This window comes from Notamacropus eugenii, chromosome 2 (assembly GCF_028372415.1).
Source record: "Notamacropus eugenii isolate mMacEug1 chromosome 2, mMacEug1.pri_v2, whole genome shotgun sequence".
Taxonomy (NCBI): domain Eukaryota; kingdom Metazoa; phylum Chordata; class Mammalia; order Diprotodontia; family Macropodidae; genus Notamacropus; species Notamacropus eugenii.
In genome coordinates this window covers 332,094,762-332,233,660 of record NC_092873.1, presented here as the reverse complement: position 1 = coordinate 332,233,660, position 138,899 = coordinate 332,094,762, and the positions used below count along the sequence as shown (strand labels likewise).

General features: G+C 36.1%; 1 protein-coding gene across 4 annotated transcripts; it reads left to right on the top strand.

Annotated features, from left to right (window-relative positions):
- The first annotated feature begins 19,977 nt into the window (after window positions 1-19,977).
- Window positions 19,978-138,125, top strand: LOC140528059 (ATP-binding cassette sub-family A member 10-like). Of its 4 annotated transcripts, XM_072645524.1 has the most exons (40): window positions 19,978-20,325; window positions 25,705-25,806; window positions 27,290-27,494; window positions 31,149-31,304; window positions 36,103-36,206; window positions 36,935-37,161; window positions 42,685-42,826; window positions 43,051-43,236; window positions 43,825-43,972; window positions 49,311-49,476; window positions 54,429-54,487; window positions 68,877-68,987; window positions 70,915-71,090; window positions 71,311-71,430; window positions 71,603-71,741; window positions 72,384-72,474; window positions 76,788-76,927; window positions 77,302-77,421; window positions 82,614-82,815; window positions 87,202-87,368; window positions 101,630-101,763; window positions 106,139-106,276; window positions 108,076-108,183; window positions 111,793-111,966; window positions 113,113-113,226; window positions 114,109-114,228; window positions 115,464-115,547; window positions 116,198-116,289; window positions 118,822-118,942; window positions 119,488-119,605; window positions 120,319-120,410; window positions 124,512-124,687; window positions 126,179-126,254; window positions 126,329-126,423; window positions 127,032-127,151; window positions 128,878-129,018; window positions 133,787-133,866; window positions 134,334-134,389; window positions 134,868-134,898; window positions 136,317-136,393. In XM_072645524.1, exons 2-39 carry the CDS (start codon window positions 25,711-25,713, stop codon window positions 134,895-134,897), a joined length of 4,824 nt encoding a protein of 1,607 aa, XP_072501625.1. In that variant the 5' UTR covers window positions 19,978-20,325; window positions 25,705-25,710; the 3' UTR covers window position 134,898; window positions 136,317-136,393. The 4 variants fall into 4 exon arrangements, with proteins under 4 accessions (XP_072501625.1, XP_072501624.1, XP_072501626.1 ...); XM_072645523.1 differs by lacking the exon at window positions 134,868-134,898 and having other exon boundaries at window positions 19,979-20,325; window positions 136,317-138,125; XM_072645525.1 differs by lacking the exons at window positions 108,076-108,183; window positions 134,868-134,898 and having other exon boundaries at window positions 19,979-20,325; window positions 136,317-138,125.
- The last annotated feature ends 774 nt before the right edge of the window (window positions 138,126-138,899 follow it).

The window sequence follows — 138,899 nt, the reverse complement described above, 5'->3', positions numbered from 1 at the left end:
TCAAATCTGTCCTCAGACACTTATGATCTGAGATCCCCAGCAAGTTACTTAACCTCTGTTTGCCTCAGTTTCCTTCTAGATAGAGAAGTCTATCTCTTCTCCCTCTACTCCAATGATTAGTGATATTATCAACTCCCATGTGTTCAATGTTTTTCTCTATGCCAATTATTCTCAGATCTGCTTATCCAGCCCTTGTCTCTTTCCTGACTTCCAGTCTTACATTAAGAAACAGTTGTTTCTTAAAAATCTCTAATTGGATGTCCTATAGAAATCTCAAATTCAACATGTCCAAAACAATAGTAATTTTCTTTCTCTTCAAACCTTTCTCTCTTCTGAATTTTATTATATTTGAGTGTGCTACAACTCTCCTTATTACTCAAACTCATAGTTTCAATAAGTATTTTATTTTATTTTTTGGTGAGGCAACAGGGATTAAGTGACTTGGTCAAGGTTACACAGCTAGTAAGTGTCACGGACCTGAGGCCAGAATTGAATTTAGGTCCTCCTGATACCAAAGCTGTGTTATATCCCTTGTGCCACCTGGCTACCCCCTTTAATTTCTCACTCAAACTCACCTCACATATCCAATCTGTTGTTAAATCTTGTCATCCCTAACTTCTCAATATTTCTCATATATATATGGATGAAAGATTAATAACTGAGGAAGCAAAGACTCTATCTTTTGAGCATATTGATTTATTAAGTAATTCATGCCAACTTCCCAACAAACCAGACCTTCTCAGCGTAGACCTAGACCTTAAATATCGTGAGAGACACACATTTATACATTAAAAGCAATTAATCAAATGAGGTCAATTAATTAAAAGGAAACAATACATTAGGTAATTTGATTTCTAATTAGATCAAACATTATAGACTTTTCAAGCAGGGAGGGGGAGAGTGAACAGGTGCAATTCCTTGAATTCAAAAAAAGAGGAGTCCTACTCCCCAAATATCCATAAACACTCAAGTTAACATGGGCACAGTGACAGATTGATCACTATGGGGCCAGTTTTCAGATAAGATATATGGGTTGTTTGAGATGTACGATTGTGAGAAAGCTCCTTTCATCGGTCTTTAGATCTGACTGAGTTTCTGGTAAACATGACTTACATCCTTATTTATGAGTCTCTAAACAGTAGGGAGAAGTGGTCCAGTTTTCCAGTCATGCAGTACTAGGTTCAAACAATGCAATCAGGTTTTCTCCCATTTCCCACAACTGAGTAAAGTTTTCTCACAAGACAGAAATTGGACTAGACCCATAATTGAGCAGAAACTAAACTAGCTCCATAACTGAGTCACCAGATGGAACCAGTGTGATTCACTCAGTTCCTTTAACTAACCACTTCTGACCTAATCCCCAAATCTGCTCACTGTCACCCTGATTCAGGCCCCCATCACTTTATGTCTAAGTTGTATTATAATGTAGTTGATCTCCCTTTCTCAAGTATCTCTTTACTGAAGTCCACTCAAGGGTAAAATGATCTTTCTAATGCCGTGTGTGATCATATCACACACATATTCACAACGCTTTGGTCCCTCTTTATGTCTTCCAGATTTTTATGTTCAACCCCTTTCATAACAAGTCTCCTTCCTACTTTTCCTATCTTTTCCCTTACCCATCTTCACAATCACTGCAAATATGTGATCCTGGTTTTCTGGCCATTTCTCAAACAAAACCTTCTAGGTTCTGATCGCATGCATTTACATTGACTGTCCCATCTGCCTTGAATTATTTCCCTCCTAATCTCTGCTTCCTGTGTTCATTCTAGTCCCAATGAATTTTTACCTTCCACAAGAAGTCTTTCCTTATTCCCCTTAATTATAGTGTCTTAATTCTGTTGATTATTTCCAATTTATTCTATATGTATCTTGTTTGCATATAATTATTTGCATATTGTCTCTCTTTTGACCTCTTTGAGAGCAAGGACTTTATTTTGTTGTTCTTTGTATCCCCAGTGCTTAGCACAGTGCCTGGAATATAGGAGGTGCTTAATAAATGCTGATGATTGATTTAAAAACAAATATGTTCTAACAGTTGTGGATACCTCTACTTAGGGAATTTCAGTACCTAGTAAGGTGGTTATCACTATCATTGTCCCCACCAATCATGTTCTTTTTCCATATGAAATTAATATCCTTGGGCAACCCTGGAAAGAGTACCATCAGGATTAGTGAACTTATTCACAGCATTCAACATTTCTCCATTTATTGTGACCAGTAGTTCTACATATGGATGGTTTGGTGCTAGATGATGGAGGATCTCTGTTTTCTTGGTGTTGATTGTCAGGACAAAATTAGCACAGGAGGCAAAGAATCAAACAATACCCTGTTGTATCTCAGCCTCAGAGATAGTACATTGAGTGTACTATTATTAACTCCCCTCACACATCACACATCAACTCCCTTTTCACTTTGGTCTTGGCTTGCAACCTTTTCAAGTTAAATAGTTTACCATCACCATGGAAGTTTATCTTGATACTATTTTCATCCTTTATGAAGACATCTGACAACATTGCAGAAAACATCATTGTTGAAGAGCATGGGAGAAAGCAAAACAACCCTGCTTCACCCCAGAGGTGACTGGAAAACATGAGAGCATTGTAGAATATAGAAGATGAAATTGATGCATGTACTGCCAGAGCTGGCTTAGCATTTGGGAGATTCTGAGAGAAAGTATGGGAGAGTAGAGGTGTTAGGCTATATACTAAATTCAAGTCTATACAACTGTAGCATTGAAAACATTGTTGTATGTCTGTGAAACCTGAACAGTCTGTCAGTGTCATGACAAAAAACTGAACCACTTCCGCTTGAATTGTCTCAGTAAGATCTTGAAGATTACTCGACAGGATAAGGTACCACTTTCTGAGGTCCTCTCTACAGCTGAACACAAACTCTATTGCAGAGAGCACAGTTCTGAAGGTCTAGCCACATAGTTTGAATATCAAATGCATACTTACCCAAAAGATTATTTTATAGAGAACTCTCATAAAGTAAGCACTCACATGGTAACCAGAAGAAACAGTATAAGGATACTCTTAAGGTATCTCTGAAAAACTTTAGTATTAACTTCGAGTTGTGGGAAATGCTGGCTCAGCAGTGTGTGTACACATCAAAGAAGGCACTACATTCCTTGAGCAAAACAGAATTGTAGAAACATAAAGGAAATGTAAACTGCACAAATCCAGAGCCACTTTCACTTTAAATGTTCTAAATGACCACTTGTGCCCAATCTCTGGTAGTGCCTTCTCAAATTCATTTTGGTCTGATTGGCCAGAGCCTAATTTTAATGGGATTTCAACATTGTGATGTCATTGGTCTTCTTTGAAAATGAAGAAAAAACAACAATATCCTTGGACCAAAGGACACACTTCATCACCAAAGATGTGCAAAATTGGGCAAAGTATCATCACATAACCTGGAAATAACTCCCACACCATCTCTAATGTGTAAAATGGTCAAAAAATGGAATACCCCCTTAAAGAACAGTTTCATTTACTTTATCCAGTCCTATACTCCATAAATGGACTGGCTTTCTCACTCAAATCATTGTTAGCCTAACTACCATCAACTCTTCAAGGTTGGTGTTATACTTGCACCAATAATATTGAACAGTGAAACCCAAAAAGAAGAGGGCAGTCTTCTTAGCGACATAATACCAATGAATACTATATATCCATTTTTCTTTTCACTTTGACGATAGTTGGACTGGACATGGTGGCCTTTTAGGATAGACATATTCTCCAAAAAGCAACAATACTGCTTTGTTTTAAATTTTAATTCCCACTGAGATGGGTTGGACAACTCTAGGCCATGTTACTATTAAAGGCAAATGACAGTTGTGGTAAAGGGGATGTTAGAACCAGATTATACAAAGAAAGTAAAACTATACGTTATGTTGCTACATGGCTGGAGTATATAGTGGTGTTGGGGATTGAAGAATTTATATCTAAAAAAAGGATATAGTAACCCAACCGATACTCTTGCTAAACCCCTGGGGGAAGGTCAGGGAGTAGAAAATATCAAAGCTATAACCAGGAAAGAACAAGGAATTTGGAAATATTGGGTTTATAGTTTGTTTCTACCCATACAAATATTTCCCTGGACAGAGGAAGGTGATACTCAGGTAAGAATAATATGGAGGTAAGAAAAGATGATGAATTTGTAACCAAAAGCCAAGAGATAAACCAAGCAAGGATCATATGATTCTGTATCGCTAGTGTGATATTCACAGCACCTATGGCAGCCATGAATATCCTAGCACAATTCTGAATCAGGAAATACAACAGACTCTCCTTAAGGAAGACAGAGTCAAAAAATTTATTCAGACACCAGAAAGCCAAATCCATCACAACCTATAAACAATGCAGAGGGCAACACCAGCCCCAATCCTTCCCTCCATCAGGCCTTCCACAAACCAGCTCCCTTAAATCACAAACCTGTTGCCTTAAATAAATCACAAACAGGTTCCCTTAAGCAGAAGGTCCTTCTCACACTCACAGCCAGCTGCAGACTTGCCTGTGTCCTTCAGTTCTGACTGCTCTCTGACTAACTTCCTCTTAGCTCTGCTCTAGCTCTCCCTCTTTCTATTCCACCTTTATGTTTCACTCCTTTCTGTTCCATGTGACTTACATTCATGTGACTCAGAATTCCATGTGATTTAAGCAGGTCACACAGGCCTCTTAATGGATGGGAAAGATCTTCACATTAAGGAACAAAATTACATTAACATTAAGCAAAAATGCATTATCAATACAGATCCCTTAGCTTAGTAACAGAGTTAAGCTTTATTAGTTTTTTCTTAGCCTTCATTGTTATCATCCTCCAAGTCCCATGTTTGATCATAGCAGATGGCCTGAGCATATTCTTGCAACCATGATCCATATTTGTGAACATTGTATCCTCTCTATAAGAAAACATCTTGAAAATGTTGTGAGCATCTACAGAAGGAACTAGTAAACTAGAATATCAGGCATATGTGGAATACTTATCCATGTAAAAGAACTTCAAGAACAAGTTGGATAGGATTTTCATCTATACTAAATCCTGGGAAATGGTCATAAGCCAAGTAATCTGGCACCTGGAGAGAAGAGAACATGGCAATCAGAGGCTCTTCCTTTGGGATCAGAACCAGTGGAGGAATTTTTAAGATGTTTCTTATTGCATACAATTTGTAGGGCATGTTAGCATTCATCATAGACATTTGATGAATTAATTCAAACTGAACTTGTTATGAGGAAAGCAAAAGTTGGGGAGTGTCAATTATCAATCTGAATACGGGAGCCATGACACCATGCTAGGTGTAGAGCACCTAGTGGGTATAAGTAAGGGTAAGACATCTACTCTTGTCAACCTTGACTCCTCATGATAATTGCAGTGTGCACATAATCCACATTGCACTCATTCTATCCCCAACTGGAATAATTGGCCTTCTTATTCCATTTTAGGGTCAAAAGTTTTGTCTCTTCAAATCAATAGCTTCATCATTATATTGCTTATTTGTAAAGTTGTGTGTCTGTTTTCCCAAAAGCCATATCTGTGATGAATCTATGCTACTATAGAAAGGAGAGATCCAGTGGTTTCTTGAAACTAGTCTCCAGGAAGAGTTACCAAAAAAGCCTGAACTCTTTTTGGAGGTCATCCTAGCTGGCTCTTTTTTATTCCTTCCCTGACACAGTGCCATTTATGCATTAAGTTCCCTCTCCCTTTAGGGGTCTTTATGCATCTTGAGAAAACAGCTCAGGTCTCCCCAAATGGAAGATCTCCTTTCTTTTGGGATGGTTCAATCAACTCCTTCCAAAAAAGATCTTGGGGGACCAAGATTTAGGGAAGAGAAGTTTTGCTTTACCATAACTATGGCAAATTTACTTAGAAAAAGGAGGACCTCTGGCTGCCTTAGTGATAATCCTAAGTCTCAAGATGAAAGCAATATCCTTATTCATCCCCTGTGAAAGAAGAGAGCATCCCCTCAACAGAAGCCTCTAAAGCAGACATCTGGAACTAATTTCCCATTGAAGAAGGAGGAGAGATGTTTTAATTGCTCAGTTGGGAAACACTAAGGATGAAGTGGTAAAGGGCAAGTCCTGGTGTCAGCACCAGCACTGGGATAGTCTGCATGCAAGAGGACAATGAACTCTTAGGTTTCGTACTACAGATGACCCCAACCATGATTAAAAAGAGATGACTGTACCAGAGGTATTGCCCTGGCCCTGTTGGAGACAGTCCTACTCATTATCACTTCTTCCATCAGGAAACATACTGTCAGCTACAGTGATTTAGGAACACCCACAATATTGATCAAATTATTGAAATATTGGATGTGGTCTACCAAATTGGAAAAGTGAAGATAATTGGTCTTTGTCTTCTACATTTGGTCACTCTTTCACAGTGCCATAACATTTTATTTGTTTGTGTTTTTAGTTTTCATTTAACTTCTCCCCACTTCTTTTTCATTCCAGCACAGCTCTGTCAGACTGCTCTTCTCAATTCCAAGATTTGGGTTTTCCAGGAATGACTCTAGGACCATTTAAATTGTAGATGTTTCTCTAGAAAGCTTCAGCAGCTTAGCACCAAAGATTGGGATGTGATAGGAACAATATCTCCCTGATTCTTCCCCACCCCCTGCCATATGTATTAGGCTAATACTTTACTTAAAAGTCAAAAGAACTGTCCCCATGACTCAGTTGACCTAGGGAACTAAGACTCAAGAAGTCTAACCATTAATTCACCTTCCTGGTAGCCTTAGGATATATTGACAAGGCTCCTGGTCACCTTAGGGCATTAAAAAGGCCCACCCACAAGAAATAAAGACCTTTCAAACTTGTTGGCTGTACCAAGACTTCTTAAATAACCAGTCTTCCCTGCTGAGCACTCATGTTTCTATAAGCCTGAGGCAGACTGTATCTATACAAGCTAAGTGCTATATCCTTGCTCAGTATCCTTTCTATGTTACACCTAAGTAAACCTACTTTTATTAATTATTAAGTAACTTATGAGTGTCTCATTTCATTCCAAAATCAAACCTAATTGATCTGGAGACTGGCCCACTTCACTTGACTTTATGACAATATCACCAGCAGTGCAAAGGCCAAAGTCCTTATCCACTTATCCAAAGTCCTTAGCCACTAAGATATTGCATCAGTAGCCTAAACAGGAGTTTTAAGCACCTTCCTTTGGACTACAGAAAGGTCCATTGGAAAGTTTATTCTTCAAGTTTTATTATTAATTACAGGAATTTTAGCTACTGTGAGCATATCCAGGACGTTAAGGCAAAGATACAGTTATAACTGGGAACTGACTACAATAGTGGATGACTACTCACGGTCAGAACCATAAGACAGATTGCAGTGGGCTTTGACTAGGTTTCCACTGCTGCGCAAAATGAATTTCAATTGTTTACATAGAATCATTTTAAGGAAATACACTGAGTTCAGCAGTACAGTAGACATTGAACAATATAGTAGAGGGACAATTCCAGAGCTATGTATAACACTAACACATAATCTTGGAAGAAATAGCTCCATGCTCACTGTTGAGGTTTGAACTCTGCCCACCTAGGGTCAAAAACTGTTGGAATTTTATAACGTGTTGTGGTGGAACCATCTCAAAGAATTCAGTTAGACCACCTCTAATCCAAGTATAGGCATTTATTGAGATTGACACCTCTCATGGAATGGGCTAAGTTCCAAGAGTAACCAGCAACTTCAGAGATAGAAAGATGAATTTTTATACAATTACATAACAGAAATTATAAATATTAAAAAGGCAAGAGGGGTTTGTTAAGGAATTAGTAATAGGGAATGGATCCCTTCTATGGTTCAATGGTTAAACATTATGGTCATGCTGCCCTCCAGTTGCATAGCTATTGTGGTCCTGTTTGGTTAAGACAGATTTTGTGATTGTGGTTGAACACAAGAACATACCTGTTCAGACAGGTGAATTGGATCTGAAGGCAGTAGTTAGCTAGGGGCAGTGGGCCTGTTGTTCAGTGAGGCCTATAAGGAAGTTAGAATAGTGGGGCTGGGGGCAACTTTATTAGGATTCCATCACTCACTTTAGTGATTTTAACAGTTGCCTGAATGGCCCCAAAGTGGAAACCTCTCTAAGCAATTGAAAGGAATAGGGTTGTGGCTTTTCTCATGTGACAGGAATGTTATTTCCAAGTTAAGCTCTTTGTCATGGGCATCAGGGACTCCTCTATGAGAATTATGGAGGCAATGGTGAGCTACATTCAACTTAGCTGCCAACTTTATGTGTGCTTTAATGATTATGCACTTCCTATAGTACATAATCAATGAAAAGAGTACTTCTAAATTATTGTGCAAGGAATCATTTTTACAAAATTCAAATAACTAGAAATAATTCAGAAATAATTCAGGCACTTTCTAATAGAAAGAGAAGAAAGAATTTATGGCTCTGAATAGAATACCGGAAAAATTAGATATGCTAGATCATTGTAAATTATTGAATGATAATCATAAGGAATGTATTTTTTCAACATTGTGTACCCTTACAAAAATTGACTATATGAGTTTTGCCCAGTGGCCGTATCATAGCCAATGAGGTTTATCTGAAGAATGATCATTGCTAAATTTTTAAAAAGAAATGAATGCTAGAGCATAAAGAATTCACAAATCAACTACTCTATATTCAAGTCACAGTAATAAGCATGAGGGCAGGGAAGGTAAGAAGAAAAAGTAAAATCTGTTCCTTTCCTCAAGGAGCTTACATTCTAATAGGGAAGATAACATGTGTATTAATAGTCATATACAAGATACAATCACAATAGATGGAAAGTAATCTTAGAGGAGAAAACACTAGTAGTTGGGGAACATGGAAAGCACTCTTGTAGAAAACATTTCAGCTTAGTCGTGAGGAAATCTAGGAATTCTAAGAATTAGAGGTTAAGAAGGAGAGAGTTCTAGGCATGGGGGGACAGCCAAGCACAGATGACAGATGGAATGTCGTGAGTGGAGGATAGCAAGTAGACTAGTATGGCTGGCCTGTAGAATATATGGAGGATTACAATGTATATGAAAGCTAGCAACTACTATAAAGGTCCCTATGGAGTTCATTCTTCTTTGCTATGGGCTTCTGTTAACTATTGCCTCTGATAGGCATAACATTTTACGTGAAAAAGAACTAAGATCAGGCCTATCATCACCACAAGTAATGGCTTTTCTATCTTCCATACTATTCTTAGAGAGCTGGTATCATGGAATGCAAAATGGATTTTTAAAAAAAGATAATATCTTTATTTTATTTTATATTTAAAATTTATTTTTAATTTTCAGCATTCACTTTTATAAGTAAGCTTTTGAGTTCCAATTTTTTTCCTCTCTCTTCTCCCTTCACCCCAAGGCAGCATACAATCTGATAAAGGCTATACTTGCACAATCATATTAAACATAGTTCCACATTAGTTTTGTTGTAAAAGAAGACTCAGAACCAAAGGGAAAGAGAAAATGAGAGAGAGAGAGAGAGAGAGAGAGAATAGTGTGCTTTGATCTACATTCAGATGCCATAGTCCTTTATCTGAATGTGAATACTATTTTCCATGAGTTCCTTGGAATTGTCTTAGATCATTATATTGCTGAGGAGAGCTAAGTCTTTCAAAGCTGATCTTCCCGTGCTAAATGGAGTTTTAAAGCAACATCCTCATCGTCACACACTTGATTATCAGAATATCATTCCAATATACAATTCTTATTATGTTATTCTCTTTATTAAATACTATCAAAGACAGCATTTAAATTCATCTCAGATCTGTTTCCAACCCACAACTTTTGCTGATCCTTAAATTTATTGGACTTTCCCCCCCACCAGTTAGGTTGCAGTTAGGTGGCACAGTAGATAGATAGAGTGCCAGGCCTAGATACAGGAAGATCTAAGTTTTAATCCAGCCTCATACATTTATTAGATTGTGACACTGGGGAAGTCATTTAATGCTATTTGCCTCAGTTTTCTCATCTGTAAAATGGCCAGCCACTCCTGTATCTTTGCCAAGAAAACCCCAATCACAAAGAGTCAGACATGACTGAAAACGATTATGCAACAGCAACAATTCCTATGCCTTTGCCACTGCCTCATACTCACCTGGAATATATTCCCATGTTTCATCTTCCATACATGTGGAAAGGACTCTCATCCCTGCTTACATGCTATGGATTCCATGAATTTTGTTAGGCTACTTGCTGTTCCCAGCTTCCCCAAGGTATTGCTTCTATATTGACTTCTTTCTTTATCTTATGATTCCTAGCTGGCTTCCCTATCTTCACGTGGCAAATTCTTTTCAACCTTTTGCTGCCTTTAATTGTTTATTTTTCCCTGTTAGTCATTGTGATTATGCCCATTTTCCTTAGTGTCCTAGTTTTTATTACTTTTGTTCAGTAGTTCCTTACTAAGAGAATCTCTTTTTAACGTGCCTGGAATTTATATTTCATAAGGAAAGGGATATTCTGTACATGCACAGGGTGAACTAAGTAACGATGAATGGAGAGTTTTATAGTTTTATATAATTTTAAAATAGTTTTCTTTATTCTGTTTCTAGTAGGTAAGTGGAACAGTGGATAGAGTGCCAGCTTGTAGTCAAGAAGACTCATCTTCTTAAGTTCAAATCTGGCCTCAGAAACTTACTAGCTCTGTGACCCTGGGCAAGTCACTCAGCTCTGTTTGCCTCAACTTTCTCATCTCTGATATCTGGACATCATCCATATGAGGCTGGGGAGGCTTGGGAATGTCTTTGTCCCTTGAAGTGATAATGTATATTGACTTCTTAGCTACTAAAATGGATTTCGCTTTCTGGTGTCTGAATAAATGTTTTTCTTCTGCCTTCTATATGGAGAGTCAGATATGTTTTGTGATTCTGAACTATGCCAACATTTTCATAGTTGTCCTTGATTTTGTGAATATTACCTCAGTGATAAAGACAGACAGACAGACAGACAGACAGACAGGTAGGTAGGTAGGTAGGTAGGTAGATAGGTAGGTAGGTAGAGGTTACAGGGTGAGTTTAATATGAAAGGATTATGTCTAAAAATAAAATTAAGAGGTGAAAGAAGAATACATTGGGAGAAGGAGAAAAGGAGAGACAGAATGGAGTAAGTTATGTCACATAAAAGAGACAAGAAAAAGGATTCACAATGGAGGGGGAAAGAGGGGAGGTGAGAAGAAATGAGTGAACCTTGCAGATTTGGCTTAAGGAGGGAATAGCACACATACTCAGTTGGGTATCTTACCCTATAAGAAGGGGATTAGAGGTGGGGAATCATGGAAGAGAGGGCAGATTGGGGGAGGGAGTAATCAGAAACAAACACTTTTGAAAAGGGACAGGTCAAAGGAGAGAATAGAATAAGTGGGGAGCTGGCTGGGATAGAGGGAAATATAGTTAATCTTTCACAACATGACTATTATGGAAGTGTTTTGTATAACTGTACATGTATAACCTATACAGAAGGGCTTGCCTTCTCAAAGAGGGTGGGTAAGGAAGTAAGGAACAAGGGGAAAGAATTTGGAACTTTAAATTTTAAAAACAAATGTTAAAAAGCATTTTTTACAAGCAACTGGGAAATAAGATATATAGGCAATGGAGTATAGAAATCTATCTTGCCCCTCAAGAAAGTAAAGGGAAAGAAGATAAGAGGGGGAATGATAAAAGGGAGGGTAGACTGGGGGAACAGATAATCAGAATGCATGCCATCTTGGGGTGGTGAATGGGAGAGATAGGGAGAAAATTTGGAACTCAAAATCTTGTGGAAATGAATGTTGAAAACTAAAAATAAATAAATTTAAAAAAGAAAAGTTCCATTCATTCCTATGTTTTACAGGGTTTTTTTAAAAAATAGGAATGGATATTGTATTTTGTCAAATGATTTTTCTGCATCTATCAATATAGTTAAATAATTTTTGTTCCTTTTCTTATTAAAATGGTCAATTATAATTAAAGTTTTCTTAATATTCAGTGAGTCCTGTATTCCTGGTATAAATCTAACCTTCTAAAGGTGTATGATCTTTGAGATATATTGTTCTTATCTCCTTGTTGTATTTTATTGAAAAAATTTTCATCAATATTTGTTATGATCTTTGTATGATCTTTGAGATATATTGTTCTTATCTCCTTGTTGTATTTTATTGAAAAAATTTTCATCAATATTTGTTAGGGAAATTAGCCTATACTTTACTTTCTCTGTTGTTATTCTCCCTGGTTTAGGTATCAAAGCCATATTAGTGTCATAGATGGAGTTTGGTAGGACTCCTTTACAGTTTTTTAAATAGTTAGCATAATTTGTATGGAATTAATAGTTCTTTAAATGCTTGGTAAAATTCTCTTGCTAATCTACCTGGTCTAAGGAATGTTTTTTTAGGCAGCTCCTTTGTCAGCTGTTTGGTTTCTTTTTCTAACATGTAGTTATGTAGGTATTCTATTTACTCTTCTGTTTATATGGGCAGTTTTAATTTAATATATATCACATACATATCTATATATATGTACACACATACATGCATGTATACATATATATGCATTATATATTTAATATATACTTTATTTTTCAGTTTTAAACATTGACTTCCACAAGAATTTGAATTCCAAATTTTCTCCCCATCTCTCCCACTCCCACTCCAGGACAGTAGGTACCCTATCCACCCCTTCCTCCAGTCTTTCTTCCTTTCTGTCAACCCGCTTCTTTCATTTCCCTCCCCTCTATTTTTCTGCAGGGCAAAAGAGATTTCTTTGCCCCACTGCCTGTACATCTTATTTCCCAGTTGGATATAAAAACAATTTTTAACATTCATTTTTAAAGCTTTGAGTTCCTTATTCTATCCCTCCCTCCCTCCCCATCCACCCTCATTGAGCAAGCGAGCAATTAGATAAAGGTCATAAATGTGTAGCCATGCAAAACACTTCTATAACAGTCATGTTGTGAAAGACTAACCACAATTCCCTCTCTCCTGTTCCATTCTCCATTTATTCCATCCTCTCTCTTAACCTTCCCCCCCCCACAATAGTGTTTGCTTCTGATTTTCCCTTTCTCCAACTTGATATCCCTTCTTTTATCTTCCCTCTCTTATCCCCTTGCCCCCTGTCTTTCTGCAGGATAAAATAGATTTTAATACCCAGTTGAGTGTGTGTTATTTCCTCCTTAAGCCAAATACCATGAGAGTAGGGCTCAATTATTTCCTTTCACCTCTCCCCTCTTCCCCTCTATTGTAAGAAGCTCTTTCTTCCTGTTTTATGTGAGATGATTTGCTACATTCTACCTCTCCCTTTCTCTTACTCCTAGGACATTCCACTTGAGTAAATTTTATATTTTGATATTCTCCCTTCATATTCAGCTCACCCTGTGCCCTCTGTCTATGTTTACATAGATATGTATATGTATGTGTATATATATGTATATATATACATACATGCTTATGTATATATATATATACATACATACACCCATCTACATATACATACCTACACATATACATACATATCTATAATACACACACACACACACGCGCGCACACACACACACACACACACACATATATTCGATCTAACTACCCTAATACTGAAAAAGGTCTCATGAGTTACAAATATCATGTTTCCATGTAGGAATATAAACAGTTCAACTTTAATTAATGCCTTATGGCTTCTCTTTCTGTTTACCTTTTCATGTTTCTCTTGATTTTTGTATTTGAAAGTCAAATTTTCTATTCAACTCTGGTCTTTTCAACACAAATGCTTGGAAGACCTCAATTTCATTCAAATTCCATTTTTTTTTCCCCATGAAGTATTTTGCTTAGTTCTGCAGAGTAGGTGATTCTGATTTTAATCCTAGCTCCTTTGACCTCTGGAATATCATATTCCAAGTTCTTTGATCCCTTAGTGTAGAAACTGCTAAATCCTGTGTTATCCTGATTGTATTTCCACAATACTTAAATTGTTTCTGTCTGGCTGATTGTAATATTTTCTCTTTGACCTGGAAACTCTGGAACTTGGCTTCAGTATTCCTAGGAGTTTTCCTTTCTGGGTCTCTTTTAGGAGGTATTTGGTGAATTCTTTACATTTCTATTTTACTCTCTGGTTCTAGAATATCAGGGCAATTTTCCTTGATAAGTTCTTGAAAGATGATGTCGAGCTTCTTTTTTTAATCATGGTTTTCAGGTAAGCCAATAATTTTTAAATTATCTTTCTTGGATCTATTTTCCAGGTCAGTTGTTTTTCCAGTGAGATATTTCACATTGTCTTCTATTTTTTTCATTCTTCTGGTTTCATTTTATAATTTCTTGATTTCTCATAAAGTCATTAGTTTCCTTCAGCTCCATTCTAATTTTTAAAGAACTATTTTCTTCAGTAAGCTTTTGGGATCTCCTTTTCCATTTGGTCAATTTTGTTTTTAAAGCATTCTTCTCCCTACTGGTTTTTTGAGTCTCTTTTGTCATTTGAGTTAGTTTATTTTTAAAGATGCTATTTTCTTCAACATTTTTTGGGTCTCCTTTAGCAAGCTGTTGACTTGTTTTTCATGATTTTATTGCATTGCTCTCACTTTTCTTTCTAAATTTTCCTCTACTTCTCCTGCTTGATTTTCAAAATTTTTTGAGCTCTTTCATGGCCTGAGACCAATTCATATTTTTTTCAAGGCTTTTAACGTAAGGACCCTTGAGCTTGCTGTCTTCTTCCAGTTATATGCTTTGGTCTGCCTCTGGTTGTATGCTTTGTTCTTCCTCATCCAAAAGGATAGAAGAAAATACCTTTTTACCAAGAAAGTAACCTTCTGTAGTCTTATTTTTCCCCTTTTGGGGCATTTTCCCCAGACAATTACTTGACCTTTGATTCCTTTGACAAGTGGAGGGTACAATACCCAGGCTTCTGAAAGTTTGAGTAACTTTTCTCCAAGGTATCTACAGGGTCCTGTAAGTTCTTAATTCCTCCAAAGTGGCATAGTCAAGGGAGAGGTGCTTAGTGCTCTCCTGGCCTGCCCTCTGGTCTGTGAGCAACCACAAGCACTTTTTGCTGCCCTGGAACTGTAAGGAGGATTCCCTCTCCACAGACCTTACTAGTTCCAAAATTCTAGCTCTCCTCTTCACCTGAGGACAGCCACTCAGGACTGAGACCCAGATCAACAGCTTGATTCCCCCATGGTCTGTAGGCTGAGAGCTCCAGAAGTGGCTGCTGCAGTGGCAGTAGCCACAGACGCCCTGGTGCTGGGGCTAGGGCTGGACCAATCTCCTCTTTCACCCAGGTGAAAGAGCTTTCTCACTGATCCTTGAACCTGTCTTTGGTGTTTGTGGGTTAAGAAATCTGAAAACTGGGGGTGGAAGTAAGATGGTGGAGTAGAAAGACATGCATACTTTAGCTTTTCCCCCACAGCCCATAAAATACCTGTAAAGAAAGACTCTCAACAAATTCTAGAGCAGCAGAAGCCACAGAAAGATGGAGTAGAGATTTCCAGCCCAGGGTGACCTGGAAGGCCAACAGGAAAGGTCTATCACACCAGACACAGAGTGGAGCCCAACCCAGCCTCAGCCATTCCACTCTGGGAGGAGCAGGACCAGAGTAGGTTTCAGGATGAAATCCCTGGAAGCAGCAGGGGTTCACAGATCCCTCAACCCACAGGCACCAAAGGTCAGTGAGAGGACTTTTTCAATCTGAACAAGAAGGGAACAGAGTCTACCCTTGGCCCCCTCCCAAGGCTGCAGTATGAGCTGGACAGCTGAAACTTCTGGAGGCTGTGGCAGGCAGGCAGCAGCCTGGTCCACTGTAACATTGTTGGAGCACTGAGCATAAAGCTCCTGGGGAAATTGAGCAACTGATCTAAATCTCAGCCCTGAACATGGTCCTGGGGTGATCACGTGCACTAGGACCCTCCTCTTGACAAAGGATTCAGAAGTGAAGTAACTGGCTGGGAAAATGCCCAAAAAAAGGGAAAAAATGACATCATAGATAGTTACTTTCTTGATGAACAGGTATTTCCTTCCGTCCTTTCAGATGAGGAAGAACAAAGCATACTGTCATAGGAAGTGAAGCCTTCTGCATCCAGTACCTCCAAAATGAATATACAGTGGGCTTAGGCCATGGAAGAGCTTGAAAAGTGAGTCAGCAACTTGCTAAAGGAGATCCAAAAAAATGTTGAGGAAAATAACACCTTTAAAAATAGGCTAACTCAATTGGGAAAAGAGGTTCAAAAAGCCAATGAGGAGAAGAAAGCTTTAGAAAGCAGAATTAGTCAAATGGAAAAGAAAGCTCAAAAGCTCACTGAAGAAAGTAGTTCTTTAAAAATGAGAGTGGAGTTCAGGGAAGCTATGACTATATGATCGAACAAAAAGCTGCAAAACAAAATCAAAGGAATGAAAAAATAGAAGATAAGGTGAAATATCTCATTGGAAAAGCAATTGACCTGGAAAATAGATCCAGTAGGGACAATTTAAAAATTATGGGACTACTTGAAAGCCATGATCAAAAAAAAGAGCTTAGAAATTATCTTTCAAGAAGTTATCAAGAAAAACTGCCATGATATTCTAGAACCAGAGGGCATAATAAATATTGAAAGAATCCACTGATCCCCTCCTGAAAGAGACCTGAAAAGAGAAACTCCTAAGAATATTGTGGCCAAATTTCAGAGTTCCCATGTCAAGCAGAAAATATTGCAAGCAGCTAGAAAGAAACAATTGGAGTATTGTAGAAATATAATCAGGATAACACAGCATCTGGAAGCTTCTACATTAAGGGATCAAAGGGCTTGGAACAGGATATTCCAGAAGTCAAAGGAACTAGGATTAAAACCAAGAATCACCTACCCAGCAAAACTGAGTATAATACTTCAGGGGGAAAAATGGTCTTTCAATGAAACAGAGGACTTTCAAGCATTCTTGATGAAAAGACCAGAGAAAAGTCTCAAGAGTTACACATATTCTTTCCATGTAGGAGTGTAAACAGTTCAGCTTTAGAAAATCCTTTATGAATTCTCTTTCCTGTTTACCTTTACATGTTTCTCTTGATTCTTGTGCTTGAAAGTCAAATTTTCTCTTCAGTTCTGGTCTTTTCATCAAGAATTCTTCTTCCATTTTTGACCAAGTTCTTCCCATTCAGATTCACAGCATGATAGGTAACTGTGTGTTTCCTTCCATCACTTTATTTCATCTCTCTCCCTCTCTCTCTCTCACCTTGTCCTTCCTCAAAAGTCTCTTTTGGTTTGACCATTGCCTCCCTTAATCTATTCTCCCTCTTTATACACTCCCTTTTTTATCCCCCACCTTTTCTACTTCCCTATTGGGTATGATGAATTTCTATATTTAACTATTTGTGTAAACATATTCTTCCCTCTTTAAATTAGTTCAGATGAGTGTGCAGTTCAAAAGTTGTCTGTTACACCATGTTTGTTGTGATTGTCTTTTATATGCTTTTATATGAAATAATATCCCCCATTATTCTTCTCCCTTTCCCCTTCTCCTCATGCATCCTTCTTTTTCACTCTTCCATTTTTCTTTTGAGATCGTCCCAACACAATAGACTCATACCTATGCATTCTAAATAGATTCTTTCTAACTGTCCTAATGATGATAATGCTTTTAGAAGTTATGTATATAATTTCCCCATTGGTAATGTAAATGTTTTAACCTTATCAAGTTCCTTATGACTTCTCATTCATGTTTACTTTTTCTTTGCTCTTGTATTTGTGTGTCAAATTTTCTATTCAGCTCTGGTCCTTTTATCAGGAATACTTGAAGTTAAATATTCATTATTTTGTCCTGTGGGATTATATTTAGTTTTTCTAGAAAGGTTGTTCTTGGTTGTAATCCTAGCTTCTTTGTCATCTAGGACATCATATTCCAAGCCCTTCATTCCTTTATATTGCTGACTATTAAATTTTGTGTGATCCTTACTGTAGCTCCCTGGCATTTGAATTGTTTCTTTCTGGCTACTTTCAGTAATTTCTCATTGACGTGGGAGCTCTGGAATTTTGCTACAATATTCCTGGGAGTTTTCATTTTGAGATGTCTTTTCAGAGGTGACTGGTGAATTCTTTCAATTTCTACTTTGTTCTCTGGTTCTATGACTTATGGGCAATTTTCCTTTATAATTTCTTGAAATATGATGTCTGGACCCTTTTTTGATCACAACTTTCATGTATTCTGATATTTCTTAAATTATGTCTCCACAATTTATTTTCTTGCTCAATATTTTTCCTAATGAGGTACTTCATATTTTCTTTTATTTTTTTGGTATTGACTTTGTTTTATTCGTTCTTTATGTCTCGTGGAGTCTTTAAGTTCTACTTGACCATTTCTAATTTTTAAGAAATTATTTTCCTCAGTGGGGTTTTGTACCTCTTTTACCACTTGCCCAATTCTGAATTTTTTAAGGTGTTACTTTCTTTAGAATTTTTCCATATCTCTTTTACCATTTGGCCAATTTTGATTTTTCAAGGAGTTATTTTCTTCAGTATTTTTTGTGACTCTGCTAAGAAGTCTCAAAAACTTCTTATATTGTTTTTATTTCTTTTCCCAATTTTCTACTAACCTTATTTGATTTCTAATATCTTTTTTTTTTTTTGGTTCTTTTTCATTTCTTTCTCTAGCTCTTCTTAGAATTCTTGTTGGTCTTGTGTCTAATCTGCATTTTATTTTGATGCTTTGTTGATATTCTTATTGTGGTCTTCTGAGTTTTTGTCTTGAGCATTCCTGTCATCCTAGAAAGTTTATATGATTAGGGTTTTCTTTGCTCATTTTTCCAGCCTATTTCTTGACTTTGGATGTTATGTTAGAGTTGGGCTATGTTCACTTCTGGATGTAGGGTGGGCTGGGTCTTCTGATTTTTATGTTCTACTTCTTTCTCAGCTTGATCTGAGAGCCTGTAGGTTTGGGGTTGTCTAAGAATAGGTCTGGTCTTTTCTCTGTTCTGGTCGTGACCTTGGTAGGACTCTTCTCTTTTGCAGCTGGATGAACTACTCTTCACCTGGAACTGTGACTCAGAACTAGGTAATCAGAAATAGAGTTGTCAAACGGTACCTGGTCCTGCACCTAGGACTAACAAAGGCTAACCTGTAATCTCTTTCTGACTAACTGTTCATTCCCACTATAATCCCTGGGTACTGAGTGCTCCTGGTGTTGCTGCTTTTGCCAATCTCCCCTCACAGCTGGTGTCTCTTCTTCCCTGCCACTCACCCACTCAGCCCACACCTCAGTGTCTGTAAACCTCTCTTTACGTTTTTCTAAACTGTCTTGGAGTGGAAAAATGACTCATTTTAAGTCTAGTTTTTATTTCCCACAGATTTGCAATAGGGAAGAAAAGTGCTAATTCACAATTCCCTAACCCCTTTGTTGAAGCAATTATCCCAAGCAAAATAAAGAGTGAATGCAGTTCTAAGGCAGGCATTTACTTTAGAGTACTAAAAATAATCAGTGGGATTTAGTTGTTGTTTACCTGTTGTTGTCAATGTTGATGTTGTTTAGTGATGATGGCACAAGTTTGTTGTAAGAAGGCAGCTGTGGAGTAAGAGAATAAGCCCTGGAGTCAAGAGCCATAAGATCTGTGTTTGAATCCTACCTTCCTTATTTATTAGTTGTTGGGCTTTGGGCAATTTTCACCTTTCTGAATCTTATTTCCTCATCTGCAAAATGAAATAATGATTTTTTTCTATATCCCGTAGAATTATTATGAGAATTAAACATGATAATTTCTATAAAGAACTTTAGAAAGTATAAAGCACCATAAAGGCCAGCTAGTAATATTATGATTTATGTCATTTGCCTGAAGTGAAGCTAAATTTCTCAGCTGAAATTCCCTCACATTAATCATCACCTGTCTTGACTTTGGGAGTTACTTATCATTGTAATTCCCCTCCCCCTTCCTTTTCTTCCTTCCCCCATTTCAATCTGCTCTTTGGGCTGTTTACATTTTTCCTATTTAAAGATTGCATTGTGGTCATCCCTCTTGGTAGGTCTTTTACTTTCCTCTGACATATTTGGTCTTGGCCACTTCTCGTTTATTCCAGGAAGCAGAGAGCCAGAGGAATAAATGTAAGATTTGTCTTCACGAGATTATTCCTTCCAGAATAATATGCACAGCCAACCATCTGCTACTGCTGTCTCCCTGCACTGACCAAAGAAGAAAGAAATGGAAAACAGCACACAAGGCATCATGTGACTCATGTCATTTTGGCAGCCTGACTGACCTTAGCCCTTTTCAAAATTGATCTGAATAGAGACTGTTGAAAATAGGCAAACATTGAAAACTTCACATAAAACCGAATGTGAAGCAATTTGAACTGTTCTCTTGAACATAGAGACCAACGAATTAATAATACTTCTAGATTCCTTGTTTCAGCTTTCCTGACTGTAAGTTAATCTCTATTTCTCCTATTTGCTTTATATAATGCATAAATTCCTCTTAGTGTAGTAGGCATGCCATAAATGCTTGCAAAATAAAGAACAGCATTCAACTAAATCTGTTCAGGGAAATATGGGTGGAAACTATATCTATTAGTGGTTCATGTTCCCAAATATCTGGATATTTGATATCATATAGGCCAAAATATCTTAAAGGATTATGGAATTTGGGAATTTTTATTATTCACGTAAAGGCATAAATTTGTAGACTATTGAGGATCCAATGAAATATACTCTAGGAATAGATTAGAAGAAATGTATCTGAATTTTGTAAATTTAGTCTGGTTACTTTTAAGATTCTATTTCATTGCCAACACATTTGCAATTTACGTATTTCCTTTCCCCTTTTCTTTCCTAAGTGACTTTAAGAATATTCTTTTGAGTTCTCAAAAGAGACTTTTTCTACCCAAAGAACGGAGATATTTTTATTGTGTTTGTTTCTCGCTCTCAAATTACAAGAATGTAGGGACCGGAACAGGATTATTCTTTCAATAAGAAGAATCCACTTTGAAAGGGAAATGACTAAGACTTTTTTATTATGGGTTTATTGTTTTCAGAAGGCATTATTTTCTCTTCACAAAACTTTACGTGTCATAGTTTGTTTTTGTTGCTAGTATGATTTAGAGGACTATGGGGTTTTTGTTCAGGAATTTCAATATGAAAATTAAAGAAGCAAAAAAAAAAGAGTCATCTATTGCAATTGTACTAATTAAGTTAATAAGGATCATAGAATCATAAATTAAGACCTAGAAGGTAGATTTCAGTGATTATCTAATCCAAATTTCTCATTTCACAGGTGAAGAAACTAAGGCCCAGCGAAAGGATTTGATTTATCTAGGGTCACATAAGTCAGAAAGTCAATACTGAAACTCAGGTCCTCTGTCTCCAGATCTAACATTCTTTACACTGAGCCGTATTTATTTACACAATGCATATTTATATACATACACACACATACATATATACATACATACATATGCAACCCCTCAGAATTAATGAGATTTTTTTCTCACTCTCTTGCCTGGTTCTCATAAACTGGCCCCAAATAAGGAAGGAGAAACTCTTCTACATTTAGTGTCTTTTAGCTAAATAGGTAAGAAAAATTTCAAACATTTAAAAGTAAACTAAACCACTATATTAATAATTACCTTATGAATAAGCTCTTTTTTAAAAAAAATCAAGTAAATCAGAAATAGAATTCTTATGAGCAAACAATATATATATATGTATATATATATATATATACATATATATATATGTATATATATTTAAGTTCTAAACTCTATGGAGGGTCCCAATGACATAGTCAATAGTGAACAGGTCTTTGTTCTGCCTCTCACACATGTTAGTTGTGTGACCATGTGCCAAATCACTTAACTTCCCATTGCTCCCAGGAACTCTAACACCATGAGTTGTAATAGATCAATTCTGCTTGTATGAATGGACAGAAAGTGTTTACAAACCAGGAGGTCTCGAAATGAATGAAATCACCAATCGAGATTTTTGTTTTAAATTCTGTTTTGTCTTTTAAAGAAGAAAGACACTTTTATTAGTTCTTAAGCTAAATACAATTTTGTAAAAATTTAAATTTTTCAAAAAAAAGTCAGCCATTTTCTTCTTTTCTCTACCACCAAAAATGACTTTCCAGTTGCTCCAAATTAATGTCAGTTAATAAACATTTCTTAAGCACTGTGTGTCAGGTTTGCCAAGATTAGGATACTTTTTGTGTGAAGAAAGGCAAAAGGCTGGCCCTGCTCTCAAGGGGATCATTATCTAATGTGGAGACACCATACAAAAAATTACGTACAAAAAAGCTATATATAGCATAAATTAAATATAATCAACAGAAGGAATGCACACAGGGGTGAGGAACCTGAGGCCAAGAGGTCCTTTTACTGAAATGTGGCCCTGTTACTGAATCCCAACTTCAGAGAACAAATGCCCTTAATAAAAGGATTTGTTCTGTAAAACTTAGACTCAATCAAAGGGCCACATTTGGGGACCTAGAAGGTCATGTGTGGCCTCCCAGCCTCAGGTTCCCCACCTCTGCACTAGAGTTAAGGGACATCAGGAAAGGTTTCCTATATAATATGGGACTTTAGCTAGAGGTATAAGGTGTGAGATGATGAGATTGGTGTGGAAGGGAAGTAACAGTAATGAAGGTCTTTGAATGGCAAACAGAAGATTTTTTATTTGCTCTCCAAAGTGATAGGGAGCCACTGGATTTCATTGAGTGGATGTGGGAAGGAATGACATGGTCAAATGTTTTTGGAAAATCACTTTGACAACAAAGTGGAGGATAGGCTGGAATTGAGAGAGATTTGTGGCATTCAGACCAGTCATCAAGTTATTGTAACAGTCTAAGCATAAGGTGATAGAGGCTTGAACCAAGGTCATGTGAGTGTCAGAAGAGAGAAGGGGGCATATTTAAGAGATGTTGTGAAGGTAAAATCTATAGACCTTAGAAACAGAATGGTTATTGGAGTAAGAGAGAGTGAGGAGTTGAGCACAACACATGACTAGGTTGTCAGCTTGGGTAATTAAAAGGATGGGAGTATGCTTAACCATAATAGGACAATCATAAAGAGGTAAGGATTGTAGGGGGAGTGGAGAGATAATTTTCAGTTTGGAACATGTTGCATTTAAAATGTCTATTTGAGATGTTCAATTGGCAGATGCAAGACTGGAAATCAGTAAAGAGGTGTGATTGCATGATGTGGAAGGAAACCAATACTTTTAAAGGAAAGAACACAAGATATCCTACTTAAAGAATTAAAATATTCCCCTAAAGTTTTGTTCCTGCCTACACAGTCTAAATCCTAATCATTCTTGTTGGCTGTTCTATGTGTTTGGAATAACCTGATGCTTGGTTTGATTCATATCAACTAGATTCCTAAAAATTTTAACACCCTAGAAATTTAGAACCATGCAAGTGCAGGGGAATAAATCTCCAAGAGGGATGTCAGACATTGGGTCTCCTTAGGGAAGAAGCTCCAGGACACTGCCACATAGGGAAGGGGCAGGGAGAGAGAGGGCCCTTGGGACATTTTGAGGTTTTTTCTGGGAAGACCAGTGATAGGAGAGGGAAAAGGTAAGGGCATGACTTTGGTATCTTTTTAAATGTATTCCCCTTGAGTATTCACTGGGGACATATTGGGAAATGTAGCAGATGAGCTTTTTAAGGGTAGGGATTATTTTGTTTTTGACCTGTCTCTAGCCAATTCACACTATCCCTACCTTATAGTAAGCATTGAAGAAATGTTTGTTGATTTAAATGATAATGAACTCTTTCAGAGCAAAAAAGTTTCCTTACTTCATACATGGCAGCAGTGATTTACTGAAAGGTAAGTTAAGCCTTAAATGTTAGCATTCCACCAACAGTGCCAACTGACTTCCAGGGGAATATTGCTAGGTGTTTGGAGAAACAATGGCAGGAAATGTCATTCCTCTTGATGAGGTCTGGAAGGCGGCGAACTCCAAGACTAGAATTCCCTGCATGGGCTGTTAGGAGAAGTATTCACAGACTGAAGCATTGTTGAGGTCAAGGTAAAGATTTATTACACTTTTCAGTAGGCAAAAGTTCTTAGGGAACCTGCTACCTTAGAGAGGTACAGGTAGTTTATATAGGATATTCTATAGGAAACAAGTGCCAAATATGCTACCTAGGGGTTTTGGGGTGGGATTAGGAAGTGGTTAAGGAGTGGTTAGTTCTTAAAGGAACATGCACTATTGGTACCCAGAGTTCATCAGGAAATAGCCCAAGGGGATGCTACCTGGAGGTGTGGTTTTAGACCTGAAACATCACTAAGTCAACTAATGGTCAGGGTTGACTGAGAAATGCCCAGGCTGCTCTCACCTATGTCTTATTAGACAAGATAAATGTAAGGGAGTATATTTAGGTCTAAGTCTAGGATACATACAAGTGGTCAGTAAGTAGTAAATGTCCTTATGACCCAGTGCACAGTCAGTTCAGCCAGTTAGCAGCTGGTTCAGACTAATAAATTGTGTAGGTACAGCTGGCTGCTGTATCAGGAAGGATTGTTACTGAGGCAGGCTGTGTCCTTGGGCTGGGGAGAATCTGCCTGGAATATTGTTTTGAGGCTAGGGAGAAATGTGATTTTTCAAAGAGAAATATGATTTTAGAATTGGGGCTCAAGCACATGCACCCAAGCACCCCATCACTCTGACATTATTCTCTTTTCTTAATTCAGTTGAAATGTTCTTTCTAAGATATATAAGGGTCTCAAAAAGTAATTTCACTTAACAATTCCTTGAAGGCATTAAAAGATAAGATTTTCTTGGTAAAGTGAGTAGATGGGGGAGTGATAAAAAATGGAAAGAGTTGATAAAAAGAAAGTTTCTGAACTTTTTTTCCTCTGGGGGACCAAGAAGACACTGTTTCTCATTGTCATTTCTCTCATATTTCTAAAAACAAAATGGGAGGAGGAAAGGGTACAAGCATTTATTAAATTACTTCAAATGCTAGCCACTGTACTAATTGCTTTATGAATATTATCTCATTTGATCCTCATAACAACCTTGTGAGGTAGAAGCTATTATTATCTCCAATTTACACGTGATGAAACTGAGGCAGACAGCACTTAAGTGAGCCCACGCTCACATAGCCAATTATTGTCTGAGGTGGATTTGAACTTGGCTATTCCTGACTTCAGACTCAGTGCTCCAGCCACTGTGCCACCTGAATGCCTCTAAATAGTTTACTAAATTGTAAAAAACAAAACAAAACAAAACAAAAAAACTCAGATGTTAGAGCCCATGTATTCCCACTTGCTTATCAACTGATTCCAGAAAAGAGAATAACATAGGAGGGGTGATATTTACTGCAGTGTTTCTCTCAACATCCAGTGATATCCCCCTACAATCAGTAAGCTCCATTGGCAAATGGTAACAGTTAGGGTAAATTTTCAGGAAATCAGTGCTGCTATTTGTGAAGCAGATGAACTCTTGTCTCTAAAAGAGTTCATTATTGATCAAATCAACAAACATTTCTTCAACACTTACTGTGTGGCAAGCATAGTGCTACTTGTCTAGAAATAGAACAACAAACACAAGATCATGTCTGCCTTCAAGGAACTTACTTGCTATATTTTCCAACATTTCTCCTTTGAATGCACAAGAATACATTTGCAAGGATACCAAAGTGATGTTAATAAAATATATTTGAAAAACAAAACAATTTCTCTGTCACATATGTATGGGTCTGTCTATATAGATATGTGTATGTACACACATACATATATATAGGTACATATACATATGTATATGCCACAACTTTTACAATGTTTTCTCTCCTTTTATAACAAACAGGTCAAAATGGTTGAAAGAGAGATAAGCATCTGGCAACAAACTCGGGCCCTTCTGTATAAGAACATTATTAAAAAATGGAGGATGAAAAGAGAGAGTTTTTTGGTAAGATTAAAAGTTCTTTTCATTTTATGGTTATTTTTTTTTCGCTTAACTGCATATTTATTATAAGGGTTTCATTTATATTTTTTAAAATAGTGTAAAAAGGGGAAGGTGGAAGGAGAAAAATAAATATTTGATCGTTGAAAAAATTAAATTCATTTTTTTAAAGCAAAACAAAAAAGAACAAAGCAATGCCTTCATGTTTGGTAAAGTAAGAAGTGCCTCCCAGGCAGCACACGTGCATTTCTTCATCTCTGCTGCTATTTATGTACTCAGTTTTTATTAAAAAATGAAGCTGGTTTAATTTTTAGATTGTGCATGCTTGCAAATGTTGTAGAATCAGGGAGATTTTCAAATTAAAGGTGCCATTGAAAAAGTCATTTCTCCCTAAAAACCTCTCTCTCTTTGTCTCTCTCTCTCTCTCTCTCTCTCTCTCTCTCTCTCTCTCTCTCTCTCTCTCTCTCTCTCTCTCTGTCTCTCTCTGTCTCTCTCTGTCTCTCTCTGTCTGTCTGTCTGCCTACCTGTCTGTCTGTCTGTCTCTCTCTCTCTCCCTCTCTCATGCAGTAGAAGCAGCACTTTCCCAAATCATCAATTCACAGAAATCATATAAAACCATTCTGCTTCGCTGAAGCGCAGAGTTTCTAGGCTCACAACAACAAAATATGGTTACCAACCTAGAACTTAATGTTTAAATGGCCGAATGTATAACTAGTTTCTGCTGCTGCCACTTACCAAGGTACATTATGATGAAGACACTGGTTAGGTTGAAAGGACTATGAAAGGGTTGGTTGGCAGAAATGGACAAACTCATTTGGAGGGATTTCTTTACCCTGATAAAACACTACATTAATCCCAAGATCTGTGGCACTCTGTTGAGTTTCTAAATACCAGGATCTGGTCATCGTCCCAAAGATGTATAGTGCTAATTACTTCCTACATTGCCTTATGTGCAGGTTTCCCCGGGTCACAATTACTAGAGCGGGGACAAAGCGGCAATGAGTGAAGTGATGGGAGTTGGGACCCAAAACACAGTATCCCACTACTCCTTAATCCTGTCGACTCGGTTCATCATTCAGTGCATATTTTTTAGCAAAACCTCTCACCCTTATTTAAATTAGTTGAAATTATGGCTATAATCCGAGTTCTTGGGGAACGCATATTTTGAAAGGGCCACAGGAAAGAATACTGGGAATCAGAAATAAGCAGGAAAATTGAATAGGTGAACAGGACCCAAGATACCTAAAATACCGTTAATTTTGAAGGTTAGAGGAGGGTGCTTCATCAACTTTAAAGTGCTATATTAATTATTGTTATTACGGTACTGTTATTATTTATTAGCCTTGTTTTTCATAGGCAAACTATAGTTTGTCTTCCTAGCTCTTTCTTTCTCTTTCTGCCTTGTCTTGTAAGTGTGTCTGCTTAGAAATATAAACTTAATGGAAGAAAAAGTGACCACATTCTAATTTATTTTTCTCTTGTGTTATAGGAATGGCTTCTTTCATTGTTTCTATGGCTGCAGCTCTACTTGTTTGGATCATTTCCTTTAAACTCTTTGGTTTCCGAAGGGCCTCCCGTAGACCTAGGACGCATAGATAAATTTAATGATTCCGACTTTCTGATTACATATATGCCAGTCACGAATATAACTAAACAGATAATGGATAAAATGGCTTTGACTTCCTTTATGAAAGGTATGTTCTCAACCAGTTCAGGGAAAATTTTTTGTTATTCTATTTTATTATAAAGAAAAAAATGTTTAATCTGAGATTAAATGTGTAGAATGAGTTAACTCTTTAGTATTCTGTTATGATACACAAACTTAGGTTAGACCAGGTATGTGGAACCTGTGACCCCTGAGGCCACATATAGCCCTCTAGGTCCTCTTAAAGTTCCACACTAGAGCACCCAGAGGGTCACATGTGGCCTTGGGGCTGCAAATTCCCCACCCTTGGGTTAGAACACCTTAAAATTGTTTTCTCAGTTTTCTTGTGTCTTATTTCAGAAAGCTCAAGACTGCATAGAGTTCCTTTTTTCTAAAACTAGATTAATGGTAAGGAGGGGTTCAATAGACTTTAGATTACAGATCTTCAAAATAGTTCAACATTCTTGATTAAGTCTGGTTATTGATGTATGCATTTTAATAAATACTCTGTGTTTTATGTATCTATCTCATCCAGGAAGGGGCCTAATTTAGAGAATGGAGCCTGTTTCTTTCCCATCAACAAATATAAAGCTCATTCCTCATAGGGAAAGGTGATTTCAATAGGCCTTCTGCAAAATTAGAATTAGAGCTCCTTGCTCCTCACCTGAATGGACTGAGTACATACCTGATAAGTAGAGAGGCTGTGTTGCATAATAGATAGATGGCCAGTTTTGAGGTCAGGAAGGCTGAACTGTCTCAAGTGTCTTATACACCAGCTATGTGACTATGGACAGGTGAATCACTTAAATTCTCAGTGCCAAAATCTATTCTCTATAAGTAATCTGGCCCCAGCCTCTCTTTGGGGTCTTTCCCTAAAACACTCTATTCCACAGCCGAAATGGCCTATTATTTCCCATACATGATATTCCATCTCCTCCCTCCATTGCCTGTACCTGGAATGCTTCCACTTCCTGCAACCCCTCGCTCCCTTCTAGGCTTAGCTCGAACTGAGAGATCTTTCCTGATATCCTCCAATTTTAGCACTCCTCAATTGATCGTGTATTTATTCTGTATTTATTAATTTTTAGGCATGTATCCATCACGAGGGGAGGGGCTGACTCATTTTTTAAAATATGTATTACCAGCACCTAGCACAGTGCCTGAAATGTAACAGGAACTTAATAAATTCATTGTTGATTGATTGATTGATCTACATCATTGGAGAGATTTTCCATACAGAAAAATCACTACGGGAATCAAATCACAGTCACTTCCCCCCTCTCTAATCAAAAGGACTTCAGGGTTAAATCGCATCCCTTATCACATGCTCCATACTGAGCTAAGAAAACTAGGTAAAATGAAATATCTTTTCATAACAAGCCAGAAAAGTTTGTTAGATCTTCCTCCCACTCCCACAAGTCACTCTAATAGTCATAGCCATGGTCTACACAGCAGGAGTGGGGAACCTGTGGCCTCAAGGCAACATGTGACCTTCTAAGTCCTTGGGTGCAGCATTTTGACTGAGTTCAAGTTTTACAGAACAAATCCTTTTATTAAGGGAAATTGGTTTATTCTGTGAAGTTTGGATTCAGTCAAAGCGCGGTACTTGTGAATCTAGAGGGCCAGATGTGGACTCGAGGCTGCAGGTTCCCCACCCCTGGTACACCATCCTCTTTTGTCTCAGATAGAATTTTTCTTTCAGGATTTAGAAGAATGCAGCTTCCAGCTAATTTGTTATCATTGCCTATTAAGATCAAGTTTCCCAATAAATACTCAGGAAAGACAAACAGTGGGTAGTGCTTATGTATCCTGTGGATTGCTTCATTCTAAAGCAAGCAACTCCCACCCACCCCCATCTCCCCTTGAGTTTTTTTTTCTATTTCTATTATCGCATTAAAAATCTTCTATATTCTAAAGACCCTTAGGCTAAGAGATTTTCCCCCCATGTTGACATATCTCCCTTCATTTTCTTCTAATATTTTAATAGAATGGACTCTTTAGAAGATGGACTCCCCTATCTGCTAGTAAATTATCATCTTTCCTTCTTTCTTTGGTTTTCCTGGCTCTGGTCTAACCCAGGCACAGATAATCCCTCACCTCAGGACTCTATTTAGGGAAAAGGAATAGTGAAAGGGGAAATATAAATTCAGGGAGAGCTTTGCTGGGGTATAATAGGGGAGTGAGTAGAATCTCTGGTAACTAATTATTTTTAATTCACAAATTAGGTACTAATTACTTTGCTGAAGAAATGTAAATTACAACAGTCTTCTAAAGTTTGATGGCCTGAGATAAAGCCCTGTTCAGCCCATCCCATTTACCTCTATGCTCAGAGCTCACCGGGTACATCATCAGTCTTCCTATACTTGAACCTGAACTAGTTCTTACTGAAGCTTACTTCAGTATCATCAGCTTTGCAATTAGTTTGAAATCTCAGTCACTGTAACACTATTACACCTTGTATTTATTGTAATGATTTATGGAGTCATCAAGCCTACTGCAGGCAATCTACATGTATTGCCTCCACACCACCTGATTTCTAGCAGGTTGACATAGTAAGGTCCTAGCTCTCCGATAATTCCTCTTCCCATTAGAAGCAAAACCAAGTAGTACTTTACTTTCCCCTACAGGGTTAGGATAGGCCAAGAATCTCTGAGGCATTTACGTTCAGTTCAGTAATGAAATGGTATTAGGGTTAGCCATTCCAAGTGCTCCGAGGTACAAAGATCAACAGGAAAGATAAGCAAGTGATAAGCAAAGTTTCAAAGTGACCTTAGGCAAATCGTTTGATCACCCTATGCTCTAGTTTCCTCCTCTATGTAAAGAAGGGTTAGACTTTATGTCCTCTTTTCCAACTTCAAATCTATGATCCTATGATCACTGTTTTTTTTCCCTGCCCATTAGTGGAAAAACAATCTTTAGAATCATAAGAACAATTCTTCTGAATTAACTAGAAATTACATTTTTGAAAACAACACTGGATATTGCCTTTGTCAACAGAGACAAATTAGGAGGCCAAACTGATGGTGCTTACAACTGATACTTGGAGAGAGTTATTTGGGACTATATAAATTTCTGCAATGATGAGAACTTAAATTGACTTGAAGGCACACAAGTTGCTTTGTCTCTGTGGCTAGAATGAGGGAATGGAGGGATAAATGAGGAGAAGAGTTATAGCTACAAGAGTGGAAAAGAAGAACTAAAAAAAAGTTTACTCACTTTAGACATTTTGGATGTTCACTAGTGAAAATGTTATAAGAAAATATCATTTTTCCAACTATATTGGAAAGATGAAAATATATTAATTATTAATATCACTTATTACAAATTTATCATAATAAAATAAACCATTCAACTTTAATCAAAACTATTTTCACCTGATAAAACTATCTGTGCTAAGTGGGGTCAAGGTGATTGTCCCTATCAAGCTTCATCTTTACACTATCTCCCTATGCTTTCAGATATATACTTCATTAAGTATTCTCTAATGACATTTTAAGATCAAAGGTGGTTTGTTTAGAAGGGCAGAGTAAGAAAAAACATTTTTTTCATATGTTATAATTTCTAGATGGTTAGATCTTTTTCCATGATGTTATGTCTGAATCTTTTACAAGATTGAATTATTTTATATATTGAGGAACTTTGCTTAAATTAATTGGAGACCAAATGATCATTTTAAATGACTGTTTTTCCTTATGCATGGCAGGAATAAATATCACTGGAATCACAGATGAAAAAACGGCAACTTCATCTCATGGAATCTTCGACACAATGGCAATCATCTTTCATGATACGTTTTCATATGAGTTGAAGTCATGGGGATACAGAGTGTCACATATAAATGAACACCGTGAATATTCAGGTGACTTCCCCTTTGGCTAATTATTCTGATCTTGTGGTTATTTTTCTTCATAAACCAGGGACAATTATGAGGGGATGAAGTATATAAAAGCAATGATACGAGCAACATAAATGTATAACATGTATTCCACTCCTAAACTCAAATAGCATGCATCTTTATGAAAACAAAGAATACCTTCCTATACAAGTATAACCCTCAGTGAACAAGTTCCTATTAAAATGTGTTCATTTTCCTCCCCAATTTTATTATATCCTCTTGATAGCCTATATAAATGGCATGACTTGAGAAAATCAAGCTAACTTTAATAAACATTTCCTTTTGTTTTCTATTCATATGCTATTTTAATATTTTCACTGTCACAATAATTATTTTTGATTGTGTGGTCTTGGGTTTTCAGCCTTTTTTTTTTTTACCTATACTTTTGATCAAGTGTTATTTGCATTTGTTCTCCATAGTTGAATCTATAAGATATACCCCCTAGAAAGAAGTAAGTTTCTCATTTTGGGTTATGTCCACTACTGGAATGGTTACTACAAAATCGTAGTGGTAATGGTATCTTGCCAAGTGTAAGGTTCAAAACTAGATTTCCCCCCATAAGAAAGACTTACCAGCTGATTGTCAAAACATTCACTTACCGAAGAAGCAAATGATTATATCCTTATTGCCAAAAGAATATCTCTTTTTAAACACAGTAAATTCAACCTCTATAATTGTTATAGAAGTGAAAGGATTCACATTCACGCAGCATTTTAAATAGCCACTTGAGATTCACATGGTATTTTCTATTAGTATTCTTTCTTTTGTTACCTAATGTAATGCTACTAATTTTTTTTTTACCTATTCGCATAGATAGCTTTAAATTTATTCTCACCTCTACATGTCTCAGCTGCACTGGGCTGTTGAAGCAGTAGTGTGAGAACCATATTGCATCTAACTGATAAGCTTGGAACTAGATGTTAATTCCAACACCTTAGCCAATACCTCTGCTGCCACATCCAAGTAGTACAAGGCAATCCATGTCTACCTGAAAGAACTGTTTTTTCTCCTTCTTTTCTTTTGCCCAAATTAATTTTATTCCATAGCTGTTTTATTCTATTAAAAAAAAATTCCAAATATTGAATACCCAGACAAGATGACTAACTGAAAAAAAAAAACCAACAACAGACTACCCATTTACGTATTCCAGCAAAAACCTGACATTCACACCATTTACAATAATAATCAAGAAATCCAATGATTTCTACAGTAAATGACTTCTCCCACTTTGGAAGTAAAGAGGTAGCTAGAAATTAATAGGTAACAGGAAAGGAGGCTACCAATGAAGCCAATACCAACACATAGACAAACAAGCCAGCAACTTACCAGCATGACCAAAGATAGGCTACAGCCACATATATCCTATAAGACTTTATTCCCTGAAGTAGCAAGAGCTTATGATTCTCCCCAGAAATCCTCAGGGTAGTCTTAGGGATGGGCAGTGACTAGAGTGAGAAGGTAACACTTTAGCCCATGCCCATGGTATCTGGAGTACCTGGCACTCTGTTCTAAGATGACAGAAAAGGCTCTGAAGATCCACCATTCCAAATTTCAAAGATCTGGGGATGTGGGGGCACTAACCTCAGGAAGTGAAGGTCAGCACAAGAACCCAGAGGGTTACTACGTCAAGACTAAACAATACGGACCAGTTCTCTTGAAAGTATAGCAGTGAGCAGATGCTTGGTTCCATAAAACTTGAGTGGTGCATAAACCAAAGAAGTCCTCTACCAGTACAAAAAATAGTCATAGCTCTAGAGATCTCCCAAAAGGAGAGTAACTCTGTAATAACGTTAAGAAAAGACTCAAAGAGAAAAATAATTTTTCAAGAAAAATATATAAATACATAGAAGAAATGAAGAAACAATGAAAAGTGAAATGAAATCTCTGAAGGAAGATATTGGAAGGAAGATAAATAGCATAGGAGAGAAAATATTAACCTTATTCAAATTATGAAATACTTGAAAAGTAGAAAAGATCATTTGGAAATCAATGACTCCATGAGACAGCAAGAAATATTAGAATAAAATCAAATTAAGGAGTGAAAGAGGAATGCACTGGGAAAAAGAGAAAGGGAGAGGTAAAATGGGGTAAATTATCTCACATAAAGGAGGCAAGAAAAAGATTTTGCCAAGGAGGGAGGAAAGGGGGAAAGGAAAGGGAAATGAGTGAATCTTACTCTCATCAGAATTGACTCAAAAAAGGAAGAACATACACACTTAATTGGGTATAGAAATCTATCTTACTCTGCAGGAAAGTAGGAGGGGAAGGGAATAAGAGAAGGAGAGGTAATAGGAGAGGACAGATTCGGGGAGAGGGTAGTCAGGAAGTAAGACACTTTTGAGAAGGGACAGAGTGAAAAAAGAGAAAGAATAGAATAAATGAGGGGGAAATAGGATGGGGGAAATACAGTTAGCATTAGTGTGAAAAAATTTTGAAGCAAATTTCTCTGATGGAGGCGTCATTTCTCAAACATAAAGAGAACTAAGCCAAATTCATAAAAATAAGAGCCATTTCCCAACTGATAAATGATCAAAAGATATGATCAGTTTTCAGATGAAGCAATCAAAGCTATCTATAGCCATATGAAAATATACTCTAACTCATTTTTGATGGCAGAAATCTACAATAGAACAATTCTGTGGTACTACTTCATACCGATAAGATTGGCTAATAGGACAGAAAAGGTAAATGACAAATGTTGGAGGAACATGAGGGAAAATGAGACTTTAATGTACTGTTGGTGGAGTTGTGAATTGATTCAACCATTCTGTAGAGCAATTTGGAACTATGTCTAAAGGACTATAAAACTATGCATACCCTTTGACCTATCAATACCATTACAAGATTTGTATCCAAAAAGAGGTAAAAAAAGAAAAAAGAAAAGGACTTATATGTACAAAAATATTTATGGCTGCTCTTTTCTGGGACCTTCTCAGAAAAACCTGGAGAGGTTTGCATGAGCTGATGAGAAGTAAAATGTACTATGTATAAAGTAACAGCAATATTGGAAGATGGTCAACTGTGAATGACTTAGCTAGTCTGACTAATACAGTGATCGAAGACAACTCTGAAGGCCTTATAATAAAAAATGCTATCCATTCCCAGGGAAAGAACTACTGGTGTCTGAATACAGATAGAAGAATACTTTTTTAAAAAATTCTTTATTTTTCTAGAGATTTTTCTTATCTATGTTTTCTTTCAGAACATGACTCTTATAAATATGTTTTGCATGACTACACATGTATAACCTATATCAATTGCTTACCTTCTCAATGTGGGAAGTGCGGGGTGGGTAGAGAGGAAGGGAGAGAGTTTGGAACTCAAAATTTTAAAAACAAATATTAAAAATTGTTTTTATATGTAACTGGGGGAAAATAAAATATTAAAACAAGAAAATATAAGAGAAAAGGAAGAGAAGGAAAGTTAAAGGAAGGGAAGGGAAATAATGAAATTGATTTTTAGAGGATCTCAAATAGTATGAGCTGGTACAGTGAAGCCAGCAGAACAAGAGAATAATTTATACAAGGAAAACAAAACTGTAAAGAAAAACTATTTTGAAAGATTTAAATCAATAAGCCATATTTCCAAAGGTCTTATGATGAATAATATTGCCTGTTTCATCATAGAATTGGTGGAAACAGGTGCAGAACGAGACAAGCATTTATTTTGCATAATTTTGCTTTATTTGTTACAAGAGATTTTTCTCTTCTTTCTCTAAGTTTTTAGCTGAAGGAGGAATGTTGGCATGGTGAGGGAAGGATTAGCAAGAGTAATACCAGAAAAAGAAAATGACCATTGAAACATTTTTTTTAATGTGCTAAAGTATGCCTGAAGGGAAGCACAGACTAGTGGCATAATTTTGAAAGTGACATGTGGAATTTATTATATATCTTTTTAAAAAAGGAAAACAGTATAAATGAGAGATGCACAATTTCATAAAGAATCCCTTTGTGCATATGAAAATGTTCTCTGTTTTTCAGTTTTTAAATTCATAACTAAAAAAAAGTTCTGAACAAGTTGGACAAAGAGGAAGAGGTTGTTGGGTAGGTAGGGAACTCTACCAAATTGATTTATTTTAAAATTTTGAAAATTCTATCATATGCATGCTTTTTAATTTCCCACTTCTTACAAAATTATCCTTCTACCAACTTTTAATAATGAAACTTTAATAATGAAACTCAGGCAATGTGAGCAAGCAACGTAAAGATTTATTCATTAAATATGATTTCAACTTCCAGCATTTTCTAATTCTGCACCCTAAAGAAATTCACAGCCCATCAAACCCCTAAAAGGAATCAAGCTATTTTGCTTTTGATCATGTTAACATATTTTATCATGTAACATACCTGAACATAACAAAATTGTTTTAAACCATATAAGTTTAATCAGAGGTAGTCAGTGGCATAATGGATAGAGCACAGGACCTAGAATCAGCAAGAACTGAGTTCAAATCCAACTTCAGACCCTTACTAGTTATGTGACCCTGGGCAAGCCACTTAACTTCTGTTTGCTCCAGTTTCCTCAACTGTAAAGTGAGAATGATAATAGCACTACCTTGCATGGTTATTGTGAGCATTAGATGAGAAAAAATATTTGTAAGAGGTCTTAGCACAGTACTTGCATATAAAGTTCTACACAAATTCTCATTCCCTTTCTTTCCTCATAGAAAAGGTTCTCCACAGACTCAGAGGAAAATGCTTCTTCTTGATGTAATCATGTAAAATTATGTAAAACATAATGAAGTTTTTGCTTCTCTTTAAAGCACATTGTACAGAATATTTTGAAGGAATCAGCTGTTTACTTGAAAAATATTGGGAAAAAGGTTTTGTTGCTTTTCAAGCTGCCATTAATTCTGCTATTATAGAAGTAAGTATCAAATTTTAAGAATCCTAATAATAGTAATCAATATAACATACCCTGACCATGCCACTTCCTTGCTCACTGTTCCTACTGCTTCCAGGATGAAATCTTCATTCCTCATTCTGGCATTATGGACTTTTCATAATCTGACTCCAATTCACATATCATGTTTATTCATGTGTGCTGTGTTCCAGTAAAACTCAACTACTAGCTATGGCACAAATTCAACATGCAATTCCTACTCCCAAGAGCATTTCCCCATACTTGTAATGCATTTCCTCCTCTTCTGCCTTTCAAAATTCTTCTCTTCCCTCAAGGCTAAGTTCAGATATCACTCCTTCAATGTGACATTCCCTGTTTCCATAGAAGTGTGTTTACCTTATGAAAATATTCCTAAATTGATTTGTCTCTCCCTCTTCTCCTCCCCCCTCCCAGTCCCTGCCTTCACCTCTTCAAGCCCTACCTCCCAATAGAAAACAATTTAAAAGTAAGGATCATGTGGGTTTTATCTTCGTATACCCAGGGCCCTATAAGTAAGAAGGTGCCAATCAATGTTTGCTGAATCTATTTATTAGACAATGTTAAGGATAACCTACATCTAAATTACCCAATTATTAAAGAATATAACACGTGTGATCACTAAAAGCTGAAAGAAATAAAAGAATGGACAATTTCTTCATACCTATTCACTTGCTTGAAATGTTGATTTTTTTTATGTTAATATGCCACTTTAGATCACAACAAACCATTCTGTGATGGAGCAGCTAATGTCAGTCCATGGTATAAAAATGAAGGTGCTTCCTTTCTTTTCCCGAATTGGAATCACTAATGATCTCATCATTTTAATCTACATAATTTCTTTCTCCCCAATGATATATTGTGTATGCCTCAATATTACAAGAGAGAGAAAAAAGATTAAGAAATATATGACAATAATGGGCCTCCAGGATTCAGCTTTCTGGTAAGTTATGTATTTTGCTTTCAAATAATATGAATAAATAGAAGACTGGAGCTAACTAGAAACTGACAGTTCTTGTTTTCTAGGATTATGATTTAAACTTCATACATTTAACACATTGGTATCTTTTAAAAAATATGTTCCTACCATTTAATTAGTATCCATGTCCACCTATGTACATAGGGACTGGGATCTTATAACATTTAACGAATTGATTTGCTTTTCTCCCAGAACAGATCATATAGTTTTTGTACATTCTGAATAAGATTAAGCAATATCGAAGAAAACAGAGTAATAAGATTGGGACATATTGGTATAAAGGCCTAGCAGGAATCCTTCTGCTATATGTATGTATTCTCTTACACATTAGAGTGTTTTATAGGGTTATGGCCTACAATGATTTAAAAAGATTGAGGGAAAATGATTACGTAGATTATCTATACCTCATTACCAATAATGACTTGAATGTAAGATGTGGTATAAAAATCATTACTAAGGTTAGAAAAAACTAGACTGTAAAAAAAGATGGATTAATCACAAAAGTAGATAAAATACAAGCCTCCATGTCACACTTGTAGCTGTAAAATATTAGAATACCTAGAGGAAGACTTTCAGGGTATTGGGTAAATTCTAAATGGAAGATACATAGGAAGACCTTGAATGTATTAGGTCCAATCAGGCTAAGTTGTAGAATTGGGACTTTGCAGCCTTGATAAGATACAACTAAGGAGAATGTTAACTGAATGAATAAATAAATAGATCAATTAATGAAAAAAAAAACATTGCTAAGTGTTAGGGGCACAAATACCAGAAGAAAGACAGTTACTGACCTCAGTGAACTTAGGTTCTAATAAAGGAAGAAAACCTATATAAGGTACTGGTGACCAAAGAGAGATATTTTAGACTGGAAAGTCAAAGGAATTATGGATAGAGTCATAAAGTCAAAAAGTTATATGACTTCAAAGTAATGCAACTGGGTGTTTTTGCTGCTTGTGGCAATGACAAATTTTTTGCAACCAAATAGTAATACTATCTCATGTTCTAACTGTGCTTTATTAAAATCCACCAACTGCTTTCCTTACAACACTCTACCCTCACCCTGGCAGGTAGCATGAGTATTATTTTATTACCATTTGGCAAGTGAAGAATCTGAGCCTTAGAATTTTTCACAATATCTAGAAATTGAAAGAATCTTAGAGATTACCTGTTCCAGCCCTCTCATTTTACAAATGAGTAAATTGAGCCTCAGAGAGATTAAGTAATTAGTCCAGCAGTAAGCGACAGAACTTAAATTTGAATGCAGGTCCTTTGATTTCAAATCTAGTGTTCTTTTCATTACAGTGAACTGTTATTTTTTTTCCTTCACAACCTTCATCTTTGGAGGTCCTAGGGTTAGTCTAAAGAAGCTGGTGTTGTTCAAAAACATTTTTGGAACTCCTTATGGAGGCAAAGAGAGAAGATAGTCTGTAGCTTCACTTTCTTGACATGTGTAACTTCATTTTAGAATTACCCTCTATTTTGATGTAAATTGAGCAAATCACATCCTTGCCCTATGTAGGGGGTCCCCCCCCTCCTCTCAGTCCATATTTTCAAGGCTTTTCATTAGATGCTTGAAACATCACCAATGTCCTTAAAACTACAATGGACAAGATTACAAGATGTAATGAAACAGGGTTTAAGAATTCTGTTCTTGAGATGGAAGAGTAAAAGCAGGGACTTGCTTGAGCTCTCCCCCAAACCTCTTCAAATACTTGTAAAAATGACTCTAAATAAATTTTAGAGCAGCAGAACTCGCAAAATGACAAAATGAAACAAATTTCCAGCCCACGACAACCTGGATGGTTGACAGGAAAAGTCTGTTGCACCAGTTTGAGAGAAGAAAGTAGTCCAGCACAAAATGCACTGTCATTGAATGGCCCTAGCAAGCCTCAGGGGGCTCAATTGCTGGCAGCTGTGGCAGTTTTCCAACTTCTCCACCCCAAAATACCAAAGACAACTTAGAAGGTCAGTTGGAAAGGTCTGTCAGACCTGGGTGAGAAAGAAGCACTATCCAGCTTCAGGACACTGGTGGAGACACCAGCTAGAGCTCTCAGGCCAAAGACAGCTGGGGGGATTGAGCAGCTGATTAGAGGGGAATCACAGGGTTCTCTGCTGGTACTGAGGCAAGAGAATCTCACTTTGCCTATGCTTGGATCTGGGTTGCAGTCTTGGGATGAGGAGGAGTGTTGGCATGGTAGAGCTTGTGGTGGTGGTAGACAGGGAATCCTCCTCATAGTTTCAGGTCAGAAAAGAGTATTTGTAGTTGCTCATGGACCAGAACACAGACCAGGCAAAGAGTAAACACCTCTCCTTAGATCATACTACCTTGGAAGAACTGAAAATTTCCCTCCTCCCCCTAGAACTATCTCTGAAAACAACTACACAAAACCCGTGAAGCTTGGGACAGTACACCTTCCACACTGGAAGCAGAGTTCTATCTTAACAAAAAGTTAAAAAGTCAAGTAATTAGCTGAAAATGAATAAAGACTAGAAAAAAACTCAGACTATAGAATCTTTCTTTGGCGACAAAGAATATCGAAACATACAACCAGAAGAAGACAACAAAGTCAAAGCTCCTAAATCCAAAACCTCCCAGAAAAATATGCATTGGTCTCAAGCCATGAAAGCTCAAAAAGGATTTGGAAAATCAAAGAGAAGTGGAGAAAAAATTGGGAAGAGAAATGAGTGATGCAAGAAAATTGTGAAAAACAAGCCAGTAGCTTACTAAAGAAGACCCCCAAAAATGCTTAAGAAAATAACATCTTAAAAATAGACTAACCCAAATGGCAGAAAAGGTCCTAAAAGGCACTGAGGAGAAGAATGCCTTTAAAAGCAGAATTAGCCAAGTAGAAAAGGAGATCCAAAAGCTCGCTGAAGAAAATAATTCCTTCAAAATTAGAATGGAGCAAATGGAAGCTAATGACTCTATGAAAAATTAAGAAATTATAAAACAAAACCAAAAGAATGAAAAAATACAAGACAATGTTAAACATCTCACTGGATAAAACGATTGACCTGGAAAACAGACCCAGGAGAGATAATTTTAAAGTGATTGAAACTGAAAACCACGATCAAAAAAAGAGCCTAAACATCATCTTTCAAGAAGTTATCAAGGAAAATTGCCCTGATATTGTAGAACAAGAGGATAAGATAGAAATTGAAAGAATTCACTAATCACTTCCTGAAACAGATCCCCAAAGGAAAGCTCTTAGGAATATTGTAGTCAAATTCCAGAGTTCCCAGGTCAAAAAGAAAATATTATAAGCAGCCAGAAAGAACAACTCAAGTACTGTGGAAACACAATCAGGATAACATAGGATTTCACAGCTTCTATACTGGGGGATCAGAGGGCTTGGAATATGATATTCCAGAGGTCAAAGGACCTGGGAATAAAACCAAGAATTACCTATCCAGCAAAACTGAGTATAATAATTCAGGGGAAAAAAGGATATTCAATGAAATAAAGGACTTTCAAACATTCTTAATGAAAAGAACAGAGCTAAGTGGAAAATTTGACTTTCTAATACTCAAGAAAACTCAAGAAAAGCATGAAAAGGTAAAAAGGAAAGAGAAATCATAAAAGACTTATTAAAGCTGAACTGCTTATATTCCTGCATGGAAAGATGATATTTGTAACTCATGATGCCTTTCTCAGTATTTGGGTAGAGGAAGGGAGAGGTAGAAAGGAGTAAATGATTTCACATAAAAAGGCAATACAAGCTTTTGCAGTGGAGGGGAAGAGGGGGAAGATGAGAGGGAATGAGTGAACCTTATCCTTGTCAAATTTGGCTTAAGGAGTGAATAAAATACACACTCAATTGGATAAAAAAATTTATCTTACCCTACAAGAAAGTAGTGGGGAAGGGGATAAGAGAGGGAGAGATAAAGGAAGAGATGACATATTGGGTGAGGAAATAATCAGAAGCAAACACTTGAGGAGGTACAGGTCAAAGGACAGAATAGAATAAAAGGATGGTGCAGCAGGATGGAGGGAAATACAAGTAGTCTTTCACCATACAACTATTATGGAAGTGTTTTGCACGACTACACATGTATAACCTATATTGAATTGCTTGCCTTCTCAATGAGGGTAGAGAGGTAGGAAGGGAGAGAATTTGGAACTCAAAGTTTTAAAAATGAATGATAAAAATCATTTTTACATGCAACTGGGAAATAAGACACACAGGCAATGGTGTATGGACAGCTATTGTACCCCACAGGGAAATAGAAAGGGAAGGGGATAAGAGAAGGGAGGTGGGGTGATAGAAGGGAGGGCAGATTGGGGGAAGGGGTAAACAATGAATGCACACCATCTTGGAGGGCCAGGAGGGGAGAGATGGGGGAAAATCTGGAACTCAAAATCTTGTGGAAGTGAATGCTGAAAACTAGAAATAAATAAGTAAATTTGTTAAGAATTTAAAAAATAATTCTTTTTTTTCTCTTACTTTTCCTCGAATGGACACTTTATTCTAGATATTCTAGTGGGGAAATGACTTGGATGTTGAGCTCACTTAAATGACAGGCATTTTCCCTTTGGGAACATCTAATTTCCCTATCCAAGGCTTGCAAAAGCAATAAAGATTCTTTACCTAATCTGTCCATAACATCATAAACTGTCATCTCCTTGTATATCAAGGCACCTTTCTGAAAAATTCATTCATGACCTGTGCCAAAATCTTGTAAATATCCTTAGTAATGGAAATTCTAGGACTTTTGAGGGGAAGACAATTTTTTTCTCTGATTTTTTTGGTGAAGGAACAAACTACATAGCACTACTTGGGGTCAAGAAGGACATGTTACCCTAAAGCAATGGGGCTGATTTTCAAAGGCAAATTATTAAAATGAGGAATTACATAATTTTTTTTCAGAATTGTCAGCACCCAAGGAGTTATGTGCATAGCTTCCAAAGGTGACTATTTGGAAGGACAAAACATGCCAGTTCTTTTCCTTCAGTCTAAAAAATTGTATGGCATTACTTTTTATGTATATGTACATCTCACTTGTGAAAGGTTTTAAGAATGTCATTGGCAATTTGTCTAGGTCCATAGGAAATTGAACAAGACAGAACTGGCTCATTTTAAAATGGGAAAGCCTTCTGCTGTACTCAGTAAGATATAATGAAAAGATCACTGACTATACAGTCAGAGTAACCAGATTAAAATTCTCATTTTGATACTTAATGCCTTTGTGACCCTGGGCAAGTCACTTAACCTCTTTGGGACTCAGTTTCCTCATCTATAAAATGAGGAGGATTGGACTAGATAGTTTCTGAGGTCCCTTCCATCTCTAGAACTATGATCCTTATATTAAAAGTAGTTGGGGAATTTATGTCTCATCAATACGAGGATGACTGCCATCTCTTTTTGATGTTAACTTCACTAAAAGAATGGGTTCAAATAGTCATTGCTGTTTGGTTCCTAACTGCTTTATGGCAGAAAGAATTGTCTGACCATGTAATATTGAAATTATGCTGTGTTTGTATCATAGGCTTTCCTGGGGTTTACTGTATTTTGTCTACATTTTTATTTTGGCAAATCTGCTGGCTGTTACCATAAAATCTTCTGGACTTGTAATCATGACTGGTTACTTCATGATATTCAGCCTGTTTCTCTTTTACGGTCTCTCTTTGGTGAGTAGTTCCCTACTTTAGTTCTCATGAAGACCAAATGTTGTCAAGTAAGGACATGATGACAGTCATCCCTTGTCTGTTCTTTTACTGTATTTGCCCAAGAAAGACTCTTTAAAGACAAGACCTTGACATTAGTTTTGTAATACAATGGCTCATCTTGCATAATGTCCATTAAGGATTCTCAGAGACCCAGATGTCATCTAAGGTTCTTCTTCTCCCTTCAGGTAGCATTAGCTTTCTTGCTGAGTGTTTTGATTAAGAAATCTCTACTTACTGGCTTGATCACATTCCTCCTCACTACTTACTGGGGAGGTTTAGGATTTCTTTTATTGTATCAACAATTTCCTGCACCTTTGGAATGGATTTTAAGTCTCCTGAGTCCTTTTGCCTTCATTTTTGGAATGATCCAGGTAAGTGCATTATTATTAATAATAATTAATATTATATTTAATGTCTAAATATAAATAATTAATATAATAAATAACTATTTATTAATAATTAATATCATATTCGCATTAAGAAATATTTATTTCTAGTTTATGATTAGCTTTACAAAATGTCTTTCCTGTGTAGAATATAAGGAATTGAAGATCTATCATTTTATTAGGGGGGAATCTCTCCATCTTTTCTGATACAGATGACAAATGACTTCATTGATACATCTTATAGAATTGCCTGTGGCTCAGACAGCTTAAATACCATTCCTACACCCACTTAATTCGTATGTACAAGGGATAATTCTTAAAACTGCAATGAATCTTAAGGAAAAATAGAATTTCACTAGTATATTATTCTTCCATTTTTCATTGAGTTTGTTTTCTCCTTGATTGTGTTTCATGTGGCTCCTAACCCCTTCATAAAATAGGCATGTCACTAATCCCAGATGATGAGCATTGTATTGCAAACTCTAATCCCTGTTGCAAAATAAATGTCTTTTTTTTTTTTTTACAAAGGCACTATTTTTTCTTTTTAATTTGCTATTTTTTTTAAACCTTCAGATTATGAGGATGGATTACCACTTGAGAGGTTTTGCTTTCCCTGACCCCTCTGGAGACTCACATCAATTGTTAGCCACACTTTTCATGTTGATTTTTGATAATCTTCTCTATTTGGCCCTTGCTCTGTATTTCGAAAAAATTTTGCCACGTAAGTCACAGTAATTTCATAATTCTTAATGTCTTTCATCACCTTATTAGGGAAAATTTTTCATTCTGACAGAGGTCAAAGACAAATAGAAATGTCACCATAGGCATAAAAATTTAATTTTCTGTCTCATAGATTTCAAAGGCCATGTAGTCCAATCCTCTGGACTGAATTGGTTTAATTGGCTTAATGGGCAATGGGGTTTGATTGCTTAGGCCCAATTCTTTTTAATGTATAAACTTTTCCATCATAGTCACTTTCTCTGAGGCTGCCTTCTGGTATAAGTTTGGAACGTTTGCTTTTCTAAGAGTATATTGAAAATATTACATGGTAATACTGGTACAATGCTTATATTAAACTAGTTGGAGGACCCATGTTTCCAAAATAGTTTTGTTTTGATCCTTGTCAGTAACAAGGTATTTCTTCACCCAGGCTACAACATTAGTGACTGGTACAGCCATACTGCTACAGAAGATGACTCAATTAGGGGCACAATTGAAATGAGAGGAGTAGCAGTTCAGCCTTGGGGACTTAGGAGAGAGTTATGATGGCATTGGGAGCATAGGTGTGACCTAGAGCAGTTCTGTAGTAAGCTAGGTATAGTGTACAGAAGTGCTGGGTTGAAATCAGGAAGATTCATCATGAGTTCAACTCTGACCTCAGATACTTACTAAACTGTGTGACTCTGGGCAAATCACTTAACCCAGTTTACCTCAGTTTCCTCATCTGTAAAATTAACTGGAGAGTGAAATGGCAAACCAATCTAGTATCTTTGCCAAGAAAACCCCAGTTTTGCTGCTGAGCCCTTTTTGGGGGGGCAGAGGGATAATGAAGAAGAGCAGTTCTTGAATTCAGTTCTCTTTGCACCAAGCCAGATTGGGTTCTGGCAATACCATTTATTAAGTATATTTCTATCATTATTAGCTTTATCTCTCTCACCATTATGTGAAGAATGAACAGAAAAAGTCCTATATTTGAAGTCAGAAGACCTACATTCATATCTCAACACTGTCAATAAGTCAGTAAATATTTATTAAGCACTTACTATGTTCCTGGCACTGTGCTAAGCACTGAAGATACTGGAAGAGGCAAAACGTAGTCCTGACCTCAAGGAGCTCACTCTGTAATGGACTGGTACTATAATGGACCATAATGTGATTGTATGGGTATAGGGAACTCCTATTAATCATCCGGCTGCTGCTGCACAGTTTAGAGCTTCAGAAAGTTGCCAGGGGCATTAAAAGATTAAATAGTATTCCAGGTTCACATAGTCAATGTGTTTTAATATGCATTTATTTAAATGTATGCATGCACATATGTATACATATATACATACTACATATATGTATGTATATATGATGTGATAGTAAGAAATGGAAGATAGAATCTATTTTCATGGGTGTGTGTACTATGTATGAGAAAGGAGAGAGAAATTCCCCCAAATTCTATTCCAATGTATCATTATGGTATGGAGGTAACCTTTTGGTTCTTGAAGGCTACACTAGGCAGTGCAAACTCTAGGAGGTCATACCATCCTGGAAAACCTTCATGTGTTCCCTAGTGACAACCTACCACAATTGGCAAGATAGGCAACAGTGTAGCTAAGTACAGATAGGTTCATCACCTGGATGACTGGCCTTGTAGTGAAGAATTCTTTGGCAGTAGAAACCTATGAAACGAAGAAAAATGCAAGATGGCCCTCTTCAGCTGCAATATACCCTATCACCTCCTTAAGCAGCTCCCCTCCCTTTCTCAGCCAACCACCTTGAAAAAGCTGTCAATAATATTGATTTTGTTTTCTCTCCTCTCCTTGTCTTCTACGTATAATTTTCATCAAATGACAAACCAGTTGGTATATTGCTAAAGGATTAGAGCCACACTGGCATCCTTACTATGAATAAAAAACAAGAGACAAAAAGAAATTTCAGCTAACTGGAAGTTTGGTTTGTGGGAATTTCATAAGAAAGCAAATAGAAAGTTGGTTTCAGCATAATCACTAAAGGAAAAGAAATATAATTTCATGGGAACAGTCATATTAACTTGCAGTACTTATAGTAAGCAAATCACCATGAAAATAATTTCAGTCTATGAGCCAACAACCATTTCAGGGGAAGAAGTCTAGACATTTTATGAAGAATTTAACAAGATGTGATCAGTGACTTCAGTGTGAAAGTGGATACAGGAGAGGACACTTTAAATTTTGGGTTAGTAGAGAGAAAACTCTTATGATTGTGTAGAGGCAATATGGTGCCAGAAACCAAGGGAAATATGTTAACATGAAAAACCAGTAAATAAGGGAGAAAAAAGGAACAGGGTTTTATAGGTTATAAAGAAATATGACTTCACATAAGTTTGGGTACTTGGGGTCCAAGACTCATGCAGTTTGCAGTGATATGGAGATTGATGGACTGATGAGTTTAGTCATGTTCTGCTGTGTGAAGATGAATGATTGAGACAGGACCAAATACTTACACCACAGCAATAGAAAGATGCCACAGCCTCTGTAATTTTCTTGTCTGACCACATTCATCTTAAAGTATAACTTTTCCATCTTTGGTGAAAATGTTGACCTCAGAATAAAAAGATGTTGGTTCAAGTCTAGCCCCAGACTCAGGGTGGGTGTGTGATATTGGGCAAACCATTTAACCTTTCCATTAAGTCTAGAACCTTTTGGCTGCTCTTTCCTTCATAATCCATCTTAACTATAGTCACATCCATGCCAAAAATGCAACTTTGGGACAGCATTACTTTCAAAAAGATTTCTGACTGTTCCTTTATAAGCTACAGGGTTGAGAATGTTGCTTTCTTCACTTGTGCATTGTAAAAAATGAGTTGATATAGTGCCTCAGATAAATCTCTGAGACTGTAATTTATAGGACAATTGCTGTTCTGCCTTGGTAAAGGATATTTCCTCATTTGGGAGCTCTCTATGCCAATAAAATCACAGGTCCAGACCCTCTCCAATCCCTCCACCAAAAATAAATTACAATTTGTAATTCAGAAAAGGAAATATTGCTCACTTTTATATGTTGCTAACTCTATTAGTTGTCTACTATAAATCTATCTCAATTCTTTTTTTTATACATCTGGGAAGATTTCATAGTTTGAGGTATTGAATGTTCATATTGATCCAATTCAATCCAAAAAGCCAAAGCCTAGCGTAGTCAATGTTTCAAGCCACACAGCTCAAAAATATTAGACTGGCTAGTTCACTTCCTGCATTTTGGCCATTAATTGATAACTTGCCATTTCTCACACAAATGATATCATATTTAGTTTCCATAAAATTCCAATTTGTTTTGTCTCAAATAAGGATCTATGAGCCAATGCTCATCATATACCATTGACCTGCTAGTGACTGTACCAGTACATGTCTATTAAACAGTGATCTTCTAATCAGTATTAAAATTTGACCAGTGAGGACCAAAAACATGGCCTTCTTTTCTCAAGAAAAGAAATTATACAACTCCACTTACCAGGTCTTGGCTTGGAATGTGCTCCATTCTCACCTTTACCTCTTAGAATCCCTTCTTTTATTCAAATCTCAGTTCAACTACCAAAGACCCATATGAGCTCTATTGTCACCTCCCAGAAGTTAGTGAATCCTCTAGAAAAGTATCTTACATTATGCATTTCAATATATACATAAAAAAGTATATACCACTGCCCAAGCTCCACTTAAGGGCTGTTTTCTGGACCCTCCTGGCTTAAGAGTGATTATCAATAGTAACTGTTGCTGTTTCCCTCTCAGATTGAGGTAATTAATTTCTTTGCCTCATGAAAAGGACTGTCCCCTGACTACTTCTTAAACATGCCTATTCACTGAATGAGTGTCACCTTACCCTGAGTACCTGAATAGACCTTGGCCTAAAGGAGCCAATGTCTTCCATTGCATCCTGGGCCATCTCCAGTCATCCTGATGAATATCTGGCCAGTGGATTCAGATGTCTCTGGAGGAGAAGTGAGGCTGGTGACCTGAACAACTGGCCCTCACTCACTCAAAACAAAGTCAGGTGAAAATCATGCCATGATTTCTCTGATGGCAATGAAGGATGAATACAACAATCTGTGAGTAGATGCAGCTGCCTTAATGGGGACTCAGCTAGCTAGGTAACTCAGCTCCTTCTCTCCTGTCCATCTCCCCTTCCCCTTCCTTCTCCTCTCCAAAGGAAGGTAAATTTGGATGACCACAGGATGCCCAGTTAACTTGGGGTTTACAGGCTAGATTTCTTCTCTTCTCTTCCCTCCTCCCCTTTTCTCTCCTCCCCTCCCCTTTCCTTTTCTTTCCTTTCCAACTTTATTTAAAAGTATGGGTGCATATTACTTCTCCCAATATGTTTCATTCTTTGTCTTTGATCTTCTAGAATCTAGCTCATAGTAGATACTTAATAAACATTTAATGACTGACCAATAGGAGAAGGGATACAAATCAGCACAAGGTGTCAAAAACCCACAGACACCTGAATGGTTTCTTTGGCAGAACCCTCCTGAAATGAGATGGCAAGAACCACTCTATATCCCCTTTAGCAAGTTACATGGAATTTCTAGGTGCAAGAGAATGAGGTCTACAAAACATAACTAAGCCTGAGGGAACTAAGATATGTTGACTCTGACTCTAAACTGGCCAACTTTAAAATGATCTCCCCGACTTTAGGAAAAATTGGCTGTAGTTGGTCCTGAGAAGCCTTTAAAATGTTTCCCTGTTTCCATACATTAGCATAAGCTTGAGACCTAATATTACCTTTCTAAAGCATCCTTCCCATACTGCCTATTGCATTCTCTTGTTTTAAAATAAATAAGTGAAGAACTTTCAGTTGTTCCCTCCTCCCTGTGAAATAAAACATAAAGCCATGAGCCTGGCAATTAATATTCTTCACAGTCTAGCTCCAACTCAAGTTTCTAATCTTTTCTCATGATGGCGCTCTTCCAGTACTCATTGTTACTGTATAACTGGATTATTAGGTGTTTCCTCAACATGATCCACCATTTTCTTCCTACGTTCCCATAGACAAAGCCCTGGAATGTTTTTCCTTCTGAACTCTACCTCTCAAAATCTTTATCTTCCTCCAAGGTTTAGTTCAGGATTCTCACCTTCTCCATGAAGCTTTCCCAGAACTCCACATTGTCAAGCTGTCACTCACTCCTCAATTTATCTGGCACCCTACTTCTTCAAGTCTGCTGTATCTATTGTATCTCACCCTGCAGGACCCTGTACCTCACACCAAAAATGTAAACTTCATGAAGGCAGGGCTTATTTCATATATCTTTGCTTCCTGGCACAGAACAGGGACTTGATAATTTTTTGCTAAATTGAATATGTATTTGTGTCTTGTTTCATTAGGTGAATATGGACACCAACATTCTCCTTTGTTTTTCCTGAAGTCTTCATTTTGGAACCCTCATTCTAGGACTGGTTATCAGACACAGGAGAATGAGACTAACGGTACACATTATTCTGACAGTTTTGAGCCAGTGCCTCCAGAATTTCATGGGAAAGAAGCTATCAGGTAAATAATTATCTTACTGAACAAAAAGACAAGTTACAGGCTAATTCAGACGATCATGCATGCAAAATAGGTAAAACTTATAAAACTGAGCCTTTCCTTTTCTATGCCAACTTCTGGATCTCACTCTCAATCTTCCCCAAACACACACACACACATACATACACACACACACACACACACATACACATACACACACAGACATGCATACACACCTGTTTTAAATGAACACTTCGATTAAAAATTTTCATGTACAGGAAGATTTTCAGTATTAACCTTTACTTGAGGTGGTAAGCCTTCAAGCATAAATCTCCTCATGACTTTATTTTACCTCTTTCCTTCCTCATTTTTTTTAACAACCCTACCTCATACTCTGTTCTCTTCTTTCTTTATCCCCTTCTATTTTTCTCTTCTGAGATAGAAGGAACACAGTCACAGAGAAAGAAAAAGAGATGAAATGTAGCAATTATCTTTTTTTCTGCCATTATGGGAATGCTTTTTTATTTCATAAATTGAAATGAGTAAAAAATTTTAAAAGAATGAAAAAATGAAAAAAATATGAAGTATCCCATTGGAAAAAAAATTGACCTAAACAGTAGACCAAAAATAGATCATTTAAGAGTTATTCAACTCTCTAAAAGCCATGATTATATAAAAAGATCTTAAACATCATATTTCAAGAAATTATGAAGGTAAACTGATCCAATATCCTAAATCCACAAAGGAAAAAAATAAAGTGAAAAAATTTACTGTTTGTTTCCTGAGAGAGATCTCAAAATGAAAATTCCCAGGAAGGTTATAGTCAAATTATGAGCTCCCAAGTAAAGGGTAAATGATTCTAAGCAGCCCAAAAGAAAATAGTCAAATATTGTTGTCATAATCAAGATCAAACAAGCTTTAGTGGCATCTACACTAAATGAGTAGAGGGCTTATAATATGATATTCCAGAAGGCAAAAGAGTTAAGATTATAACCAAGAATAACTTACTCAGAAAAAAGGAGTACAATTCTTCAGGAGGAAAATTAATATTTAATGGAACAGAGGACTTACAAGCATTCCTGATGAGAAGATCAGAGGTATAGAAAATTTCACATTCAGATACAAGACTCAAGGGAATCATAAAGAGATAAACATGAAAGAAAAATTGTAAAGGACTTCATAACGTTAAAGTATTTGAATTCCTATATGTGAAGGAAATATAACTCTTAATATGATAATGTAACTCTAAAGAACTTTCTCATTATTTGGGCAGTTAGGAGTCTATATATAGACAGAGAGTTATTGAAGGCTGTGTGAGCTGACGTTATTGGCATGATCTAAAAAATGAAAGGTTGAGAAAGAGGGATACATTAGGAAAAGGGAGAGTAAGAATGACAAAAAACTATCTCACATAAAATTTCGCACAAGGGAGAGTTTTTACAGTGGAAAGGAAAAGGGAGAGGTTGACAAACAATGCTTGAACCTCATTCATATTGGAATTAGTTCAAAGAGAGAAATTTTATATATATATATATATTTATATATATGCATATATATGTATGTATGGATATGGATATAGATAGATAGATATCTGTGTGTGCATTTTACACATGCATTTATGTATGTAAGATGCACACACACAGAGTTGGGTAAAGAAATCTATCTTACCTAATGGAACTAAATGAGGAAGGCGATAAGAGAAATGTGGCAGGGAGGAGGATGATAACAGGGAGGACAAATTAAAGGAGACAGTGGTCAGCAAAACATATGTTTGAAGAGGAGTAGGGTACAATGAGAGGGAAAGTAATAAACATAAGAATATAAGATGTAAGAAAAGATACAGTAATCATAACTGTGTATGGAAATGGGATGAAATCATCTATAAAACAAAAACAGATAGCAGAATGGATTAGAAACTAAAATACAAAATTGTATTATCCACAAGAAACATATTTGAAACAGAATGACATACATAGAGTTAAAAGAAAGGGCTGGAGCAGGATCTTTTATGTTTCAACCGATGTGAAAAATGTCAGGGTAAACTATCATGATCTCAGAAATAGCAAAAGCTAAAATAGACATATTTAAAAGAGATATCCAGGGAAATTATATTTTGCTAAAACGTACAATAAACAATAAGGCAATATAAATACTAAATATATATGAACCAAACGGCAGAGCATCTGGATATTTAAGGGCACAAATAAATCAATGCAGCTAAAATGAGAAGGTTGGGGTAGGGGGACATGGGTGAGAAATCTAAAGGAAGTTTCTCTAATAAAAGCCTTATTTCTCAAATATGTGGAGAACTGAGTCATATTAATAAAAACAAAGGTCATTCCCCAATTGATAAATAGTGAAAGTATATGACCAGGTAGCTTTCAGAAATGAGAAAATCAGGAAGGATTGTGGAAAAATGGGGGACATTAAGGCACTGTTGGTTGAGTTGTGACCTTGTCCACCCATTCTGGAGAAGAATTAAAAGCTATCATACATACTCTTTGATCAAACAATTTTCCAAAAGAAATCAAAGAGAAAGGAAAAGGACCTATATGTACAAAAATATTTATAGCAGCTTTTTATGTATTGGCAAAGAATTGAAAATTGAGGAGATGTACATCAATTGGGAAATGACTAAACAAAATGTGGTAAATGTTTGCAATGGAATACTATTGTGCTATAAGAACAGGATGCTTTCAGAAAAACGTGGATTTATATGAACAGATGCAGAGTGAAATGAGCAGAACCAGGAAAACATTGCACACAGTAACAGCAGCATTGTGATGATGATCAACTATGAAAGATTTAGCTACTCTGATCAATACAATGATACAAGACAATTCCAAAGGCTCATGATGAAAAATACCATTCACCTCCAGAGAAAGAATTGATGAAGTCTGAGTGTAGAATGAAACATAAGTTTTCTACTTTATTTTTCTTGTTTATTTATTTATTTTTTTGCACCTTGGCTAATATAGAAATATGGTTTTCATGATTTCACATGCATAATTGATATCATATTGTGAAGAAGGGGCTTGGCGAGAGGGAGAGAATTTGGAATTCAAAATATTTTTAAGACAATGTTAAAAGAAAATAAGCAACAAATTGAGAAAAATTTAAAACACAAATGAGGGTAATTATAATAAAGGACTAAAAGCCATGACCCATGTGCATCCTACTAGGTATTCACTTTGCATTGCTCTGTCTTTTTTGAAAATACTTTTTGTCCACTGCAATAAGAAGTTCTTCCATAGCAATTAAACCTGAGCTTTGTTATTTTGACAGACTGATTTGGGGAAATGAGGAAATATAGAAGAGGTTGGTGTTGTGAAAAATGGGAACAATAGAAGAGAACCCATATCAATGAATATGATGTGCATTCCCATCTATTCACAGCCTAAACATCCTTTGGAAGCAAGCTTATGAAAATTCACTTTTCTCCACTTGATAATATTATATTTTTTCCCAATACATGTAAAGATAGTCTTCAACATTCACTTTTGTAAGATTTTGTGTTCCAAACTTTTTTCCTCCCTATCTCCCCTTTTCCCTCCCCAAGATGACAATCAATCTGATATAGGTTATACATGTACAATCATGTTAAACACACATGAAAATACATTGTGAATGAAGCCTTTAGAACTATTCTTTCTCATACTGTTCTCTCCTTTCTCTGATTTCTCATGATATTTACATATAAACAGAACTAAGTACTTAAAAACTCAAGAGTAAAACAATAATGCTCTTTTGGATTTCTCTCTTATAATTATGTTAGTATTATCACCCTACCTAGTGTGTCTTGTGAGCCAGGTTCTTATATTATACTTCTCTTGTATGCCTTACAATAGTTAGGAGCAGCCTAAACACTGAGCAAATACTCAGTATGTGTTCTATGGATAGTGAACTAACTGAGTGCTATGCCTTGCTCAGCTACTAATTACTAAATGACATTGGAAAGTCACTTTACCTTTCTAGGCCTTAATCCCTTTGTTTATAAAGTGAGGGATTTGGAATTAATGGTCTCAAAGATCCTTGGAACTCTAATATTCTGCATTTCTATGAACACACAAGAACAAAGGATAAGGAAAAAATGGGCAGGTCTTCAGATGAAGAGTAAATAGCCCCCAAACTTTGGTTTCCCCAATGGTGGTTTATCTGATTTGATATTTTTAAAAGTATTCTAGAATAGGTATTATTGGGGAAAATCTTCAAGATACCATTAAATTCGTGGGTAGTGCTATGTGAAGCAGACCAGTACAGATTGCAAGATCTTATGAAGTTATGAGTAGCAGATGAGCTACTTAATTAGTATTTAATTTAGAGTGCAAACAATAAAATTAAATTTATATAATAAATCAACTACAATCTTAAAGAGTTATCTAGGTATCTTTGTTGACACGTACTTGAACATATGGTCTGTTCCTGTTCCTGTTCAAATGTTCAAAAGTCAGAAAGCTCTGGGAAACAAAAGAGAAAGCATGAGTTGACCTGTTGCAGTTATAATTTGTTTTGAGGGAGTGAGGGATGGGCAGAGATAAATGAAAATTAGTATTTAGGAAAAGATAAAAAAATATGTGAGATAGCATGATGCAGCAGCTCTGTATCTCAGGCAAACCCAGGTTCAAGTCTCACCTCACTCTCACTTGGCTCACTTTGTGACCATGGGCAAGTCACTTCTTAGCATTTTGAGTCACTCTCCAAGACTCTAAGTTACAGATGAGTTATCAATGTGCATATCAGAAATTCCCTAGGCCAATGAAATTGCAAATTTAAAACCCACCTGCCCCAACTCTCAGAAAAAGGTAAATACAATTTTTCAGTTTAAATTTCAAGCACATCTTTTCTTTGCATCACATATAGGATCACTGTCTAAGGTCACTCAAAAATTGTACTGTTCATACTTCCAAGTTGGCAGTTTACATTCGTTAAATGACTTGGAAAGGCTATTATCTCAAGTTTATTTAATCTCCTTTCAGAATCAGAAATCTAAGAAAGGAATATAAAGGGAAATCTGAAAAAGTGCAAGCTCTGAAAGGTAAGAGGAAAAAGTGAATTGTTTTATCACCTCTTAATATTTGTTATTTGTAATGACTTGGTAGTGATCTCTGACACAGTTGATTATAAATACAAAGGACTATGCCCTCCAGGATGGATTGTGTGTTTGTCCTTTGTTCTAGAAGAGGGCCATAACATCAGGCAGATGATGACATGACCTGCAACTGACTTTGATATGAGTGAGGGAGGGCTGTGAAAGGTCACCAACCTCACTTTCTTCTCCAGAGTCATCTGGGTCCAGTGGCCAGACACTCATCAAGAGGACTGGAGAAGGCCCAGAATGCAATAGGAGCCCTTTTAGGCTAAGGTTTTTTCAGGTTCTCACTTTGAGTGAGGAAATGCCCATTTAATGAATAGACTTCTTTAAGAAGTGAATCTAGGGATGGCCCCTTTTATTAAAAAAAAAAAAAATCAAGATAGTAGGTGAAGACCCTCAGGGTTACTGGCCAAAAGAGACACAGTTACTATCTGCATTCACTCTGGGCCAGGAGGACCCAAAAAAGCCATTAAGTGCTGCTTGGGCAGGGATCTATTGTGGTCTAGTCTATGAGCTCCAGAGTGAAATGGATTTAAGATTTAGTCTTTGAGAAAGAAATCTATTCAGTAAACCCCAAGTTAATTTGGCAGCTTTCAGCCATCAAAATTTACCTTCCTTTGGAGAGAACAGGCAGAAGCAGAGTCAGAGGTTAACTTTATCCCAAGTCTTCTCTTGGCTGGTCCTAGGGGAGTGTGTGACTTTCCCTTTGTAATTGCTTCCAGTCTATCCTTCACCAGGAACAGATCAGCCTCTTGGAAAATAGAGAACGGGACAGTGAATTTGTTTGAGATGCCTGCTTCTTCCTCCCCAAGCATCCTTATACCACCTGAATTAGTTTATTCGCAACTTCCCCACAGACTAGAATTGTGGTCCTAAGTCACTCAGTTTAACCTTCCTCTATTTTTAGACTACAGTAACAGTTCTCATTCAATTTAACCTTTCTCTGAAGATAACAATTATGATTAAAATTTACACCAACCTCTTTAATGTAGCTCAAGCCTCTTTAATATAGTGCATTCCAAGGGGGATATGGGGAGAAACCTCTCCCCATCCACTCTTTACTGCTCTGACAATTCAGACAGAACACTTTTTCTCTGTGTCCTAGCACCAACACTACTCCTCCCTCACATAGCCCCTGCATTCAATTAGGAGTATACACAAATAGAAAGCTGTTAGAGTAGGACAGATGTAATCTAGCTGTTGAGGAACCACATAAGATCAGGAATTTTGAAAATCTTAAAGAACAAAAAATTTGGAGTGCTTTTCACAATAGGTTCTTATGGTGTAGGAATATTTCATTACATTCATGTACCCTAGTTTATTTAGCTTTCATCGATCTAGGGGTAAGGTAACTAAGTGACACACTGTATAGAGTACTGGGTCTGGAGTCAGAAAGATGCGAGTGCAAATACGGCATCAGACACTTGTGTGTCTGAGTAACTGTGTTACTCTGGGCACATCACTTAACCCTGTTTGCCTCAGTTCTTCATCCATAAAATGAGCTAGAGAAGGAAATGGCAAACCACTCCAGTATCTTTGCCAGGAAAACTCCAAATGGGGTTACAAAGAGTCATATGTTACTGAAAAACAAACGGACAATAAATCGATGAGTACCTGACTCATTGCCAGTTTTTTGTTACCATAAGAAGTGCTACTAGGTAGTACAGTGGACTTCAGGAAGTTAGAGAGACCTGAATTTAAATCCTCCTTTAAATATTTAACTAGCTAGCAGCCTGACCCTTGGACAAGTCACTTAACTTGGATCTGCTTCATTTTTCCTCATCTGTAAAATAATGGAAATAATAGTAACACCTACCTTCTGAGGTTGTACTGAGGATAAAACAAGGACATATTTGGAAAGTGCTTTACAGATTTTAAAACATTATGTTTTCATACATGTTCTGGTGTCAGCGGAACCTTTCTTTTTGCATTGTTTTCTGTAGGGTATGTGGGATCTCAGGGTTTAAGGGAAACAGCTTGATAGTGCTTTTTATATCAGACAAACCTAGATTCAATTTCTTCTTACCTTTGTAGTGTTACCCTGGGCAAGTCACTTCTTAGCATTCTGAGCAGCTATTTTAGACTAAGTTACAGATGAGTTGTCAGTGTACATCAATGGACAATGATTACAAACCATAAATTCTCTACTCCAGATGAAGTTACAAATTCACAACCAAGTATTGTTATTTTAGGTTGTTTCATAGCATAATTCAAAATTACTTTTTAAAATAATTGGATCAATTTCCAATTCCTCCATGTGTTAAAATTATATCTTGTTCTGGTCCCTCTCACCACCTACCCATCTCCCTTTTCATCAGTATAATAAATTTACAAGAGGTCAGTACAAAGTGGCAATAGCAGAAAGTAAGAGTGGAAAAAAGGAACCTAGAAGTTATATGCAAATTATGTCAAAGATACAAACTGTATCATACATTAAACAAAAATCACATTCTGGTAACGTGCAGAATCAGGGGAAGTCATCTAGATTCTACTGTCAGGGATATTTGGTTCTATTAAGTAAATCTCAGATAAATTCCAAAAGACTTACATACAAAAGTATGTCATAAGGTGTTGATAATTTTGACATGATGTGGGTATGTTAAATTTAAAGTTTTACCAACAACTTTGAGAAGATTTGTATATATTAATGAACTAACATCAAGGTGGCATAGATAACTGAGTATGTTCCTCAAAAGAAGTATAAAGGTAAGATCTCAAACCTCCACACCCCAAACATTCTTCCATCTCCTAAAGGTCCAAGCTGCTGGAGTGCTCCCAACTCTAATTCATGGTTAAGTACGTGATTATTTGTGCGTCTTCCCCTCCCCATCTTCTTCCCATCACTGCCTGCTTTCCTTCACCACCCAATCCCCCTTCCCCATACCATCTGCCTCTCTACTCCTTTTCTCACTTGTTTCTGTACGTTATGTGCCTGTTTACCCCTATATCCTCTGTGTCTTATTAAAGTATAATTGCAATCTCACTCCCTGCTGCCACAGTGATCTTTCCAAGTAAGTGCTCAAACTGGGCTTGCCTATTTCATTTCATAATTTCATAGATTGAGTCTCAATTCACTCCAGCAGTATGTTAGTGTGCCCGTCTTTCCGCAGTCTTACCAATCCTATTATTATCTTTTCTTGTTTCCTGTTTCCTGGATGTGAGGAGAAACCCAAGTTATTTTGATTTGCATTTTTTGCCAATCATTTGAAACAATTTTTCACATGGTGGGTGATGGAGTTGTGGAATGGTTAACATTGTATTTGACGCACAACAACTCTAGGAGAAATGCCAGGAGCAGAAGAGAGGTCTGCATATAATGTTTATTGATCTAACCACAGCCTTTAATACTGTCAGTGATAAGGGCTTGTAGAAGATCATAGCAAAATTTGGTTACCCAGAGAAGTCATCAGTGTTACATGCCCATTTCATAATGGCATCCTTGCATGGTTTCTGGATAATGCACAATGCTCTTGGATTTTTCTGGTCACCAATGAAGTGAAGCAGGGGTGTGTGCTTGCTCCCATGTTTTTAGCTTGATGTCTTCAGCGATGCTGTCATATGCCTCCAATAAGGATGAAAACAACATCAAAGTCAACTACTGCCTTAATAGTAAATTATTTAACTTGAAAAGTCTGCAAGCCAAGAATAAAGTAGATGAAGAGTTGGTGCATGACTTTTTGCTCATACATGATTGTTTTCACTCAGTGCAGTCTCTGAGCCTGAGATGCTTTCCAGGGATGTATACATAGATGATGAGGTTGACACATGTGTTGCCAGAGCTAGCTCCACATTTGAGAGACTATGAAAGTGTGGGAAAGAAGGGGTATTAGGCTGCCTACCAAACTGAAGATCTACAAAGCCATTGTGCTGACCTCATTGTTGTATGCCTGTGAAACATGGGCAATCCACCAGTGCCATGTCAGAAAGTAGAATTGATTCCATTTGAATTGTCTTAGAAAGATTCTGAAGATCACCTGGCAAGATAAAGATATCAGACATTAAGGTCCTTTCTCAAGTTGAACTGCCAAGCATTCAAACTCCACTACAGAGAGTAGTGCTAGGTTAGTAGTGTTAGTGTTAGGTTGGCTATGTTGTTCAAATTCCAAATATATATCTGCCTAAAAGGCAATTATTTTATGGAGAACTCACACATGGCAGGCACTTTCATGATGGTAAGAAGGAGTGATACAAGGGCAGTATTAAGGTCTCTCTGAAAAACTTTGGAAATGATTGTGAGATATGGGAGAAACTGGTGCAGAATCACCCATCATGGCGCACCCACATCAAAGAAGGTGCTGTACTCTATGAGCAAAGTGCAATTGCCCAAAGGAAACGTGAGATGTGCAAATTTAGAAAAATCTCCACTCCAAATATTCATATGTACCTGATTTGCAGTAGAGTCTACCAAACTCATATGGGTCTGATCAGCCACAGTTGGACATACTGTACCTTGACCCCAACATAGTGATGGCATTTTGGTCCTCCTTGAGAACAAAGGAGAAGCAACAAATTTGCTATTCATTTTTTGTTCAATGTTTGCTCGTTTCACACTGTTCTCTCCTTTTTATGTACTGCTCTGCTTCACTCTTTGAAATATAAATTCATGAAGGAAAAAAAATGTCAGATGGAAGGACAGTTGTTTGGTTATAGTCACTGTGTTGCCAGTAAGGAGGCGAGTCTGAACCCTCTGCTCTTACTATGTATCAGTTTCCACTATTTTTATTTCCCTTTTTAATTTTTTTTTAAATTACAAGCATTTATTTTTCTTTTCCTTTTACCCCACATCCTGTGGAGGAGAGACACTTGTAACAAATATGAATAATAAAGCAAAAACAAATTCCCACATTAGTCCTATCCAAAAATCAATGTCTCATCATGCATACTTGGTCCATCACTTTTTCAACAGAAGAGCTTTCTTCATCATCAATCTCTTGGGGTCATGTTTGGTTACTGCACTGATCAGAATTCCCCAGTCTAGTTTCTTTCAGACTACTTTCAAGTTTTACCAAAGGTATTTTCCTTAAATAGGGAACTCTTACTCCATTAGCTGGGATCTTTGGAGTTTATCAAAGACTAGGCTACTTTGTTTTCTTCTGTATGTTGCATACCTAATCTGTTCCACTGACTGACTTCTGTTTTCTCACCAGTACCAAGTCCTTTTGATGAATACTACTTTGTAATACTGTTTTAGGATCTAGTACTGGTAGGTTTCCCCCCATCCCCTTGGTTTTTTTTTCATTATTTCCTTTGAGATTCTTGATAATTTTCACTTCTAGATGAATTTCATTATTTTTTCTAGCTTTATAAAGTAATCCTTTGGTAGCTTGATTGGTAGAGCACTGAACAAGTAAATCAATTTAGTTAGCATTGTCATTTTATTACACTGACTCATCTTACAAACAAGCAATTCATATTTCTCCAATTATTTGGGTCTATCAATATAAAAATATTTTACTGTTGTATTCTTTGTAATTATACTTCCAAGTATTTTGTACATTCCATGTTTTATTTTTTTTAATTTATTTTTAACACTCAATTTTTTACAAAAAAAAATTGAGTTCCAAGTGTTCTCCTTCCTTCCAGTCCCTTCCCTTCCCCATTGAGAAGGCAAGCAATGTGAATGTGTGAAATGATGCAAAACATATTTCTGTATTAGTGATGTTACAAAAAACCAAAAAAAATCATTATTTATAGCACTTTTTTTCATATGACTATTGATAGCTTTGATTTCTTCTTCTGAAAACTGCTTGTTTGTTATCTTTTAACCATTTATCACTGGGTCCATAGTTACTTTAAATGGAATTTCTCTATCTCTTGTTGCTGGTTTTGTTAGTAATATGCAGAAATGATGACTTATGTGGACTTATTTTACATCCTGCCACTACTTTAATTAATTCTTGGTTGATGCACTATAATTCTCTAAATAAATAATCACATCATTTATAAAAACTAGTCATTTTATTTTTTCTTCACCTATGCTTATTCCTTCAATTTCTTTTTCTTATCTTATTGCTATAAGTAGCATTGCTAGAACTATATCCTAAAAGAGTGTTGGTAATAGACAACTTTGAATAACCCTTGGTCTTAATATAAAAACTCTATTTATCTCTATTGTATATAATCTTGCCCTTATGTGTGTGTGTGTGCATGCATGTGTGTGCGTGTGTGTGATTTAAATAAGAATGGGTGTTGTATCTTGTCAAAGACTTTTTCTTCATCTATTGATATTATCTTAGGGTATTTTGTTTTCCTTGTTATTAATAATCTATTACGTTTTTTGATTGAGCTTGCTCTTCTGGAAAACCTGTGTCTTTAAGTTATTTTTTTATCTTCAGTCTTCAATGTCAATCAATTTGATCTATATTAGACCTATAAAATGATCATTCATTTGCCTTTTTCAGTTTATTTTCTCTTGCTACTTTTTCTCTGCCAAATATTTTTCTACTTCTGTATATTTGAGTTCCAAATCTATCATTCTCTCTTTCAGAGACTCTTACTTTTTGGCAAACATTCTCCATCATAAGTCCTAATTTTTATAGCCTATTGTTTATATCCTTTAATTATTCATTGAAAGCTCTGATTTCTGACCTAAATAAAAATTGCCACTATATTAAATTTACAGATTGAATTTGGGATTATTTGCATCTTTAAGATCATCTGTAGATCTAATATTGTACAGTGGCTGTCTCTCCCATTAGTGAAACTCTTTTGAAAATATTTTAAAGTTTTTCTGTATGTGTTTGACAGGTTAAGGTACACAGAAGTGATATGATTAGTCATGATTGGAAATGATATTTCTCATTTTATCAACATTTTCTGGGTTTTATTTGGAGTTTCTTTTGTTTTTTCTTTGGAGTTTCAAGTATTATTTTTACTTTGTCTTTTTTATCCTTTACTTTCTTTGAGCGTCATGCAAAATATATTTCCAAATTATTCATATTGTGAAAGAAAACACAAACAAATTTTTTTTTAAGTATGCTTCTGTCATCATTCAAACTCAGTTCTTTTCTGGAGATAGATAGCATTTTTCATCATAAAGCCTTCAGAACTGTCTCAGATCATTGTATTGCTGAGATTAGATAAGTCATTCACAGATGACCACTGTGCAGTATTTCTGTTACTGTGTATAGTGTTATCCTGGTTCTACTCACTTCATTTTGCATCAGTTCATTATTTGACACAATAGAAAATAAGTGCATTAATATTTTTGTATGTATAGGTCCTTTTCCCTTTTTGTTTGTTTTGTTCTCAGTAGTATTACTTGACAAAAGGTGTACACAGTTTTACAGCCCTTTGGGTATAGTTGTAAATTGCTCTCCATAGTGGTTGGATAATTTCACAACTCCACCAACAATGAACTAGTATTCTTATTTTTCTGCACACTGTGCAGTATTTGTCATTTTCCTTTTCTGTAATGTTAGCCAATCTAATAAGTGTGAGGTAGTGTCTCAGAGTTATTTTAATCTGCATTTTCTTTTTTCATATAAATTTATTTATTTTCAGTTTTCAACATTCACTTCCACAAAATTTTGAATTTCAAATTTTCTTCCTATCTCCCCCCTAACTCCATCCCAGGAGAGTGTGTATTCTGATTGTTCATTCCTTCAATATGCCCTCTTTTCTATCACCCTCACCCCTTTATCCTCTTCTCTTCTATTTTCCTGTAGGGTAAGATAGATTTCTATACCACTTTGCTTATATTTCTTATTTCCTAGTTGCATCTAAAAACAACCTCTAACATCCATTTTCAAAGCTTTGAGTTCCACATTCTCCCTCTTCCCCCTTCTCACCCTCACTGAGAAGGCAAGCAATTCCATAAAGGTTATACATGTGTGATTATGCAAAACACCTCCATAACAGTGATGTTGTGAAAGACTAACTCTCTTTTCCTTTCTCCTTTCCCACCCACCATTTATTCAATGCCCTCCTTTGACCTCTCCCTCTACCAAAGTGTTTGTTTCTGTTTACCCCTTCCCCCAATCTGTCAGACCTTCTATTATCCCCCCCCCCATCCCCTTCCTCCCTTCTTTCCTGTAGGATAAGATAAAATTCCATATTCAATTGAATGTGTATGTTATTGCCTCTTGAAGCCAAATCCAATGAAAGAAACACTCACTTGTTCCATCTCCCCTTCCCCTTCTCCTCCATTGTAAAAACTCTTTTTTGCCTGTTTTATGCAAAATGATTTACTACATTCTGCCTTTCCCTTTCTCTTTCTCCTAGTACATTCTTCTCAACCCTTAATTTTCTTTTTTAGAAATCATCTCTTTATATTTAGCTCACTTTGTGCCCTCTTCTCTAAATACATACATATAGATATATAGATAGACATAGATATATATCTATGTCAATCAATCTATATATGCATACACATACATATGCATACACTTGTGTGTGTGTGTGTGTGTGTGTGTGTGTGTGTGTATTCCATCCCATTGTCCTAATACTGAGAAAGGTCTCATGAGTTACAAATACCATCTTTTCCACGTAGGAATGTACACAGATGGGGTATAGAGTGTGTTCAGGGAAGACCAGTACCTTTGGTGTGATGGCTGCCAAGCCTTTTTTAGGGCTCTTTCCACCTTTGATATCCACCTGTTCCTTCTAACTCTCACCTGTGGCTCCAAGAAGCTACAGCATGTTCAGCGGCCACACTCTGGTAAACTGTTTTGGCAGACTGGCCAAACCACGTTGAGGGTAACCAAGGGTTCTCAAATCCATTAGTGAGTTAAGGGGGTATCTACTCCAAGCATGTGAAGATTTCATCTGGTGACATAGGCAGGTGAGAACAATTTGCTCCAAAGGCCATGAAGGCAGATGAAACAGACAATGCGGACACCGTAGAGCTTGGTTAGACACTGAAGATGCCTAGGTCATCCACTGCATCCTGAGCCATCACCAGCCATCTGGACTCTCTCTTGCCACTCAGGCGGAAAGAGTGAGGGTGAAGATGTCATGCAGCTCTGCCTCACTTAAATCCAATTTATACACAAATCAAAAGATATCACTCATACCATTTAACTATTATGTCTCAAAGTCCTGTGGCAATAGGTAAATGATGAAGTAGCAGGTGCAGATACACTGGAGGCTGTAGTCAGGACCCTGCACATAGGTGGCCCAGGCCATAGGGTCGTTTCTCACTGGAAGCAGCAGTGGGACTCAGCAGCCCTGTGGGTTAAAGGATTGCACCGCTCACCTCCTGATGTGAGGAAGGGGGCTAGAAAAGGTGCCTTAAACATTGCCTGCTTACCCAACCCTGGCCTGATTACTGCAGCAGGCGGGTAATCCCACTATGTGATCAAAACATACACAAAAAAATGTACAAGAACATCTGCAAAGATGATTCCACTCACCATCAGCACATGAAAGATGTGCACACTAATAGACAACACAAAATCCAGTAGACCTGAAAGAAGAACTGTTCTTATTGCAAGAGAACTCAACAAGTATCGCATCCAAATAGCAGCCCTGAGTGAAACAAGGTTAGCAAATGGAGGTCAGCTTACTGAAGTTGGAGTTGAATATACCTTCTTCTGGAGTGGGTGCAGTGAAGGGGAGTGCCATGAAGCTGGTGTAGGTTTTGCAATTAAAACTAATCTAATCAGCAAGCTGATATGCCTGCCAAAAGGAATGAATGACAGGCTCATGACCATGCAATTGCCACTCGCAGGAAAATGCCATGCCAACATCATCAGTGCCTATGCTCCCACTATGACAAACCCTGATGAATTCAAAGAAAAATTTTATGAAGACTTAGGGACCCTTATTGTCAATGTGCCAAAAGAGAAAAAGCTTATAATACTGGTTGACTTTAATGCTAGTGTAAGCTCAGACTACCAGACTTGGCAGGGAGTCCTAGGGAGGAATGAAGTTGGAAACAGCAACAGCAATGGTCATTTACTGCTGAAGACTTGTGCATCACATGACCTTCTCATCACCAACACTGTCTTCCATTTACCTAACTGCAATAAAACTTCATGGATGCACCCTCGCAGCAAACACTGACATCTAATAGATTATGTGATTGTAAAGAGAAGAGACAGACAGGATATGAGAGTGACAAAGGCAATGTGCTGGACCGATCACAGACTAATCCTTTCCAAGTTAAATATTTACATTCATCAAAAGCGTTACCCCCAAGGCAAAATAACTACCAGAAGAATTAGTGTCAACAAATTAGAGCTTTTTTCTGAGTGTGAACAGTTTGCTGTTGACTTGGAGGGAAAGTTGAGCCAACATACAGTTGGCAACAGTAGAGTAGAAAAGGAGTGGGAAGCTCTCAGAGATTTGGTGTACAGCACTGCATTTGCTCATCTGGGTCAGAACACTCCCAAACACCAAGACTGGTTTACTGAAAATGATGAGGAAATTCAGAAACTGCTAAATGAAAAACATGAACTCTGCAGGATACACCAGGAGACTAGTTCCTCCACCTCTAGGCAGCATTTAATTCCATCAAAAGCAAAGTACAAGCAAAGCTTAGAGAGATGCAGGTTTCCTGGCTCAGTTAGAAGGCAGATGAAATTCAATTTTATCCTGATAGTAACAATCCAAAGCACTTTTATGAATCCCTGAATGCTATTTATGGATCAAAAACTTATGGTGTATCACAACTACTCAGTGCGGATGGAGCACTTTATATCTTTTTACTTTGCTGTATTGCAAGCTAAAATAATTGATTATGTCAATTTTTTTACTTTGCTTTATTAAAGATATAAGTAATCTACCACTTCAGTTTTTTGTTTGAGTTTTCTTGAATATTCCAGGTTTCACTGCATCTGGAAATGCAGATATTTTTGCCTTTTATGCTTATAATTTATTTTCTATGTTGTCTTCCCATATCTACTATTTCTAAAACTGTATTAAGAAGAAGTGGTGAAAGTGGGTAACTCTTCAATAAATAACATGTCACACACGAAGATCTGTACTATACTCTTTCGAAATATATGAGAAGAAAATTAAATGTTTTTGATATATAATTTTTGCCTATACTTCTAGAACCATGAAAACATTATTGAATATTATTGAATATATTATTAGATCTGAACACCAAACCAACTAGAATAATTTTATTCCAATTTTTTTTTTAAATTTTTAATTTATTTATTTAACTTTTCAACATTCATTTCCACAAAATTTTGGGTTGCAAATTTTCTCCCCATTTCTCTCCTCTCCCCACCCCAAAATGCCAAGCATTCTAATTGCCTTTATCACCAATCTACCTTCTCTTCTAACATCCCTCCCTTCCCTTATCCCCATCTTCTCTTTTGTCTTGTAGGGCAAGATAACTTTCTCTACCCCATTATCTATATTTCTGTTTCCTAGTTGCAAAAACAGTACTCAACAGTTGTTCCTAAAACTTTGAGTTCCAACTTCTCCCCATCCCTCCCTCCCCACCCATTCCCTTTGGGAAGGCAGGCAATTCAATATAGGCCATATCTGTGTAGTTTTGCAAATGACTTCCATAATAGTCGTGTTGTGTAAGATTAACTATAATTCCCTTCACCCTATCCTGCCCCCCATTGCTTCTATTCTCTTTTGATCCTGTCCCTCCCCAAGAGTGTTGACTTCAAATTGCTCCCTCCTCCCACTGCCCTCCCTTCCATCATCCCCCCCCACCCTGCTTATCCCCTTTTCCCCCACTTTCCTGTATTGTAAGATAGGTTTTCATACCAAAATGAATGTGCATTTTATTCCTTCCTTTAGTCAAATGTAATGAGAGTAAGCTTCATGTTTTTTCTCTCACCTCCCCTCTTTTTCCCTCCACTGAAAAGTCTTTTATTTGCCTCTTTTATGAGAGATAACCTGTCCCATTCCATTTTTCCCTTTCTCCTCCCAATATATTTCTCTCCCTCAATGCTTAATTTCAGTTTTTAAAGATATGATCCCATCCTATTCAATTCACTCTATGCTCTCTGTCTGTCTCTCTGTCTCTCTCTCTGTCTGTGTATGTATGTGTGTGTGTGTGTGTGTGTGTGTGTGTGTGTGTGTGTGTGTAATCCCACCAACTACCCAGATGCTGAAAAAAGTTTCAAGAGCTCCAAATATTGTCTTTCCATGTAGGAATGTAAACAGTTCAACTTTAGTAAGTCCCTTATGATTTCTCTTTGCTGTTTACCCTTTCATGCTTCTCTTGATTCTTGTGTTTGAAAGTCAAATTTTCTTTTCAGCTCTGGTCTTTTCATCAAGAATGCTTGAAAGTCCTCTATTTCATTGAATGCCCATTTTTTTCCCTGAAGTATTATACTCAGTTTTGCTGGGTAGGTGATTCTTGGTTTTTGTCCTAATTCCTTTGACTTCTGGAATATCATATTCCACGCCCTTCAGTCCCTTAATGTAGAAGCTACTAGATCTTGTGTTATTCTAATTGTATTTCCACAGTACTTGAATTGTTTCTTTCTAGCTGCTTGCAATATTTTCTCCTTGCCCTGGGAACTCTGGAATTTGGCCACTATGTTCCTAGGAGTTTCTCTTTTTGGATCTCTTTCAGGAGGTGATCAGTGGATTCTTTCAATATTTGCTTTGCTCTCTGGTTCTAGAATATCAGGGCAGTTTTCCTTGATAATTTCATGAAAGATGCTGTCTGGGCTCTTTTTTTGATCATGTTTTTCAGATATTCTCATAAGTTTTAAATTGTCTCTCCTGGATCTATTTTCCGGGTCAGTTGTTTTTCCAATGAGATATTTCACATTATCTTCCATTTTTTCATTCTTTTGGTTTTGTTTTGTGATTTCTTGGTTTCTCATCAAGTCATTAGCCTCCATCTATTCCATTCTAATTTTGAAAGAACTATTTTCTTCAGTGAGCTTTTGAACCTCTTTTTCCATTTGTCTAATTCTGCTTTTGAAAGTATTCTTCTCCTCCTTGGCTGTTTGGACCTCTTTTGCCAATTGAGTTAGCCTATTTTTCAAGGTATTATTTTCTTCAGCATTTTTGGGGTCTCCTTTAGCAAGGTGTCGACCTGCTTTTCATGCTTTTCTTGCATCTCTTTCATTTCTCTTCCCAGTTTTTCCTCCACCTCTCTAACTTGATTTTCAAAGTCCTTTTTGAGCTCTTCCATGGCCTGAGCCCATTGAATACTTATTTTGGATGTTTGGGATACAGAAGCCTTGACTTTTATGTCTTTCCCTGATGGTAAGCCTTGTTCTTCCTCATCTGAAAGGATGGGAGGAGATATCTGTTCACCAAGAAAGTAGCCTTCTATCGTCTTATTTTTTCCCCTTTTTTGGGCATTTTCCCAACAAGCTACTTGACTTTTGGGTCCTTTGTCAAGAATAGGGTATATGCTGGGGTCCTGTAAGATATCAGTTCCTCCAAGGTAGCACAATCCAGCATGTACTGGTCTGGGCTCAGGGAAGAATTTTTGTGCCCAGAATCTTAGCAGAGTTTCCTCTCCACAGGCACCTCACCTCCAGTTCCACCAAGCTAACACTAGGGGGGGTGAGATTCAGTCAAGCTGTGGGGGCTGGGCCATCATTCAGTGCGAGACAAAGACCAGCTCCCTCAGAGCTGGGGGGTTTTAAGATCCAGCAATGGTCTCAGGCTGCTGTAGGGGCTTCTGCGAGAACTCCTGCTGCCTACCCGATGTGGCCTCTGCGGGCTGCTGCCTGAGGCCAGAGCTATGGGAAGGCCCTTCTCCCTTCCTGGCCAGCTGAAAAAACCCCCATCACTGACCTTTGGCGCCTGTGGGTTGAGGGATCTGTGGACCTGCTGCTGAGACTGGGGATTTGGTGACTAGAGATTCTGCCCGTGCTGGAAGGCCAAGGCTAGGCTGGGCTCTGCACTGTGCTCCAAGTCCAGTACAACTGACGTTTCCCGTAGGCCTTTCAGGTCACCCTGGGCTGGAAATCTCCTCCACTCTGTTGTTCTCCACTTCTGCTGCTCCAAAATTTGTTGAGAGTCCCTATCTACAGGTATTTTATGGGCTATGTGGGGAGACTGTATATATGTGTGTCTTTCTACTCCGCCATCTTGGCTCAGCCCCCATTCCAAAATTTTTCAATCAGCTTCCTCTACATGATATAATCCTAATGTCAACATTTTGATCTACTAACTTGTGGCTCAGTGGAGAAAACACTTGGCTCAGAGTTAAGACCTGAATTCAAATTCATTGTCAAATAGTTATTAACTGTGTGACCCTGGGCTAATCACTTAATCTCTGTTTACCTCAGTTTCTTTATCTGGAAAAAAGTCTGCATAATAATAGCACTTACCTCCCAAGATTGTGGAGGATTAAATGAGAAAATAAATATTAATTGATGATACCAGGCATACAATGAACATTATGTAAGCATTAGCTTTTAAAAGAAAATAATTTTTATTTTGATCTTAGGTTTGCAATTGGACATCTATGAAGGCCAGATCACAGCAATACTTGGTCACAGTGGAGCTGGGAAATCAACACTAATAAATATTCTTAGTGGATTATCTGCTCCAACAGAAGGTGAGTGTTAAATTTCTCAATCACAAACTGATTGATAAATAGATCGAGACATGGAAAAAAATATTAATTTCCAATATGTAAAGAGGCAATGTTGAGTAGAAAGAGCCTTTGACTCAAAAGTCAAGGGATCAGAATTCTCATCTCTTGCATTATCTAGCTGTGTTGTCCAAGAAAACTTGGTCAAGACACTGAGCCTCAGTTTCCTTATTTAGAAAATGAGGACATTAGGCTAAATGATCACCAAAGTCCTTTGGGGATCTAAATCCTATTAAACTGCATTTAATTTGGATTGAACGCTAAGGTGCTATAGAGAATGTATCAGGGAGTATCCCCAGCCTAGTTAATTCCCAGTAGTTAGCAGACGTTGGACTGAACAGAGAGCATCAGTGACTTGGTGGAAAGTGTTATTGAGACAGTTCATGAGATCAAAGAATTAGAGCTGGAAGGAAAGCTCGATGCCCTGAAAACTGACTATTTCTAATAGTCTAATAAACTTCACAATCAAAATGGAACTGAGTTTTGGAGTAAGCTAAAAGTATTAAGCATTTGAGGTATGAGACATCACCTGTGCAAATGTATGGAGGTGAGAATTGGAAAGCTCAATTCAAAGAAGAACAACTATGCAAGTTTGACCGGAACTTCTTTGAGTGGACAAAGGGACACAATATGAAATTAGTAAAGAAGATAAAATTTTGAAGGGCTTTAATTTTCAGGGTGAAAATTTTGAATTTTATCATAAAGACAATAGGTAGATATTTAGCAAGGGCTGACATAGTCAAACACATTTTAGGTAAATTATTTTGGTCCCTTTGCTGATGATGGCTTAGAGAGGGTAGAGACGACAGGGAAGGAGAGCAAGTAGGGTAATAACTTGTAATAGTCTAAGGGAGAGGTGAGAAAGACCTGAAGTAGGGTATTTGTAGCATGAGTGGAGAGAAGGCAACAATTGTCAGAGATATCGTGGAGGTTGGCAATTTGATTTGCTATGGGGAGCAAGGCAGGGAGATCAGTCTCAGAAAACTCTGGTTTTGAACCTGGGTGAATGAAAGGATGGCAATAACCTTGACAGGAATAAGGAAATTTGAAGGAGGTAAGGGTTTGGGGAGAAAAATCTTGACATGTTGGTTTTGATATAATGATGGGACCTTTAGATGGAGATGTGCAGCAGGATGTTGGTAGGAGAGAGATGGATATATAAGTATAAGAGTCATCTACCTAGACATTAGAATTGAACTAATGGGAGAAGACCATAGCACCAAGAGAGCATAGAGAGAACAGAAAATGAAAGTATTCTAATTTGCGGGGAGACAGGCATATTTTTAAAGAATAGAGTGGGAAATTAATAACTGAATAAGAGAGGGAGTGAAGAAAGGAGAGAGAGACAGAAAGAGAGGCAGATAGAGATACAGGCAGAAATTAATTGAAAGGAGAGGTTGCCTTAAGCAAGTTACTTAACCTCTCAGAGTGATTTCATCTTTAAATGAAGGAATTGAACTACAATCAGGGGTGGGAAATCTGGGATCTTGAAGCCACACGTGACCCTCTAGGTTCACAAGTGCAGCCACTTGCCTGAACCCAAACTTCACAGAGTAAATCCCCTTAATAAAAGGGTTTCTTCTATAACACTTGGGATCAGTCAAAAGGCTGCACTCAAAGACCCAGAAGGCTATGTATCACCTTGAGGCCACAGGTTCCCCACTCCAGTGATGTCTAAGGTAAGGCCTCTTCTAGGTCTGACATTTTTTGAGTATGTTAAGAATATTGTGGATCTCTCAAATGATAAGTTTTGCAATCCATTATCTGTAAAATAATGCATGTTGTGTCTATTATGTGTTTATACATAATGGTGAAATTTTTTCCCATCTGAGCAAAACCTAGAATTTAGCACAATACCCAAATGTTTAAATTGTTTAATCATCTTTTGTAGGGTCTGCTAGCATCTATAATAACAACCTGTCTGAAATGTTGGATTTAAAAGAAATTAGGAGGATCATTGGTGTTTGCCCACAATTTAATGTACATATCGATTTCCTTACTGTGAGAGAAAACCTCAGGCTATATGCAAAAATCAAAGGGGTTCCTTCAAAAATGGTGGAGCAGGAGGTAGGTAAACATTTAAGATAGATAAAGTGGTGAAGATTGAAATTATTCTTCCATTTAAATCTGACTATTTCTGTTCAATTATCTATATCTGAGTCAACTGATAAACTTTAGGCAGGGAGAGCCTGGAAGAAATTTATCTACATTTAAAGGATAGCAGAAAAAAAAGAGCTTAATCTGAAGAATTCTCAGTTTTTTGAACTTGCCCTTTTCTCTTGGTTAGGTTAAAAGAGTTTGTCTGGAATTGGAAATGAAAGGTATTCAAGACACCTTGGCTGTAAACCTAAGTGGTGGACAGAAAAGGAAACTGACTTTTGGAATTGCTATTTTAGGTGATCCCCAGGTAAGTTGGATTGAATTACAGTTTAAGACTGAAGAAAGTTAAACTATTGATAAAACAAATTCCTTTGTGACTGGAAAAATATAGGAAGAAAGTTTTAAGACTTTTATACCGCCTTCCAAAAGAGCTTAACTTTAAATCTGTAGGTCTTTTCATTTGCTTTCATCACCTCTAGGTTTTGTTGTTGGATGAACCAACTGCTGGACTGGATCCCTTTTCAAGGCACCAAGTATGGCACCTCTTAAAGGAGCACAAAGAAAACCGTGTGATCCTCTTCAGTACCCAGTTTATGGATGAAGCTGATCTTCTTGCTGGTGACACTCAGTTTCTTTTCTTAATTATCATCAAGAATTTGGGGAACCAGGGAAGCATGGATCTTATCTAGGGCCATGTCTACACTGAGAAACACAGTGTAGTGGATATGAGAGCTTTTTTTGCATATATTAAATGTCTACAGTATGGTAGCACTTTTATTTCCAAAGGTATACTGGTGACTATATCAGTGAATTGAATCTGCAGGTTTGTTTATTTATTGTAAATTTTCTTGGCAAGCAACATTAGAAAAAAAATGATTTTCTTTTTTATCAAAGCAGTTAATTTGAAAACTCTAAGTCATATTGTTTCACATCCAATTGAAAAACTCAGCTATTTCCAAAGTATCTGGTTTGATAACTTGACTTCTGGATTTCCCCCCCAAAAAGTTCTGGATAACACAAAAATAACATAGAAGTCATGACTAGCTTTAGAATGCATCAGAGTTATTTTACTTCAGATTAAATTCTGCATTTTAGCTGTAAGTGGTATGTTCGATACAGTGAGACCACGGAGTAATCACTTATAGATGATTCTATAAATTCCATCTTGGTCTTCCACCCCTCCATCTCACACACACTTAACATTTCTAAATGAAGAAACAACTTCCTAACCTACTTTATCATTGCTTTCTTTTTGCTCAGATTGGAAAGTCTTTATATCCAGTGGGAGACTGAAGTGTGCAGGCTCTTCTTTGTTTCTAAAGAAAAAATGGGGAATTGGTTATCACTTAAGGTACTACAACTTGAGGAAGTTTAAAGATTTGTTGTTTCAATACTTCTAGATATTTAAGGAATTTGACTAACATAAAGGATACTCCTCAAAGTTTGAAGCATATAATTTTAAGAAAAAATATATTTACTATTCCCCACAGCAAAAACACATATGTGGAACTCATTACCAATAAGGAAATCTAAATAATGTTTGAATTAGCCCTGAAGGGGTTCAGGTTCTGTATTTACCTCAAATAACCATTCTAAAGCTATAATAGTAAGAATTAATAGCTTTACTAAAGTGATCAAGCAACATGAAGGTATTAGAAATTAAAGATCCTTAATGAGAAGCCAGACATAATAACAGTCATAGCCAAATGTGGGGTCAGCAGACATGGTTCCCCATCTGTTTCTATCACTGATGGAAACTTGTCCTAAGTCCCAATAGCAGCAGCCCATGAGAATGATAAAGAGCTTACCAGGTCAAAAGAGCAAAAAAAGTCCTTTCCCTCAGAATTTCTCCTGTCTCCTTCAGCCAATAGATAATGACATGCAGCTCTGTGGGGAACTGGATCAATGGTCAATGGAATTTTTTTTTCAGAAAGAAAGAGACTTTCTGTGAGAACATGCAATTTTTTGACTAGAGGCTCTATGTCTCTTTTCTATCTGTGCTGAAGTCATCTCATTCTGATTTATATAAACAAGAGGGACACTAAATGTGATTGATACAGGATCTGACGCAAGCCTACTACAAGGTACAAGAAAGCTTTAGACCAGTTCTTGAAGGATGTATCCATAATAGGCAATGAGTAGCTGGTATTACCAATCTTTTGAGGGTCATCATTATGAAGAGACCCTGGTCCCCTCAAAACATTTCTTGCCATAGCTGTTAGGGAGAGATTATTTTAAAAAATAAAATGAATAAAAGTTAAATTTAATTTAAAAAATGATAGGTAGTCAGCATAACTCATAGTGGTGTCTTTTATAATCTTGCATTCTCATAAAAATTCTCCTGTGTTTTTGTTAAGAAAAATGAAAATAGTTCTGGGTTGACCATTTTTGTTGAATCAAAAATTCCTTTATTATGGAGTCTAACATACCTCTATGCCTATACCTTGGACACTAGGTGGCACAGAGGATAGAGTGCTGGTCCTGGGGTCAGGAAGACTCTTCTTAAGTTCAAATCCAGCCTCAGACTAGCTGTGTGACCTTGAGCAAGTCACTTAATGTGTTTGCCTCAGTTTCTCATATGTAAAATGAGCTGGACAAGGAAATGGCAAAGCACTCCACTATCTTTGCCAAGAAAATCCCAAATGGTGTTGTGAAGATTCTGATATGAATGAAAGATGACAGAACAATAAAAAAAATGCCAACACCTGTGCAATATCACCTGTTTGGGAACGTAGTCAAATTTTGAATATGGAAACTTAGAGAAACTCTTCACCTCTGGATTATTACCTTTTGAAACAACTTTCTCACCAATACCTAATAAGACAGATTTTTGCATTTTAGAATGTCCCTTTCTGATGTCACACCCCAAAATGTGCTCTTCAAGTTCACTTATCCCATTTATTCCTGGGTTCCAAGTTCTGCAGAGGTTTCTTGGGCCATAGTTGCTAAAAGTGGGATGAAATCTAAAGTTAAGTTATTTAGTATAGATATTTAGTATGGCTTTGCAAAATAATACAGAAATAACTTAGGGGTGAATAGCTATCATAATCACCATTTCCAGGACATGTAGTACAATAATTTCTATTTCTTTTCTTGCTGAAAAAAAATATATTATTTCACAACCTTCCAATTCATTATACTTCCTGGAACCATCCCCAACTGCAAATGAAATAGGCACTTGTGGTTTAATTTCAAGTTAAATAGAGTTTCAATTTCCTACAAAAATCTCTTCAATATTTGTATTCCATGCTCTTTGTGTCATGATTTCTCTCCTCTTAAGTATTTATTAAGTTCCATTATTTATGAAGCTATTACATTTTGGGGCAACCATTCTCTGTGAAGAGTAAATTTACTAGAAGAGTTCAAGAGAGAGACAATTGTGTTCCTGTTTAGTTGTTCACTCATGTCTGATTGTGATCCCATGGACATGTCAAGCCCTTCTATCCTCCACCATCCCTCAAAATCTGTCCAAGTTCATGTTCATTGTTTTTATGACACTATCTATCCATCTCATCCTCTGCTGTACTCCTTTCCTTTCAATCTTTCTCAACTTCAAGGTCTTTTGCAAGGAGTTCTATCTTCTTATTATGTGACCAAAGTATTTAAGCTTTAGCTTCAGTATTTGACCTTCCAATGAATAGTCCAAATTAATTTAAGTAATGGTTGATTTGATCACCTTGCTGTCCAAGAGACTCTCAAAAGTCTTCTTTGGCACCACAATTCATAAGTGTCAATTCTGTGGTGTTCAATTTTCCTTGTAGTGAAAGGAAATTTGCATAATGGTTTAAAAAAATTCATTTTTCCCTAAACCCGCACCTTGAATGCAGCTTTTGCCTTTTGTTCTGATTTTTAAGGAAGTGGAGGATTCTTTCCTTACAATAACAATAGTAGGTCTCATTTATACACCGCTTTAAGTTTTGTAAAGAACATTACATATATCATCTCATTTGTTCCTCATGACAACTTTATGAAATAGATGATATTATTTACCCCACTTTACAGATAAGGACACTGAGCTTCAGCAAGGTTAAATGATTTGCCCAGGATTGCATAACTGAATGTACAATTACTGCATTCTTTTATGAAAATTAACCTGCCACTCAAGTGAGAAAGCCCCACCTCATCTTCTTTTGAAAAAGTAGTATGTTCCATAAATAATTAAAGATTAACTGGGCTATTTGCATAGAGGAAGTTAAAATGGGTCAACTATGTATGGGTACCTTAGAATCACCTCTTCTTATTACTTGCTTAGAAATCCATTGAATGAGGCAAGAACTTTTGCCCTTCTACATTTTCAAGAATTTAATTACGTTCAAGAAATATTTCTTGGGTGTCTCTTGTGCTCAAAGCCCTGCACTAGCTTGGAGGAATTAGGACCATAGGGATATCAACCACTTCTCTCATTAGGTCATTGCTGAAGTGGAGTTTAGGCACATAGGAAGGGAAGGAAGAAGTGAAGGAAGGAAGAGAGGGAAAAGAAAGAAAGAAAGAAAGAAAGAAAGAAAGAAAGAAAGAAAGAAAGAAAGAAAGAAAGAAAGAAAGAAAGAGAGAAAGAAAGAGAGAGAGAGAGAAAGAAAGAAAGAAAGAGAGAGAGAAAGAAAGAAAGAGAGAAAGGAAAAAGAAAGAAAGAAAGAGAAAAAAGAGAGAGAGAAAGAAAGAAAGAGAAAAAAGAGAGAGAGAAAGAAAGAAAGAAAGAAAGAAAGAAAGAAAGAAAGAAAGAAAGGAAGGAAGGAAGGAAGGAAGGAAGGAAGGAAGGAAGGAAGGAAGGAGAAAGAAAGAAGAGGAAGGAAAGAAGGAAAGGGAGAGGGAGGAAGGAAATTAATATTTTCAAGTATCTACTATGTGTCAAACATTATGCTAAGTATATTACAAATATTATCTCATTTGATTCTAACAACAGCTCCAGGAATAAATATTATTATTACCATTTTACACTTGAGGAAATTGAGCAAACAGAAGTTAAGTAACTGGCTTAGGATTAAACAGTTAACAAATGTCTGAAGCTAGATTTTTAGTCATATCTTACTGACTCCAGGTCTAACACCCTATCCACTGGGCCACCTCTGAATCTCCAAACACTATAAAAATTGACAATGTTCTATTATAGAAAGGGGCTCCAGAGGAGTCTGATTGGGAAAAATAGCAATTGAGATGTGCTTTAAAGAAAGTGTAGGAATTCATTATTAGAGCTACTAAGAAGAAATTCATACCTATCAACAACAGTAGAGTTATATTTCCTTAGAAATTCTAAGGTCAGGTTTGGATCACTTGGTAATTAATTTTGTCAGGACCAAAGGACAGAAATGCAGGATGACAAGGAAAAAGAACATAACAGGGTGATAGGAATTAGAAAAGATGACCTGCAGATCCCTTCCGGTATTAGGATTCTGCAATTATATAAACAGTTTTTGGAAAACAGCTACATAATGAAACCTATACAGTGTTACTCTAGTTCTTTCATATCATTCTGCCTAGTCTTTTCCTCTCCCCCTTCCTCAAACGATCCATTTCAACCTGGGTTTTTATTTGTTTATATTTTTTAAATCTTCTAAAAAGCCAGATAAAATGTCATGAACACAATAAACATTTACTTTTTTAAGGTGATGGTGGTGATAAGAGACAAATACAAATAAGTTATGCTCATTTTTCTTCATCATATTTCAGTTTGCACAGAAATGAATCTTGTGACACAGAGAGAATAACATCACTCATTAAACATCACATTCCTGATGCCAAATTAACTGCAGAAAGTGAAGAAAAGCTTGTATACACATTGCCCTTGGAAAGGACAGATTTATTTCCAGGTAACATAATAGGGGTAATGAAAAACAAAATCTAGAAAGAACACTAAAATGAGAAAATAAATTTTTGGGCCAATTCGTTTGAATAAGGATGGAAGATTACTATTTGAAAAGACATTGGCAGCTTTAAGTATGTCTTGAGAAAGGTGATCATGATGGTATTAGCATATAAGGAATCTCTTGTAAAATGCTTTCAATTAGTGTTTTGTATACTTTTAACATCACAACAATATTTTAGATCCAATATATCACTTTGGGGGAGTTTTTTTCTGTGGAAAAAATACTTATTTGAAATGTCCATTTTTGTTGATAAATATATTTACTTCCAAACTTGGTAAAAGTTTTTATGGTTTTAACATGTTTTGGCCGTTCTTTAGACCTTTACAGTGATCTTGATAATTACACCGACCAAGGCATCATGAATTATGGTGTTTCCATGACAACTCTGACTGAGGTATTCTTGAAACTAGAAGGAAAAATGGCAACTGATGAAGCAGGTAAAAATAAAATGTCACATGCATTGTAAATTAGTAAGGGTACTATCATATGATGTTTATAAAAGTATATTCAGTTGCCTTGACTTTCAAGGCCTCCAACTTAAGACACAAAGCTATGAATCTACTTTGCCGTGCTATACCTGTCCACCTTTCCCCTGCCCAACAGCATATTACCTAGTCAATTATAATATTCAGAGAACATATTTACCTGATTCAAAGTAACGCATTAATAGTTAATACTTCCTGATTATTTGCAACCACATGGCCTGTACTCAAGCCATTCTCCTCCCATTGGAACCTGCACTCTGCTTCTGAGCCTGGGCTCTGAGAGATGAGTTTAGCCTTATCTTGCCCAGATCCAAGCCACCAAGTCACTCCCTGGATGTTGTATTCCTCATCTCCCTCGCACCAGAAAGTAGCCCAAAAAGTGAGCTGTACTCGATAAATGAGCTTTCTCTTTATTTTTGCTTGGAACTAGGCTTCTTGACTTCTTGACCATTTCCAAACTGTCTCTTCCTTATTATCTCTCCTTCATATATGTCTTCACCCATTAATATGAAAGTTTCTTGAGAGCAAGAATTACATTGCTTTCTTATATTTGCATCTACATTACTTAGTATAGTGACTGGCAACATGATAAATGGTCAATTAATGCTTAACATATCATCATTCCTTCATCCGTTATTATGTTTTTCCACAGGGTATTTATATTTTTAACAGTAGACAACATTATAGCCAAAAAAATGACTCTCATACTGTCATTTCAGTTGTCACTGCCAGGTCAGATCAACAGGGGATCTACTTGGGGATATATGTATAATACATGTATATGTATATATGCATATGCATGTGTGTGTGTATATATATATATATATATATATATGTATATATATATATATATATATATATATGTAAAATTCTGCATCTTCACTCAGTGCTAACCTATTCAATCTATCCTTCAATCATTTAACAAGCATTTAACACTCAGACCCTATGCTAGTTTATGGGGAATAAAAAGACTTAGAAAAACATGGATAGACTTGCACAAAATAATGAAAAGCAAAATGAGCAGAACCAAGAGAACATTGTACACAATAACAGCAATATTGTTTTAAGAACAGCTTTGAGTGACTAAGTCATTTTTATTGTTATAAATACCCACATGTGCTACAAAGGATATATGAAGGAAGTCACTATTTGTATCCACAGCAAGAACCAATTAAAAGTATAGAATGATGTATGTATATATACACACTCACATATACTTGTGTGTGTATGTGTGTGTGTATGTGTGTGTGTGTGTGTGTGTGTGTGTGTGTGTGTGTGTGTGTGTGTGTGTGTAACGGTAGCCATCTGTAGGGCAAAGGTGGGGAGGGGGAAAAAGAGGAAAAAAAAGTTATATGATAACTTTATTATATATTTTAAATGAATAGCAAGTTGTGCATAATAAATTTGTAGTTTTTTTGTACAATCATCTTTTTATTCTACTATTATAGAAATGCTTGTTTTATTTCTTAAGTTCAGAATAAAATGAATAAAATTTAAAAAAAGACAACATGGTTCATACTCTAAAGGAGTTTACATTCCATTACAGATCAATACACACACAGATGAGTAAATTCAAAACGTATACAAAGCACTTATAAAATAACAATAATGGGTAGCATTTATATGGTGCTTTAAGGTTTGTGAAGCATTTAATGTTTGCTATCTCAGTTAATTCTCACAGCACCTTGTGAGATAGATACTATTATCATCCCCATTTTACAGATGAGGAAATAGTTGAAAATAGTGTCTTGGCCAAGATCACGTAGATAGAAAGTGTCTGAAGAAAAATTTAAACTCTAGTCTTTCTGATTCAAAGTTCAATATGATAACCACTGTGCCACCTAGCTGACTGGTATTATACTAACTAGTATTGTGCTAACTGTGGGCCTCAAGAAAGGCTTCTCATAGGAGATGGTTCATAAACTAAACTTTAAAGGAAACTAAGTACTCTGAGAGTTAAAGATGGGAAAGATGCATATCGGGCATGGGAAATAGCCTGTGAAAAAAGCATGGAGGCAGGTGTTAGTAAGTTATGTATAAGGAACAGAAAGTAGGGCAGTTTGCTTAGAAGATACAGTGAATGAATGGGAGTATTATTCAAGTCTCAAATTAAGAAAGGAACCATATTGTGAAATGTGTTAAATGGCAAACAGGTTCCTGAGAAGGAGAATGATCTGGCCAGGACTGCCTTTTAGAAATTTCAATTTAACAGCTGTATAGAAGATGAATTAGAGAGAAGAGAGACTGGAGGCAAGGAGACTAATTGGGGATTTATTGCAATAGTCTAGATACGAGGTGATAAGGAACTTAATTAGAATGGTGATATGGAAACCAAGGGAAAGGACTGCATCTGAGACAAGTTGGGGAGGTAGAAATAAGACTTGTCAAATAATTAGAGATGGAGAGGAAAGGGACATGAAAAGTCAAGGATAACTCTGGATTTGATAGATCACTGAAAGATTGGGAGTGATCTTGAGAGAAATTAGGAATTTGGGAAGAAGGATAAGTTTTGAGGAAAATATGAGTTTCATTTTGGACATGTTCAGTTTGATATGTCTATGGAACATCCAAGTAGAAATGTCCAATAATCAGTTGGTGATGTATTAATGGAGCTTAGAAAAAATACTAGGAATCATCTACATAGAGGTAATAGTTGAACCCATAGGAACTGATGAGATCACCTAGATCATAGCTTTAGAGAGCGAAAAGAGGAGAGTCTAGGACAGAAGCTAAGGTAACCAACAGGAAAGGCTTGAGCCATGGGTAATGACCCAAGGAATGTTCAGTCAGGTAAGAGGAAAAGCAAGAAAGGGTAACTTCACTTTAAAAAGGAGGGGGGGGGAAGAATATGTAAAGTGAAGAGATTGTCAACAGTATAAAATTCATCAGAGAAGTTAAGAAAGATGAAAATTGAGAAAAAGACATTGGATTTAGCAAATAAGAGATCAATGGTAGCCTTGGAAAGAACAGTTTTTCAATTGAATGTTGAAATAAGAAGTGTTGTAAACACCTGAGGTGTGAGAAAGAGGGAAGGAAGAGGAGACAACAAATATACATGACTTTCTTTTCTGATAACTCTATTTTGCAAGTACTATGTACTAAGGCATTATGCAAGGAGCCACATATATAGAAAGATAAATATGGCATGCTCAAGAAACCGATTCTTCTAAGCTAAATATAGACTCCTTTTGTTCCTTTGATGTTGTTCAGTCATTTTTCAATTGTGTCCAATTCTTTGTGACCCCATTTGGGGTTTTCTTGGCAAAGATACTGGAGTGATTTGCCATTTATTTCTCTAGCTCATTTTATAGATGAGTCAACTGAGGCAAATAGGAATGACTTAACCAGGGTCACACAGCTAGTGTTTGAGGCCAGATTCAATCTCAGGAAGACTGAGACTTCTTGACTCCAGTCCTAGCACTCTGTGCCACCTAGCTGCCTCCTTCTAATTGTCTTAGAAGCACTCAGTTCAAGTATTTATTAAATTAAATTAAAAATACTTAAATTATATGCAAGCACCTACCATATGCCAGACACTATGCTAAGTACATGGGATACAAATATGAAAAAAAACAGTCTCTGCCTTCAAGTCACTTAAAATCTAATAAAGGAAGTCAACACACAAACTAGTGGGGCAGGGTTACTTGGCACAGGGGTATAAGGTTCCATGGAATCAAAGCCAAGCAAAAGCTATTGATGAAAAGCTGAAAATTACTTGGAAATTCAGATTTCAGTATTCTATATAGAAAACCTGGAGGCTCAGTGGATAGTTCAGTGCAGGATTCAAATCTCACCTCAAACACTTACTTAGCTATGTGACCTTAGGCAAGTCACTTAACCCTGTTTACAACAGTTTCCTCATCTGTAAAATGAGGTGTAGAAGTAAATGACAAACCTCTCCAGTGTCTTTGCCAAGAAAACCCCAAATGGGGTCTTGTAGAGTTGAACGTGACTGGAAAATGGTTGAAGGATATAAAAGAAGATTTTGGCTGGAGTTTAGTGCACCACTCTCTAACTCTGCAGTCAGACGGGAGAAGAGACTGAGGAAGCTGAGAAGGTGTTGAATATAAAAACAAAATCAATCAGCAGGATGATGAAATTTCAGATGATCAGCTTATCCTGGGTGGAGAATGATGGTCTTAGTAGAACTGCTGATAGAAAATTTCCATATGAGAGTAGTTGCCATGATGCCAGATAGGGAAGAGCCAATATAGCTTCCATCCCTCACTGGAAGTCTCAGTAATATGAAACTGTCCTTTATTTTAGTTAAAGCAATACGTTGTTCCTCTGCCACATTCATAGGGTAGGGATAGCAAGAGGATCTTTAGAATTAGCCACGTAATTGAAAAAGTCAGTTCCTTCCAGAAAGTCAAAATACTGTCACTCATAACAGCTACCTGGAAGGAGGCAGAGAATATTTGTGTATACATGATATAATCAGTATTACACAGGTAGAAACAAGCCACTACCCTCAAGATGATTACATTCTAAGGGGATACAATATCTTTATTTGTAATTTATTTATTTTAGATTTTTTAGTACTTTCTCACTCTTTGTGACCCTATTTGAGGTTTTCTTGGAAAAGAAACTGGAGTGGTTTGCTATTTCCTTCTCCAATTCATTTTACAGATGAGAAAACTGAGGCAAAAGAAGGTTAAGTGATTTGCTCAGGGTCACATAGCTAGTAAGTGTCTGAGTTAGGATTTGAACTCAGGTCTTCCTGACTTCAGGGCTGGTTATCTGTTCACTATGTCACCTAGTTGCCCTTGTACTTTATATTCATATATAATTTGTGAAGTCAAAAAATGTTTTTAAAAGAACTGTAGCTTTTATATATATATATATATGTATATATATCTTACTTTCTCTAGTAGAGCATAAACTCCCTGAAGACAGACTGGATTTATCTTTTTCTTTTCCTTCCCTGTCTTTCCTTCCATAGCTTTGAAATAGTAAGTATGATGATTGAATTTAGTTAAAATAATGGTCTTCATTTGTTTCTTTTGTGATTTGAGTGGACACCATGAATAGAATATCTGGGCCTCTTTGTCAGGTATCCCTAAAAAGGAAACTGTCACATTTTGAATCCTATTTTACTTATAAGGGATTTATTTTGTATTGGTCTTTTCTCAACATGGCTGTAGATTTTGGCAGTAGTGGGCAGGAGCAAACAGAAGTCACCAGACATTTTGAAAACTTTGTCGAACCAGAGCAAACTTTCCTTTCTCTTCCTGGAGAGAAGATGGAGACAGTCTGTGGCATGGCTCTCTGGAAACAACAGATTTGCGCAATTGGAAGGGTTCGCTTCTTAAAATTAAAGCATGATGGGAAAGCGGTTCTGTCATTGTGAGTATCAGAAACCTTCTGACTTATTTAAGACATAAACATATATATTTTTGGTTTCTAAAAAGTTTTCCTCCATGAAGTCCTACTGTGATTCTTCATGATGTGGACCCTGAATTCTTGAAGTCTATACTAACTCAGCCTAAGCTCTAGCAGCTTTTGCCATGTTTAAAAAGGCTTCAAGTCTGGTCCTGGCAAGAGATTATCTCTACTTTCTGAGAATCATCTAGCTAAACACAGAGATGCTCCTCAGCAGTACGCTGGTTGAATAGTCACCAACACTTTTGCCATGAAACAAAGAAAAAATGTTTCAGTCATATAGAGCTGCCTTTCCTTTCTACAGTGACACTTGCAAAGTGGTAGGAAAGGAAACAGTTGGTTCCAAAAATCACAGTCTTCAGACAGTTTATAAACATGAACTTAGCTATTGGTACTAAATGTGAAATCCTTGTCCAGTGACCAACTAATAAACATACCTCTAGAAGAACTAAGTTGCATCAATCTTGATAGTTCTCTATAAACAAAAACAGAAGACAGAAGGAAGTTTCAATTTAAGGAAAAGTGCCTCAAAGATTCATCTTCACAAAGACAAATAAAGGATCTGGAGGATTTGGCTTTATTGAGCTTAACGGCAACAAGAAACAAAATACCATGGGACATGATCGTCCTGTATTATAGTATATTATATGCTATATTATATATACCATCTACTATATACCATATATTATAGTACTAATGATAATCATTTGCTCTCCAAAGTGTTATTACAAAAATAACTACAGCTTATATGCCAGTTTTTTTCAGAAAATCAAGAAGTTCAGAAATATAAGAATGATAAATCAAGAAGTGATAAGGTCCAATTCAAAGTCCAATCTGAGGAGTTCCTTATTGATGATGAAGTCCTTTCCAAATGCTCCATTTACACATGACATTATGTTGACTGTATCTAACCCAAGAACATTTCAGGGTATTCCAAATGAGATCCATAATCACTGAGTTTGGTCAAATTTTTCACAAAAGAAAACTAAGTGAATGAAAAATGCCTGTAATCCAGATTATGATATACAATTGAATGAACAAACTATAAAGTTTATCCATTGACACATATATTTTAGGCAGACACTAGAAATAGGCTGGAACCAAGCAAAAGGAGAAATGCTAACTAGATTACATTTAAAAAATCACACAATTCTTTTAATGACCACAAGATTCTCCCTGAAACAAATGTCCATCTTTTCAAGGTTTCTTCTGTCTCTGAATCTACAACCTAATGATCATATGCTTAGCATTCTCTCAATCAATGAACCCCAAAGATAAAAGAAGTTATAGCTCAGTGAAAGGATGGCTCACAAGTTGTTCTCAGAGACTTAAATAAAGAAATTTAATGGAGTTAATTTTATGATTAAGTCAAAAATCAGTTTATATATACATATATAATCATACTATATATATATATATATATATATATATATAATATTAGCCATTCTTACACTATAGTATTCATGATAAACACAATTTTAAAAGACTGCTATCTACAGCAAAGGATGATAAAGTAGAGATGCTCTATGCAAAACTTGTAAAGAATCTCCAAACTAGGTCAATTATGTTTGCTAAATGCAATTGGAAGCTGAATACTGCGGATTGTGAAAAATAAAAGTAAAAAGACTATATATCATGAAAGCTTTCTTCAAGAAAAGAGTCAGAAGTAAATTTATTGCCTTTGGGAAATTGTGTAGCTCTTTTAACACTCCTATGCTGGTCTAATGGTTTAATTTAATACCAGTATTTTTTCTCAATAATGCTGAGTAGCCAAATATCATAGAACATTACAATCCCCAAAGAATTAAAATCCTGAGTAACCCAGTGGGAAATGGGAAAAGGCACAGTTGGTAAGAAGTCAATAGTGACATCTATAATAGATATAATTATAATCACAGCTAGCATTTGTACAATGTATTAAGGTTTATAAACTGCTTTATAAATATTATTTCTTTTTATCCTCACAACAACCCTATGGGAGGAGCACTATTACTATTCCCATTTTACCAATGAGAAAATTGAGGCAGGGTGACATTAAGTGACTTGCCTATGATCACATTCTTAGGAAAGGTCTGAAGCTACATTTGAGCTCTGATCTTCCTGAGTCCAAGACCAGGATTTTATCTTCTCTGTCACCTGACTGCTCTGTATGAAAGCTGAAAATAGAAATGTATTATTAAGAAAATATGTGAGAAAAAATTGGATAATCATGAGGTGAGGACAACAGATGGACAGCCTAAGTGTTGAACTAGAGTCCATAAAATGTGATATTTTCACATTGTTAGATCAAGTCTCTAGACTGAAGGATTCTTGGGAGGACATGGACAAGAATGACAAAAGATGAGAAAGTATGGGTGAATTCCAGTCTGATCTTTTGAACGGAATATTATCCAAGTATGAATGAATCAAGTACCAAATCAGTAGGCTGGGCATGCACAAATACAGGATCAAATCACCTTCCTGAGGAAGAAAGTGGTCTCTTCCTATAGAATCACAATCTGCTCATTGATGTGATATTCTCCACCTGGACTAGACCCAGATCTGAGCTCTCTTTGGGCTGCTTGAAATTCTACTACACTACCTCATAATCCTACTTCACAACCTACAATTTCAGGAAGAAAGGAACATTAACTAAAAATCTGTCTTCTGTTTACATTAACCTCACCTGATCAAAACCTGACTGATGGAATACAAGTTTGAGCTTCCCAAAATGATTTAGACCAGGGGTGGAGATCTTTTGGCCTCAAGGCCACATGTGGCCCTCTGGGTCCTTAAGTGTGACCTTTTGAATGAATCAAACTTTTCAGAACAAGTCTCTTTATGTGGCCTTCTAGATCCTTGGATGTGGTCTTTAGACTGAGTCCAAGTTTTACAGAACAAATCCTTTTATTAAAGGAATTTGTTCTGTGAAGTTTGGATTCAAAGGGCCACACTTAAGGACCCAGAGGGCCGCATGCGGCCCCCAGGCCATAAGTACCCCACCCCTGAAGACATTTATCCATGTACTTTAGTTAACTGTAAGAGAAAAATTCCCCAACCCTGAGTTTCTTGGTTACCTTAGTGACATGTAAATCTCTCCCCTCAACCCATCAATTGTAAATACTCTAAATATAGTGTAGTCTGCAACATAGTTTACCTTTAGACTTGTCTCGTTAAAGAATCAACACTTTTGTCAACTTTTATAGCATTGAAAGAAGTGTGACATTGTGATTTTTGTGATACTCATGACTATAGTGCACTTGTTTCCTGCTATAAGTTTAAGTCCCCTGATTTACAGCCCTTGAGATTTACTCAAACTGAGGTTTCTTACTATGAAATGCTAGGAAAAGTTTGCCACCAATTTGATTGGCTCATGTCAGAGGCTCATATCTCAGGGAAGTTGGATTGCTGCAGGGAATTATTGGGTGAATTTCTGAATTCCTAAGTAAGGGTACCCTCTCAGAATGAGGAGGGAGCCTTCTTCCTTCTTTCTTCATCTACCAAGTAACCTAATAAATTTCTTTCTAAACTGATGGGGGAGGATGAGAGAGAGACAGAGACAGAGACAGAGACAGAGAGACAGAGAGACAGAGAGAGACAGAGAGACAGAGACAGAGATAGAGAGAACCTTTTTCTTCTTATTGTTGAGGGCCAGGGGAAAAGGAAATCAAGGGAGGAGTGGAGAAAACAAGATTTTCTAATTAAAAAAATACTCTTGGGGGTATTTGCTTTTCCAGTTGTAATGACAGCAGATGCAAAAGAATTTTCTTTCCAGAGTGAATGCTTATAAATATTTCCTTGTGTGTGTCCCCTGTCCCTAAAATAATTTTAATGCCCTAATTTCTCTTGTGTCTATACATTTGCCACACATCTTGAAGTAAAAATAGTGTTTCTCTTCATATATATTGTGATTTCACATAGGCTTTTATAGTCTGAATTAATTTGGCTCCCACTACTTGCAAATAACTTCAAATTGGTCCAAAGATTTTTATTGTTTCTACCATTATTGTCTTTGGGTAACTTTAATTTTGTGCATGCGTGTGTGTGTGTGTCTGTGTGTGTGTGTGTGTCTGTGTCTGTGTCTGAGTGTCCATGATCAAACTTTGAATTAAGTTTGATATCCTCAAGGTACTAAGTTATTTGAATGAGACTGAGTTATGCAGTCAAATAATCTAGGTTATTTAGATAAAACTGCTATGCCTGCCTTTGTGGAAGGACTGGTAAAACACTTTGTCAAGCATTTAATAACTCTTTGGAGAAAAACACTATAGTATGCAGGCATAGATTGCCCTTGATACATTTTTTTTCTTGACAAAGACAAACAAAGCAAAACTGAACTTGCACTCACGTGTAATGTTTTCTTCTTTCTAGATTTTTATTATTGGCAGTTACTTTGATACCTATTGCTCTTGAGAGTATACTGATTCAAATATTTTATCATCCTGCACCTTTGAGATTTTCTCCTGATATGTATTTCCTCTCTCCTGGACAGCCGCCACAAGCTCCTCTCAGCAGCCTATTAATTGTCAACAACACAGGTGAAGAAATTACATTAACACTTTTAAGTTAATCATTTTTTATTTTAAAAACATCTTTTCCAGTTTCCCAGTATGTCAGTAGTTTGGTTTTCTAATCCAATGGTGTCTGAAGGCTTTTGGTTGCACATGGTTTCAGTAAAATGCATGCAGGTACATGCAAAATAATATATGAATATTTAGGGTATAGGGATGGGATGTGTGATTTCACTGGCATCAGGAACTCCTGATAAGAAAATTTCCTGTACTCATAAAAGTATGCGCCTCCTCTGTAACTTGTCACCTCAGAGCACCAAGAAGTTAAGTAATTCATCCAAAATCATAAAGTCAGTATATGTCAGAAGTGAGACTTGACCCCAAAACTTTTCATCTTTGAGGTCATCTCTCTATCTACTATACCATGGTGCTTCCCTATAGTTACATTTAATTAAGAAGTCTTTCTGTACTGTTAATAGACAAAATTTTAAAATTGACATAATTTATTACAATTTTATTTCTTACTGTTCACCTCCTTTAGAACTTTTGAATGTACATAATATAAATCACAATTTCATACTTTGTGATATAACCAGTGAAAGGTCTAGCTTTAAGTTCAGCTTATTTCTTCACTTGATTTGCCATCTTTCCCTGAAGTTTTGCTGTAGTCTCCTAATTGGACTCCTAACCTTGTGTCTTCCCTGCCCAATCTGTCCTCACCATAGTTGTCAGTGTAATTTTCCAGAAAGTGCATTTCTGATGATGTCCTTCTCTATTTACCTCTACTCAATAAACTCCAATTGTTCTTCATAATAAAAAAAAAAATCTAGGATCTAATATAAACTCTTCCATTCAGTATTTAAAGCTTTTCACTTACAGATCTTTTCTTATTTTTGCATCATTTTAATGCATTACTCCCTTTAACTATGGTCTCCCAATCATTCGGACTTACTTGCTGTTCCGTGCATATGGCATTTCATTTTCTGCTTCTGTGCCTGTTCACTGGCTGAATCCAAGGTCTAGAATGGTCTCCCTCCTGCCATCTCCCTTTTACAAATACTGGCTTCTTTTAAAATTCAGTTCAAGCATCATCTCCTACAAGAGGTCTTTCTTGATTCCCCTAGCTATTAGTGCCCTACTCTTTTAAGCTATCTTCAATTAAACTGATATTTGTCTTATTCATACTGGTTTATGTATATGTGTACTTCTGTTAGAATGTTTAGTTCTTCAAAGTAAGAACTGTTTTTACTTATTCATCTTATAGCTACTGCTTAGCACAGTTCAAGGCACATAGTGAACACTTAAGAAATGTTTGTAGATAAATTGATTGCCATAACTAAAAAAGATACCTTATAAAGAGACTTAAGTCCAAATGGATTATATGCTTTGCTAGATTGAACTTAGTAAATCATAATACTCATACCACAATCTCATTCACCAAGTATTTAAAAGATAAATTAAAATTCAGCTTGCAATTTTTTATCTTCCTTGATGTCAATCATTTGTTCTTGCACACTATCCAGTATAGTGGCAGTGGTAACAGTAGCAGCAGCAGCAGCAGCAGCAGCAGCAGCAGCAGCAGCAGTAGTAGTAGTAGTAGTAGCAGTAGTAGTAGTGGTAATAGTAGTAGTAGTAGTAATAGTAGAAGTAGTAGTAGTAGTAATAGTAGTAGTAGCAGCAGCAGCAGCAGCAGCAATATAAAAAATTGTAGTGGTGGTTGTAGTGGTAGTAATAAAAATAATAATAGCTATCATTTGTATAGTACTTTAGGACTTGCAAAGCATTTTTTATGTGTTATCTCATTCGATCTCAGAATACCAATTCCATGAGGTAGGTGCTATTATTACCCTCATTTTGCAGATGAGGAAACCAAGGCTTATAGAGGTTATATGATTTGCCCAGGGTCACACCTAGTGACCATGTAAGTATGAGGCAGGACTTGAATTCAGGTATTTCTGGCTCCACGTCCAGCACTCTATCCATTGTGCCACCTAGATGCTATACACACATACATACATACACACACATACATATATGTAATTTGACAATAGTTTCAAAACCTACATAACCTTTTCATATAGAACATATTTTAAACAAGTTTGAGAATTCTGCTTCCAAATTCAAATGAACAGATATGAAAGTTTCTGTAGAAGACGCAAAATACTTTAGTATTAAAAACTTGTTTTTCAAATGTTTCACTAAACACAGCTTCTTACTATCATTCATGATTATCTCAGTGAGGCTGGTGACCTTACACAGCCCTCCCTCACTCAAAACAAAAGCAAGTCATGTCATCATTTCTCTGATGAGGTACAATGTATACTAGAGGAAGAAGTTTATCGTTAATGATAGAGATATCAATCCATTTCTCAAATAATCTTCTTGATGATTTCAATTTTTTGGTTAAATCATTGTCTTTTTCTCATAATATGACTGGCAAAGAGCTCATATTATGAGTAGGAGAAATGCCAGTTCTACTACTTTCTTGTTTGCTTATTCTCCACCATTATCATTATCTTCTATCTATAGTTTCTTTGCCAGAATCTTTCTTAGTCTCTTCTTCACTTTGTGAGAATTAGTTTTATAACATTAGACAATTAAAACCCATGAAGCCATTTACACATATAAGTAAATATTTTGTGATATATTACAAATAAACAAATAAGAGAATCACTGTCAACTTATCCATTTAGACATATGACAGACCACTGTACATTTAGATTTAGTAAGGGTACTGCTGTTAACCTACATACCAAATATCTATAAACCTTAATTCCTCTTTTTAAAATTTTATTGATTTTTATATCACCTACATTTTCCACATATCTCTCACCTCCTCCCTTCTTAGAGATTAATCCTTTATAATAAAGAATAAAAAGGAGAGAAAAAGTTCATTAAACTAACCAACCATAAAAAGTTTTAACACTATATGCAGTATTTCACAGTCATAGTCTACCATTGCAATGAAATATTTTATTATATCTTCTTTGGAACCAAGCTTGGTCATTATAATTTTACAACTTTCAATTTTGATTCTTTTGTTGTGGTTGTTATTCTTTCTATTGAACTTGCAGTTATTGTATGCATTATATATGGTATGTTTTGTTTTCCTGGTTATGTATACTTCACTTTGAATCAATTTATATGTCTTCTTTTGCTTTTCTGTATACATCATTTCTGTTTTCACTTACTATCCCCCAGACCTGAAATGTCCCACTTCCTCATTTTCACCTCCTGCCATCCCTGGCTTCTTTCAAGTCCTAACTAAAATATTACCTTCTACAAGAAACTTTTCCCAATCTCCCTTAATTTTACTGCCTTGACCTCTATTGATGATTTCCAATTTGGTCTCTAAATAATTTGTCTATACATAGCATTTGCATATTATCTCCCCCTTCAGACTGTGAGCTCCTTGAAAGCTGGGACTGTCTTTTGCATTTTTTTTTTATCTGGAGTGTTTAGCACAGGACCTGATTCATAGTAGGTGCTTAATTAATGTGTATTAACAGCACAGAAATATGGCATGACATTCATATGCTCCAGTTTATTTAATTATTCCCCATTTGGTGGACAACCACTTTGCTCCCAGTCACAAAACTGAATTTCTTCTTATTTGGAGTTTTAAGAAATAAGTATATAAAATTTGATATTTACCTCCTATGCCTCTATGGAATATCTGAGGCAGGGAATCTCTTTGGGACACTACTGACCTAATCTACATGAGCCTTCCCTCCCATAATGCAGTTCACAAACAACACATGATTGTCTACCTTCCTTAATTCTCATCCATGTCTCTACAAATTCATTATCATGGGCCCAGCATGCTATTGTTTTCCTAAAATTCTCTTGTGAATATCAATGGAACAGTTGGGCTCCTAAGAGCCCATCAATGATCCTTAGAAAATATAAGCCCTAATCTTTGTCAGAAACCCAAAAAAAACCTTGTTAGAGGAAAGTATAAGTCATGGTGTGTCTATAGGCTATGGGGATTTCTAAGAAGATATATCCCAAGCAGAGAATTACAAGGTGTTCAGTAAAATTTCCATAAAATAAAATATACATTAAAATATCTCATGTTATAAAAATAAATGGAAAAAATAATTTTGACAGATGTTGAATGCTGAAACTGCAAGTTGGGAGGAAAGAGTAGACAGGAAGGCAACTGAAAGACTGAGTTTTACTACTAGAAAAGTGAGTGGGTCATAAGCTTTTTTTTTTTTAATATTTAATTTTAATTCCATAAATTACTTGGACCAAAAAATCTCTTTTAAAATAATAACATACAATCATCTAAGACTTCCCAAAGACTCATAATGGAAAATGCTATGCACATTCAGAAAAAGGACTATAGAGTCTCAATGCGGATCAAAGCATACTATTTTTACTTTGTTTCCTTTCTCATGTTTTTTAACTTTTGTTCAATTTCTTCTTTCACAACATGACTAACATGGAATTAAGTTTAACATGACAGTGTATGTATAACCTATACAATATTGTTTGCTGTCTTGTGGAAGGGGGGGGGGAAGAAGAGAAGGAGAAAAATTTGGAACTCAAAATTTATAAAAAATGGAGGCAGAGCCAAGATGGTAGAATGAGAGTAACTACTCATTTAAGCTCTTAGACAAATTCCTTCAGATACCTCTAAAAAGAGAATCTGACCAAATTTTGGAGGTGCACAATCCAATAGGAAATAGACTGTGGCAGCTTCACAGACCAGAACAGACTGGAACTTTGACGGGAAGGATCTGCTCCATGGGGGTGAAGAAGCACACAACATACAGCACACAGCACAGTGTGTCCCTGCCACATTGGGGTCAAGCAGGAAAGCCCTGGGGCAGTCTGAGGCAGATGCAGCAGGGTGGAGTGACAGCCCAGGGCGGGGGTCTGACAGAGCACAGCAAGTGAGAGCTACAGACAGAGCCCCAGGTATCAGCAGGAGCTGCTCCTGAGACTATCAGCCCACAGATTAAATATCTATATGTCCCCTACTTGAACTTTCAGGAGCCAGAATGGTAGAGTGATTTGTAAATTCTCTCTCCCTCTCCCCTTGTTGACCTTGAAAGAACCATAAAATATTTCTCCAGAAAAATCCTGGAACAGTGGGATCAAGAGAAGGTGCAAGCACTCTCCTCACACGTGAGGCTAGGAAAATCACTAAAGAGGGTTTCACTTACTGTGGTGGAAGACCAGAGCTGTCCCAGACAGCCCTACCTAAGTGAACTGGGAAGAGATCCAGAGCCCCAGGAGGGTGGAGCCTATAACCACCAACACTAGCAGTCCAGGCATGCCTCAGCACTCCAGGGGAAACAGGAAGACAATGGGGTAGGCAGGAGCTTGCCTTTGCTCTATCTCAGCTGAGGAGATCCCCTGTGACCAGACTACCTCTCTCTCACACTTAACAAGCTAGCTCCAGGGCTAATCTGGGGAAACACAAACAGAAAGAATTCACCTGGCCTGGGCTTTCTCACACTAGCCGGCTCAGCACCAGGTTCTTTTGCTTCTAGCTGGAGGAACCAGAGGCCACAATACACAAAGTGTCATCACCATGAGTAAGAAGAAGCAAAGCAAGAAGGGAAAGACCATAGAATTTTTCTATGGGGACAAGGATAAAAACTTGAATACCATAGACGTCAGTATTAAGACTATACTTTCATCTGAAACTTCAGAAGGGACTGTGAACTGCTCACATGCACAAAGAGCACTCTTGGAAGAGCTGAAGAAGGAAATAGAAAAAAACTGGTCAATGATTTTGAAAGTATGAAAAAAGAATTCACTGAAGAGAATAGCTCTTTAAAAAGGAAAATTGAACAAATGGAAAAGGAAGTATAAAAGCTAAATGGAGAAAATAATTCCTTAAAAGGAATAATTGGACAGAAGGAAAAGGAGATGCAAAAGTTAACTGAAGAAAACAGTTTGAAAAAATTAAAATTGGGCAAGTAGAAGGTAATGACTCCATGAGACATCAAGAAGCAGTCAAACAAAATCTAACAAATGAAAAGATAGAAGAAAATGTGAAATATCTAATTAGAAAAACAACTCACCTGGAAAATAGATCCAGGAGAGAAAACTGAAGAGGTTTTGACCTATGGTGAAGAAAGGAACCTGGAAAATATCTTCAAGGAAATCATCAAGGAAAACTGTCCAGAAGTGCCAGAACCAGAGGACAAAACAGTCATCAAAAGAATCGCTGTTCACATCCCAAAAGGGATCCCAAACTAAAAACATCAAGAAATATTGTTGCTAAATTCCAAAACTATAAAGTGAAGGAGAAAATACTACAGGCAGCCAGAAAGAAACCATTCTAATACCAAGGACCTGCAGTCAGAAACACACAGGACCTTGTAGTTTCTACATTAAAAGAGGGAAGGAATTGGAATTGAGACTACAACCAAGGATCAATTACCCAGCAAAGTTCAGCATAACATTTCAGGCAAGGAGATGGACATTCAATGAAATAAGGAATTTCCAGACTTTCTTGATAAAAAGGCCAGAACTTAATAGAAAATTCAATCTTCAAATGTACATCTCAAGAGAGGCATAAAAAGGTAAACAGGGGAAAAGAAAAACTTGTTACTAAATTTGGGCAAACTATTTACCTTCCAATAAGGAAAGACAACACTTGTTAATCTTGAGAATTGTATATCTATTATGACATATAAAAAGGATACACATAGATAGAGGGAGCAGGTATAAAGTAAATGATGTGATGATGAAAATGTGATTTAAGCATGCGAAGAAATTGTAATACAAGATGTGAAAGGGATGAAACAGAAAATGGTAAATTACATCAGAGGAAGAAGTATAAAAATATATTATAGCAGAGGGAAAGAGGGGATGGAAATGAGCATTGTTTGAGAGGTACTGTCATCTGATCTGGTTCAAGGAGGGAAGAAACTTAAGTATATAAGTCGAAGTAGCTCTATAGTCAGTAGAAGGGGAAGGGGGAAAGAAAGGGGAGGGGAGGCTAAAAGAGAGAGAAGAAGTAGTAAGGGTAAAGGGGAGTAAAAGGGAGGAGGGCTGAAAGAAGGGAGGGAAGATTGCGGGAGGTGGTGATCAAAAATTAGAACTCTATTGTGGAGGGGAAGGGAGAAGAGATAACTCAAAGCGCAAATGGTGAGAAAGAGGATGGAACGAAAGACACAGATAGTAATCATAACTGTGAATGTGAAAGGGATGAACTCTCCCATAAAATGGAGATGGTTAGCAGAATGGATTAAAAGTCATAATCCAACCATATCTTGTTTACAAGAAACACATCTAATATGGGAGGATACACATGGGATAAAGGTAAAAGGTTGGAGCAGAATATATTGTACTTCAGCTAATGTAAGAAAAGTAGGGGTAGCAATCCTAATCTCAGACAAAGTAAAAGCAGAAATAGATCTAATCAAAAAAGATAAGGAAGAAAACTATATCCTGCTAAAAGGCACCATAAACAATGAAGCAATTTCAATACTAAACATATATGCTCCAAGCATCTAAATTCTTAGAGGAGAAGTTAAGGGAATTACAGGAAGAAATAGACTGCGAAACTATATTAGTGGCACCTCAACCTCCCTCTCTCTAAACTTGATAAATCTAACCTCAAAACAAACAAGAAAAATGTTAAGAAGGTGAACAGAACACTGGATAAAGTAGATATGAGATATGTCTAGAGAAAACTGAATGGGGATAGAAATGAGTATACCTTTTTCTCAGCAGTACATGGCACATATACAAAAATTGACCATGTACTAGACCTTAAACACCTCACAATCCAGTGCAGAAAGGTAGAGATAGTAAACGCATCCTTCTCAGTTCACAATACAATAAAACTTATATGTCATCAAAGGTTATGGAAACATAAACCAAAAGCTAATTGGAAACTAACAATCTAATCCTAAAGAATGAGTTGGTTAAACAAAAAAATTATAGAAACAATCAACAACTTCATTCAAGAGAATGACAATAATGGGACAACCTACCAAATCTTATGGGATTCTGCAAAAGCAGTTCTTAGGAGAAGGTTTGTATCTTTGAATGCTTATATAGTAAAATAGAGAAAGAGGAAATCAATACACTGGGAATGCAGTTGAAAAATCTCGAAAAAGAACAAATTGTAAATCCCAAAGTAAATAACAAATTAGAAATACTGAAAACCAAAGGAGAGATTAATAAAATTGAAATTAAGAAAACTATTGAACTACTAAGTAAAACTAGGAGTTGGTTTTGTGAGAAAACCAATAAAATTGATAAACCTTTGGTCAATGTGATTAAAAAGAAGAAAGAAGAAAACTAAATTACCAATATCAAAAATGAAAAGGGTGAACTCATCTCCAATGAGGAGGACATTAAAACAATAATTAGAAATTCCTTTGCCCAACTTTATGCCCATAAATTCGGCAATCTAAATGAGATGGATGATTATTTTGAAAAATATAAATTGCCCAGATTAATAGAAAAGAAAGTTGAATACTTAAATAACCCCATCTCAGAAAAAGAAATTGAACAAACCATAAATGAACTCCTTAGGAATAAATATCCAGGGCCAGATGGATTTACAAGTGAATTCTATCAAACATTTAAAGAACAGTTCATTCCAATATCATATAGACTATTTGGTAAAACTGGGGAAGAAGGAGTGCTCCTAAATTCTTTTTATGATATAAATATAGTTTTAATACCTAAACCAGGAAGAGACAAAACGGAGAAAGAAAATTATAGACCAATTTCTCTAATGAACATAGATGCAAAAATTTTAAATAAGGAGGTGGAGCCAAGATGGCCGAGTAGAAAGACGCACATACACATAGCTCCAAACCCACAACCCATAGAACATCTACAAAGAAGTAACTCACGGCAAATTCTGCACCCAGAGGCCACAGAACGTTGGAGCGAGGGAGATTTCTGTTCTGGAGAGACCTGCAAACCTCTCGCAAAAGGTCCTCTGTGCCACGGACTGGGCGCCGGGACTGGGAGCTGAGTACAGCCCTGCATGGCCGCGGCACCGAGAGGAAAAGATCCGAGCGGACTTCAGGGAGGGGATCTCCAGCAGTCATGCGGGTCCCTCCATCCACAGGTGACAGGGGTCGGTTAGAGGGTCTCTTTGGCGGGTCGAGAGGGGAGTGGGGTGCCCCCATAACTCAGGCCCCCTCGGGAGTCAACAGCGGAGGCGGGAGCAGACCAGGGCTCCCCAAGCAGGCAGGAGCCTGGATCCATTGTTGAAGGTCTCTGCATAAACCCCTGAGGGAACTGAGCCCGTGAGGCGGCCCTGCCCCAACCTGAGCACCTGAACTTAATCTCACACTGAACAGCAGCCCTGCCCCCACCCAAAGCACTGAGGCTGGGAAGCAGCATTTGATTCTCAGACCCCAAGCACGGGCTGGGAGGATCAGGAGGCGAGGTGGGTGTGAGGAGAATATTCAGAGCTCAAGTCACTGGCTGGGAAAATGCCCAGAAAAGGGAAAAAAACCAAGACTATTGAGGGTTACTTTCTTGGTGAGCAGGTTTCTCCTCCCCCCCCTTCTGATGAGAAAGAGCGGTGCTCACCATCAGGGGAAGACACGGAAGTCAGTGCTTCTAAATCCCAGCCCACTCAATGGGATCAGTTCTGGGAAAAGGTCTTAAAGAGCCCAAACAATTTTCAAAATCATGATAGAGAGGTGGAGGAAAAACTGGGAAGAGTAATAAAAGACTTGCAAGCAAAGTATGAACAACGAATCAGCACCCTGCTAAAGGAGACCCAAAAAAATGCGGAAGAAAATAACAGCCTGAAAAATAGGCTAACTCAACTGGCAAAGGAGGTTCAAGAAGCCAAGGAGGAGAAAAATGCTTTCAAAAGCAGAATTAGCCAAATGGAAAAGGAGATTCAAAAGCTCACTGAAGAAAATAATTCTTTCAAAATTAGAATGGAACAGATGGAGGCTAATGACTTTATGAGAAACCAAGAAATCACAAAACAAAACCAAAAGAATGAAAAAATGGAAGATCATGTGAAATATCTCATTGGAAAAACAACTGACCTGGAGAATAAATCCAAGAGAGGCAATTTAAAAATTATGGGCCTACCTGAAAGCCAGGATCAAAAAAAGAGCCCAGACATCATCTTTCATGAAATTATCAAGGAAAACTGCCCTGAGATTCTAGAACCAGAGGGCAAAATAAGTATTCAAGGAATCCACAGATCACCACCTGTAAGAGATCCAAAAAGAGAAACTCCTAGGAACATTGTGGCCAAATTCCAGAGTTCCCAGATCAAGGAGAAAATATTGCAAGCAGCTAGAAAGAAACAATTCAAGTACTGTGGAAATACAATCAGGATAACACAAGATCTAGCAGCTTCTACATTAAGGGATCGAAGGGCATGGAACAGGATATTCCAGAAGTCAAAGGAACTAGGACTAAAATCAAGAATCACCTACCCAGCAAAACTGAATATAATACTTCAGGGGAAAAATTGGTCTTTCAATGAAATAGAGGACTTTCAAGCATTCTTGATGAAAAGACCAGAGCTGAAAAGAAAATTTGACTTTCAAACACAAGAATGAAGAGAAGCATGAAAAAGTAAATAGCAAAGAGAAGTCATAAGGGACTTTACAAAAGTTGAACTGTTTACATTCCTACATGGAAAGACAATATTTGTAACTCTTGAAACTATTCAGCATCTGGGTACAGGGTGGGATAACACACACACACATGCACACGCACACGCACACACACATAGAGACAGAGTGCACGGAGTGAACTGAAGAGGAGGGGATCATATCTTAAAAAAAAATGAAATCAAGCAGTGAGAGAGAAATATATTGGGAGGAGAAAGGGAGAAACGGAATGGGGCAAGTTATCACTCATAAAAGAGGCAAGCAAAATACTTTTTAGTGAAGGGAAAAAGAGGGCATGTGAGAGAAAAACATGAAGTTTACTCTCATCACATTCCACTAAAGGAAGGAATAAAATGCACAGTCATTTTGGTATGAAAACCTATCTTACAATACAGGAAAGTGGGGGATAAGGGGATAAGCAGGGTGGGGGGGATGATGGAAGGGAGGGCATGGGGAGGAGGGAGCAATTTGAGGTCAACACTCATGGGGAGGGACAGGATCAAAAGAGAGAACAGAAGTAATGGGGGACAGGATAGGATGGAGGGAAATATAATTAGTTCTTACACAACACTACTATTGTGGAAGTCATTTGCAAAACTACACAGATCTGGCCTATATTGAATTGCTTGCCTTCTAAAGGGAAGGGGTGGGGAGGGAGGGAGGGCAGATTGGCAGACAGGGGCAATTAGAATGCTCGGTGTTTTGGGGTGGGGGTAGGGGACAAAAGGGGAGAAAATGTGGAACCCAAAATTTTGTGAAAATGAATGTTAAAAGTTAAATAAATTAATAAAAAAAATTTTAAATAAGATTTTAGCAAAAAGAACACAGAAACTTATTACAAGAATAATACATTATGATCAGGTAGGATTCATACCAGGAATGCAGGACTGGTTCAATATTAGGAAAACTATTAGCATTGTTGATCATATCAACAACAAACCTAACAAAAACCATATGATTATCTCAATAGATGCAGAAAATACTTTTGACAAAATGCAGCCCCCATTCCTATTAAAAACACTGGAGAACATAGGAATAAATGGAACTTTCCATAAAATAATAAACATTATCTGCCTAAAACCTTCAACAAGCATTATATGCAAAAGAGATAAGCTAGATGTGTTTGCAATAAGATCAGGGGTGAAACAAGGATGTCCATTATCACCACTATTATTCAGTATGGTACTAGAAATGTTAGCTATAGCAATTAGAGAAGATAAAGAAATTAAAGTGATTAGAATAGGCCAAAAAGAAACTAAGTTATCACTCTTTGCAGATGATATGATGATATGCTTAGAGAATCCCAGAATCAAGTAAAAAACTACTTGAAATAATAAACAATTTTGGCCAAGTTTCAGGTTACAAAATAAACCCACACAAATCTTCTACATTTCTATATATTACTAACAAAGCCCACCAGCAAGAGATAGAAAGAAAAATCCCATTTAAAGCTACAGTAGACACTATAAAATATTTGGGAGTCTACCTGCCAAAACAAATCCAGAGACTATATGAACACAATTACAAGACACTTTTCACACAAATAAAGTCAGATCTAAGTAAGTTGAAAAACATCAGTTGCTCATGGGTAGGCCAAACCAATATAATAAAAATGACATTTCTACCTAAGTTAATGACATATTTAGTGTCATACCAATCAAACTATCAAATAATTATTTTCTAGAGCTGGAAAAAATAATACCAAAATTCATCTGGAAGAACAAAAGGTTCAGAATATCAAGGGAACTAATGAAAAGAAATGCTAGGGAAGGTGGCCTAGCTCTACCAGATCTCAAATTCTATTATAAAGCAGCAATTATTAAAACCACTTGGTACAGGCTAAGAAACAGAAGAGTAGACAGGTGGAATAAGCTAGGTACTCAAGACACAGTAGGCAAAGAATATTGCAATCTAATGTTTGATAAATCCAAGAACCCCAGCTTCTGAGACAAGAACTCACTGTTTGACAAAAATTGCTGAGAAAACTGGATAATAGTGTTGTGGAAACTAGGCATAGACTGGTGTCTAACACCATACACAAGGATAAAGTCCAAATGGTACATGATCTAGGTATAAAGATTGATACTATAAAGAAATTAGTGGAGGTAGGACTAGTGTATTTATCAGATTTATGGAGAAGGGAAAAAATTTTGACTACACAAGAGTTAGAAAGCATTATGAAGTGCAAAATGGATAATTTTGATTACATTAAATTGAAATGTTTTTGCACAACCAAACCCAATGCAATCAAGATTAGGAGGGAAGCAGAAAACTGGGAAAGAATTATTATAGCTGTGATAAAGGCCTCATTTCTAAGATATATAGAGAACTGAGTCAAATGCACAAGAATACAAGTCATTCCCCAATTGATAAATGGTCAAAGGATATGAACAGGCAGTTTTCAGAGGAAGAAGCTAAAGATATATATAATCATATGAAAAAATGCTCTAAATCACTATTGATTAGAGAGATGCAAATCAAAACAACTCTGAGGTACCACATCACACCTATCAGATTGGCTAACATGACAAAACAGGAAGATGATAAATGCTGGAGAAGATGTGGGAGAGTTGGAACACTAATTCATTGTTGCTGGAGTTGTGAGCTGATCCAAGCATTCTGGAGAGCAATTTGAAACTATGCTGAAAGGGCTACAAAAATGTGCATACCCTTTGTCCCAGCAATACTACTTCTAGGACTGTATCCCCAAGAGATCATAAAAATGTGAAAGGGTCCCACATATACAAAAATATTTATAGCAGCTCTCTTTGTGGTGGCCAAAAACTGGAAATCAAGGGGATGCCCACCAGTTGGGGAATGACTGAATAAATTGTGGTACATGAATGTGATGCTATAAGAAATGTGCTATAAGTGCTATAAGAAATGATGAGTAGGAAGACTTCAGAGAGGCCTGGAAAGACTTATATGAACTGATGATGGGTGAAAAGAGCAGAACCAGGAGAACTTTGTACATAGCAACAAATACAGTGTGGGAAGATTTTTTTTCTGGTAGTCTTAGAACTTTATTGCAATTCAAGGACTTAAAAAAATGTCAGTGTTCTTTTAAGGCAAAATGTCCTCCACATCCAGAGAAGGAACTATGGAATTTGATCACAGAATGTAGCAGATCATTTTCTTTTTGTATTAAATCTTGGTTTGTTATATGATTTCTCCCATTCATTTTTATTCTTCTATACAACGTGACTATGGTGAAAATGTATTTAATAGGAATGTATGTGTAGAACCTATATAAAATTGCATGCTGTGTCTGGCAGGGAGCAGAGAGGGAGTGGAGAAGGAGGAGGAGGGAGGGAAAAAAAATCTATGTTATATGGTAGTAATTTTAGAACACTGAAAATAAAATAAAAAAATAAAACCATAAAAAATTTATAAAAAATGAATATTGAAAATTATCTATATGTAATTGGAAAAAATAAAATACTATTAAGTAGGAAAAATTATAATAAAGAAACTTGCAATGTTTATGATAAATTATTTTTGACATTACTATAATTTGAGTTTAAAAAATCCTGATTCAAGAAACCTGTCCCATTTCATTTTAGTAGAATCTGTTGTAGACTTGCACTGTCTTTTTTGCTATTATAAATATAAATGGCACTTAATACAGTATGGGATGTCTAAATTTGAGAGTTTAAAAAAACACACAACATTTTAGTGATTTCTTGGTGTCTTCTTTAATTTTTTTAGGATCAAATATTGAAGATTTTATAAATTCTCTGAAGCACCAGAATATATTTTTGGAAGTAGATGACTTTGAAAAAAGAAATGGAACATCTGCCCTTGCCCACAATGGAGCTGTAATAGTATCAGGCAAAAAGGAGGTAGGTTGGTGCTTATTCTCAACTTTTTATCAAAGTGTTTTTTTTATGTTATTTTGTCTAATAAAATGGAGAAAAGGCTATTTTCACTAATTTACATGTGTTTGTAGTTAGAAAATTCTACTATCTTGTTTTGCAATCAAATATAAAATTCTTCACAATCTTGATCTTTGGACAAATTGCTTTGTCCACATAATTTCCCCCCTAAATTTATACTTTTTTTCAGTTTTATGGGAGAAGGTATCCATTAACTTCATTGCCCAAACTCACAGCAAACTAAAAGATTATGCTTTCGCAGTTTTGACATTAGTGTTATATATGATCATGAAAATCAATCAATAAGCATTTACTAATGAGGCAAATAGTTGATGGACTTAGAGTCAGGAAGATTTGACTGAGTTCAAAACTTACCTCAGTCACTTATTAGCTATATGACCCTGGGCAAGTCATTTAATCACTGCCTCCCTCAGTTTCCCAATCTGTAAAATAAAGATAACAATAGCACCTATCTCCCAAGGTTTGTTGTGAGGATCAAATGAAGACATTATTTGTAAAGTGCTTTGCAAACCTTAAAGTGTTATACAAATTTGTTGTTCAGCTGTTTCAATAGTGTACGACTCTTTTTTTAATCTTATTTTGGGCTTTTCTTGGCAAAGATACCGGAGCAATTTGCAATTTTCTTTTCTAGCTCATTTTATAGATCAGGAAACTGAGACAAACAGGGTTAAGTGACTTTCCCAAGGTCTCACAGCTACTAAATATCTGAGGCCATATTTAAACTCAGGTCTTTCTGACTCTAGACCTAGTCCTAGAACCTATCCACTGCTCTACCTGGTGCTCTATAAATACCATCACATGTGCTATTAAGCATTGCCATGTTCCTAGTATTATGTTGAAAGCTAGTTTAAAAAAAAAAAATCCCTGCCTTCATTCTAATGAGATGAAATCATGAATGGCAATAAAATGTAGTGGGAAAAGTGCTAGCAAGAAGTTGATTCAAACCCTGCCTCTGACACTTTTAAAATACGTAAATATTAAAGTAAACCTACCTAAGTCTCATGGAACTCTCTAAGATTTACCCACTGTCATAGATGAGTTGTGATCTACCTTAATTGAGAGAGATTCTATAATAGCAAGAATATGAATCCTTAACATGTAAAAATCATAAAATTCATTGGACAAACTTCGAAACTCATTTTTTATATATGATGGAATAAACACCCCTACATTGTTTAATATAAACCATGAAGTAGTCTGTATAATAAACTATACACTCCATTTTTTCATGATTAAACTCTCTCTTTGAATAGCAAAGAAATATCTACGGGGGAAAAATTACTAGAACACCATAAAATATGTATTTTTTTTTGGCTAGATTCCAAAACTGCTTTTGTGAAAATTAATCAACTTTCAATGTCAACTCAAAATAATGGCTAATAAATAAAATACTGTGCACAAGACAGAGCTGGGCTGTGTCTCCCTTTTGGATTATATACAGGATACAAAATATCCATTTAGCTTAAGCTTAATCACTAATGGCTTCTTCATCCTCATCTGGACATAATCTTTGTGTGCTTGGGAAGGCGGGGAATCAAGAAAGACTGTTTAATTTATTATTTATTTATTTGAAACATTTTTTTCTAATTTTGAGTTCCAAATTCTCTTTCTCCCTCCTCCAGCCACTGAGAAGGCAAGCAATATGACATCAATTATATATGTGAAATCATGCAAAACATATTTATTTAATTAGCCGTATCAGAAAAAAAGCAAGAAAAATAAATGAAAAATTATACTTCAATTTGCCCTCAGATTTCATCAGTTTTCTCTGGATGTAGAGAGCATTTTTTTTATTATTAGTCTTTTGGAGTTATCTTGGATCCTTGTACTGATCAGAGTAGTTCAGTCTTTTACAATAGATCATCATTACAATATTACTGTTCTATGTATAATGATATCCTAGTTCTGCTCACTTCTCTTTGCATATGAGTCTTCCAGTGTTTTTCTGAAACCATCATCCTGATCATTTTTTATAACTCAATAATACACTTTCACAATCATGTGCCACAACTTGTTCAGTCATTCCCCAGTTGATAAGTATCCCCTCAATTTTCAGTTCTTTGCTACCACTAAAAGAGCTGCTATAAATATGTTTGCACATGTGGGTCCTTTTCCCGTTTTTATCATCTCTTTGGGATACAGACTTAGAAATGGCATTGCTGTGTCAAAGCTGTGCACAGCTTTATAGCCCATTGGGCATAGTTATCAATTGCTCTGTAGAATGGTGAGACCAGTTTCCAACTCCACCAACAATTCGCTTCTGTACCTATTTTCCCTCATTCCCTTTAGCATTTGTCATTTCTGATAGCTTTGGGGTGGTACCTCAGAGTTGTTTTAACTGGCATTTCTTTAATCATTAGCAATCTAGAGCATTTTTTCACATGAGTATAGAGTACTATTTCTTCTGAAAACCACCTGTTCATATCCTTTGGCCATTTATCAATCGAGAAATGGTTTTTATTTTTATAAACTTAACTTAATTCTCTATATATTTGAAAGATGATGTCTCTATCAGAGAAACTTGCTATTTTTTTAATATTCCTTCATTATGTATTGCACTCTTTGAAAAATGTAGTTTCCCTGATTATCTCTTTTAATTAGGTCTGGTTGTGCATTTGCTTGTCTGAGACCATGATTGCTACCCATCATTTAAAATTCAACTGAAACATAATATGTTCTGCACTAACCTTTTATTTTTACTCCATGTGTTTATTTTCAACAACGTATTGTTGGATTCTAATTTTTACTATCTACTTCTGCTTTATGATTAAGCTCATCCCATTCACAATTATGATCACTGTGTATTTCCCTGCATTCGATTTTCTTTTGTTTATCTTCTCTCTCTTTTTATCCTGTTTCTTCTCAAAAGTCTGTTTTGCTTCTGATAACTGCCTTCCTAAATCCACTTTCCCTTTTTCAATCACTTTCCCCTCTGCTCCACTTCCTCTTATTCCCTTCCCTTACTATTTCCATATTGGATAAGATAGATTTCTATGCCAAGCTAAATGTGTGTGTATGTTTATAGATAGATATATTCTTTTTTCTTTGAATCAATTCTGATGAGAGGGAGGTATAAGAATTACTTGCCACTCCCTGCTTCCCACAACCTTTTTGAGTAAAAATTAGATTAAAAACATGATTTCTCAAAAATGAAAAATACATGATAGCAAGATAAATCAAGATGTACACTAGGGTAGGCATTACTTCTGACTTAATGAAGCTTAGGGACCTCATGCTCATTCAATTTTCAAAAGCTAACTTTCTGAAATGTGTTCACACTACAATCCAAAGTCCAATTCAGCCCACCATCTATTTTTGTAGAGGTTTTTAAGATAAGAATAATTTTTGCATTTTAAAACATACTAAAATTTTGTTTAAAAAATGAACATTTTTAACTAACTGCCCAGATTTGACCTGCTGAGTAGAGTTTGCTCAACTCTAGCCTTTAACATTCTATCAATTTTTTAATTTGATGTATGTCAATTATATCTCTGGAGAGCCAAAAAGTTTTTTTATTCTGTGGCTTATCATAGAAAGTCTCTAATTATAGAACACTTCAAACCAAATATCCATTCTGAGGAATATATTTTTGTAAGGAAAAGAAAGGTCAAGTTTATGCATATGCTACTTTCACACCCACCACTATAATCTGTACTCAAGGAAAATGGCAATATCAAAGTATCATTGAAATCAATGAAATATTATCAAAAGAGGAGATATTTATGGTTTATTAGGACAAAATATGAAAACTTAGGCTTATTTGCTGATCACATTGTTTTTAAGGTAAAAGTGTTTACATCTCTAAATAAGAAAGTAATAAATAATTATTAATGAGCATTTGTTACATAAAGTGCCAAAAATTCTTACTTTGAAGATATAGGAATTTGCAAGTCATTTATTTACTTTTTTATTTTCTATTAGAAAAAAACATTTTTTATTCTTTGGAAACTGGGATAAATGGTATTCTCATTGTGAGGCCCAATTTTACTTTCTTTTGAATCTTAGTTTCATTTTTCATGGGAAATACTTCACTCTTATCTTCTAGGAGATGTTGACTCTAAAGTCCATTTAAGTGACAAATATATACAACCAAAAATAAAAAATCAGCCAAATGGCTAGTAGCAATATTCACTTCTTTTCCAAGATTCTGATTTCTTATGTACACTAGATAAAAATAAAAAAATGTGACTAATGCTAAAATTAGACATACCTTATAGGTTAGATCATATTCTTAATAATTTAAGTAATAATTTTGCATTTTCTATTTGAATACATATTGACTCGATGATTTTGAACTCTCAATTGTTATGTTTTTTTTAAGGATTATAGGTTTTCTCTTGTATGTAACACCAAGAGACTGAACTGCTTTCCTGTTCTGATGAATATTGTTAGCAATGGACTACTCAGAATGTTGAACTCCTCAAAGCAAATTTCCACTGCAAAAAGTCTATTTCCTTTGGTAAGTATCATAATGTTATTCATTGTTAGTGAATGAATGCTTTGAGTGAATGTTTCCCAGAAAACTGAAGCTTGCCAGTTTTATGCCAAAATCAATCTTACTATTTTTTATTGATGGATGGAAAGTTTTCTAAAGGTATTTCACTTTTATACATCATTAAACAAAGTATACTGAGTATATTGTATGAAACCTATTAATAACTTCTAGTAACCAAAGAATTTTACCCCTAGAGAGGAGATAGAGACCATCTGGTCTTGCCTCAATTCACAAGTAAAAAACTGAGGTTCACTGACCAAAAGCACTAATATCAGATGATTTATATGTAGAAAGAACTTCAGAGGTCATTTAGTTTACTCCTCTCATTTTACATTAAGGGAATTGAGGCACAGACATCTTAAGCGATTTGCTTAAATTCACAAACAAACCAATGTCACAGAATCACAGAATTTCTGAGGTAGAAGCAATCTCAGAAGTTATTCAATCCAACAATTACCTGAGCAGGAACCTCCTTCAAAATATAATCAAGAACTTATCTCACCTTTTCTTCTTCTTCACTGGATCCAGAGTTAGAAGGAACCTCAGAAGCTATCTAGTCTGATCCCATCACGAATAAGGAAAGTAAAACCCAGGGAAATTAAGAGATTTGTCCAAATTTACACAGAGATTAATCATAATCATAATGCTAATTAATATCAGAGATGATATTCAAACCCATGTTTTCTGACTCCTGAGTTGGCTCTCTTTCCACTGAAACATGCTGCTTGCCATTGCATGGTCTACTACATCATTTATCTTCTCAACAAAATAGAAGGACTTGGAACATGGGGACTGGATTCAAATCTCAGCTCTGCCATTCCTTACTGTGTAATATTGGAAAAATCACTTAACCTTGATAAACCTCAGTTTCCTTAATTGCAAAATGAGGGGATGAGATTTGTTGTTCAGTCATTTTCAGTTATGTCTAACTCTTTGTGACCATATTTGAGATTTTCTTGGCAAAGATACTGGAATGGTTTGCCATTCCCTTCTCTAGCTCATTTTATAAATGAGGAAACTGAGTCAAGCAGGGTTAAGTAATTTGCTTGGGGTCACATAGTTAGTGTCTGAGGGAAGATTTGAACTAATGCCAGAGGCCTCTTGTAGCTTTAGGTCTAACCTCCTGATTTCATCCTTACATGGTCATGCTCCCACTAATCCAGAATATTTCAATACTCTAAAAATCATTTATTGAGCATTGTGTTTGGAGTCAGGAAGACTCATCCTTATCAGTTCAAATCCAGCCTCAGACACTTACAAGGTGTGATCCTGGGCAAGTCACTTAACCCTGCTTGCCTCAGTTTCCTCATTTATAAAATGAGCTGGAGAAGGAAATGGCAAACCACTCCCATAGCTTTGCCAAGAATATCCCAAATGGTCACAGTCAGACAACTGAAACTACATGTGTAGGTTGCAGTGGTTACTCTTTCTAATAAGTCAGATTATAACCTTTCTATAACTAGTAGCAAGTTTTGAAGTAGAGCTATGCCTGAAAAGTTTTTCACCTTTCAGGCAATCTGCTAGTGATATTCTCTGAAATTAGGCTCAAGCAATATGTCAGCCCACATGCAAAGACTTTCCAGCTTAGTCAGAGCTGCCAAGAGCTTGTACTCCATATGACTCCAGCATGAGAGATCACACTAACACTTTTAGCTTGAGTACTTCACTAACTGCAGAAAATTTTCATTGTCACTGGTCATAATTTTCTGTTTTACTTTTTATATTGCTTTAGCTGACAGCATTTACTCTTTCTTTTCTTTCAGGAAGTTGAGCCCAGCTCAATGTCTAACGCAGGTAGAGATTTGTTGTTGATATTGGCAACAACCAGTCTTTCTCCTTATTTTGCGATGAACAGCATCATTGATTACAAAGTAAGAGAAAGTCACTGAAATGAATTTATTTAAGAAATTGAAAGTGGAATATATATATTCCCCTTCAACAATGTTTGCATGCTTCCATGAATATCATTTAATTTGAATCCTATGTATATATTGTCCTAATAGATGCTTAATATTGCTTGAAACAAGTAAGAGTTCATTGTGCATCATGTTGTTTTGATGCAGAAGAGAGATATAAAGCAATCAATTATGATGGATATCAGTATGGAAGGAGATAACAGCCAGAAAGGTATCAAAGTAATACATATAATAAACAGAGGACAAATTCACTAAAGAGAAGGTCAAGAAATGGAAAAACTTACTAGGATAAAGGAAAAAAATTCCTCCCTTAAGCATAATCCAAAAAAAAATAAATCAGATACTCCTTCAAGCAAATGCATTATTATTGACAGGACAGTATCAGAAACTGAAAAAGATGAAGAGATTGTAATGAAAAAATTGGCATGAATTAGGAAAAAATATTGAGCTTAACCATCTGTTGTTATTAAAAAGATCTGTAGCACTATTCAGTTTAACAATGGAACAATCTCAGAAGACAGGAAGTGCAGGCATTATTATTTGCACTTTGTACATTAGGAGATTGAAATCCCAATCAGTTAGATGATTTGCCCCAGGTCACATAGTTAGCTAGTGGCAAAACTGGCATTCAAACCTATGTGTCTGAACTCTAGGCCCATTGCTTTTTTCCACTACACTATTTTCAAGGGCCAACATTTTTATTGAAAAATTAAAGAAGATATGAAGAAATTTATGAAAGCTTAATTGGAATCATAAATACAAAGATGGATAAATTCTCCTCATTTTTAAGAGAAGGAACAGAGACACAGTTGAGTTTGTGGCTATCTGTACACAAAACACACAAAAATATGGAAAGCACGAAACACAATGGAAGGAAATATCTCTTCTTTATCTGCATTTTTTGTTGTTTATGTGGAATAAATTTGGTTGAATTTTGTCAATTTAGAGAATTTAATTATTTCAGTTTTGATAAGAACAATAATTTATTCAAACTATATATATATATATATATACATAATTATGTGGGATTTTTTAAAATATCCAAATGGTTTTATCATTTTGTGAATTCATGCAGTATGTACTATATTTTCAGTTATAAATGACTCTTCGTGACCCCATTTGGGATTTTCTTGGCAAAGACATTGGAGTTGTTTGCATTTCCTTCTCCAATTCATTTTACAGATGAGGAAACTGAAGCAAACAAGGTTATGACTTGCTCAGGGTCACACAGCTGATAAGTGTCTGAGTTCAGATTTGAAATCAAAGATTAATCTTCCTCATGTCAAGGACAGTGTTCTATCCATTGTACCACCCATCAGTTCAAGAATTCCCTCCAGTGATACATATATATTGCGACTTACTTATGCCAGCCCATTTGATGTGACTCTTGTCCAAATCTTTGCCAAAGTTTACCATAAGGAGTCCACCCAACTTGCTAGAGGTCTTCCTTACTTTGTCCTGACAATGCTTGTGTACTAATGGAATACTCTGACTGTCTACATGTCATCCTTCATTCTTACCATGTGATCACCCCAAAATCTCTACCATACATTTGCTTGATGATGTTTTTACTTCTTTTCTTCAGCGTTCTTCTTTATTTCTATGTTGCAACCAACTCAGAGCTGACATTGACCATCCCATTACCATTTGTGTCATAATTATTTTTAATTCCTCAAAGTTAGTTGTGTTTGATGTCTTGCTGTAATATGGCAACACTGAGATCACAGTAGGATTGAAAAGGTGAGCCTTTGCTCTCATGGGAAACTTGACATCAGTAAAACACCAACTCTGACAAGTGACCCATGTGCTTACCATCTCAAGTATACAGAATATGAGAACTATCTACTCAAGCACTCCTTAGCAACATGGGAGACACTGGCACAAGACCGCTCAGCATGACATGCCCACATCAGAAAGGGCGCTGTACTCTATGAGCAAAGCAGAATTGAGACAGCACAAAGGAAACATAGGAGGCACAAATTTGGGATATCCACCCCAAATATTCACATAGACTATCTGTGCCCAACCTATGGTAGAGCATTCCAAGCTCATATCGGCCTGATCAACCACAGTTGAACACACTGAAACTTGGCTTTATCATGGTGATGTCATTTTGGTCCTCTTTGAAAATGAAGCATAACAACCAGCTTTCACTGACAGCAGTCTTTCATTTTTAGTTTTAGAACCTAGAATGGTCCAAGTCGCACAAGCAGGGAAGGACAGCTACTACATTCAAAGTCAGAAGAACCTGGTTTTGAATTCTAGTCCTGTTATTTTTCACTTGTATGAGTTAGGATCAAGTCATTTAACCTTTTTAGGTCTCAGTTTTCTATTTTAAGAAAAAAGAAGGGGGACTATATGACTTCTGATGTCCTTTCCAGCTTTAAGTCCTAACATTATTTACAGTACTGTGCCATTCTTTTTAATTCATTCTTTGTTACTTGCCTCCTTGCCTCAGGATTTTTAACAGTCTTAGTTGGGCAATGAATTGACTGTCAATCCATGTCAATCTCTTTAAATAACTTTCCCTCATAGGAGTAGCTTACATTTATATCATCAAAGTTTCAGTCTTAAAAGCATTTAATCCCCTTTAAAGACAACATTGCTTGCAGAATTTTAGGACTCAAGATTTTCCCTGTGCTTTCTCTGAGCCCTTTGAAATATGCCTTTCTAAAATCTAAGATTTACATCAGATTACCTGGGTTTTCCCTTTGTCTATAATTAGTTCAAAGGTAGAGTGGTAAGATTTCTCAAAATTTTCATGATTTTAACTTCAACAGGCAATTGCTCTTTTTTGGAAATTGTCAGGGCATAATATCATAGATTTAGAACTGAAAGGGACTTGATAGATCATTGAGTCTAATCCCCTCATTTTGTAAAGGAAACTGGGGCATATTGAGATTAAGTGACTTGCTCAGGGTCACACATCTGGTTTGGATTAGGTTTTGAACTTAAGTTTTACTAATCCCAGGCTGTTAAGTGGCACAGTGAATACAGTGCCAGTCCTGGAATCAAGAACACTCATCTTCTAGAGCTCAAATCTGGTTTCAGACACTTACTAATAGGATGACCATGGGCAAGTCACTTAACTCTATTTACCTCAGTTTCTTCATCTGCAAAATAGACTGAGAAGGAACTGGCAAACCACTCCAGTATCTTTGCCACAAAAATTCTAACAGAGAATCATGAAAAATAAGACATGACTAAAAAAAACAACTTACCAATTGCAAGTGTAGTATATCCACTATGCCACAACAGCCATTTTTCACTTCTCCCTCAAAATCATTGTTAATATACAATGCTTTTCCATTTCTTTTGCTTATTCTGTCTCTTTTGAATAAGGAATATCCTTCCAAAGAAAGATTCCAAATATGAGTGCCATCCTATTAAATGCTAGTGATAATATCTGTCAGGATAAATTTGCTTTCCTTGATTTAAACTTGATAATTTAACTTATCCATTGCAATATTTGTAAAATGTATGCATTCTTAGCTTTGTTGTTTCATTAAAAAAATCTTAAATCTCAAATTTACTTTATCCCTCTTTTATTTTTTTTTAAATTAGATAAAAGCTCGAGCCCAACTAAGGATTTCGGGTCTTTACCCTTCAGCATATTGGTGTGGGCAGGCACTGGTAGATGTTCCCTTGAACTTCGTGATTCTTCTTGTAATATATGTAATTGTATACATTATAAACTCAGGCTTCTACACGGTGGACACTGGAATCCTATTTATTCAGGTGAGTTAAAAAAAATCTTAAGAGAATTGCATTAGAAAGTGTGGCATTTCACCTCCATTTTAAAGAAATCTCCCCTGTAAGGCAGGAGGCATTCCTCTCCAGGCTCCAGTCTTGATTCTGTACTTTCCTCTACAATATCCCATGAAAGTTATTTTCTTCTGTCCCCTTGTTTCCTCTTTCTGCTTTTCAGATCCCTTTGTGCGTATGGATTTTCTTCTATTAGAATATAAGCTCCTTAAGAGCAGAGACTGTCTCTCTGTTTTTGTATCCTATTTGTGCCCTGGGAGTAGGACATAGTATGCTTAATGAATGTTTGGTGATGACCAGAATTGATGAGAAATAAAAGTTTCATATTATATATTATTTATATTTTATATGTAATGTATTTGTATTATGAATATATTTTATATATCATATATTTATATATGTATATTATTTATATTAGTTTTATAAGTCAAAGAACATTCAAAAATTCTTATTCATAACTGAATTTATGAATCTTGAAGATCTGATGGTTTCTTGGAAAGTATCTGAACCCTCAGGTAAAAGTGGGGCATAGAACAGTGTTTAAATTTATGGGAATGGAAGCATAGGGGAGCGATCCTTGGAGGTGTGTAGACAAGTAATAGGAGGGCAAGATAGTGGAAAGAAGCAGAGAAGGCAGGAGGGATGGGAAAAAAGAAATTTGCCCTAACATAAAAAATAAGATCAGGACTAGAATATGTTGGGGAAAGTATGTGTATATATATGTATATATGTGTGTATGTATATATCTATAGCTATAGAGAAACATCTAAACTTTAATTGTAGCCTTCTGGGGGATAAGGAGGGAGGGGAAAAAGACAAAGTAAAAAATGTGCACACGAGGAAGCAAAGATGGACAAATTTCAACACAAGTATTATTTATAATACAGGCTTTCTTGAAATGAAAATTTATTGTTACATAATTTGAATCCTCTCTTACGTTCTGCTATGCACATGACATGCTTTTTTTTCTTTTTAACTCTGTATTTAAGTTCCAATATTTAAGTTTATGGTTATTTTTGGTTCTTTTCTCTATTCTGTATTTGTGTTCTGGTGTTTGAGTTTAAAATAAAATTTTTAAAAAAAGTAACTGAACTCAATGGCAATTTCCCTTGCTTCCAGATCATCTGTATTATTGGTTATGCAGGCTCAAGTGTTTTCTTCACATATGTGATTTCATTCTTATCTAAGAAAGGAAGAAAAAATAGTGGCATCTGGTCTACTTGCTTCTTTATTGTAAGTATATATGTATAGTGAATATTCATGCTCTAAAAATATTGTCAGCTATTATCAAAGGTATCAGTAGTGTTCAATTTTATGAAATAAAATTATTAAATTACTAATTAAATTATTTTAAATCTAGATTAGACTTTTCAACCAAAGTAATCTATTAGCTCCTTCCCTGCTATATATTGGTGTCTACATTTGCCTATTCTTAAAAAAAAAAATCACAATCTTAAACACCTATCAAGTCCTCTTTCTAAATCTCTCTCCATTTCACAGTTAAACGCCATAAAATACTACATATTCTCTTTGTTTCCACTTCTCATCTCTCTCACATATAAATTTATAATTTGACTTCTGACCATATCACTCAAACGCAACTACTCTCCATAACACTATCAATTATTTGTTTTTTGAAAGACAAATTTTGATAATATCTTTTGTTTTTATGTCACCTAAGTTTCCTACTGTGTTTTTCATCTTCAAGAGATTAATTTCTTACCTTAAAAAAATTTTTAAAGAGAAAGTAAAAGTATTCATAAGACTAACTAGCATGTCAAAGTACATCTGACATATTGTAGGAATACAAACAACATAAAGAGGAGGTGGAGCCTCCATGAAGGTGAGGAGATTTAATATATGGTGCTGAGAAGTAGATTGGTTTGGCTGCAAAATATTGTATAAATAGGGAGAAAGTGAAATAAATATGGACAGGTGGGAGCTAGATGTTGGAAGGTATTGAATAACTTCCAAACTGAGGCAATAATCACTACAAAATGGTGTGTACACTAAACTAAATTAAACTAAAGAAGAAATACTGAAAGCATGAAAATATCAAAAATAGTTAATGCGACTCAAACATTCTTTTCATATCTCTGTGAAATTTTCCTACAGACTTCCTTGTTCATATTTGTCTTTATTAAACTAAGCAGCTTTGAACTACATACCATGCTTTATTGTACTGCATTCATCCCCTTCTTCACTTTGTTTGGATGCACAATGCTGATTTTGGAGGTAAGTCTGACCACACTTATGACTATTCGAATAAAAACTTTGTGCCTCAGTGAAAACCATGGCAAAATATAATCTCAGATTGGCACTAGCCACTAGATTCTATGATAAGATTTTAAAATCAGGTCAAAATAGGAAAGTCCAGTCCTTAGCCCAACCTCTGGCACATGGTAAGAAATTAATAAATATTTTTTGACTGACTAGCTCAGAGTTCAATTCTTTTATTCTCTTTAAGAGATTAAATTCATAAACCAATAGAAGGAAGGATTCCATTGCTTTTTTCTGGTTGAGAGAAAGAAATACACTACATTGATGCAGTGGTAGAGTAGGTATATAGAACTGTACCAATAACAGACTCTCTAAAATAATGGTTCTTAACCTGGAGTTTAACTGTGTTTTTAAAAATATATTTCAATGAGTCTATGTGAATAATATTGCTTTTTTCATAATCTTATATATTTTATTTTATTTATTTAAAAACTTTCTGAGAAGAAGGGGTCCATAGGTTTCCCCAAACTACCAAAGGGGTTTATGACATGAAAAAAGGTGAAAAATCCTTAAGAATTCCTACCCTCTAGGGTCATGATAGGGAATTCAAGTTCCTGGGCAGAGTAAGTATATAACTGAATATCTGGTGTGATTTTGATGACACCAGGAAGTATCCCCTGCCCAGAAATATATCCCTTCCTTCTAGCTTATTTATGTATGTAATTCTACAAAATGAAATATATTTATTTATGTTAAGACGTGTGACTTTTCAAAGATGCAGGGGTCTTTGGAAGAGAAATATCTCAATTAGCCCTTAATTTATTCACAATTATTCATGGATTTATTTGATATTCATAACCCTAGTGGAAAGGAGTTAGGTTCTTTCTTCTGCTTACCTATAGATAGAGAGGAGAAGGATGGATCTCTGCCTGTCTGGGAAAATGGAGGTGCTATCAAAGAAGGAAAAGGGAATGGAGAGGAACATTTGAGCATGCTAACAACAAACCTAGTTTACTTTGCAATTTTGTGAATCTCTGACAGTCAAAACTGTAATGGAAAGCAGGAAACCTGAGAGTCTCCTAAGCTATGAAAATAGGAGCAAAGTAGATAATTTTTTCTCTCTATGCTCAAGAAATATCTACACACAAGGAAGAAACCGAACCAAGATGTTCATTGTCTGCATTATGGATTTATCTAGAAAAAATTCATGATGCAGACAAACAAATTTAACCATGGCTTTTCTTTGGCAGGTCAACTATATGTATTTCAATAAGTCTAATATGGAGAATGGAACATATGAAATCAATGAAAACATGCTCTTCATGATTCTCATAGTAAGAAGACTTTTTCCATTTAGATACATGTGTATTAAGGGTGGCAACATTTGTTATATTATACATTTGGTCTCATTTTAACTGACCTGATCTATAATGTTTTACAAAGACATGATTTTAAACTTGCTACATGTGGAAATATGTTTGGGAATGTGGGTATCTGCATATACGTCACTCTTGAGTATTCCATTGTAAGTGCTGAAAGAGGAAATTAGAACTATTTTAGAAGAAAATCTTCAAAAGTCTTTCATCTGCTATAATGTTTGTCTTTTTTTCTTATGCCACTGATTGGTGATTGCTTTTTGGTGATATTAATCCAATATGATGATCATAAAACATGGAGCAAATTTTTGTAAAGATTCCATATCTCTAAATCTGAAACCAAAGCTATAAGACTTGTGCACCTTTGTGAATTGTGCAACTGCTGAGGAAAATGAGGTAACGGTTGTCAACTTCATCCTCCTGTTCTCACTACTATAGAACATCTGGCCTGGGTTTTGTACTGCACATATCACCACCTAAATTTATTAGAAGGTTTTTTTCCTACCCTGTCTTGGTAAAGGAACAATGATAACCACACTTAAGTAAATACTGAAGTCATTGTTGCTGTGTTATTGCTACATTGTTACTGTGTTTGTCTTTCTCCTTAGCCTTACCTTCATTGTATCATTTTCCTTTTTGTTCTACGATGTCTGGAAATGAAATGCGGAAAGCAATCTTTGAGAAAGGATCCTGTGTTCAGGTTAGCAAGGGAAAAAATAGAATTCAGTATTTAATTTGTAAATTCAATGGAATAGATTTGAATGTAATGGAAAAACACTAAGCATTGTGCTCTGCCCTGGGAATAAAATTACAAAAGAGAAATTGTCCCTGCTTTCAAGGAGTTTACATTCTAATTAAGGAATACAGCATATACAAGTAAGTTCATCCACTGGGGGCATAGGAAGGTCTATTATGCCTTAGTGTATAGTGGAAGATTAGACAGTAAAATCCAGTAATTGTTAGAGGGCAATGATAGGTCAGATGGCAATGCACACAGTGGATAGCAACAAGGCACATAGTCTAGTATATCACCATCTTACCAGAAGGATTGTACTAGTTCACTCCCTTGTAAGTATTTAAGGATACATCTAGGTGGCATGATATATAGAGAGCTGGGCCTGGAGTCAGGAAGATCTAAATTCAGATGCAGCCTCAGACATTCATTAGCTATGTGACCCTGAGAAAATCACTTAACTATTTTTGCCTCAGTTTCCTGATCTGTAAAATGAGTTGAAGAAGAAAATGGCAAACTTCTCAGATATCTTTACCAAGAAAACCCCAAATAGGGTCACAAAGAGTCAGACACAACTTAACTGACTAAACAGCAGCAAAAATTATCATAAACTGTTCAGTGAGAATTTCTTGTTCCTTATTCCTTATTCAAGGAGAAATAACTAAGCTTTTTTTACTTTTTCACAAAGGGCTATTGTACAAGAGAAAATTGGTAAGAAATATACTTGGTAATAAAGTGATACAAAAATATAAAGTAGCTATCTCTGCTCTCAAAAAGGCTATATTGTGGTTAGAAAAACAAATCTCACACATTTGAAGGAATTAGAAAAAAATTTGATATAAATACCATCTCCTTTTTCATTCACATTCACAACCCTAGCATCATCAACTTTTCCCTCTCCTTCACATACATATCTAATCAATTGCCAAGTCTTGGGAATTCTTTTCTCACAATATCTCTTCTACTTCTCTCATTTTCTCTACTCATACAATGCCTACCCAAATTCTGATTCTACCTACTTCTCACCTATATTACTGAAATAGTCTCCTGAATGGTCTCCCTACTTCTAATCACTCCACTCTGCAATTCAGCCTCCATGAAAATTGTCAAATATATATTTCTAAAAACATAGATCTGTATGACTCCTCTATTCAAAAATATTCAATCACTTCCTATTTCCTCTAAGTTGATACAAAATCTTTAGCTTGGCATTTAAACCATCCACAATCTGGCTCCCACATACCTTTTCCTTCTTACTTCATCTTACTCTCTTTCCTATAATCTCCATTCTAGTGAAACCAGCTAACTCTCTTGTTTCTCATTTAAGACATCTCATTTCTAACCTCTGGGCTTTTGAACATGGTGCCATTATATCTGGAATGCATTACCTTCTCACCTCTACTTAATAGAATCCCTAGTTTCCTTTAAAACAGTCAGTCAATGAGCAGTTAGTAAGCACCTACTAGTGTGCCAAGCACTGTAGATAGAAGGAAAAGTGGAAGACAGTCCCTGTTCTCAAGGAGTTCAATCTACTTTGTGTTTATTTATTAACATGTGTCCATGCTTTGTTCCTCCAGGAAAAAGTAACCTCCTTGAGGACAGTGACCATTCCATTTCTGTCTTTTTGTCCCTAAGACTTAGCACAATGCCTGGCACATAGCAGATGTTTAATGAATGCCCATTGACTTGAATGATGGAGGTAAGGCTTTTGACTAGGCTTTAAAGAATATGTAGGATTTCACTATGCAGAAAGGAGGAAAGACAGTTAGCAGAAGGATGCAACACTAGCAAAGGCAATGAGATAGAAATGATATGTAGAGAATAGTAACAAGACCAATCTGATTGGAATAGAAGTCTGTGTTAATAGAGTAGTGGAGAATGAGGTTGGATACAGGGAATAGAGACCAATTATGGAGCCTTTTATGAATCATATGGATGAGTTTAGTTTAAATACAAATGTAGTAGATCATGAAATGTGATCCTTAGTTCTTAAGTAAGTTAAATTTTGGTAAGATTAGAGTGACAGTGGTTTGCAGGGTGGTAGAATGGAATGGGGAATAAATGAATGGATGTAAAGGAGACCAAATAGAAGTCTGTTGCATGACTGTGCATGAGGTCATAATGGCAGTGCAATTGAAATAGAAAAATCTGAGAGATATTTGAGAGAAAGAAATGCTAACATTTGGAGATAGACTGGATCTAAAGATTATAAGAGGAAATAGTCAAAGCTGACTCCAAAGTGGGAAAAAAATGTAGTAAAGGAAAGGGAACAAGCATTTATTAAGTATTTACTATACAATGTATCTCATTATATCCTCATGACAACCTTGGAAGGTGTTATTATTTTCCTCATCTTACAGTTGAAGATGTAAGGCAGACAAAAGGGAAGATAGTCCAACCTCTTTGGTAACAAAAATAAAAATTAGTACAGAGTACCAATTTTTGACATCAATTCTATTTGGAAATCAGTATTTATGTCATTATTTTTGTCCTTTGTAGAATTTTCCCAACAAATAGTGATGGTGGCCCCAACCCTGAAGAGCCAGAAGATGAAGATGAAGATGTTCAGGCAGAAAGAACAAGAACTACAAGGGCATTGTCTGCTTCCAACCTGGATGAGGTGAAATTCTATGTGTAGATGTTTACTGAAATGTTTAGAAGATTGAGTCAACTCTCAAGTAAACAGTCTTTAATGTATTCTTGAACTATGAAGCTAAATAAGAAGAATGTGATGTTTTATTTTTGTACTTGAGGAAAATTTGCTTTAAGCACAGAAATACTTTTTTGAAATTCCAAAAGCCTTGGTGAGTCAAAGGCCTTGGATAAGCCATATTGTAAGGAATGTTGAATAGGTGTTAGGTCTGTGGATTTGACCTCTTTTTAAAATAAGCTACAATAAGGCCTCCTTTAACCAAATTCTTCATTCTGTGTAGAGAACAGCAAACTCGGGAAGCTTTCTTTAATTCCATTGTACATTCATGCATGGAAAAATGAATTTTCCAACACAAGCTGGAACAGTAGCCTCAATTATGTCAGTTAAGCATTGCCCTCAATGTGACCTAATTTGTTCAATGACTTGGGGCAAGGATAGAGTTGAGAGCAAGAGAGAACACAGCATCCAACTAAGGCATGATGAGAAAAATCAAGTTCTAGCTTCTTTTCCAGAAACCTGTTATTATTGTCAGCTGTCTGCGAAAAGAATACAAGGGCAAGAAGAAAAGCTGTTTTTCAAAGAGAAAGAAGAAACTGGCTACAAGAAATATCTCTTTCTGCGTTAAAAAAGGTCAATACACAAAAATTTTACCTGGGGTTTCTCTCCTTTGTTCTGTAGATTCAGTTGTAATTGTTCTAGATCTTATGCATAGTTTTTTGGGTTTTTTTGAGAGTGGATTCAGAGAGCTAAAGGGATATGGAGAAAATGACTAATGTGCCATCTTTTTGGTCACTCTCCAACTTAGCCACAAGCCCATAAACTTTCTATAGAAGTGGCTAATATAGGACTCTAAGCAGCATGGAAATTCTTATGGTACGTACGATACCTTATTCAAGGAGAACTGATTAGGCTTGTGTTACTTTTTCAAAAAGTCTTTTGGAAAAATGACTTAGATCAGTAGGAATTTAACTTATCTGTTACAGAGGCAGGATTTCCACCTAAGTTTCTGGACATTTAATTGCAATGACTCAGAAGCCAATATATCACCATGATTAATCAAGGATCATAGCAAATCATCCTGCCAACTCACTACTTTTTTGGTTCAGTAGTCAAAGATTTTCTGAGCTAAAATCCCCATAGCTTACTTAATGCCCTGGTGTAAATATGGACATTCTCCATACTCAGCACATACCTGTTTCTCACCTTCTATCAAACACCATGCTGCAAAACAAGGTATCGTGGGATTTTATTCACAAGAGTAAAGGTGCAGCGCTAACATAAGAATATAGGGTACAGGAAGTCGGGGAGTACCTTCACTGATTGTCATTCACTTTTCCTTCCAGGTGAGGTACTGGGACTGCTAGGACACAATGGAGCTGGCAAAAGTACATGTATTAGGATGATAACTGGAGATACAAGACCAACTGCAGGGAAGGTGAGAGGAAAAGAAGGGGAATATTTTGGTTGAAGACACCAGAAACAGAGTAAACAGTAATGGTAATCTTTAGGTTCTTTACTACTTCAAAGCTCAATTTATAATAAGTGGTTGTGATACTTTTTCACAAACGTTTTTAGTGGAGGGAGAGAAAGATGGGAATGTATTTCTATTACTAGCCAAGAAGACATAGTCAGTGAAAGGAAATGTGAATTGCCCCCATAAAACACATTTAAGTGCCTGATGTGTTTGTAGCACTGTCTTAGGGGCTGATGACACAAAATGGTGTAAGACAAGAAGAATATAAAATAGTTGCAGAAAAAGGAGAATATACCTTCAGGGCAAGTAGATAGCTATTCACTGATAGAACTCTGTGCTTGGAATCAGAAAGAACTGAGTTTTAATCTAGCCAAAACATTTGTCTATGTGACACTGGTCAAGTCACTGAACCTCTATTTGCCTCAATTGCCTCACTTGTAAAATGAGGATAATAATAGCACCTATATCCCAGTGTTGTTATGCAGATCAAATGAGATAATAATTGTAAAGCATTTAATTTAACACAGAGCCTGGACTCAGGAAAATTCATTTTTGTGAGTTCAAATCTGGCCCCAGACACTTACTGGCTGTGTGACCCTGGTCAAGTCACTTAATTCTGTTTGCCTCAGTTTCCTCACCTGTAAAATGAACTGAAGAAGGAAATAGCAAACCTCTCTAGTATCTTTGTCAAGAAAATCCTAAATGGGATCATGGAGAGTCAAACATAACTGAGAAACAACAACAACAAATGGCACATAATTAGCACTATATAAAAGTAGTAGTAATAGTAAAAAAAAAAAAAAGTACAATGCAACAGAAAAAACAATGAGTTTGGAGTCAGAGAATTTGAGTTCTAGACTTCACATGTATCACCTTAGTAAGTCATAATGTTCCTGGAAGTTAGAATAGATGAATGAATGAATGAATGAATGAATGAATGAATGAATGAATGAATGAAAAAGCATTAATTAAGTTCTCACTTTATGCAAGGGACTGTGCCCAGCATGACAAATATAATATATTTATATAATATATTTGTATAATATAAATATAAAAGTGAAATAGCCTTTGCCTTTTAAATAAAAACCCTATATTAAGTCAATATGTGCAGGGGAGTGATGGCCTTCTAGCTAAATGAATCTAGTTGTCAGAACCAATGCTCAGATGGGACTAGTCCATACTAGAGCAGAGTTGGTATGAGGGAAAAGGATATGAGACCTTTAATCACTAGCTAAGGTCTAGTTAGAATCTGAGATCCAAGATACCATTTCAGGTAGAGACAGGGTAGGAGACACTGGGGATTCTGGGAGTAGAGAGGTCTGGAGATCCAAAAAGTAGTCATCAAAGGCAAGTCCAAAGGCAACTCCAATGAGTCCATTGACTCAGCAGTAGGAGTCAATGACTCAAACAATGAAATGGAACCACTTGCGTCAGAAGCCAAGTACCAAGATATTTGAGATTGAAGTTCAGAAGAATATTCACTAAGGGTGAGGGACAGAAGAAAGAGTGTAAGAGAGAAGTGATGTTGTGAGAAGCATTTTTCTGTATATTTACTTTCATGTCAATCCTCATAAATTTGTTCTATCATCCTTTCTCCTCTTCTAGATCTACTTTTTTACATTTACTTTGACTCAAGTTATAATTAAAAATACATTACTGAGTTACATGGGGGCAGCTGGGTAGTACAGTGGATAGAGTGCCAGGCCTAGAGTCAGGAAGACTCATCTTGAGTTCAAATATAGTCTCAGATACTTACTAGCTGTGTGACCCTGGGTAAGTCACTTAGCTCTGTTTGCCTCAGTTTCCTTCTCTACAAAATGAACTGGAGAAGGAAATGGCAAACCACTTAAGTATCTTTGCCAAGAAAACCCCAAATGAGGTCATGAAGAGTCAGATACACATGAACCAACTGAACAACATGAGATATGCGTCAGTTTCTGAATTTAATTTAAAAAAAATTATAATTCATCTACTACATTATGTACAAGCCACACATAGTGGAGATAGAAAGAAAAAAATGGGACAGTCCCTGATCTCAATGAGTTCATATTCCAGAGACAAAATCACATGTACACTGAGAAGTAAATGTAAAATATATCTCATATATATATATATATATATATATATATATATATATATATACATATATATATATGTATATATATATATATACATATACATATTTTAAACAAATAAAGGCCATGGGGGGTTTAAGAAAAAAGCATTAACAAGCAAGAAAATAAGGAAGGGAAAGTCTCTTGTAGGAAGTGACATAAGCTAAGCTTTGGAAGGATTTAGGGATTACAAATGATTTATACAAGGAACCACTAGCAACCCTATTTGACTGGAATACATGGTGCCTAAGGAGAAACAATGGGAAACCATCTTGAAAAAAAAGTCAGAATCAGAATGTAAAGGGCTTTAAATGTCAAAAAGAGGAGGCTGTATTTTTATCTTAGAGAAAATAGGGAATCATTGAAGTTTCTTGAGTGGTATAGTTGTACCCTTGCTTCAGAAATATCTAATGAAAATCTGTATGTAGGTTGGACTGGAAAGGGAAGAGAGACAGGGAGACCAGTTACAAAACTCTTGCAATAGACTCCAAAATGAAATGCTTTGGTATATGATATTGAAAGGCAGCAGGGTTGCCCAGACATAGAGATTGAGGGCATTTAGGGGTCAAAGACCAGGCATATCAACAATAATATATACATATGTGTGTATATATATATATATATATATACACACACACACGCACACATACACACATATATACATATATATTATTGAGTTCAATTCTGGTCTCAGATTGAGACACATATATCCATATATACCTACCTCTCTCTATATATATGCCTACACACACGCGCACACACACACACACACACACACACACACACACACACACACACATACACCTACTATTTGCAGAGCACTGGAACACATGTGAAGTTTAAATAAGGTCTGATGCTTACTTTAATGGAATTTAGAGTCATCAAGGGAGGTAAGATACAAATATAGACAATTATACTCCACAATATTATAGTGATAAAAGAATTAGTTACCCATCCTCCACCCCGAAATGTGCTATGGGAATTCTGGAAAGCCAAGATCGTCATCAACAGAGGGTAAAAATGAAGACTACATGGCTAAGACATTAGATTTAAAAAGTTTGTTGGGACATCAACAGATAAGGAAGGAAAAAGAAAAGCCTTCCAAGATTAAGGGACAGAATGAGAAAGGATAATGAAACAGAGAGCTAGTAAGAGAAGAGGATCAATCAATTTTTCCTTTTGAATGAAATACAGGAAGAGGAGTATTGTTGGCATTGGAGAAAGTCAGAAAAATGGAGGAAGTGATACCAAATCATGGGAAGGCATTGATGAGCAGTTAGAGGAAAATGGATTTTAATCAGGAGGCAATTAAAACTTTTTGAGGAGTTTCATAACAAATCTTTACTTAAGGAAGAAAAGTTATTCTGACAATGTGAAGGATGAATTGGACAGAGAGATGTTGCAAATAGTTGAATATTGAGATGGTAAGAGACATTAATCCAATCACTTGGAGACTGTGCCATAAAGATCAGATGAAAGGACTGAAGACAAACCTGAGGATCTTTCACCTTGACTTGGGGAAATGCTGAGAGAGAACAAATTCTCTATAAGTTTATTCTCTGTCTTTGCAGAAACCAGGAGTTATGTGTTCATTAAGTTAGTTATTCTGTGTAGCTAAGTTATTTCAGAACTACTTGCTGCAGTTAGCATATTGGTTATTTTTTAATACATTATGAAACACTTCAATGATCTGTGATGTCTCTGAAATAGATATTTTCTCCATTAATACAGATCTCAAGGTCACTACAACTTAATAGAACACATGAGAGAATTATTATGGCAGAAAACTCAACCTCTGGGGCTGAGCTAGTGATGAATGTCTCTGAACTTACCTAGAGTGATCCCTACAGCAGGCATATGAATTGTCCCCAAGCTAAAAATGGCATACTGTTGAAATATATGTGCTTCAAAACTGAATGCTAAACTTAAATGTGGCTGTTTTGTGTAGGTGGTTCTGAAAGGAAACAAAACAACGAGTCAACAAAGAGATGAAATGATTAATACACTTGGGTACTGTGCTCAGGAGAATTCATTATGGCAAAATCTTACAATGAGAGAACATCTGGAAGTCTATGCTGCAGTGAAAGGGCTAAAGAAAGAACATGCCATGGTCACTATTTCACGGTATAGTAAAAAGGAAAACTGCACCAGTTCTCCAGAGGAGGAAGAGACAGGCTAGAGCAGGGGTGAGGAACCCGCAGCCTTGAGGCCATATGAGGTCCTCTAGGTCTTCAAATACAGCCCCAAAGAGACCTAGAGGGCCACATGTGTCCTGGAGGCCACAGGTTCCCCACCCCTGGGCTAGAGTTGTAACAAGGATGAAACAAGAGTGGAACTTGCCTTTGGCATGCAAAACTAAGTAACACAAAACTTATGTTTTTTAAAAAATGAAAATAACTATTAAGTATAGGAAACTATGATTTTATAACCTTATCTTAGATTCAGTATTGCTTTGGGACAAAGGTGAGAACATGCTAGTGGAAAATCCTATACAAAACTAGGCACAAAGATTTTAAATTGTTACTAAATTTTGCTAGATTATAAGTGGTTGATCTGAGACTGGTCCTGTTGTATTTTGTCTCAGTTCATTGATCATTATTACAAAACCTAATAGGAAATAAAATTTGAAATCTGAAATTAATTGGTCAAGGTAAACTGAAATGAATGCTTGTTATGTTTATAAGCCAATTACAATAACAAAACTCCTCTCTTGCTCCTTACATGAGTCACTTCATGATAACCAGAGTTGAGACTTCCTTCTACATTGTACTTACTCTCTTTTTGGGGGGACATTCTTCCAGTGTCCAACCATTGGCCAATGAGCCTGATTCAAAGCATTTTTTTCCTTTTAAAATTTAGTTTTTGATAATGAGTATTTATTTTCTTTCCTACACCTATATTGAAAAGAAAATTATGCATAGTAAAAGATGCATAAAAAATGCATAGTAAAAGAAAACAAATATTGACTTTGGTCACATCCAAAAATGTATGTTTTGTTCTTCATCTTGAGTCCATTACCTCTCTAGCAGGAGGTGGGTAGCATGTTTTATCATTGGTCATTGGATTGATGAGAGTTTCCAAGCCCTCTAAAGTCACTTGTCTTTGAAATGATATTATTGTGTAATTTTTTTCTCATGATTCTGCTCACTTTACTCTGCATTTGTTTGTTAAGTCTTATGTTTCTCTGAATCCATCCACCATTTTCATCATTTCTTATATTATTTCTTATAATAGTATTTCAGTACATTAATATACCATAATTTGTTCAATCATTCCCCAAGTCATGGGCATTCTCTCATTTTGAACATTGTTGTACATATGAGTAATTTTCCCCTTTTTAAAATCTCTCTGAGGTATAAACCTAAAAGTGATATTGCTAAGCCAAAAGGCATATGCTCACTTTACTGATCTATTGAGTATAATTCAAAATTGCTGTCCAAGGATGACTGGATCATTCACAACTCCGCCAACAAGGCAGTAGCAGCCCATTTTCCTACAATGCCTACCACACTCATAATTTTCATTTCTTTGTCATCCTGGCCAATCTGATGGGTGTGAGGTAGAACCTCAAGTTGCTTTAATTGGCATTTCTCCAATCAATCTGTTTTCTATCAGATTAAAGGATGCTCTAAAACTTCAGGAGTACATGAAGGTTGCAATCAAGGACTTACCAACAGGAATAACTCGAAAGGTATGTAATATGCTTGGCATTCTTTTAAGCATTGTCATAGTGATAATGAATAATTGTATTTCTCTGCATTTTAGTTGTGCTTTGCTCTGAGTATCCTGGAAAATCCAGCTGTCATGCTTCTGGATGAACCATCAACTGGAATGGATCCAGAAGGGCAGCAACTAATATGGTGAGGAGAATTATAAGAAAACTCAATGCCAAACAAAGTCTGTTTAGAATTTAATCTTCTGGTTGACCCTATGAAAATTAAGCATTAAAAAAGCTCTATTTCCTACTTCATCCTAATTCATCTGCTCTGTAGAAAAATATTTAGCACCAAAGGTTTTTCTGACATTTCTGATCTCAGTATTATTCAAAAATAAATAGTTCAATAAATAATCCATGCAAGGCCCCAACAAATTTCTAAGGATTTTGTTTCTAGTCTTCTAGGATAGAAGATTTTGTTTCTAGTCTTCCATCTAATAAGTTTATTTTCATTTTTAAAAAATTAGTTCAATATTTCTCTTTTTTTACTGCAACTTCTGCCTTTTTCCTGGAGAAAAAAACCCTCATTCACTATTTCTTTGTTCAATCCAATTCCTTCAATTCATGCATCTATATCCTTCTTGGCTCTTTGCTACCTTACCATGTCTCCTCTGCAGGAATGTTCTTCCCTTTATCAGATCTGAATTGTCTAAACAAGTATTTTCTGTGACCACTTCAATTTCTTTTGTCAAATTTTATGCAAATATTATTGTGCTTCTTCTAATCCCATGCATTTTCTTGGCTTCACTATAGGCAGACTATCCAAGCAATCTTTAAGAAGAAGGAGAGTGGTGCTATCCTGACTACACATTACATGGCAGAAGCTGAAGCTGTGTGTGACCGAGTGGCCATCTTGGTATCAGGACAGCTTCGGTGGGTGAATGTGGGTCCCAATTTTATAAGCAAAGATACAACAAAATAAGAGAATCTTTGCCACTCTCTCTCTCTGTCTCTGTTTCTGTCTCTGTTTCATCCTATCTCTCTTTCTCTCTGTCTCTGTTTCTATCTCTATCTTTCTCTCTGCATTTCTGTTTTTCTCTCTGTCTTTCTCTCTGTCTCTGTCTTTCTGTCTGTCTCTGTTTCTCTATCTGTGCCTTTCTGTTTGTGTGTGTGCGTGTGCATATGTGTCTCATTGTAGCACCAATGCAATATTCACAGTGCCTACAGTGGCCTTGAATATCTTGGTACAATTCTAAATCACGAAATACAACAGACTCTCCACATGGAGTACAGATCCAAAACACTTTTTCAGACACTAGAAAGCCAAATCCATAATAGTGACAAAAATCTATATGCAATAACAATGCAGAGGGCAACAACTCCAAGCCTTCCCCCTGCTAGGCTTCCCACAAACCAGCTCCATTAAATAAATCAGAAGCAGGCTCTCTTAAACAAAATCACAAACAAGCTCTCTCATTCAAGCTAGCCAGCTCCCTGCTTACCTGCATCCTCTGACTTCCCTCACTGTATCAATAAGCACCTCAATATGCACCTCCAGGCCTGCTATCACAGGTTCTTAGATCTGCATTCATAAAAGGAAAACAACTTCCAAGGGGTTAAGAATCACTTTAATCAAGCACATGTATCGTTCTTTTAACCAAGTACATGCATCATTCAGTTAGTTCAGGGAGTCAGCACCCTGAATTTCAAAAAAAATACAGAGAAATCAAAAGGCTTCCTCTGTCTGACTTCAACAGACAATTGGACCCTAACTGTCTGACCGTCATTACCAGAGAGGGAAGTATGACATCTGGGTTCTCAAAGCTAGGGGGATCCTTAGAGACTTCCAGAGTCCTCATCTGGTCAAACAAACACTTCCAGTCAGTAAGCCCCAAAGTAATCAATAGACATGATTTCCTCTGCCTGGCCATAATTCAACAGACAGTTACAGCTGTCTGACCACCTTTACCATAGAGGGAAGCAAGACATCTGAGTTCTCAAAACTGGGGGGCTTCTTAGTGACTTTCCAGAGTCCTCGTCTCACCAAACACTCTTACAAAAACTAAGCCCCAAAGTAAAACCTCAACTCAGAGTGTTTATACCTTTTTCAGAACCAGAGGGAATCACAACCCTTTGACCCAGTGCCTCAATAGAAAAAATAAAAAGTACTTGGGACGCTCCTACAAAACAATTCCCCTAATCAAGTTTCCCATCAATGGATAGGAAAGATCTTTAATCACATTAAACTAATTAACAATAAAATACATGCACTGTTTCTAATTAAAGATACTCTTTTTTCTGTACTTTACTCCTTGTAAAGACTCTTGATGAATAAAGGTAAGATTATATCAGAGGCACTTGATTACATTAAAAAAGAAACAACAAAAGATCCTATTTTGATTGCCATCACACTCACCAATTTCCTCTCAGCTCTGCACTAGCTCTGCCTTTTCTTGTTCCATCCTTCCTGTTCCACCCTGTTCATCAAGCTCCTCCCACCAAAGCCTCCATGTGACTCAGGCTTCCACATGACCCAGGCAGGTCACATGGGCCTATTAATGGATGGGAAAGAGCTTTCTATTAAGAAGCAAAATTACATTAACAATATGCAAAAATACATTATCCATACACTCATCTTCTCCCATTTTCCCTACTCCAGATGCATTGGTTCCATCCAACATCTGAAAAGCAAATTTGGCAAAGATTATTTACTGGAAATAAAAGTGAAAGAACCTGGACAAGTGAGACATCTCCATGAAGAGATTCTGAAGCTTTTTCCAACAGCAGCAAGGCAAGAAAGGTAAGGAAAATTGTTTCCTTCCCTGTGGTGTCAAAAGTAAATTTAATCTTCTCATCAGTTTTTCTTGCTTTATGGTGTGTCAAAAAAAAGTGAATATTTTATTCTGCATTTTATACACAAAGATGTCAGAATTTTAACATTAAATTAATATCCAAGTATTTAATATCCAAGAGTTTCCATCTTAGAGAGAGAAGTGTCTAAACTGGCACAGTCTAGTCATTTCTTTCATATATATATGCATATGTACACACACATACATATATACATATACATACATACATACATACATACATACATACATATATATATATATGTAGTACCATGGAAATACTGGCATACCAGTAATACATGGAAAATAAATACATAATATACAGAAGATAACTTTATAGGAAAGGGTACCAATAGCACAAAGGAGAGTAAAAGACATTCTAGAGAAGATAAAAGTACTCATGATAGAGATAATAAGTAGATAAAGAGATAGAAAAATAGCATTTGCTTAGTGCTTTAGAGATTTCAAACACTTTATGTATGCTAGTCTGTCAATAAACATTTATTAAGTGCATACTATGTGCCAGGTACTGTGCTAAATACTTTATTTCCTCATTTGATATTTGCAATAACTCTGGGAGGTAGGTGTTATTTTTCCTTCTGCTTCACACAGGAGGAAACTGAGGCAAAATTCCAGAAAGACAGGCTTGAGAAGTGCTTACTTTAAGTAAAAAATAAGAGTTTATAGGTGAACCTGCATCAGTTCTTTTTTAAGGTATTTTTTTCAAAGGTTTTTGCACCTCTTTTACCAAAATGTTAATTCTCTTTTCGTAATTTCTTACATCACTCTCATCTCTTTCCCCATTTTCTCCTCTACAACTCAAAGCTCTTTCTTTGACTCTTCCAGGAATGCTTGTTGGGCTTAGTTCTAATCGGCATTTTTCCTTCAGGCTTTGCTTGTAGCAATTTTCATAATGTTGTTTTCTTATGAGTTCATGTCTTGATATTCTCTGCCACCACAATAACTTTTTTTTAAAATTTTTTAAAATTAATTTACCTATTTTCAGTTTCCAATGATCATTTCCTTAAGTATTATATTTTCTCCCTCTTCCTCCTCACTTGTTCTCCAAGACAGCATGCAATCTTATATGGGTTCTACAAATACATGCTTATTAAACACATTTTCACATATTGCATAGAAGAATTAAGACGAATAGGAGAAGCAATGAATAAAACCAAAGGAAAACGTAACAAAAGAGAAAATAGTCCACTTCATTCTGCATTGGAACTCCATAGTACTTTATTTGGATGTGGATCAGATTTTGTATCATGAGCCCTTTGGAACTGTTGTAGGTCCTTACATTGCTGTGAAGGTCTAAGTTTATCAAAAAACAAAGTCCTTGAATACTGTGGTTGTTATTGTATATAATATTCTTTTAGCTCTGATCCTTTCACTCAGCATCAGTTCATATAAATCTTTCCAGGTTTTTCTGAAGTCTGCCTGTTTGTCATTTCTTATAGCACAGTGGTATACTATTATATTCATAAATCACAACTTGTTCAAAGATTCCCCAATTGATAGGCACCCCCTTGATTTCCAGTTCTTGGACATCACAAAAACAGCTGCTATAAATTTTTGTACATGTAGGTCCTTTTTCCATTTTTGTGATCTCTCTGAGATATAGCCCTAGAAGCAGTATTGCTGGGTCAAAGGGTATGCACATTATTATAGCCCTTTGGGCATAGTTTCAAATTGCTCTCCAGAATGGCTGGATCAGCTCACAGCTCCACCAACATTGAATTAGTGTTCCAACTCTCCCACATCTTCTCTAACATGTATCATTTTCCTGTTTTGTCATGTTAGCCAATCTGACAGGTGTGATATCTCAGAGTTGTTTTGATTTGCATCTCGCTAATCAATAGTGTTTTAGAGCACTTTTTGATATGACTATAGATAGCTTTAATTTCTTCATCTAAAAGCTTCCTGTTCGTACCCTTTGACCATTTATCAATTGAGGAATGACTTGTATTCTTGCAAATTTGATTTAGTTCTCTATATATTCTAGAAATGAGGCATTTATTACAGACACTAGCTGTAAAAATTCTTTCCCAGTTTTCTGTTTCCCTCCTAATCTTGATTGCATTGGGTTTGTTTGTGCAACAAATTTTCAATTTAATGCAATCAAAATTATCCATTTTGCATTTTATAATGTTCTCTGTCTCATGTTTGGTCATAAAATTTTCCATTCTCCATAAATCTGACAAGTATACTATTCATTTCTCCCTTAATTTGTTTATGGTATCAGCCTTCATGCCCAAATCATGAATCAATTTGGACTTTATTCTGGTATACAGTGTCAAGTGTTAGTTTATGCTCAATTTCTGCCACAATATTTTCCATTTTCCCCAGCAGCTTTTGTCAAATAGTGAGTTCTTATCCCAGAAGCTGGAGTCCTTGGGTTTATCAAACAGTAGACTGCTATAATCATTGACTACTGTGTCTTGTGAGCCTAACCTATTCCACTGATCTACCCCTCTAGTTCTTAGCCATTACCAAGTCATTTTAATGATTCCTGATTTATAATACAATTTGAGATCTGGTATGGCTAGGCCACCTTCTCTACCATTTCTTTTCATTAATTCCATTGACATCCTGGACATTTGTTCTTCCAGATGAATTTTTATGTTATTTTTGCTAGCTCTAGAAAATAATTTTTAGTAAATTGGTTGGTATGGCCATGAATAAGTAAATTAATTTAGGTATAATTGTCATTTTTATTATATTAGCTTGGCCTACCCATGTACAACTAATATTTTTCCAATTATTTAGATCTAGCTTTATTTGTACAAAAAGTGTTTTGTAATTTTTTCATATAGTCCCTGGGTGTCTTTTGGCAAATAGACTCACAAATATTTTGTATTGTCTACAGTAACTTTAAATGAGATTTCTCTTTTGATCTCTTGCTGTTGGGCATTGTTAGTAATATATAGAAACACAAATGATTTATGTAGGTTTATTTTGTATCCTGCAACTTTGCCAACGTTGTTTATTATCTCAAGTAGTTTTGTTACTTGATTCTCTAGGATTCTCTCAGTACATCATTACAGCATCTTCAAAGAGTGATAACTTAGTTCCTTCTTTGCCTATTCTAATTTCTTCTATTTCCTTTTCTTCTCTTATTGTGAAAGCTAACATTTCTAGTATCATATTGAATATCAGTGGTGATGATGGACATCCTTGTTTCATCACCAGACTTACTCGAAAGACATCTTGCTTATCCCCATGACATATAATGCTGTGCCACTTGGTGCATATGTGTTTAGTAATGATATTATTTCATTGTCTTTTAGCAGGATATAATTTCCTTCATTATCTGTTTTGATTAGTTTTATTTTCATGGTTTCTTTGTCTCAGATTATGTTTACTACCCTGTTTTTTTAATATCAGCTGAAGCATAATGTATTCTACTCCAACCTTTTACCCTTATCCTATATGTATTCCCCTGTTTCAAATGTGTTTCTTGTTAACAACATACTGTAGGATTATGTTGCTGTCCTCCTCCATTTTATGGGAGAGTTCTTCCCATTCAGTTTCACAGTTATGATTGCTGTCTGTGTCTTTCCCTCCATCCTATTCCACCCATTCATCCTTTTATTTCTCTATTCTCCTTTCCCTTCCTCAAAAGAGTTTTACTTTTGAAGATTGCCTCCCTCATTCTTCCCTTCCTTATATCTGTCCCCCACCTCCCTTTTCTTTCCCCTCCTATTGTCAGAAGGGCAAGTTAGATTTCTATAGTTAATTGAGTATGTTATTGCCTCCTTGAACCAAATCTTATGAGAGTAAAGTTCAAACAATGCTCATCATCCACCCTTCTTTCCCTCTACTGTGATATGTTTTTGTGTCTCTTCATATGATGCAATTACCCTTTCTGTCTCCTCATTTCCTCTTTTCCCATTGCAATCCCTTTGCATCCCTTAATTTTTTTTGTCATCACATCAGTTAAGTTATACCCACTCCCTCTATCTATGCATATCCCTTTTAAATGTCATAACAAACATACAATTTTCAATATTAACAAGTATCATCCTCCCACATACGGCTGTAAACAATTTGCTTATATTTAATGACAAGTTTCATTTTTCTTTTTTTCTCCCTGTTTACCTTTTTATGTCTCTCTTGAGTCCTATATTTGAAGATCGAATTTTCTGTTGAATTCTGGCCTTTTTATCAGGAAAGTCTGGAAATTCCTTATTTCATTGAATGTCCATCTCCTTTCCTGAAAGATTGTGCTCAATTTTGCTGGGTAATTGATCCTTGGTTGTAGTCCAAGTGTCTTTGTCTTAGGGAATATCATATTCCAATCCCTCAAATCTTTTAATGTAGAAGCTGAAAGGTCCTGTGTGATTCTGACTGTAGTTCCTCAATATTTGAATTGTTTCTTTCTGCCCGTTTGAAGTATTATCTCCTTGACCTGATAGTTCTGGAATTTGGCAACAATATTCCTTGGAATTTTCAATTTGAAGTTTTCTTTTGAAAAGTATTTGAAGCTCTTTATCCTGGATGTTTGCAGAATTTGTTTTTTGTCATTTGAATATTTACATTTAATCACTATAAGTCTTGAAGTTTAAAGCATAGTTTTTGTCTTTGCATTACAGTTACTCCATCAACAAAACTAAAAAATGTAATTATTTCTTATAGCAATTGTTCTTTTATAACATTTTGTCAAGTCCTAGGTTGTATCTAAAAGAAAAAAATAACTTTGTTCTTTTCTCCTACAAGATATTCCTCCTTGATGGTCTATAAATTGCCAGTGGAAGATGTGTATCCTCTTTCTCAGGCCTTTTCTAAATTAGAGGCAGGTAAGAGTGATTATTTTGAAAATTAGTTTCTACTTATCAGTGGAAATTCCCCCCAAAAATCAGTGCAACAGACATTTGAGAAAACTAAAGTCATTCCTTACATAACTTAAGGAGGCAAAACTCATGATTGAATTAAACAGTTTTGTTTTTTTTTAAGGACAATCTAATGCAGTGACATGCAGGCAAGATAACTAATTAAATCTTATATAGAGACACAAAATTAGCGATTTTAATGTCAAAAGTCAAACTGGAACATCTCATTAGATTTTTCTTCAACTACAGAGTGACTTTTGTTCATTCTTTGTACTTAAGGTATATAGATAGATAGATAGATAGATAGATAGATAGATAGATAGATAGATAGATAGATAATTTTTTATTTAATTATGTTATGCTCTGACTTGGGGGTGGGGGGAGACATGAATGAAAACTATGTGAACTGCTAACATAAATTCATTTTTATTCAGCTAAGCACACTTTCAACCTAGAGGAATACAGTCTCTCTCAGTCCACTTTAGAACAGGTGGGTTATTTTCTTAAAGATTTTCTATTTACCATGCAATTTATTGCTGTTCATTCATTTCAGTTGTGTCCAACTCTTTTGGGGGTTTTCTTGCCAAAGACACTGGATTGGTTTGCTGCTTCCTTCTCCAGCTCATTATATAGATGAGGAAACTGAGGCAAACAGGGTTAAATAACTTGCCCACAGAGCTAGTAGGTATCTGAGGGCAGGACTGGCACTCTATCTACTGCACCACCTAGCTGTATGACTAATTTAGCGCAAGCTTAGTGTGTGCTAGGTGGGTGTTTTAGCTTGCATTTCATATACTCTGCTAGAAGTGTGGTGCACCTGGGGCTCATTCTGCTTGTCCTGAGACTATAGAAGAGCATGCTTTCACTTTGTTAATCAATTAATCAGGAAGGGAGAATCTCTTTCAATTATTATATAGAAGATCCTCATAATATCAACTGTCTCCCTCACTAAACTGTACCTCTCCCAGGTAGATGGACAAGAAGAAAATCTTCAATGAAGTAAGTTCAAGTTACACTGGTGTAATATGAAATATGGCTCTGGATTATTGAAATTTCTCATAAAACTTGCTGGCCATGCTGCCATCTCATTCTGGAAAGTTTCCAAGTTCAGCTCATCATCTATATATTTCTTTTCTTTCTTTCCATCTTTCTTCATTTGTTTATATGTTTATTCATTTATCCATCCATTCATGTAGTTATGCATGCTTTCATCCATTAATTTCTTTGTTTATGTGACACAGAAAATCTGTTTGTCTATGGGCATAAGATTTATTGAACATAGTAAAGTACAACTCGAAGAAGCCACCAAATGTTCTATTCTTGAAGAACAGCTTGACTAACTGTCTCTAAATCTCATGGAGATTACTTTCTCATTTCTTTGGGTTGCTTGCACCTGAATGTTATGGAAGAAACAGAAAAATAGATGTAGAGAGACACTTTATGGTCAATGACTATAAACTTTAGAAAGAAGAGGACCTGAAAGTGAGAGGCAACTCAGATCCTGTATCACTATCACCTTCTTTTTAAATGATGATTTTTGTTCAGACCAAGGAGGAATAATAATAACAATAATGATAACAAAATCAACATTTATAAAGTATCTTATGGTTTACAAGCCTCTTTACTGATATAATAACCAACATCCTTATCATATTTTCAAAGTGTTCTTTAATTTAAGCCTTGAAAGAATCCAAGGAGTAGGTACAGTTATCCTTCCTACATCACAAGGGTTGGGGTATGGTGCCCCTGTGATCTGGAAAATCTGTGTAAAAATTTTTGGCCCTCCATTCATATCAGAGAAAGCTGAATTAATATAATATTAAAGATAAAATGTATTGATAATATACAATGCTATACATACATTTCATGGATTTTTTGAGTTTCTAAATTTCTCCTGTGTCATCTGCTGGCCTTTGTGTGTTGTCTGTGGCTTCTTCAACACCGTTTCCCTGCCCCCCACCAAATAATTTCCCATTTAATTTCTTATGCCAACCTTCTATATACCAAAACCAGGTTGGAGAAAGTTTCGGTGTGGAAATGATAACTGTGCTGTAAATGTTATTATACTCATTTTATAGACAAGAAAATTGAGGTTCAGAAAGATGAAGTGAATTGGCCATAGTCACAAAGTTAACCCAGGTCTTCCTGATTACAAATCCTACATCAGGCTAGGAAACTTCTCACAATAATATAATTCAAAGAAATGGCAGGGTGAACTCTGGGCACCAGTTACATAAGTAAGTTATGTGAGATTGAAATATTTTAAAGTACTTTGAGAATCTTAAAGCACTATGTAAGTGCTAGCTATAATAATAATGATAATTGTTGTTGTTATATATATTCTTCTCATTTAATTGGTGCTGTAAGAACTAAATTGCTACTTCATTCTTCTCTTTCCCCCTTATTTTTCCTTTAAGGTCTTCTTAGAGTTGTCAAAGGAGCAGGAGATGGGAGATTTTGAAGAGGAATTGGATACAACTATGAAATGGAGACTCCTCCCACAGGAAGAACCTTAAAGGCCTAGCCCTCCTAAGTTTATGTTTAAGATCTTTAAGATCTCTAAACATAATCTAAGATCATGTTTAAGATTTATGTTTAAGAATAAAGGTTTAAGAACCTTTATTTTAATGCATCTATATTTTTAATCTCATATATCATCTCAGAAATGTTTAATCAAACTTTTAAAGTATATTTTGTATTTACACAGAAACTGGTTAAATGTGTAACTCTTTGCTAGAATAAGGGAAGGAAGGATACCTTCAGGTAAAATCTTTATATTAAGCAGCATTGATAATGACATGGAACTGGAGTATATTGGTTTCCTATATATTTGCATACCATTATAAGAATACTTTCTGTACTATATTGTAGCCTTTTATCAGCAAAGGAATTGATAACAGTTTTTCTCAACTGGAAGGAGGGACTGAAGGATCATGGGAAGTAGAAGCTAGGGCAACTTTTTAGGCCCTAGAAAGGATGATGTAGGGGTGTGTGCAGGATGTGTACATGCATGCCAGCAAACAGGCAGTTGCAATGGCAGGATGCTGTTACTTGGGACTGAATGCAATCATTATCATTTGGGTCACTGGCTCATTGATTTGCCTAAAAAGTGCCTAAAAAGTGACAGAATTTACTGCCTTACTGAGATTGCATGAATGTATTCCTTTCCCATTTCCTTTCCCTCCTCTACCTCATAGCTGCCTGATAAACTGGTGTTGCTTAATACTAATTTTTGCTTATTTTCTGTCTGCATTTTTATAATGGGTTTTGTCTCCAGATGAATATAAGCTAATTTTTATTGTATTCTGAGTGTTTGTTATAAATATACCACACTATGTGGAAGGGCAAGAGAATTTCTAGATGAATAACCCTAGAGTTAATCAACTCTCTGTTTCTCTAAAAACAATAAAATACAGATCTATTTCGTATATTGTAAAAAAAAAAATATTTAATTATGAGCTTGACAACACTAGGATTGTTTTTGAATGGATACTTCTAAGGTTCAAATTTCTGAGTATATTGCTTCAGAATCAATTCAACAAACATTGTGCTTATGTGCTAGGCATTGTGCTAAGTTCTGGAGGTATAAGGACAACAATTAAACCATCCTTACCCCAATTCCTAATTGCAAGTTGGCAGTCATATCAGCTAATAGTAATCACATCTTAGATGGGGGAGAAGGCAGTGGCATGGAGGGGACAGAATTAGGTTGTCAAGTCTTCCTGTAAGTTAAAATTACCCTGGAAAATCCCTCAAATCACCTCCAAAATCAGTGTTCTAGTTTTAAATAGTTGCAACTAGAAAAGGATCAGAGTCCTTATATTTTTTTTTTGAAAAAGGCAATTTGTAACAGAGAGTAGATGGTTCTGAGAAAATTACTACAGAAACAATTGAACGTAAATTTTTTTCATAACATTCAACTAAGCTATTAGAAGACAGAGATGAAAATCAAGCCCTGAAGAAGAAAATGGAAATAATAGTAGAAGAATTAATGATCGGGGTGGGGGGGCATACTTGAAAAGGGCTTCACTGGGTGATTACATATTCATGACCCATAGTAATTATTTAAATGTTTATTTTTCTCTTACATAATGATGTGTTTTTTGCCAAGCACATATAGTTGAATTTTCATAAGTTAAATGAGTATATGATGAGATTCCACTGTTTAGACACTATAAATTTGCAGATGACTGTTTATCCAATGTGGTAGTAAACATAAAACCAAATTATATATGTGTATGTATGTGTGCATATATATATATATGTATATACATATAATGTATATGTGTGTTTTTATATATACATGATATATCTTGACACTTTTCTCCTCTTCACTTATATCTCTGCCATTAATCTTTTCCAGAATGTCTCTGTTTTGGGTGAGGTCTGACTTATGACATTCTTCTGGTAGTTTAGGTTCAATATTGGAACAATATCAGACACTTGTAGGCTATTCAAGAGCAAATGAAGGGAGATTTATTGAGCCATTGCCGAAGGATGTTTAACAATGATAGACACCTTGAGTTAATTTGACTGTACCAAGATCCCTTGCCTGAGTTATCATTGTGATCTACTAGGCAACAATTAGTGGACTCCTAGAACTCCTTATCACTGCTTTATACTCTGGCAATCAAAAAAGCAATGCCAACACTGAGGCTTTAGGCCCCTGAACCAACCAAATCCCAAGTAGGACAATAACACCTTTTAAGGAAAAACTAACCTAACTTACATGGGAGGAATGGTTAGGAAATTGGTCATATCACAGTCTACCCCTTGGTCTTGGTCTTCTAAGGGATATTCAATTACTTAAATGACTTTAGAGTTGTTATTGGTCAACCACTCAGTACATTTGGTATTCAAGAAGTCTGACACAGGAAACATTAAAGCAGGAGGAGAGAAGAAAAACAAAAACAGAAATATAACCAAAACAAGACAATGGAATAGCTCTCTGAGGGAGTGATTCTGGAAGAGTACCAAGAAGAACAGAGTCCCAGATCTAA

What these genes read in the sequence shown, in the direction of transcription:
- LOC140528059 (XM_072645523.1), top strand. Translation starts at nt 25,711, where the DNA reads ATGGTTGAAAGAGAGATAAGCATCTGGCAACAAACTCGGGCCCTTCTG. An exon ending in CAAAAAGTCTATTTCCTTTG is followed by an intron (nt 106,277 to 108,075) that starts GTAAGTATCATA and finishes CTTTTCTTTCAG; the next exon opens with GAAGTTGAGCCCAGCTCAAT. An exon ending in GCACAATGCTGATTTTGGAG is followed by an intron (nt 114,229 to 115,463) that starts GTAAGTCTGACC and finishes TTTCTTTGGCAG; the next exon opens with GTCAACTATATGTATTTCAA.